The 144,179-nt window shown below is 38.2% G+C and overlaps 2 protein-coding genes across 7 annotated transcripts; one reads left to right on the forward strand and one right to left on the reverse strand.

Moving 5' to 3' along the window:
* The first annotated feature begins 2,464 nt into the window (after positions 1–2,464).
* On the forward strand, positions 2,465–101,419 carry shisal1a (shisa like 1a). Of its 5 annotated transcripts, none has more exons than XM_088645745.1 (5): positions 2,465–2,950; positions 28,996–29,176; positions 48,929–49,142; positions 60,638–60,931; positions 93,875–101,419. In XM_088645745.1, coding segments are annotated over exons 2-5 (576 nt in total). In that variant the 5' UTR covers positions 2,465–2,950; positions 28,996–29,109; the 3' UTR covers positions 93,876–101,419. The 5 variants fall into 5 exon arrangements, with proteins under 5 accessions (XP_088501871.1, XP_088501868.1, XP_088501869.1 ...); XM_088645742.1 differs by lacking the exon at positions 93,875–101,419 and adding an exon at positions 73,434–80,968; XM_088645743.1 differs by lacking the exon at positions 93,875–101,419 and adding an exon at positions 73,434–80,968 and having other exon boundaries at positions 29,092–29,176.
* A 19,701-nt stretch (positions 101,420–121,120) lies between these two features.
* On the reverse strand, positions 121,121–139,764 carry parvg (parvin, gamma). 2 transcript variants are annotated; one of them, XM_088645748.1, is made up of 13 exons: positions 139,308–139,764; positions 137,587–137,673; positions 137,316–137,380; positions 136,873–136,975; positions 136,202–136,345; positions 134,071–134,186; positions 133,081–133,136; positions 131,157–131,182; positions 129,938–129,993; positions 128,965–129,033; positions 127,689–127,790; positions 126,252–126,324; positions 121,121–123,401 (listed from the first exon to the last, which is right to left on the reverse strand). In XM_088645748.1, the coding sequence occupies exons 2-13, from the start codon at positions 137,663–137,665 to the stop codon at positions 123,328–123,330; spliced, it is 963 nt and encodes a 320-aa protein (XP_088501874.1). In that variant the 5' UTR covers positions 137,666–137,673; positions 139,308–139,764; the 3' UTR covers positions 121,121–123,327. The 2 variants fall into 2 exon arrangements, with proteins under 2 accessions (XP_088501874.1, XP_088501873.1); XM_088645747.1 differs by having other exon boundaries at positions 131,157–131,185; positions 139,308–139,760.
* Between the last annotated feature and the right edge of the window lie 4,415 nt (positions 139,765–144,179).

Genomic DNA, 144,179 nt, shown 5'->3' on the forward strand with positions numbered 1-144,179 from the left:
TTATGCAATTATGACATAACATCCCTCGATTTAAATTCTACACTTTCAACTACACAGTATATCATAACATTTTATTTGTCTATTGAATTCCCCACATTGTTGAAAATATAAATAATGTTTTAACACTAACACCTACTGTAAGTAACCTATTTTACTACGATGTTTCACATTTGTTATTTATAGTTTATGTTTTTGCTACCTTAAACTGTAAGGGTTACATAAGCCCAATGTAAACCATAAGGTTTAGCTGTACAATTTTCAATGTGAAGTTACACCATTACTATGAAAAGCAAAAGAAAAACTAAAAGAAAGCTTACCCTTTGTTGGGCTCCTGGCAACACTCCTTGTCCCTATCTAATATACTGTGTGCAGCTGGGCTGTTAAGCTGCTTCCAGCTGAACACAAATAGCTCCTTGTCAAGGAATTTTCTTGTCTATGGTGGTTATCCACACCATAGTTTCTCTTGCAGTGCAGCAACTTCACTTCAGGTGCTGTAAAGTCTCTCATAGGGCAGTGCCTACTATCTCAGCCAGAATCCTTTCTTACACAGACTCCTCTCAGCTCCTTTATGCACCTCCCTCGTGTCCTCGTCCTCTTGCACAAAGCTAACTCAGCTTGTGGCTGGCCACATCTTCCCTCACCTCTGTCCAGTCCACTCTTTGCTGGTATATACTGTAGCCACTGGCGCCTCCATCCCTCCAACCATTACCAGGTTGTGTCAGTTTGCATCTGGCCAGTGTGCCCTTACCTTCTCTTGTCCTCTTTTCTCTGTCTCTCCTCCTTTTCCAGCCATCTCTCCCAGGCTTATTCATTATGCGCCTTGGTGATTGCTGCATCCCCGGTTGACCTTCCTAGTAAGGGCAGAGTTTCAAAGACACCGCCCACCAGAGACCCTGCTCCTGGTGGCATCACAATAGTCTAAGATATTATTACCTATCTGGGCTCCATTTATTTGTAATTATTTGTTTGAAAACCTTTACTTCCTTTTCAATGCATTTTGTATCAAAATAGCCCTGTAAGAATTAACCAGTAATGCAAAACAGAAATTGTTGCATTGGAAGTATTCTTTTGAGTGGATGGAATGAAAATAACAAAAAAAAACTTTGTCCTCTGAAATTTCCCTTTGCCCATTCGTAGGCTTTGCCTCTCATGTTTTTCACTATAGTGTTATAACAAACAGACGTACGCTACTGTATTATTGTCAATATTTTTCTCCATATTGACAGCTCCACTTGCTGCTAATAAATCATCCAATTGCATTATTGAATGCTCTAAGCAGAAATAAATTCTTACGTCTTACTTTTGAGTAGTTATTTACACAGACATGCTGAATGTATGTACATATTGAGTTCTAGGAGGCTTTAGTTTAGTATTTATTAATACTGTACTTCTGAGTTACAGTTTATTTCTGTGACTGGCTCAGGTTTCTTTAGCAAATCTATTTTGGTATCAACTACTCAAACTGGACATTAGCATTAATACAGCATTTGCAAATACACTACGTGTCATATCAAAAGGAGAAGTCTCATATATGTTCTTAAATCCTTTCAGTAAGAAGGTACTGTATACATACAGTACACTGTCACACTCTACACTGGCAAGAATGGCACAAATCCTTTCTTTTATGAAATGTATTGCTTGGTAATTATTTTCATTAAAGGTTGTTAAAGTCCTTAACAGCACTGCTCTAGAAGCACAGTATTTTCACCTGCTTCACCTTTGATTGTGGAAACATTTGTTTTAGGAAAGGAAATTTCAAAATATATTGTTATCATAATTTATTCGGTATGGGCATGAGATAGATAGGCAGACCTTTTCTTATAGGTACATAAAAATAAGAACATAATTCATTATAAAATTAAAAGCACAAGCACAGCGACAAAGGAGTGGAACCCATTTAGCTCATCTATCCATTTTGGCAGTTAGTAGCTAATTGATTGAAGGATACGATTTCCAGCAGTTCCTTGAAAAAAGCCAGAGTATCGTCTTCAACAAGAAATTAAAACCGTCTTGAATTTATCTGAAAGTAGCTCCTTGAGGTTTGCTAAATGTGGTCTGTTATTATAAAAATCATTGTCAAACAAAATTTTATTAAAAGTCCATTTTACATGTACAGTATACTGTGTAACATCACCACTTAGGTATCGTACAGAGCCTCAGTTGTATCACTTCACTGCTTGTGATAACTCACATAGTGAATTGCATGTGAAATGTCCTTATGTGGCCTGCTGGGGTCTGAAATGAATTGGAGAGGAAAAGTCAAAAATTTTAGCTTGTATTTGTCTCGGATCCTTTGGGGACCTCAGACACAAATAATAAGGTTGTCATCCATTTTGTAATAGTGCTTATGACATGACATCTAATTAAGTCACCTGTGCCTGACCTGCAGAAGGGGGTGGGGGGATGCTGTGAAGGGGTGTACCAGGCTGCCTTAAAGAGACAGGCTCATTGCTCAGATGCTCGTTTGCTCTCCGCATCTACAGAGAAAAAGAACATCTCTTATTAGTGCTGCAGTTCTTGACCTTGTGGCTTCTGCTCCTGGATTTCTGCCAGGCAGCAGGAGAAAGGAACACACACTCACCCACTCGCGAACTCTCTCTCACACACAAACACACACACACAACATCTACAAACACAGTGCACACAGCCACGGAGACCACCTCTCTCTCTCTCACACACACACGCACACGGTCTCGCTTTATCTCTCTCTGCTTCTCTCTCTCTGTACTGTAACTGCTGGGATACCGTGCAGAAGAGAGAGGAGTGCGTTTTCTTCTCCTTGCGGGAGCTGGTGCTGATTTCAAGCCTGTCCTCTTGCTGAATTCTGCTGTCCTCGGTTAAGGAAGGCAGGATGGCGAGCTGTGTATTTGGCTGTAACTGCAGAAGAGTGAAATGTTAAGCAACAGGGGAGCAATTGACCAAAGGAGGTTTCCCCCCTGCTTTCCAAGAGGTGAGTGAAGTGCTCAAAGCTGGTTTGAATCAGTTTTCTTGGAAGGTCCCTCACTTTTCTTCCTTTAAAAAAGCATTTTTTAAATTCCTTTTAGAAAAGGGTTTGTATAGAAACACAGAAGGAGACTTCTGAAAAACACAGAGACTTTTTTTTTTCTTTTGGATGGCAATTTAAAAATAAGATTCTGAAAACAGCAGTCTCCTTGTGTGACAACTGCAAATGTTCTAGATTGGATTTCCTTTTGTTTTTCGTGCGCAACCAAGTCAGTTGTGAAGTTTTAGATTACGGATCAAGTAAGATAGATTTAGATGATAATATGCTGTATACATTTAATTGTAAATAAAAGAAAAATATTGTGCACTTTCTAAATGAACTTCATTGGCAAGGATATACTGTATGATAAAACAAATTATTTATGTTAATTTAGCTCATAGGAAAATAAATAAATTGATTAGCTATTTAAAAATCTAAACAAATATTGTGCTCACTGTAGAAAAATGGAATTATAATAATTAAAAATAATATTTATTGTTAATTAATGTAAGTGCATTGCTTTGATAGAGTCAACCCCAAATAGTTTTTGCTTTTAATGGCACAATATCACATTCTAGCATGTCTCTGTACACTGTATTTATTATTCAGATATTATTAGTCTTTTGCATTTGTATCAGGATTTTATTAATTTTAAGTTGCAGAATAGAAAAAACCTTTTCAATGCATCTAAACATGGTATGGTAACTTTTTGGAATTCTGTAGATCTGAATATATGCATAAAGGCTTTTAAGTACCCTTACAGGCGTTTTTTGTCTTGTTGTTAGCAATGTTTATTACTTGTGCAGCTTTCATTTCAATGAATGGCACTTGTTCTTAAAGTGTAATTCTCCTGATGGCAGGAATTCTAGGTTATTGAAAGCTTTTCACTGAATGCTGTGAAGAGCGGCTACTGTTCTTTCCAAAGCAAGCAATTATCATGTGATTGTCCATTGAAAGTTCAAAACAAAAGTCTGAATACCTGTGGCATACCCGCAGCTTATTTGATGTGACTGTATTTTTAAACAAGCATCAGGAGTATCTCTGTTTTAGTCACAGGAGCTCCCACTTCTGTGTGACGGAGCTGTGAGCAGTGTTCAACACTCAGTTTTATACGGTAGTTCTCCTTTCCTGCATTATAAAAAAAAAGCTGCACACTCTTGCAAAGGAGCTCTCTGAGCTGGAAATGGAACTACTGAACAACCTCTTTCATCTAGGGCTTTCTTTAAATGATCTCTGTGTGTGTAGACACATGAAATTGTTGGCAATACAAGGGTTTTCCTGAGGTTTTAACAAGAAAAGAGTCAAGTCTCAAGGGAGGATTATACAATAAACGTTCAGTTTCAGTTTGTTTTGTTATACCCTAGTTTAACAGTCAAACAGTATGTGATTGATTATTAATGGCACTCTTGCTCTTTGAATACTGGTTGGTCAATTTGTGACGTGGTTGCCTTACTCATCATTACACCCATTCCCATGTTTTGATGGAATAAATTCCATCTTTGTGCCAGCAATACCTTTCGCTTTGTTTAACAGAATGTGATAAAAGGCTTGGTTTTCCTGTGTGTCTCCAGTCACTTGTCTTGTGAAAAGCAGCATATACCTACAGTACAGGTAGCCCCACCATGTGAGGTCTGTTGGGTTAATAAGAGAATAGGGGCTGAGAGAGGCTGTTACTTAAGAGAGACTAGCATTTCCATACTAATATAACAGCGACCATGTACTGTAAATTATCTCGAAGAGATTCTGTGAGCTGACCTCTCTTGTCTTGTATTAAATAGCACCCATCCCTAAACAATTAGCTGAAACTGAATTACAAATGAGGAGGAAAAAGATCAAGCACAGAGACTGAGAGCCTTCAATTTCAATCAGTTAAGATGATAAAGGTAGCATTCAGAGGCAAATTCACAAATGGTTGTACTTTCTGTGTGCTTGCTTTAAAGATCTTTATTAATGGGAATTGAGAAAAAATCATGTCCAAGTCTATTATTTAAGGTTCCCAAATATAGCAGCCAACGAACCTAATTTTAGGTGTTAGACAGAATTATTAATTGATAAGGAATAAGGTTTCAGCTCTCATTATGAGAGGTGTTAATGAGAAAAAAATCCTACCACCAGTTCGTCTTTATCAGGTCAGCAGTTTTACTTTTTTATGTTGTTTTTTTTGATGAAGCTAAAATGCAATAGGCAAGCATGCTGCCTCATGGTGCGGTGCTGTGGTCTTGGGTTCGATCTTAGGATGTGTGGAGTTTGCATGTTCTCCTCATGTTCGCATGGGTTTTCTCTGATTGCTCCATTTTCTTCCTGCCTTCCAAAGACAAATTGGTGTCTCTAAATTGCCTGTGAGTGTCTGAGTGGACTTTGATCAGCTGACATTCTATCCTATCTTGTGCCCAGGATAGCTTACCAAAATCTTATCAGAATACAGCTTGCTGATAATGGATTAATGGAAATCTGCTAGCAAGCAAGACAGGCAGAAAGAGTAAAAACACTTTCTATGCAGGGATGGACAGAGTATTGAAATTGAAAGGAGTTTAAAAAATTTGTATTTTGTAAAGATAGAAAAATAAAGTTTCTTTATGAATCTCACATACTCAAAACAATCAAGAAAATCGTTTTTTTGGTGGTGTTGTTGTTGTTGTGCCATGGTGTAGTATCAGCTATATACAAATTATATACACTTCCAGCATTGGGGTTTTCTGTCTGATTTATCCACAGGGAGACTCAAAACAGAGACCACAGGCCACAAAGGAAACGATGATATGGATAATTGGAGTTGCACCAATGATATCATCATGTTCTACATCAGAGCACTTTGTGTGGCCTCTTAAGCTGGCCAAAGAATGATAAATGAATAAAATAAATTTGTCAGGGAGGACAGCTGGCTCTTCAGGTCTCCTTCCCCCTGGACAAGACCTGCAGCAGAGGGCTGGCAGGGTATTTGTTGGATGAATGAGCCGCTTCTGAAACATCCATTTCATTATCCAGTTTCCACTAAAATAAACACTGTCCAATATAAAGCACTATTCAGAATAAATGGGACGCATGCAGTACCATCTTAAATATTTGTCAGTGTGATGACAGCATGACCTAGAGCCTAAAGGGAAAAAAATATATATTTTACTTTACTTACTTAAACCAGACATATGCAGGCACTATGGTGTTTATACAGTCTTTCAAGTACCATAAAGCTGTCATTAGGAATTTACATAAAAGGCTGGGGAGATGCACTCATTCACTAATTTAAAGAAAACATATGGGCCATGTGGTACAAACACTTGTGTTTTACAGAATACACATACTGTATAGTAATCCTGAATGACTAGGTACACATTGCTGATGTCATAACAGAAATTACTTACACTCCTAATGTCAATATTGTTCTAAAGTAATAAAATAAAACAGAATTGAAAAAATCTTAAAATAAAAAACAGTTCATTAGGCAGTTTACACAGAAATATTTCAGTAACTGTGGACCGTCCGTATCAGGTTAAATGAGTGCCACATGAATAAAATAAAAATGAAAAAGAAAACTGTGAACCTTTTGCCAATAAAACTTAAAATCTATATATATATATTAGATATGCAAGAAGGGTGGCACTGTGGCTTGAAGGTTTGTGCTGTTGCCTCAGAATTCACAGGTCCTGAGACTATATCTGTGTGGAGTTTGCATGCTCTCCCTGTGTTCACATAGGTTTACAGATGTTTTGTTTTTCTCTCAATTTCCAAAATACCAAAAGTCTCCAACTTGATCTGGTGTACTTACAGTATGTGCGTGTGCCCTGTGATGGACTGGCATCCACCCATTACCTAGACATGACTTGCTCCTGGGCTTCTATGGTAGTTACATCAGTAACTATAGTTATGATAGTTATATCAATAATTGTTGTGCACTTGGTTGGAATTTTAATGTTTAAGAAGAATGAAAAGTGAAACAAGCCATCTTGTTTAGTACAGTATATTGGCAATGTGCCTGTGAATGTAATATTAGGGTAAATTCACAACTCTTCACTCAAAACCATCAGCAGCAGCCCTTTCTTTTCTTTTTTTCTGCAGTATATACCCTATTTACGGTATAGTATACCTTGAATTTGTGTCATGCTATCTCCCTCAGCAACAATGCTGTCAGTGTACAGAGTTAGGTTCCTTTATTGAGACAAGCATACCTTCATGTGTTTGTCTGAGTACTTTTCCATTGAAAGGGCAGTACCTCATGCTGTCTCTGCACGTGTATTACCTGTTGGAAGTTCTTTTTTGTAATGTGGGACTGATTTTAAATACAGTAACAACTTGGCATAATAGACAGTCACCCAAATGTCAATCTAGATGAAGATTTATAGCAGTCATTATTCAATTGCCATCTTTAAATGTAATGGGAGCCGGTCCAGGCTCCTGCGAAGTACGTAGTTAGGAACCTATGCAGACGGTATAATCCGGGAGTAACTGGAGAAGGACAACAGGGAAAAGATGTAGAGGATCGGGACGGGATGACAGACAGGGGGGCGTGATGACGGTGATCTGGTGCTCAGGGGGGCTTGGCGGAGGCAAACCAGTCCAACCAGTCCAAGGGGGAAATCCGAGGTGCAGTCCAAGGTCCAGGAACTGGGAGAACCATCAGAGACACACAAAGTTAAAATCCGGAACGGGACCTGGAACAGGAACAGAGAGTTAAAAACAAGATAACGAGGCCAGACGCTCGGAGCTCCAGACTCAGATGGTCAGGATGCCGTGGTGAAGCCGACGCCGTCAGGTCTCTCCTGGACCCGCTGGTAGGCGGGCTTCCGGGCGTCCATCTTCCAATGCTGAGCCAGGAATAGTGGGAGCACCAGGCTTAAATAATAACAGGCTAAAAAGGGGGCAGGTGCACGTAATGAGCTAAAATACAAAAAGGTCAGAGTGCCTTTAAGAGGAAGGATGATGATCATGACATTCAAAACATTAAAGGCATGAAATGAGCTGTGTTTCTGGGAGGCTGCAAGGTCTGTGTCTGAGCTCACTTGCTCTAGACATGTAAGAAGATGATTCACTAGGAACTTGTCACCTCCAGGAATTCAAATATCTGCTATGGAAGAACTGAACTTTTTGATTCGGATCATAAAATGGGAAGAAGATTGAAGATTAAAAATATGCATATCGATATGTTAGGCTAGCCCAAGCCGTAGAATGAAAATTGGCCAGGGTAACATGATAACTTTTGTACATTCTGAGAAAAAATAAAATATCATTAAGTTGATGTCACTTATTAAATAAAATAAATTAATAAAAATGTAATTCACCATTTAACCTTGTATGACTGAACTATTGACTAAACTGGAAAACACTGAATTAAGTGGTATTAATGTACATTATATACAGTCCATTTCCCTCTGCTGTGTGAGTGTGTGAGCTTTTTTACCAGGATTCTTAGGAACTCCTCAGGAGACCACATTCATTTTATAGCCTCATGTTCCCATTCATTATTTTGAATAGTTCATTGCTTTTGTTTAACAGCTTGATTTCCCTTTCAAAAAGACCTTTGCAATCATAGCCCTGAGCCACGCATTCTGTTTAAAAAAGGAACCAGAGATGCTGAATTATATTCCATTGAAATTTAGAAAGACATTTTTCTTTGCCTTCAGGCAATTCTCTTGTCCTGTATTGAAGGCTGATTTACTGAATTAATGTGAATCGTATTCATCAACCACTGCAGCAAATAACAACACCTAAAGCCTGGATGAAGAAATTCTGGTGACAGATGTTGATGGGAACGGGAATAATTAGTTTAAAGACAACACATTTTACTTTAAAAAAGTGAGGAAAATACAACTGGGTATTATCAAACCTGTCATTGAACCTGTCTGCAATTTATGTGATATACAATATAAAATTAAACTGGTCTTAATGTATTCATCCTGTTTATGGCCCCTGTTGAAAGGTGACACCCAACAGCCTGTATTATTCAGATGAGGTTATTCCCAGACAGGGCACTGTAATGATTATAAATGAAATACAATTTTTAGTCAATGAGGATCACCAACTGTACTTTGCCACTGACGAGCAGTCCAGAATAACCTGCACTGTACCCTCAATTTATTCTCAGCCTCCACACAATTTCCAGCATATTAAACTAGGGATTGCTTCTTTTACAAACATCACAACCCTCAAGCCTACCAGCTGGAACATGCATGCTGCTTTCAGTGTTATGAGACACATATGCGTAAATAATTTGAATGCATCAGTTGTGCTTCACGTAATGCAAGCTTGTCTACAGCGTGTCTTACTGTGTATTGCATATCAATGGTACCCTGTATTCTGCCAGTGTTAGTTCCCAGGGCAGTGTTCTTACAGCACATGGTGAACCACACTCTCTGTTCTGTGTTCCCTAAGACTTTATTTATGAGAAAGGCCATTGACATTTCAATTGAAGCAGTAGTTGGTATTAAGAAATAATTCTTCTGTCCAGATACTGTACTGTACTTCAGCACACTAACAGAAAACGTTGTTCCCTCCACTCCAAAGATGATGTCTGGCTCATATGCACTGGATGTTGTTGGCTTCCAGTGCTTCTGTATTGAATCTGTCAGGTTACTTGAGGCTGTTAGTTCTCTGCTATTGCCTAAGCTCTGAGCTCCGTAGCTGTTGTGTTATTACCCATTAAGAAATGGTTTTGCCCTTTCACTCCCAATCATATGGAGTGAGCATGATGGATCACAGAGAGCAACAGGAGAGAACTGGGTCATATGGGAAAGCAAACAGCAGAGGAAAGTTGTGGTTTTATGAGCTAATCCCCCAGGAGAGGTGATTTTCACAGAAATTTCTGAGCAACGTTTGAAATACTGCCATTCTAGCTAACAGATGCACAGTAGTTCCAATAATATTTTGTAAATATGGTGCAAATAAATCATTTGCAGTCATCATTACACATGCTCTGTGATGTAGGTTTGGTATGGGCTTGCCATCAACACAAGAGCCTGGGACAACCCCACTTCCGACGACAGTCACTCACTGTACAGTACATGATCTCACAGAGAACCTACTGGCTATCTTCAGATAAAGGATTCCAGTGAAGACTTCATTGCTAACCTACTTCTGCCACTTCAAGGCTTTGAAGTGACACAATGTGCAATCTCAGCTGGTGCCTTGCACAGTGTCAAAGACAGCTCCACAAAGTATTATCCCCACTCATATTTTTAGGTTCAAAGTATTGCTCTCATTAAGCTGTTGCTCTTTCTAAACTTCGTGGACTAAGTGTACTGCCTCTGTACTGCTCAGTTTCCCCTCCTTTTGCTAACAGTTGGAAAGAGATTGAGATACTCTGACCCCAAAACACACACTCGTACATGAGTAAAAATACCATATACTGTATATCTGGTTACTAAGAAGTACTGAATATATATGTCTGAGCTTGTATATTAAAATAATATACAGCTGTGTATTACATATTTGTCACAGTAATTACACAAGGACGCAAGATGATGAATCACACACATAAACAGAGAGACAAGAGATAGATGGAAGTGATGCCCAATGCCCATAACTTTAATGCTTACAATTAATTATCATGCAATCATTTTTCAACCATGATGGGCAATCATATATTGTACATTTTGTTCCATGAAAAGTATTTAACAACCCAACTCCAACTTTTATTTCTCCTATTCTCATCATTTTTTATGAAAACACGATGCACATTGTAATAATCAATTCAAGAAAAACAAAAATGAATTCCATAATCTGTGCTTTCGGTTGGTTATTACGGGCTAATTAGTACATTAACGGACACTGTCACGTCTGGCAGGGGGTTGTCTGGAAGAGAAAACCCCCCTTTTACTGGATTTTGTCTGTTAAGTCCAAAGTCCATTAAAGTGAGGGTTCAATGTCCTGTCAGAATAAGCAAGTTGTATTTCTTGTTGGAACTGCATAAACTCCAGGTGAAAATCACAACTTCTCAGTTTCCCTTCGTGTCGAGGTATATTATTTTGTTACTTTTTTCTAGTTTTCATTTAAGTCCGTTTCCAGTTGAGCAAACATGTATCAGAACACTTTCAGCACAGCATAGAGTACATTCCTATTTGTATCATACAGGAATAGTATGTCTGTAAGAATCAATTTTACCAGTGCGGCCCCATCATCGTAAAATACCAACGGTACATACTGTTTTGGTAATGTTTTCAGTTGTTAATCAATTATTTTTTTCTTTGCTCATAAGATTTTTATTTACTTCAGTATTTCTATATGGTAGTTTTCACCAGGGAGGTTCTTCGGTACCAGAATATCTGTCAAAACAGAATATTTAAAGATGAGGTGCAGTACAGTAACTCTTACTTTTAGTATTCTATTGAAGTAAAGGTCTGCAGATGGACTAGCAAGGCGTCTCTTCACTCTTCGATAAGGAACCCAATGATAATACAGCTACACAGTCATCACAATCACGATCTCCATGCCACTAACATGGAGATGAAATAAAAGGGAAAGCATTTTTTAACTTCTTGGTAAGTGTCAAAAAGCTCAAGAAGTAGCTGTTTTCATGTGAGGACAATGGATGCTTTTCTTGCTATTCAGACTTTATTATTAGCAGCCCGTAATGGAAATAATATCTAAATCCCCACATTTTTATGTAGTGATCAACAGTTTTTGGGATTCAAAAGCATATGAAAAAAAGGCCATTCGACATGGTCTCAGCGATGTTGCTTTGTCTTGAATTTGTACCACACAGAACTCCCACTGGAAACAATTTAACTTTCCCTCTGGGATCCTGTGGCCAATGTGCATCCAGGGACCAATCAGTATTTCACACCAGCAGCAAGTTTCCTTCAGTCCTTAAGTGCTCTTGAATCCGTTGTTATAAGGCACAGCATCTCCAGGTCGGTGCTTAAGTTTTAGATGTGGTCAACAAACCAGACTATGGAGCTGTAAAAGTCTTGCTGTAAAAGAATATGAATGGATAAGCTTCTATCTATAAACTGTATACAGTATATAACCTCTTCGAATATAGAAAACCAGTCTTCCTGGGTAAAGTAGTTCAGGTGGGTAGCTGCGTCAGCATGTGTAGTCTGCAAAGGGATAAGTAATAGGTTTATTCCATGCTGAAAAGAGAAGAGAGAAAACACAACGTTTCGGCTGTGAAGCCTTCTTAGGTGTGTTCCTGGGTAAATGCTTACAGAGGCCCACCACGGTAAAAATGCAGTGAAGTGGTACCAAACATGATGACATAGGTGACATCCATATGTACCTGTAGGATGCATGACAGGATCACAGAACAGCTGTGAAACTGCCCTTTCCCCACTGTTTCCTTCTCAGTGGATTTTCAGAATAAAACAGAAAGTGTCTGTACTGTGGCAACCTGTCATTAGGGCCGATTACTTAAAATAGACTTTTTGGAAAGAAAAAGAAGCAGAGCCGCATTTTTACTGTATATAATTTTTCTTTAGCAGCACTATCGATGTTAAGATTTGGAGAAAATCACAGTCGTGAGACATTTGATAACTGATGTCTGATGCTATATTCCACATCAAACAATGGCATATTTTGGGAAGCAAATGTAAAAATGTACTGTGCCAAAGTCCCAGCCAAGTCATAGAAGCCAGTGACCATTCAGAATCATCACTGGCATTAGCATAGAAGATTTAATGGAACCTGCATCTTAACAAAAGACATAATCTAACATAGAAAGAGCTACCAATTAATAGAGAAATTGAATGATTTCACAAAACAGCTCTGACAAGTAAATGGTCCAAGTCATAGAAGCCAGTGACCATTCAGAATCATCACTGGCATTAGCATAGAAGATTTAATGGAACCTGCATCTTAACAAAAGACATAATCTAACATAGAAAGAGCTACCAATTAATAGAGAAATTGAATGATTTCACAAAACAGCTCTGACAAGTAAATGGTCCATTTTAATCAATTTCATGGACCTAGCCTTTTGAATTCACATGCTGCATTAAACGTGCATTTAAAACAAAAAATTCAAAGCCTTACCATTTTTCAAAACATAAATCACAAAAAACAAAAAAGTGAAGTCAATTCTGTCAAAGCAAATGATTAGAAAGTTTACATCATGCAATATCTTCAATGAATTCATGTACTGTATGTGTTGTATGTGTAAAGCAAGTCATGGGTAGTTACAGTAATGTGCTGAAATGCCGGGAGGTTTCAGGCCTTGGTCTTCACTTGCCTAAAGTGAGATACAGTACATGAAGTTCCTTTGCATGTACAGATACAACTGTCTCTCCATGCAGAAAGTAAAGCTTACAGTATATCGAGAAGCATTGCCAAGGAGGAACTGTGCTATAATTGTACAGTATATTTCCAAAATTGCAGTACAGGTGAAATGCAGTCATCTTATGGGTAGAGTTTTTTTATTCTACTGCAAAAAAAATCCTCAGAAAATACCAGAGAAAAAGTTCTTCTGTTAACCATGGCTGTAACTGGGGCGGGATTCCAGATCAATACAGTAAACGGCAATAGCAACAGACACATTAGGATTCAAGAGTTCATCTGAAAGTATTGTAGGGGGCTCGTGTTTTCAGCCATTTACAGAAGTGATGCCAAGCCCTCTCATCCCTCAATCTGAAATCTGGACAATGTCGAACTCCATGACAGAGGACCTGGTTTTTTGGGGTGGCGGATCTGCCTGCTGTGTAGGGAAGGGCGCCATGCATGCTGGGACATGACAGGTATCGAATCCCAGCAAAGGCAGAGACAGCAGCACTCATCACACAATGCACACAATACTGTACATACTGTGTACAAAACTGAAATAGTTACAGTACTTTATCCCCCCATAGAGTCATATGTGGTCCCTAATGAAACATTCTGCTCCACATGAATTCAACAATAGCTGAATACTGTAGTAATGCTTTTCCATTTCAGTAACATAAGCACCTAGGTCTTCACTCCGATGCTCTGAAGGTTGAAGCTCTCTTAGGGCAGCCTTGGAAAGAAAAATGGTTTTGGCAGTGAATCTATTCCCTGGCTTTTTGCCAAAGGAGCCTTATTGTTTAGATCCAGAGCATATAATAGTGAGCTGGCTGGCAGGGGCTGTATATTAGCATTCTTCTCAAGCTGAGCTGAGTTGTGCATGTCGCCATGACCTATGTCCTCAGAACCCGATCAAACTATTGGATGTGTTTATGCTCTCACGCTCTATTACATCATTAGCATTGTGTTCAGTGTTCATATCAAATTAGTGCTTCTCACTTCTTTTCCGTTGTTTCTATGTTTTACTTCCGGCTGAGCTCTTAGTATATTTGGCAAATTGATCTGTAGCTTATTGGTTTTCGTCTTTTTCAGCTTTTAAGAAGTTGGAAAGGTTTAGTCATCATGATACCAACTAATTCCTGGGTTTTGCACCTACCATCGTTCAGGAGTGTGGAGTCCAAGGCATTTGGACATCCACAAAGCATAGTTGCGTAGTTCCTTTTTAGTGGGAGTGAAATAACAGTGTAATTCTCTCTCATGTCTGGGTATCACTGCCCAGCCATCTATTCATAGCTATTTAGACCAAAATAAAGGAAAAATATCTATTTAATATTCAAGAGGAGGAGAAAGTTATGTTCGGTAAGTTTCTTTGCACCAATAAACCTTCAGCACGGTATTTTCCGGACCAAAGACTGAGTGCAAGAACAGATTAAAAAGCTTTATTCAAGCAAGTCATATTACCAAATACATTTAAATTAGCTTTTTTATTTATGTGTGTTTCTTGACTAATTCTGAAAGTAATTAATTTAATGGAAGTTATTTTTTTGTAATTTGTCAATATCTCACTTAACATGGGAAATCTACTATACAAGGTTTGTTCAGGCAGCATATGTTACTAGAGTCAAGATTCACTGTAACTCCTTTTGTCCCATCGTCTCAGGCACATCTCTGCGTGCCTGTGCCACATATCCTAAAGTCATGTCATATCTATTACCGAAAAATCCTACTCTGCTGCTTTCTATTTTTTTACCAAAAATGTTCACATACAATGTTTGCACCACCCTGTCACCTAAAAAGATATTAAAGAACAGTATACCGTGAACAGGAGAAAAACAATCACACTCTCCTTCCAATATATTTACTGTGTATGGCTGTTCTGAACTAATCCACTGTCAAGACCTCTCTGCAGTAGTTTTCCAGGCACTTGTCAGGCAGTCTATGAAGTCCTGGAGCTTCGGTTGGAAAGTTTCAGGAGAAACAAACCTATCACACTCGGAACAGAGTGCAGTGAGAGAAGCTGGTATGATAAATACTAATCATTTTCACTGGCATGCATACATCTCCTCAAAAAAGTACCTATACAGCACATCCCATGATAAAATCTAAAGTCTTTCCAAATTAAGGACATTCATTAACTTTAATTTTTAGTTGTGTGCTCTCATGGTCTCCAGCACAAAAAGGAAACAAGGACTGAGTTTATACACAATAACTTGGGGTTCCCAAACCTGCCTTGCAGTATGAATCTACTGTAGTTCATTTATTGATACTTGTGAACGTTTATCTTTTTCATTCAGTTTCTTTGAGCCCAGCAAGATTCTATGAATCTATTAAAAGCTTTAAAAAAATCCAGCATGCATAAAAAACTAAACAAAAAATCAGCATGCTTGTTCTTTTTTTTTACAATATGAGGGGATGAGAACGAGCTGTAAAATACTCCAGAGAATGTAAACAAAGCTTATCTGTTTCAGGGACCGAGTATTGAAATAACGTATTGTTTTTCTGCTTGAACGTGGATCAGAGATGCAATTCAGCACAAAAAGATATTAGAAAAAGAGCACGATGCTATTTCAACCTGATCATATTATCAGCTATTTCTGCATCTCTGTCATCATTAACCCCTGCATCTAAAAACCCAATCAGCTGTGCTGTTTTTATACAGTATACAGTATATCGAAGACAAGGAAGGCAGTAATATTGTACAGTACCTATCCAGTTAGGCTTTTTAACCTTAGCTTTCTAGACATTTTCCAAATATTTACTTTTAAATATTTTATATGACAAGCTCAAATAACACAGATGCCAATAAACAAGCACAATACATGGTTTCTTGAAATATTCCACAAATTGCTCGAAGAAAGAAATGCTCAAAATAGTAAAAACACAAAATGTTGGTGTTTGGAGTTTTAGCCATTTCACACTAAAATTGTTTTGTTTAAATTTAACCTCTTGCATAGCCCTCTTAGATACTGTATAATGATATACTGGATAACAGAAATAATTTAAATTTATATTTGGTTATATTTTATTTGTTAATATTTTATTTTTGATATCTATTTGAAAAGAAAATTTAAATTTAAAAAAAAAAATCCTGAATTAGTTTTTATCATATGATTCACTAATATTTATAATAGCTAAGAATACGAAACTTTATTTTATATAGCACCTTTAAAAGTAACTTCTCAAAGTACTTTGCGGTAAGAGAAAAAAGCTAACAAGGAGAAAGATAATAAAATTAGCCCAATTAAAAACCAAAGGTTTAGAATGCAAAGTCACAGGACCAATGAAGTAAAAGCCCATCTGATGAAGCAGGTTTTGAGTCTTGAGTTGAATGCACTAAGGTGACTCTCTGATATCTTTGGGGATAGAATGCCAGAGCTTTGAGGTGCAGCAGGAGAAATAAAGGTCCTGTCGCCTATAATATGGAGAGGAGCTTGGGGGCTGAACAGGAGACCAGAGTCAGATGAAACAAGATTGAGAGGTAGAGAGAAGAAAGATAGCAAGTAGCCATGAAGAGCCTTATAGGAGAGCACAAGGATTTTGAAGTCGACATGAAACCTGATAGGAAGCCAGTGCAAGCAATCCAGGACAGGAGTAATGTGATCACTTGCCTGCAACCTGGTCAGGATTCTGGCTGCCACATTCTGGACATACTGTACTGAAGTTTGTTCAGCATGAATTTAGATAACCCAGCAAGTAGGACTAATGGCACTAATGCACTAACTGTTGAACTAATCAATACTGGAAAAGAATAATGTGTTGAGCAGCTTTTCAGCAACAGTCTGAGACAACATAGAATGTGATATGGCGATATATCTGAGATGGAAGAATGATGTTTTTACAACATTTTGCACATGTGGGTCAAAAGACAAGCTTGAATCAAATATCACCCCCAAGTTCTTCACTTTATATTGAAATTCAAGTACAGTACCATCCACAGATAGGGTTACTGCATTGGCCTTACATAATTGACAGCAGGTGCTGAGAAGCATGACTTCAGTCTCATCGGCGTTTAAGTTAAGGAAGTTTTCAGTCATCTAAGTTTTATGTGATAGAGACAATTAGAGAGTGCAGAAACTGTCTACAGCCTTATACAGTAGCTACATTAGTTCAGTCACCTACTGTATATACTTTCAATTTAATTTGGATTTACTAACTACCTGTGTCTTATAATGCCACAATTTTATAACAGACACCTATTATTTAGCCCAATTCACAGACTCAATCCCCACATCAGCTAGGGAGATGTGAAGGCAGCATAAACTTTCTTTCTGAAATGGGCTTTGTTAAGTTTATCAGCTTCTCACCAGGAGCTCAGGCTACAAACAGCATGTGTTTCTTGCTGGTGGAGAACTGACAGAGCCATTACTGATAGTGTTCAGTCTCCCAGACACCCCTGTGTGTAATGAACCCAGCACTTCCTCAATGATCCAACACCACTCACCTTGGAAATCTCCAGACTACAGTTAACTATGGACATTTCCTGGGATGTAGGCAGCAGCCCCCTATGCTATAGGGCTCAGTATGCTTTCCAAGAGTCCTACTTGGTGCATTAAAGAAATGGCCATAATACTTTATATTACTGACAAGAACGTTTCTTGCTGTTGAACATTTTTTCTGCTCTACAGTAAATCGTGTACTGTAACTAATAAGAAAGTGATAAAACAGCAGAGCACCTCAGCTTTAAATAGCACAGTGTTGATAAACACGTGGACTGTATATACGGTGTGCCAGCAGAAATACTGAAATTATAGTTGGTGAATTGTCTGAATTGCAATGCTCAACACTCAGGAGGGGACACAGGTAAAATGTTTTTCTTTTTCACATGACTTAACAATCACATGGCCATAACTTAAATGTCACACATTGGATAAAAACAATGTCCCTCAATTTCGTCTTCTGGTTCAGGAACTGCTAGCAACCCCTGTAATGCCTCAAGTTGCATCATGGACATTTTTTTTCCTTAGGAGGATGCTTACCAGATTCAGGACTTGCAATCCCAATTAATGAAATTATTAAGTGATCTGATCACACATTTTCATTTTTCAACAGCGCATAACATTTGCTGCGAGTATTACAGAAAAAAAGCAGCTGCTTTAGTACATCTTTTTTAAACATCTTTTTAACACCCTCTCTTTGATAATGGACATGTCTGAGGTCAAAGGACATAAATCGCAAGCATAAGATAGAAAAATATTTTTTCCAGTGTCTCCTCCTGGGTCCTGTAATCATGCTTGCAGAGGCAAGGAGATAAGGAAATAGTTCTATAGTGTTGTATCACAAATGCATTGTGTTTCAGCCTGATTGTGGATGATTTATTGTATTTCAACAAAAACAGATATTAGTTAAGAACAGGATAATAATTCAGCTAGCTCACATCAGCTATTTTTGTATCTCCATCATCACTAACCTCTAATTTAAAATCCCAGTCGACCTTTTTATGCATATCAAAGACAAGGAAACACAGAGTATACTGTTTCTAACTGGTTTTATCTTTTTGAGTCAATTCACAAGCTTAGCAACTCTCCTGGTTTCCCACGTTCCCAGTGTAACATTATTTCTTTAAAGCTAACATAGTTTTACTGTTTACTTTTACTGTTTTACTTTTAAGTATATTCAATGGACAAGCATAAATAGTGCAGCTACAGATAAATGTACACAGCATATTCTGTAGTCATATACTGTATGTCTTTCTGTAGTCAGAACTTCAAAGGTACTAAGGTGCTGTAACTGTTGTTGTTTGTGAATGAGGTTAGCAAAGTAGGCCAACGAAGAAGACTTTGCACATTGTACAGTATATTCTTTTTTTCTTCCTGTCTTGTCTTTGTCCCTTTTAATTACAGAAAAGGTCAATGTTTCTAGCAAGAGCAGGTAAAACATGTTTAGGAAAAACAGTCATTCCTAGGAAACAGTTGCACTGTATAATAGAGGTTGTCTTTATTTTCAGTCAAATTACCCCATTCATCTGTCCATCCTCCGTCTCCCTGTGCAGTACCAGAGGTGTTGCTATAAGCCATGAAGTAAAATAACAATTGATGGTTATAAGGTGCAAAATAGAAAAATAAAACAACACAATTATTACATTCACTTTCATATTACAGTATGAGATATTTTGAGGGAGAGTTATACATCCACTCAGAAGCAGAAACTGTGTGAAGTGTAGTTTATAGCTTCAGCTTTTCATTGTCAAGACAATAACGGCATCATGTTCAGTCAAGTCATCCTATGGTTTAGCCATATAAGGTTCCTGCTCAAAAGGAGGGGTGTTTCCACTGAATATTTATTGGTTATATGAGGGTGTTATTGTGTTCAATTAAGTAATTCTGAAGTGCAGCTCAGTAACTAATTTGTTCAAGCTCTGTTCGTGTGAAGGAGCCTTTAAAACTGCATTCCACTGAGTAGATAAACAGCTAGAAACAAGTCACATTTTCCTAGACAGGGAGCTGAAATAACCTGCTGATGTAAAGTTGTAGAAATAAATAGGTATTGTTTTATACTTGTGAAGCATATGAATACAATATGAATCTAAGTTTCCTAAATTTTATCTGAAACTCTCCCCTGCCTACTACTGTAAATCACCTCCGCTTCTTAAACATTAAATAGACATGTATAAACCTATTGTGTCTTTTATTATTTACTGTATAACTGCATTTATTGGGACTCATCAATATCTATCATTTATCTTTATATGCAAATCAGACTTATCTGAAATTTAATTTAAACATTTCAAGTTTATTTGGTGACAATTTCTGCTCGGAATATAAAAATCTCCAATAACTTGTCTCAAGAAACATCATTGTGCTATTGCAACCATTACAAGAATTATTACATTATTTTAACATTACAACAAAAGGATAATGTCATGTTTTGGTTTGCACATAATAAGAAATATCTAGGTGGTTCTAAGTACAGTATGTTAGCTGATGTACATTATTGTGGTATTTGTAATGGTAGGCTGCTCTTGGGTTTGAATTTTGCCTGAAGACAGCTACATTCCTCTAACCTCTAATCAATAAAATATGATCAAAACATGTCTTTTTTCATTGAATCTGTGTAATAAATCTGGTAAAAAATATTCTTTTGATTATTTTTTTTATTTTGTGCAAATAAACCTTCCAATGGAATGTTTCTTTAGGGCTATGATCTCCTCCATCTAATTTCTCAGAATTGAAGAAAACGAATGCATTGCATACATTTATAATCAACACATTGCCAAGGAAAATAAAAGCACATTTTTGTGTGAGCCTGTCTCAGGTTTCTTCAAAGTGTAGATAAACTGCTGTAGAAAACTGTCAGGCACCAGCTCTCTCTGTCTGAGAGAGAATCACACACTTGTGTCCAGAACAGCTTGGCTTTTATCTCTGCCGTTCAGCCTCTGAATGGCAGACAAATGCAGAATTTCCAAAGAGAGAACAATTCAACCCTCCCAGTCCTTACAAATAGAACGCCTACGTCTGAAGTGACCTCAGTAATTGCATTTCCTGTTTATGTCAAGTTAACAAAGCACGACAAAGAACTCCCATGCAAGCACACACAACAGAAGGCAATTTATCCTCTGCACAGTCTTACTCATTACATATCTTCATGGCAACTGTCAGTGATCCTACTGTGTTCCCCCCTCTCTCTCTGTCTCTGCTTTTCACATTTTATTTTCTTAAAACATGCAATTTTAATTCCATCCTTAATGTCACACAGACATGGCAATTGCTGTACCAACTGAAGACTTAAAACACACATACAGTAGCTGCGACTACGTCTGTTTTTTTCCCTCTCTCGCTTTTGTAATCACTGGTTTCCACGGCAACGGCAAGCCTCTCTGCGAGTTTCTCTATCACAGTCCAACTGCACATGACGTAGAGTTAATGTTCTATTTTTATCAGACGCAACTTTTACTGACTGTGACCTATACATTCGTCCATTAGCGGGAAGCTGTGTATCCTGGTGAGGGTTCCAGCAAGCCAGTGCTTAGCCCAAGGAGAACAGGGAACAGGGCAGAACTCAGGTCACACCACTGCTCTCCCCCTTGTTGGGACACCAGTTCACCGCAGGGCACAGGTGAGAGAAGCCCCTCAAATCTAGCTATCGTCTCTTTGTGAGGTGGGAGGAAACTACATCGCACAGAGAAGCTGTGCACAAACACAGGGAGAATGCGCAAACCCCAGCTAGACAGGCACCCTGAGCTGGAATTGAACCAAGGATCCTGCGCGGCAGCAGCACTGGGAGCAGCCCAGTTAGGAATGTTCAGTACATGTATTTGTCATGAACTACAGTACAGTACATGCACAAGATACACCATCACTGACACTCACACCGAGAGGGATCTATGGGGCTCATGTGTTTAATGCAGCTAATGCAACATACTGTAACTGATTTTTTCTTTTCATTTAGTATCGTCACTCTTTTGCTTAGGAAGACTATGCACTGTTTTGCCCTTAATAATGGCAGGGCGTGTTGTGTGGTTGTTAGCATTTACAGGACTGCAAACCTTTTAAAGGTTTAGTTGCACATGTCCAGTATTGCTTTTTTTAGCGCCCTAACTAAGATTTTATAGATATAATAGACCAATTACAGTCATACACAACATTTAAATGATCAGACATTAGGTGTGCAATAAGATAGTGAGAGAATTCGGCAGGACTTTTTACAATGTGTGAGAAAAAGAGGCCACAACCTGTTTGGATGTGTTGACTTTTGATTTACATTGCAGGGCATGAATAAATTGTCCATTTATCTCCTATTTCTAGCACCTGATAAAAACAAATACAGAGTGTCCGTCTGCAAGCCATTGGACAACATGTCAGTAATGAAATAAACAGATTCCCTGTTCCAAAGCAAAGCTATCACAGCCACACTCCAGTGGGAACACAGAACATAATTTTCTTCAGAACAAAACTTGATGGAGATCCCATCCCATTTTTACTGGACTCACAGTGTCACTCATAATACTTTAACAACGGAACAAGTAATAGGTTTATTCCATGCTGAAAAGAGAAGAGAGAAAACACAAAGTTTTGGCTGTGAAACATTCTTCAAGTGTCAATACTGATGATACAATTATTTAACAATGATAAGCACTATAATAATAGCAATATTAATAATATTATTAAATTAAGGCACTGTGAGGTCCCACTGAAATATTAATGTATGTCATATCTCAAGATGGTCACTGTTTTAAGTTGGTGCTAGTTGGAGTTTGTTTCATCTTGGCCATCTTGACCAAAATACTACATTCAAACTGATCTCAACTTACCCATGATTTCAAACACTAAGCCATCAACTCTGTGGAAAACTCGATGATGCATTTCTCTCATTGTCACTCCAGAGTTTATGAACAAACTTCAACATGGGAAACAAACTTCAGCATGCTGTATGGATTGCCACACAGCTTATTCTGGTTTCCTGAGACTAAAACCCCACCCTGATGAGCAATAATGACATCCTTGTCCATTCCATGCATGTCCAACTGTTTCTGGTTTAGACAGAACGGTATGAGAGCAGCTGTATTGTACAGGCTCTATTGTACTGTATTGTCACAAGTTCTGTGTACTGTATTGTCACAGGCTCAACTCAATTGTCAGGGCTGCTTTCCTCCAGCTCCCTTTTTATGAGTCTGATACTGTAAATAAGCATTATTAAATGATCCCTATAGGAGGACTGAGTTACAGTATCTGCCCGACCCCGAGTGAGAATTTTGAGAGTAAAGGTGAAATGTGGAAGACTGTAAAACAGCTTAACTGCATGACTGCCAGATCACTCTCTGATCTAACTGTTGATGTCTGTTCCTTCAGATGAGACATACTGGAGCTGTTTTCCCTAAGTGCTGTCACAAACACACACCCTTAATCATCAAGTCTTTTTATATGTAACACTTTTTCTATGTAATACTTCCTACACATTAATTTATTTACTTTTTCTGCATTGCTATGTTTGTTGTCAATCAATTTGATGTGTGCGTACTGTATACACACAGAATAAAAACATGAGGTTCACAACGAAAACAAAGACCAGGCATGACAATTATTAACTCCAGACTGTTTCTTGTTTGTTTAGCAACTTTGGAACTTTCTTGATTTTGTATTTTGTCTGTGCTAAAAAACAGAAGACATTGTTTTTCTTTCTCTCCCATTCAGCTCAATGTGTTGTTACTTTTGGCAGCTGCTGAGCAAGAAATGTCCAATGGGGACAACAGAAGCAGTGTTTTAATGCATAATATATAAGGAATCCATCTAGCATTAAAGATGAAGGAAGAGGATAATGAAAAACAATTTTCCTTTTTGTAGACTTTGTGCAGTTTTTGAGATGTAGCAGTGGCTCCCCCGCCTGTCAGAACTTGTTGATTTGTAATCTAGCCAACAGGAGGTCTCAGGTTAGGTGCCCTTATTCACTGCCATTAAACGTATCACCTTGCTTTTCCCAGTGCTATTTCAGATGAGCTAGACTCCCTTCATTAGTCCTCCTTCTGCTCGTTTGTTTGTTTTTCCACCTAAAGTTTAGAAAAAAAGTAGGATATTTCCTTATTTATAATTGGATTTCTTTAGGGCATTTGAAGACTCAGCTCAGTAAACAGTGATTTCAAATTCTCCATCCTCTGATTTTCTACAGTGTAAGAGATCTTGTAAATGGCAGAAGAGGTGGGCGTTGAGCTTATTCTGACCATGGTCTGAAATACACGTCTAGTTTGTGTTTATGTTCTTTGTTATATACTTTCTAGATGGATGTTTTCTTATATGAAACTGTTTCTTATGCATGGAGTTTATCTCCCAGGTCATTATGCCTACAGGATGGTTATTAAGTTAATTAAGATATTAAATAAACCTCGATCAGAGTGACCTTTGAATTTCTCAAACATTTTGTGAACAAATACAATTTGTTCTTCTACCAGGCAATTGAAAGAATTTATAACCTTCCTATATAACAGAGTAGACTGACTGACTTGGCCTGGGAAGCTCCAGAAATCATGGAAAATTTGGAAAGTGAGTGGAGGAGCTTCTAACCGCCAAAGCAAGCTGGTTATGGTTTCTACACTAAGCAGGAGGGTTTCATTTTCTTCCCTTTGGAACCAGTGATTTCAACCATGTCTGTAGCTCAAAGCATCTGCCGTCTGTTCAAAGCACAGGCACTGACAGGCAGAGCCAGTGATTGGCAGCTAGGGGTCTTTTCATACCGAAGCGCTAATTAAAGTGGAACAGCAGCACACGTGCGGATTGTCACTTCCATTGTTGTCGACCCTTTCTTCTGGCATTTTCTTTCATCAAGGTAGTGAGCAAGCTCAGACATGCGGCATTTCAGGATAGTGAGACAAGTGATTAAAAACCACCATAAATGACCCCAAATAAATTCAACTGCCTAGAATGCTTTCAGAGGGTGTCATTAGAAGATCTCTGCAAACTCTGTGTGTGATTGATAGCTTCCACGGAGCTTTGTTGCTCAAACAGTGTGCATGTTTCCAGTGAAGTATCTTTTATTAAGCATGTGGCACTGTCAATTTGTAACAGTTTTGAAACCTCTTCTGTAGTTGCTAAACCCCTCATTGTTCTGAAAGGCCCAGACACACAGCATAAAGCCCAGACAGCACAGAGTGGCCACACCACAGTAGATATAACTCCCATTGCCAAGGGCTTCATTTCAGCCCGTTGCCAGACCTACATAATACATTTGTTTTTAGTTTCTAAAAAATGGGTAATCATACTTGAAACACATAACCTTCGAAGTTAATATCTGGGTAAACTGCCATTTTAATGTACTGTACCACATATAAAACAAAGGGGTTTACCAGGACTAGAGCTGAGGATAATTACTTTAAAGCAAGTGTCTGTATTTTTTTTACTGAAGTAAACCAGGTCTGATACATGTCTTAATGAATCTTCTCCTTTTGTGGGTGAGAGCTAATCAAATTTACAGCTATTATTATACAGCATTCACTGCCAAACAAGAACAGCAACAAACTAAGTGATGAGTTACAATGGACAGTTACTGTAGATTGAAGCACACAAACATATGGAACAAACAACCAAATATTGTTCAGAGGAGTTGAGAGTTCATATACACAAAACAAAAAAGTCATAGTTACAGTATACTTCCTTTTAGGATTTCTGTTTTGATTGTATTCCCGGTCACATTCTTTAGGAGGGAAGACAGATGGTGCTTTTACGAGACCCTTATTGATTTCCTTTGTCAGGTGAGAGCTAACAGCACAACTCTCCCTGAAAAATGTAATCCTGATGAAGTAGCAGTTTACTGGACAAGCTGGGGCTCTGTCCTCACATTTACAACACCAGTTCTCTCTGCTGACTCACTTAAGTATCAGCACAGTGGAGTTGTGACTGAGATCCTCATCATTCTGACGGGTCGTAAAATTCATTCACAACCAGCTTCTAATGGCTTGTCTGTGAGGAAAGGTCAGTAGGCCAGCCCTGAAAAATGACCTCTACCTAGATAGACAAGAGGGAAAAAAACTTCAACTGGAGATCATCGGGTATGGAGAAAAAAGTCTTTTTAATAATCCATGCAAACAAATTGCTGCAGCGCTGTGGTTCCAAAAATGTTACAGATTACATGCAAATAGCCTGCAGGATGTCCTCAGGCCCCCCTTGTTTTTTTCTGTGGAGTTTCCTGTGGGTTCTTCTCTGTGGGTTTCTTAGAGTCTGGCAGCAGGTCTGCTTTGCTAAAGGGACTGCATTATGCTGCAGATTTTAGTCTACTTGGATCTTTCTAGAAATTACTCTGTGTTTTCTTTACATCAAGAAGCCATTAAACAAGCACGGTAGGCTATTTGGACACTCTCCTTTGTAACTCCTTGTTTTTGTTTGCAAAGAACATGCTGAGTCAGAAAAGTTGCGACAGTAATTGTCAGAAATGAAGAGAACATTGACTGCCGCCGGAGCAGCTCAAATTCATTTGGTTGCTGCCAAAAAAGGAAAGGAGCCCCAGAGTATAGAAGTATAGTATAGGATAGTTTCTTCATTTCTGATAGTTCTTCATGCATATAGTATCAATCTCTTGAATTATATTGGGTTTTTTTATTGATTCAATGCTATTAAGTGAGTCAGAATTATAAAGAAAAAGCAAATTTAAGATACAGTATACAACCATGCAATTAATAACGATCATCTATCATCAGAAAGCCTATTTTTCCCTGTCAGGGTCTAACCTGGAATCACAGGGCAAAATATGGCAATGAATGAAATCTTAGATACTGTAGGATATCAGTGTATCACAGGACAGACATGGACAAACAGAGACATCAATATACCTCGTCAACATATCTTTGGAAGCTGGGAGGAAGCCAGGGCACCTGGAAAAAACCCACATGAACACAGTGAGACCTTCAAAGCTCCATACAAAAGGTCAATCTGGAATTGAACCCAGGGGCTCAAGAGTTGTGAGGTAGCAGTACTATTCATCACACCACTATACCATTCTAATACAAGTACCAGTTGTACAATTCTGTATTGCTACAATTGTACTACTGTATATAAGGTCAACTATTGTCTAATCAAAAACTGCAATTTGTTGCTGAGTAGCTTTGTGGTTTCTATTTGATTGATTTTTCAAAATAGTGATAAACTATTAGGGTTAGGGTTAGATACACTATTAGCACAAAAAATGCCTGAACATATAATTTCTACCCAAGTGAAATGAAGTGCAATTATTCCTATATATTATTTGCAGTCTAGTTGATTTTATCTTAAATAAAAGCCTTGGTTAAATTCAACGTGTCTTCATTATGTAAACCTGCTGAGATTATCTACTCTTTTGAAAACTATGAGTTACCATTTACATACACTTGACAATTTGATGAGGTTGCAGATACAGTATTTTAGAATCAGGATTTGTTTGATTTCAGGTTTTCATTTTCACAAAGATGTAGCCATTCAAACACAGAAGAAAGAAAACCACAACATACACTTAGCACAGAGTGCTTGTGAGTTTAAGTGAGGAGAAATGCAAGACTAGCAAAGCATTTCACTGGCTCTGTCAGGTTCTAAACTGCTCCTGCTGTTCTGTCTGGGGGCTTTCTTGAGCACAACAGAAGACTTTCACATCCAGGAGTGAGGGGGCGGGTTTGGTTGGCTGATAAAATGCCAAGGCTTTTAATCAAAGTGACCTTAAATGTCTGGGAAATTCAATCTTGATAACACGGTTAAAGTGTAGTGCTTGAGATACTGAAAGCCTTTATCTCCATGAAAAATGAAAAGCATGGCAATAACATAGCACATTCCTTCTGGACAATGAGATTTGTTTCTAAAATTCTAAAATATTAAGAAAAAATAAAAGTTACATAGGCAACTTGTACTGTACCTTTATCTTATAAATATATTCTTCTCCATTGTATTGTTTTTATTTCTTTATTGTGTATTTATTAAAAAATTAATTGATCTAAGGCTCTTATCCAGCCATTTCCTAAGTATCAGATTCAATGTGGATGGGTAGCCTTTAATACTCCTACAACTCTTTTGGTGAAGAAGTGTCTCCTCTTGGCTTCTCTCAAGCATGTATCAACATTGTTTTTCCTTGTGCCATCTGATACATGGTTCACTTTTCAGTCTGAAGAAATCTGCAAGGATAGCTTTTTCAGTGGCTTTGAGGATTTTGAATACTTGTGTCATGTCCCCTCGTAGTTGTCTCTCTTTAAGAATAAAATGGTTCAGTTCCTTTAGACTGTCAGTGTAGGACATTCCTTTAAGCCCTGGAATGTATCTGGGTGCTCGTCTCTGGATTCCAGAGCAGCAGTATTGGTTCTATTCCAAAGTGATCAAAGGTGTGCACAATATCTAAATAAGGTCTTACATATACAATTTTAGCATTAACATCACTTGATTTGATTTCTACTCTTTTATCTACAGTATACTGTATATACGAAACATAGCTTTATTTTAATTTTTTTTCCCATATTAATAGAAAATCCCTGATTCGGAGTGTTAAGTGTTAAATAACAATTTGTCAACCCGTCACAGATTAGATTTTTTCCACAGGGTTACAATACTCTTGAACGTGTATCCAGTAAATTAAATATTTATCAGGGGAATTTTTGCAAGCAGAGACCCCTGCAGTTCGAAAGCAGAACGTATATAGTATGATTCCTCTGAAGAGCAAACACAGTAATGGAGTTGCTACATTTTCTTGCTGCTGGTAATGTTGCTGAGCTACAGGGAAAATCCCTCTCTTTAATGGAGGCTGTCAGAGCAAGGTTACCATTAAAGAGTCATGGCACTGAACAGTTTCTGTCATTGCAATCTTTACAGTGTGCTTAATGAGACAAATTTCAAAAGAAATGCTTTTAGTAGTGTTGAAAATGCCTGAGTCTGGTACCTAATTTGATTCTTACTTAATTTTACGCCTGAAGAGGTGTAATTAGTGTTTTTAAAGATCAATATTATGCTGAGACACTCTTTCTTTAGCTGTTTGAGGAGGGGGGGGATTGCTTTGGCTATGCATATTATTTTCTTTGATCTTTTCTTTTCACATAACAAAAGGCTTCATTTTCCACAATGGCCTTGAATTCATGGTGCTTTGTCTCACTGATCTTTAAATTTTATTTTGATGAAAGGAAAGAAAATAGGGAGTACCAAAACAGACAATAAAATATCAGCTGCCAAATGAGATAGAAGGACCACATGATCTCCTCTCATTTTGAATCCTTTTTTATATTCTTATGTGCTTTTTATATTCTTACTGTACTGTATGTCCAGTTGTGTTTTTGTTGACCTTTGATCAAGGACTTCAGAAATGCCCCTTTCTGGTCACTTATCAGCATCACTGTTTGATCTCAGCAAATAGTAGATACAGTATATAGGAATAAGTTGTCGTTTGTTGGTGTTATGATTTTGCAGATGGGGCAGTGAAAGCGGGTAATATGAAGAGCTTAAGCAGGAACAGCAGACGTGTGCCTGAGTTTAGCTAAGCAGCCCGGGTTCCCTCTTCCACAGATACATGAGGACAAGAAGATGACTATTACCAGTCGGCAGTCCTTCAATGTCCTAGCAGTGATTTTTCTTCTGCTCTCGACAGCAGGTAAGTTATCTGCTTTACATGAACAGCTGAATTTAATTCTCTGTTTTCTCCTTAAATTAATTTCATGGTTATACGGTACCTATTTGCTGCAAGATGGGAGGTATGTACAGTACAGTATGAAAATCTATGTGTCCACTCACTGACTGCTAGTCAATCCGCTGATGACAAGTTGTAACTCTTAGAAGTGGTCTGTTTGCTGATCATGAGAGGAAAGAATAAAAGTTCAGCTGATATTATTTCTCCTGCAAAGAGCAGGGAAAATCCCACAGACCCTACCATGGAGTGACACTGTGTTTTCTGATCTCATTTCAGCTAAGAAATGTAATTGTTATTGTAATTGCTTATTTAGTCAATTTACTTTAAAACTGTGTATTTAAAGCTGACGTTCTCTTCGCGTTGAGGTTCCAGCAGGGAGCTGTGTCAGCATGTGTTGGCTGCAAAGGAGCAAGTAAAGGTTACTTGTTCCTATTATCTTCACTTGGATGACGTGAAGGTATTAAAGCTTTAGGACCGTGGCTCTACAGGATGAGCACTAACCATTATTTCAATAAAGATGTGCCCTGTAAATTGTTCAGTAATTTGGAATATCGTTAAATAGTTTTGCTGACCAGTTCTACACAGAACTGCAGCTGAGTTCATCAAAGCACTCTGGAGAGAATTTCCTCTTCTTCTATTGCTTCTGTGTGGTCTACATGAATACCCCCCCTGGGGTTCCAAAATTTGCTGTCTTAGGGGGGAATCAATGTGATATCAAACCCACATTAATGACAGGGTCAGCATGCTGTATCATTAAATTGTGAATTCTGAGAAGACTTCACATATTTTACTTACTAACTATCCGTAAGGTCAAGGTCTGGAATAATACTCATTGTAAAATGTATCCATAGTCATTTTTGATCCAGAAATAATAAGATACTATACAAAACACAGATTTTTTCCAATTTGTAATATCTTTGTGAAACTTATAATGCTGACACCTTAATCCCCTATAGTGTTAGAAAATCTTGATATGTAGGAATTTAGCAAGTACAATGAAATAGCTTTTAATAGTACATGAACCACACTGAGTACAACAACAGAAAGAAGTCTTCCTGTGGAAAGACAGGTAAAATTAAGAAACATGCTCCTTGTGAGATAGACAAATACTGTAGGTCAAACTTTTCAGTTTTCCATACATGATACAACAGGCACTGCTTTCAGACTGACCACTCACATTATAGTATAAAGTAGTGCTCCATTAGATTATGAGGCCTCGGGGAAGATAGGTTGTATCACCAACAAGACCTTATAAAATCATTGGCTACACTTTAAAACAGAATCAAAATCAGCAGTTTTTTTTCCATTGTTCTTTTTGACCTTTTAAGTTGCAGACGGTCTCTCTGTCCCTCGCAGTTGGGGAGAAAAAAGGACAGACCACGAATTGTGCTTTTGAGCTGAGAACTGATTCTGTATTACCGAAGAATGTGTTTTACTGTCAGGTGTTTCGCAACTTACAATTCGTATTGCTCTCTCAGCACATCATTAAGCTTCAAAGACCCTCTGGCAGTAAGAACTGTTTATGACTGTGCATGTTAATCCATAATGGGATCCCTGCTTCTTCTTAGACCTGCCAGACAACAGGTCTAACAGGTAATGCAGTATATCAATGGCTGATTAGTCCCTAAATCAGTGACCAAGGGCAGACAATAGATTTAAACACAATCAGGTGTTGCCATTAATACTGAGTGGCTTGCAAAAGGGCCTGAGCGCTTTTGCAAAGACGAATGGGAGAAAAATAGCACCACCTTACTATGCAAAATTGATAGAAATTTTTCCAAAAAGGACTTAACAATTGTAATTGATTATATTAATTCAGGGTAGTGAGTTCTTATACAATCAACACGTTTTAGGTTTTATTTTTGTTTGTAGATATGGTGATATTGAATTTATTTGACCTGTTTTCAGTTTGAGCACTAAAATACTGATTTTAAAATTATGTATACCTTAACTGTACAGTAATTCAGTACAGTAATTCAACAGCATATGACATAATTGAAAATAGTGAATGCTTTTATTAGGCTCTGTATGTTACTCAAACGCAATTTACGCAAAACCTTCATTGGCATTATGCACTGTTACTGTATAACATCTTTGATTTACTTTGGGTGAAAAGAAACCAAGCTTGTCATTTGATAATCTTTAATTCATATCGATCAGAACCTTTATAAACTTCATCACAACAACACAAGCAGCCATTATGAAGTATTGTAGTAGCTAATCTATCACATTGACCAATCAAATGTAATTAACTCATTATCATGTGTTGATCATTTATTAACCTCATAATAGTATTTTTCTATAACCATCCATAAAAAAACAAGACTACTTTTTGTACTACTAAATATAGAGCTATAGGTAATGATTGTTAGCTTAATACAAATGGATAAATTTTGTTTTAGAAACAGGATAACCATAGAAATGTTTTTAAATATAGAGTAGAACAATGTAAAAAGTCAAAGACTTTTGTACAGCAGTGGATGCTAACATATAAAATGCTGTTGGTATACTGTATCCCCTTAAGATTTTATGGTTTAACATACAGTATGTAGATATATCTAGTCCTCATAAAGTCCTAATTATAGATAAAACTAACCTCATTTGACAAATAACACACAATAAATCTACTTTGTCATTGTATACAGTATTTAAAATAATCATTCTATATCTGTGTACAAAAAGTACAGTAAGTGCACCCTTACTATAGTTCTACCATTTCACTAAAAGGGTACATTCTGTACTGTAGAATCATGTGCACCAAAACATGTAAGCCAACTCACAACTGGCAACCCGTTGAACCTCAGCAGGTGTGAGCCTGGCCAGTACCTGGTTGAGAGACCTCCTGGGAAAGCTAAGGTTGCTGCTGGAAGTAGGTGTTAGTGGGGCCAGTAGGGGCACACACCCTGCAGTCTGTGTGGTCCTTATGCCCCAGTATAGTGATAGGGACACTATAATTTAAAATGGTGCCATCCTTCGGATAGACGTACTGTATAACTGAGGTCCTGAGTCTCTGAGGTCATTAAAAATCCCAGGGCTTTTCCCAAAAAGCGTAAGAGCGTCCTGGCCAAATTTCCCATTGGTCTTTACCAATCATGGCCTCCTAATAATCCTCATCTATGAACTCGCTTCATCACTCTGTTCTCCTCCCCGCTGATAGCTAGTGTGTGGTGAATGTACTGTGCACATCAACCAGGTGGGGGCTGCAAATTATTATTATTATTATTATTATTATTAGCACATGCTTATTTGATCAACTAATTTCAACCTGATTATAAAATCTCAAATCTCTTGGTTTGTTCAGGTGTGTGGTAACACATCATGCGCAGATCAAAAGAAATGTGTGACATGATTAAGCTACTCAGTCAGATTGCTCTTGTTAATGCCCTGCTTGTAGATGTGTCTTTGGGTTGTTACCGTAAATAAGAATTCATTCTTCATTGATTAATCAAAAGCTGAAAGCTTTGGCCCTGGCTGTGAGTTCATCAGGGTTTGGTTCTGTATTATAGTCATGTACCTTTCTTTTTTGTAGTAACAGGAAATGCCGGATGAATTTTAGGACAAAACAGCAACAAAACAAAACAGACTGTGCTGTTATTATAACCTACTTGTTTCTTTCTCTGTCTTTTGTTATTTTGAGCATACACTTTTTCAAGCTTCTTGGGTTTTCAGTGGTTTCTCTAGGAGCAGTGTCTCTTGTACTCCAAGTTTAAAATGCATATATTGATGCATGTTAGACACATTTGTTAAAGACCTTGTTTTTAAGGCAAAAAAGCATTCACCTCTAAAGATCCATACTAAATTTTCAAGACAACACTTATTACATTCTATATTGTCATTTTTCCTATGCTATATACAGTACTAAAGGTATTGTCCACGTGAACCCAAGACCGCTACAGTATATAGTACAGCAGGTACAGTATATCTACCTTTGATGATTTTAACGACTTCAAATACATTTAATTGTTCATGACTGAAGTTGGTCACTTTGATTTCCTTGCATATAATTGTTCATGACTATTGGTCTGAAGCTGTTCATTTTGATTTCCTTCCATATAATTGTTCATGAACATTAGTCTGAAGCTGGTCACTTTGATTTCCTTGCAAAGGGTATATTTGATAAACCACCCTTCAGATTTCTGTAGATTCTCTGGAATTGTAATTCTTTCAGGTTTAGTGCAATAGTGAGTACTCAACAGTGTACATTTTGCATCTTTAGCTCAGTAGGCACAAGTACAGTGTTATTTACATTTCAAATAATATGCTGGCAGTGTTTTCGACTGATTTGTACTGTCATGTGATTTCATCAAAATGTCAGGTGCTCGATATTTGAGTTGGGTGTGAATTGCCAAAATGAACCGATTAAGAATGTCCTCTAAATGGGTATTCAGAAAGCCAAGATTGTAATTAACTCAAGAACTGTAAAAGATAAAATCACGTTCTGCATCAGTAATTATCCTCTGGCTGCTATTAGCATAATGGAATCTATTTGAGACGTGCTCTGCTCCAACTATTGGCAGCCTAGTTCACAAAAACCAGAAAAACAGCCCCACAGTGGGAAAGGACCAATACTAGAAGGCAGAGGGTCACTACACAGGCCCGAGTGAGTTACTTCATCTGCCCAATCCATCTGATTAATAATTTTCAGACTGCAGTAGTTATAGAACAAGACATTCCTGGAAAAAAGCACCTGTGCACAAACGATCGTGGCTTTCTGTTTGCACGAGAATGATCTGAATGATTGGGGTCACAGGTTATTCACAGGTTAATGTTGACAGCTGAGAGATAATCTTCTGCGGGCTACAGATTATCTGAGGTGGTGAGAGAGAGAGAGGGAGAGGGCTAAAGTGTTTTATTCACCAGGGCATGGACCTTGACTAATCTGATGGAAGACGACGTGTGGAGAAGCCTTAGTGACCCATTGTTCTGACTGTTGAGATGCTTTCGACATGAATCAACCAGTGGGGCAGTGGAAGTGTGATGATGCAGTGATGAATCAATACTATTCAGTGATATATTGACAAAGTTCTAACTTTGCAGGACAATTGGCAAGGAAATTGATTGTTGAAGATTTACTGTAGCCATCTTTTTACCCTGACTAAACAGATAAAGTTTTACTCCTGATCTAAAAGCTATAAAATAATTAACATTTCTCAAATTAGGATTGAGTTCCAGAGATGTGGAGCAGGGCAGCTGAAAGCACACATCATGTCTGTACCTAGGAAAGTACTATTAAAAGGTGTGTCTTAGCAGAACATGAAACCCTGCTTGGTAGATATGGAGTAATAAGAGATGCTAAGTATTGTAGGGATTTAAATTGTAGTGCAGTAAAAGCTCAGTAAAGTTTTGATCTGAATGTGCTGGGTAATAGAGAGCCAGTGAAGATGTGTTTGAATTAGAGTGATGTGGGCACTTTGCCTTGAATGTATTAGCAGCTGAGTTTTGTACCAACTGAACTTTTTTTAGGGAACAGGTAGGGAGACCACTGTCTATTAGGCTATTACGGTCATCCAGCTGAGATGTGATGAAGGCATGAAGCAGGGTTATTGCAGCAGTGCAATCAAGAAAAGACTTGGGCAGTTTTTCTGATGTGCAAGTAAGAGACTTTATAGATGGCTTTGATGGAGGTGCATCAAGCTAAGGATCAAACGACTCCACAGTTTCTCATAGTAAGGTGTACTTTTTCCAAGGCTACGGTTCCCAAGTTGTATGGAATTTAGTCAATGAGAAGTATCATCCCTGGGATTTATGCACACTACCTCAGTTTTTGTCATATTTAAATAGTGGAAATTTGAGCTCAACCAGGCCTGAATCCTAATGACTTTTTCAAAATTTGACAGTTTCACATGATAGAGATGTTGCACAGAGGATTGTATGAGACAGAGATGTAAAGCTTAATGTTATCACCATTAAAATGAAAGCAGACACCTTTTTGCCAATAAAACAGCCTTATGGGAATAAACAGTTAAAAACAGAACGCGTCCCAGGAAAGAGTCTTGGGAGACATTGAAAGGCTAAAAGAACTGATCCTTTTTAATCCTCTACCAAAGAGACGACAAAGTGACCTATTTCAAATTTTCATAATCCTCAAAGGTATTGAAAAAAGCCAAGCCAATGACCTTCTTGAGAAATTTCACAGGTAAAACACAAGCAGTGGAGAGCAGGAGGAACATCCTTACGCAAAAGGTTTGTGGGAGTGTGGAACCCTTTATCCATCCATGTTGTTGAATGCAAAGGACATATTTGAATTCAAGAAATGGATGGATGAAATCATCAAATCAGATACTGTAGCTCTTATCTGCTTAACCTGGATTGATTGATTAAATACAGTAGCTACTTGTTTATATAGTAATTATTCCTCTGTTTGTAAGAAGAGATTTTGAACAACGATTTTTCCAGGGGCTGTGTGTGCATGCTAGTGTTCTGGGAGGTCATAACTCTTAGTAACTTTGTAACATTTTTATTTTGACAGTATGTTGCATTTCATACTGAAAAGTATCATGAATCTTTGATCTGTATTTTTCTTCATATCTTACAGATCCATATTTAAAATATGCTACATTTTCTTTGTGCATCAGTGCCCTCCAAATTGTAATTCATGATGAAAAAAGGAAACAAAACATTATATCGCAAAATGAGTTACAGATAATGTCACACACAAAAAAATCCTATATTGTAGTCATACTGTAATAGCAGTACACAATTTGAAGTCCAGAAAAGAAGAAGATCACATTATCAAGTATAACATTCCACAAAAACAGATTTGCAACAACATTCTGTTCTTTGGAAGAGAAATAAAAGCCTCCAAAATTGTATAGAAGCCTCAAAAGGTTTCCTGTTCCCCCAGGATGTACAAGAAGGTAAACAAGGCATTCAACAGTAGCATGCATCACCGTGGTCTACATCAGACAGCTCTCTGAAGACTGCAGGCAAATGGTCATGAAAACAGATAAATCTATAAATTGATCTTTTGAGACATGTTTATCTGCTTTATGTTTGGAATAAAAGTGGTGAAACCCTTAGTGAGAAATCATTCATGCCCATTGTGAAAAATCTGTGGATGTCTATTTTGGTTATGGCTGTTAAGACAGGGGAAATCATGAACTCCAACACATCCCAGGGCATTTTGGACTAACACATGGTTCTCTTTAGAAAGAAGTTTGAGCTTGGCTGAAAATGGACATTCCAGCATTGCGATATTCCAAAGCATAAATACAAATTGATAATTAACTGGTTTGTTGCACACTAATTAAATGATCTCAAATGGTCTTTTCAATCTCCAGACCTCAATCCAATTGAACACGATGGCAGTTCACTAATAGACACCAAAAGATCTCAGAGACCCTAAAGTTCAAAATAGTTTCTTATAAATGTGTCCAGTCAGCGTATTGCCTGCCTGAGGAGGATTTATAAATATTAAATACAGGGGTATGAATAAATGTGACCCTTGTGTTTTCTCAGCTTGAATTATTTATGACAAAAATGACTTTGCTATGTGCAATGTTATTAACGTAAAACATTAGTATAATTTTTAAGCAGTAAACATTCTGTACATCTGTTATTTCATATATTTCATATCATACTGATGTTTATTTTCTTTTTCATCAGGGACATGAGTAAATTTGAGGGGCACTATAATTCCATCAGCAGATATTCCTGAGTTATATAATTAATCCCATTAATTTTCAAACCGTTTACCTTCCAAAGTCGTATCTTTAATTTTTGTATGTGTTGCCTTGGAACTGAATCTTCATAGACACTTTTTCTCAAATTTGATTTTCTCACTCTTTTTATTATGATTTAAGATGTACACTTCTATTAAAGTAAATGTACTTACCGTATTTTAAATAATCCAAAACCAATTGTGTGATCTGTAGAATAATGTAGTATCTACTGCATAGGATTTTTCCAATCTCCTGGCATTTTTCTTTGGTTAACACATTCTGTACATTCTTAAACTAACTACAGTGTCTTCAACAGCTCTTCATTTCCTTCCTTCAAACTGTTAATCGATAGGCCATAAACTCCAGCTACCTTCCCATTATTCAAGTGATAGATGATGTTTCATGTTTCCCAGTAGAAATTCCAGTTCCTCATTCCTCATTCATAATTGTGGTTTAACCTGAAACCTCTGTTGCGTGATCTGTCCTGGTACTGTCATATGGTACCTTGCATTATTTCTAATAAATGTCTTCAGGTCTCTTGACAATCAGCCCTTAGTATCTGACTGTGATCTCACCATTCAGTCCATTTTTTTTTTAAGTTTTTGCTTTGGTTTCCTGTATTGCCTATGTTGCAGACATACAATCCTCAGCAATCTTTCCCACTGTCTTACACAGCTCAGTGTAATTCGTTTTTAGCATGTACACTGTAGTAATCAGACATTTCCAGTATATTTCTGTTCTCTGCTTCATTGGAGGATAGAATAATGCCAGCTAATGTATGTTTGCAGATAACTACAAAGAAACATGTGGAGTTTAATGCCACACTGACAATTAAAAAAACAACCTTTTTGGCTGTAGAGCATTCTTCAGATGTTTTTTCTTCACATCGAAGAAGGAACCACAGAAGACACCTGTTTTTGTTTAACTTTTTTCTCTTTATCTTTCATTATTGAATTAACCTAATATCTCCTAAAATGTATATTTATATTCAGAGCATCAGAAGAAGGGGAAAAATATTCTTTCTACTTCTCATGATGGAATTAATCACCACTTCTTCCTTTTTTTCATTTTTTTTTGTTTCTCCATAAATGTTTGCTCATATTTTACATTTTTCTAGCAATCATTTGCTACTGTACATTTTTAATTGTAAGCACCACTATATGGTACTTTTTTGTGTCAACTCTTCTGGTAGGCCCTGATGAACACTGAATTTATTTTTAATTAAGTAGGTTAAGTAGGTTAAGTAAGTTATTTTTAATACATTTTAGTAGGAATGTATTTGCTTGTTTTCTATGTTTTCAGTTTTGCTCTAACAATCATTGCATTGATGTGGAATTTGCAATGGACAAGTCTATGGCCACATCCTGTGCTGACCTTGCTCAGAACTGAGACATCGTGAGTCATGTCCTTTCTGTTCATGAGTACTGTATATGGTCGATCTCAATTTTTCACTTCATTGGAGCTTATCCTGGTACATAACTTAACCCCAGACAGGTTTGTGTTCTCTTCAAATTCACTTTATGAGCTTGACATGCACATACATTATATATAAATACAGTTATTTACTGTATTATGCTTATGAATATTAATTAGAATTTGCCACATTTCTTGGGAAATGCCAATACCTGAGAGATGGAATCATCTTGATTCATAATAAAATCAAAGTAATAGACTAGGTTTAAGCACTTTAAAGTTTGTGTGCTTGTTATCTGTCCTGAGTTACTGTATCTGAAGAAATGCATCTCACACATTTTTAAGGTCCACATTAAAGGTCAGTTCATCCATCACCAGAAGGCAACCTATTCCTAGTCAACTCAAGGAGAGTGGAACCTATCCTGTTAACAGGGTACAAGGTGTGTATTGACAGGACACCAGTCCATCCCTGTAACGAACAGTTCTTTCCGGACCCTATGCGGAAAACACAGTCCAGAATCATGAGGAAACACTAGGAAAAAGTCATGCAGGAATACGGGGATGAAAACAGGGGGGCATGTCCAAAGTGCGCTGGTGCACGGGGGAGGTGTGGCCGAGGCAAACAATCCAAAAGTAATCCAGAGAGGGAATCCAAAAACACAAGAATAAGTCCATAGCCAGGTGATCCATCCAACAAGGAATTAAAACATGAACCGGGTCGGAACCAGCGGACAGGGAACGGGAACAGAGGTTAAAACCTTAATGGGACCAGGCGCTTCCAGGTCCCGGACTCGCATCGTGCCGAAACCAGATGCGGAGCCCGGATGAACATCGGCGCCTGGCTTTTAAGGTGGACTGGGAACAGGAGTCAGGTGCACATAATCAAGTCTGAAGTGAAAGGGCCGGAGCACCCTTAAGGAGGAGGGACTATAATCGTGACAATCCCAGGGTCCACACAAGTTCTCACAGGGAGAATTTAGAAAGACCTGTTAACCTACACTGCCTTAGGGCAATTACAGGGGAGCAGAAACCAGGGAACCCAGAGAATTCCACACAAACATGATGAGAACATTCAAACTCCGCCTGTCCTGAGTCAAACCCTGCACCCAAAGGCCATAGGACAGCAGTGCTAAGTTTGATGCCCATCTATCCTATTATTATTTTTATTTAAAATATGTTTCTTTAACTTTTACTCCATGTAAGATGAAAGGGGGGTGCAGTACAGTATAGTGGGTAAGTCTCTTGTCTTATACAGGAACTGATAAGTGGGTTCAGATCCCTGCTGTAGACACTGCTGATGTACCTTGGTACTGTGCTTTAACCCACTTGCTCCAGTCTTCCCCGCTGTCTAAATGGGGAATTACATTATATTGTTGAGGGATAATCCTGGGGTGGGAGTCATGTGCTCTCTAGTACTCTTAGTTTAACACTACAAAATGAGCTCTGGCAACCATGATCCACTGTATCTCTAATACGGACATTACTGTACCTCACGTAGGTTACACTCAGCCATCATACACATTTTACTCTGCTTAAAAACATGTGAAATACTAAGTTCAATGTTGGAAGGATGGAAAACGCTCATTTTCAGAAAAATAAGAACTAAATTCTAGTACCTGAATATCTCACATACCTGAATATCTCATGATGTATGGTGTGATTCTTTTGTAAAGACAGGGTTGCCTTAGTGCATGATCATCTCATTTCTATAGGCTATTCCAGCTACTCTACAAACTCTATACTCTGTAAACTCAATAAACCTTGTTCTAAACTTAAAACAAAGCTATGAATGTTCTGATATTTATCTTCTAGCTTCTGTGGTGCCTGACTGTGCCCCCCCCCACACCACCTCATCATCAGATCCTTTAACCTTCCTGTGGCTCAAACCCCCAAAAATGGCTTTATCATGACGACTTTTGGTACATTTTGAGCTTTAAGAGTATTTCAAGGGAGACAAGGTTCAATAAACTGTTACCAACTAATTCCTTTTACTTTGACTACGATTAGCACTCAGATGACTTTAGCCAGCCTTTAACATTAGCTGTCCACACCGCTTTATAGTGCTTGCCATTAAATTCCAGGACCAAGCGTTTTGATGAGAAAATGATTGAGAGACCGCGGGAGCAAATGCTGACTGGGATATAGGAAATTATCAGAGGAAAAAAATACAAATTGGTATGTCAAATTAGATTTTTCATGGCGGAATGTATTTAGATGCATGAGTGATTCTGAGTTATTTTTTAAAGACAATGGAAATGAAAAGTGTTCTTAGAAGAAAAGTGGGACAGGAGAAGGTGGTGTATGCATTGCTGCAATAGACAGCCCTGCACTGATGATGCAAGGCACTACTTCAATGTGGTGGGTTGCACTGGCAAATGTGGGGAAATGCTGAAAAATATGAGCATAAAACTGGTAATTCAGGGGAAATTTTTTATGCTAGAGAGTTATTTATAACCATTTCACTCCACTACAAAATGCACTGTTAGATGGATGAAAGACCATTTTATCTTTACTGGGCAGTATGGTGGCGCAGGGGTTAGTATAGCTGCCTCACAGCACTAGGGCCCTGGGTTCAATTAAAGACCTGGGGTGCTATCCGAGTGGATTTAGTATGTTCTCCCCATGTTCACGTGAGTCTCCTCCAATTGCTCCGGTTTCCTCCCACAGTCCAGAAATATACTGGCTCTGGTATGAGTGTGTGCATGTTTGTGTGTGCCCCGCGGTGGACTGGCATCCTGTCCAGGGTGCATCCCGCCTTGTGGCTGCTGCTTGCCAGGATAGGCTCTGGCTTTCCCCTCGACCCTGAATGGAAGAAGCAGTTGTTAGAAAATGGATCGATGGATTTGTGTTACAGGTTGTGTATATTGCAAATGGTATTTGCTACTTCAAAGTGGCAGCAAGCACCAAAATGTGAAAACTGTAAAAGGGTCTAATCCATTACATTTGTAAAGCATTGTGGTTGAATAAGTCCTACCACAGACTGGCAGATCTTCCACAAAGCTGCCGAAAATAATAGCAATCTGTATACGGACTATGTTACTGGCTACATCAGTAAATGCATTGAAGACGTGGTTCCCAGGATTACTGTTCGCACATATCCAAATCAGAAACCGTGGGTAAATGGCGAGATATGCACCAAACTGAAAGCTAGGACAGCTGCTTTCAATTCTGGCGATATGGATAAATACAAAAAATCCAGATACGACCTCAGGAAAGCTATCAAAATAGCTAAATACAACTACAGAGTAAAATTTGAGTCATATTATCACGGCTGCAACACACGGACCATGTGGAGTGGTATACGCACCATTACAGACTACAAAACGCAACCCAGCTATATCGCACAACAGTCTGCCTCTCTTCCTGATGAGCTAAATTCATTCTATGCTCGGTTTGAGGCCAGTAATGCAGATCCAGTCAGGAAGATTCCAGAAATCCAAGACAGAAACCCACTGATCATATCCAGAGCAGATGTGTGTAAAGTTTTTAAAAAGACCAATCTACACAAGGCTCCTGGCCCTGATGCTATCCCCGGCCGTGCAGCTGGCAGATGTCTTCTCAGACATATTCAATCTCTCTCTAACTCAGTCTATAGTTCCTTCCTTCTTTAAGAAAACACCATTGTCCCTGTTCCTAAGAAACCCAGAGTCAGCTGCCTAAATGACTATAGCCCTGTTGCACTCACATCAGTTATCATGAAGTGCTTCGAACGGTTGGTTAAAGCATACATCACCACCCCCCCTAGACCCACTACAATTTGCGTATCGCTAGAACAGGTCAACAGAAGATGTTATTGCCACTGCCCTCCATACTGCCCTCTCACACCTGGATAAGAAAGGAACATACAGTATGTGAGAATGCTGTTTGTTGATTACAGCTCAGCATTCAATACCATAGTGCCCTCAGAGCTTGTCATCAAGCTCCACGACCTGGGACTGAACACCTCCCTCTGTAACTGGATCCTGGACTTCTTGACGGAACGTCAAAACAGCACGGCAGCGCCTATTCTTTCTCTGTAGGCTAAAGACGTTTGGCATGCTATCACATATCCAGGCCAACTTCTACAGGTGCACTATTGAGAGCATCCTGACTGGTTGCATCACTGCCTGGTATGGGAACTGCTCTGCCCGGGATCGCAAAGTACTGCAGAGGGTGGTGAAGTCAGCACAGCTCATTACCGGCTGTGAGCTACCAAACATCCAGGATATCTATTCAGCTAGATGTCTGAAGAAGGCCAGGTCCATTCTCAAGGACCCCAGTCATCCCAGTCACAAACTGCTTTCCCTCCTACCATCCGGTAAACGGTACCGAAGCATTCGATCCAGGTCTAAAATACTACAGAACAGCTTCTACCTCCAGGCAATAAGACTGCTAAATAGCCAACCTGCAGCTCCTTTAGCAAATCACCTGTAATGGCTACATGGACACACAGTTTTCACTGTATTCAGCATAACTGCACTACTTGTATATATTGCATACACCATGGACACACAGCAGCTCTACTCATATTGAGTTTTATTCAATTTCTATTACATCTATTATTATGTAACCTTATTTTCGTAACCTCAATTTTGTGATTTTTGTGATTCTTGTGATTTTTGTGAGCTCGCAGAAAAGACATTTCATTGCCAGCAACTACAGCTTTTTTTTAGTGGTATGAAGTAAACATCCAAGGGCATAAAAGAGGGCATTACAGATGAAAGGACATTATTCTGGTCAGCTTGCTTGTACATTTGTATGTAGAACGTATACAAGAAGAACATAGTATAGAAAACATAGTATTAATAGACTGGTGTCCTGTCCAGGGAATATCCTGCCTTGCACCCATTGCTTGCCAGGAAAGGCCCCGGCTCCTCCATGATCCTGTGTTGGATAAAGTGGCTAGAAAATGTATGGATGTTCCTGTTACTAACAGGTACCTTCTGTGAGGATAAATCATACTATAATCAGTAAAAAGTGAAGTAACATAAGAGGCAAAATTATTAAATTATACTGAGAAACCACATAATTTCACATGAACGTCTTCCACGTTCACTGTACTGTATTATGATCAAGTGGATCAATATGCTCAAGTGCTATGTTTTAATGTTAGCACATAACTGCCTGCATTTACATCTGGGAATCACTGAGATAGACAAGGAACTGACGTACTTTAAAAAAGTCTGGATTTGCTTCCTGCAGCGGTTTAGTCCCAATATGAAGATTACAGTTCTTCAGCGAACTCATGTGGGTATATTTCTATTATGTCCACTTATCCAGCTCACATCTCTGAAAAATGTAATATATATGCAAATGAAATAAAGTAGTATTCTAGATATTGATTTTTACAGAACAGCTAAACAAGAATGATGAACATACTTCGTGAACTCAGAGCCAGATAAGTTTATCAGCATGTATTTTCATTCAAGGAAAAAGGAAAACAACATTTCAAAATGCTCTTTGGCGGCTCACCTCGCAAATTAACTTCCTGCTAGAATAGATCAACCATTGATCGGAAAGCAGGGCATTTCTCCTGACTATTAATCTCATATACTGTAGCACACTTTCAAATAGCACAATAGCAGCATTCTGTTTACAAGACCTTGAATGCAATTATCTCTCTTTTTGCTCTGTATTTGTGTGGAAAAAAGAAAAAATATTCAGAGATTATTTTTTTTTAGTTTTCCCTCTTGTTAAGAAAATCTGTATGAATAGCTTTAGGTACAGTACATAAATCCAATCCTTTCATGTATCAAACTCCTTCATAGTATCTACTTTACTGAAATCAGTAAGTAAGAAGATATGGGAAACTTTTCTTTATGAAAGAAAAGCAAAGGAAAAAGAACTTCAATTTAAACCATATCAAGCATATTCCTGAGGGTCAGCATTTTCTCCAGCTATTTGTCAGTTTTTGTATAAAATCATAAAGGAGTAGAACTGCTTGCAGAAATGTGTGGTATTCTATCACATGGCTTGGTAAATCATTATCCTGTTAAAATTATCTCTTGCAAGTCAGGAACACGTTGGATCTGATTAGCAAGATACTACATATTCCTTTCAGAAACAAAAATTCATAGCATGTTCTAAGGAGCCAAAAAATTAATAAGTGCAGACATCTGTGTGCAGCTCTTTCATTATTAGAGCTGACTTTCTGCTATATCAACCTTTTGACTTGCAGTGAATAAAATTTCCATTTCAACACTTCCTCCATTTTATTCCAAACCCTCTCTGATATCAACTACAATTCTCCAAAAAGAAAACTATAAACCATGCTGTATGCTTGGTTCTGTGTATGGGAGAACAAAATTATTCATTAGGCATACTATACTAATTAACACCATGAGGTATGTTTTGACAAATATACACAATACATCTAAAACATCTCCCATGTTACTCACCTTCATCAAAAGAAGCCATCAGGTCCTGCTTGGAAAAATCTGATTATGTTGCTGAAGGCAAAAATCTAATTTACACCGTATACACATCAAAGGACAAACACTTTGCCCTTAATAACAAAAGAGTGAGGGGACCTAGAGTTAGACAATTTGTTTTAAAATATGATGTTGAGGCATGTACAGTAGAGACATAAAGCAGCTTTCTCTCTTCTAATATACCATCAAATGCATATTAATCTGTATTTACCTATGTAGCTGTTTTATAACCTCAAATGCCTGCCATACTGATGAATATCCTGTGACATACAATATGACATCACAGGCTTTGCCCTTTACTAATAGGCTTCAGACCAATGAGTATGGGTAGCTAGAGCTGTTAAAGATCTGGATTTGCAAAATGTGTTCCACAACACCCACATCCCTCTCTTACACTCTTTATGCAGTTCTAAACAAATTTTGCATTTGACTAGAAGAAATAGTCAAAGGTCTTATCACTGTCAAAAGATGTGACCTATACCATATAAGCCTATACCATCATTCAGGACTTTGATTCACTAGATCTACAATTGCTCTTTGATGAATCACTAGTCTAAAACATTTCAATATAGATACTGTAGATGTGCAAATAGTTGCATCGTATTAAGCACACCTGAAATGTGATTGACCCATGACAAACTTTTTTTTTAATATAGCCACATTTGTTGAATACATTGGAAACAGAACTAGTCCTAATTCATGTATACCAAGTAGTTGTCCTATCAGACAAATGGTGTCAGAAAAGAAGATGTTTGAACTTTATTGAACTTTATTGAAAAATTCAATACGGAGGCCAAACAATGTGACACCTTTCTCTAAAACCTATAGAACAGGCCCAAGCGCTCATCAAACTAGTCAAGTGCCCGATCTAATGTTCTGCAGAGGATTTGATTTTTGCTCTGTGTTAGCAAAGAATGCTATCAGAGGACAAATCTGTAGCTGTGATGTGTACCTCAGAGTCATGATGTGCTGTATTATAATGAGTCTTTAATAATAGTCTATCTCCTGAGGGCACTTGGAGACTAACAGTGAGTAGTTCCTAAGAGCCTAGGTGTTTGTGTGCAGCTGCAATGGGATATACTGTACAATTAAAAGTAATGTATACCCTGGCAGATGCATACCCATCTGTTTGGAGCCTTACACTTTGAGAGACAGTGTGTGTTTTAAGTCAAGGAAAGGGATGTTTCTTTTTAAATGGGATTCACAAAATGCGGATGATTTAATCATGATGATTTAATTTCTGTTGTTAATATTGCTTTATGCAGGCACAATATTCTAAAAGAATGCTCTTTTGTTGCTACTCATTTCCCGGCTGAAGTTACAAATTCCTAGAGAAACCTTAGTGTAATTAAGTGGTCCATTCTCCTACCATTGAGGGTTGAACAGAGGGATTGACCTTCCAAGCAAATTAATTTTCCTGAACCATGTAATTACGGAGGAGAAATGTCTTGACCTTCAAAGATCACTCCCACCCAACCACAGTGACCAGAGCAGAGATGGAAGTGAAGGATAGGGAGACACTGTAGCTAAAGCAAGAGTGAGACTGTAGTGCTGTGAGTTGTTTGATTTTAAGTCTGTAAGCTGCTTAGCTGCCTGGTATGTTATAGAGGGCCTTTGTCAAGAAGTTCAGTCAGAATCTCAAAAAGGATTTTAGGCTTTCTTTTTGTTTTTGATTTGGTGGATTTTGGGCTTTCCTGTAAATAAAAGCAATGTTTTTGAACCTTAAGGTTGTGTATACAGCATGTGTGTCTGTTCAAGACCTACCTATTTTAAAGATCCTGTTACTGCCCACTCAGCGGGCCATCTAAAGCACCTTAATTTAAAGTAAGGATTAAGCTGTGAACAGTGAAGATCTCTTTGCAACCTGAACTCACCCCTAACCCAGGATTTGCAAAGCTTTTGCTATTCAAAAGTGGCAGAACAAAGGTGTTGTGGTGTCTGGAGTGATAGCCCTAAAAACATAAGTGATATTTCTACCGTTATTTGGATGAGGACAGCTTTCTCATTTCTGGAGTGCAGCTAGAGACACCTAGGGAGATTCATGATGAATTTTTTGTTTTTCAGTTGTGAGGCTGTTTCTTTTTGGTAATACAGTGTTAAATTAATTCAGGAAAGAAGCTCCTTGCAGAGATATGTTGATGCATATGAAGACAGGAGGGTTGCAGCAAGTTGAGTCATTTGTCTGAATGATAAAGATATTATCAATACATGCAGCAGAGGACTTTAAAACATATTTTAGTGAATTACTTTAATATGGTAAAGAGAAACAAAAGCCTTATTTCTTGGCAATGGTATTGACATTGTGCAGTTTAAAGTAGCAATCACGCACAAAGCAGTGAAAGATAAAGCCTATTTCATCAGACATTTCTGAACTAATTACAGATGATACTATTTATGATATCACACATCCTGTTCATATGAATGGACAAACTGACTTATCAACTGTTTTGATTTATTGTAGGATGATTTCCTTTCCTCTCAGGCATGCAATGAAAAAAGTATGCTATAAATAATACATAAATAACATGACCAGAATAGAAGTAACATGTAACTAAAATAAACACTTCAAGATATTCTTAAGGAATAATAAACTTGCTTTAACACTTTAGATTATACTCTTATGTTTCCTCAGTTCCTCTAGGGATTAAGTTGATATTTTTTATGATTTATAACTCATAACTGATATGCATGCTATAGTAGTTTATTTTGGGATTTTATTTTTCTTTTTGCTACCAGCGTGTGAAAAAATGCACAAGTGCAAAACATGTCATTCAGTGAGCTGTAAAATAAACACATCTCCTGGTTGTAAATGAAATTTCGTTTCCCAGCCGAGTATGAATTGAGCATGCAACACCGACAAAAAAAACAGAAAGGAGATGTCCCTCTATAAGCATCTAAATACAAATCTTTCCGTTATACAATGCCTCCTAAAAGAGAGAGGCTGTTTCTGAATCCAGCAGCCTTGCCAAATCAAAAGAACTGGCTCTCTTGGAGAGCAATAGTTTAGTTGACACTTCAGAATGTTTCCGTATTTTTCTGCACCAGGGATTGTTGTAATTCTCCCAAGAGACTTCGTAGGTGTTGAGAGGGCAGTGCTTGGAAGCTGGCTGTCCTTTGCTGACCCAGAGATATGGACTTATTGAATAAACAATTCTCAGCGTGGTGAATAAGCTGTACAGTACATCATAGCCTGTGCATTCATTCTGCTATATGATGTTGCTGCATGTAAGAAACAAAGACATGACCCTGCTGTAGAAAGATTCATAACAATGCTGTTTTTTCCCTCTTCAAGTGGTGTTTTTGTTCCAGCGCACACATCTTATTTTCACAGTCAAGGATCAATGTCAAGAGGTTCTGATGAGTCTATAGCTTCTATCAGCAGCCCTCTGAATCACTGTAGTCTGTTATCACATGTCACACATAGCTGTAGTGAAAATATGTGACTGACTAGGGATTCAATCGCATTATTCTGCACGTGGAATGATGTAAGCTACACCATTTCTGCTTTAGGTGGTGCATGTCTGAATTTGTTAGAACTGATGTAAATAATTGAAATTTTAGAAACCAGACATCTCTCTCACAAAATGTGTCAGCAGGACATGCCTTCAAAACTTTTTTTTCAAAACGAATAAAAGAAGAACTTATTAACCATCTCATTCTCATGATAGAGAATGAAAACAGGCCCGAAAGACCACACACCTGCCCCAAAATTCTTGAGTTCTGGATTCAAGATTGCCTCTTAAAAAATGTCTGGGTGTTAGTCACTTTCTGCATGTGAAAATATTTCCTTACGGCTCCGAAAATATCTGCTTTTCCACATTTTCCATCTGCATGCATGTGTGCTGACATGCATGTGAGGTGAAATAAAGGTCTTCAATCTCCAATGCTGATCAGATCTCTAAAAGTAGTTCCTCCTGTTATTTGCACTGACATATTGTAAGTACAAAGTTCAATTATCCAATTGGCTCAATTTGAAATATTCAAAGAAATGAAGATGTTTTTTCTAGTACTATAATTAAAATTCATATTTGGATTAACTTCTACGGTGGCACAGTAGCCAATGTGTGGTCTACAGAAAAATATTGGATTTCTGAGTGAAGAAACAGCTAAGACTGACTGAGATCATACAGATTGCTCAATTGGAGGAAAAAAAAGAAAGAAGATCCTGAACGTCGCACAGTAACTGTTTCAAAATGTTTGTCTCTCTTGGTCTCTCTGCCTTCACTCTTCAGCTCTCTCGGCGCACTTCCGTGTCTGTGAGCCGTACTCTGACCACAAAGGCCGCTACCACTTCGGCTTCCACTGCCCTCGTCTCTCCGACAACAAGACCTACATGTTCTGCTGTCACCATAACAACACCGCCTTCAAGTACTGCTGCAACGAGACCGAGTTCCAGAACGTCATGCAGATCAACATCACGGGGAGCTCTGATGGCTTTATGCACAAGTAAGTGGAAAGTCTGGGTGAGTGACTGGAATGCCTTTGCAGACTGACCTTGCCTTTATGAATAAAATAATGCTTGCTGTGCTCAGATCACGTGGACAGTCTTTGATCCATATGCTGTACCAATTAAATTCTCTCTGCGCTTGCCTTTGCCAAAGAACCTTTATTGTCCCCAAAAGGGAGGATAGTTTGCTCTGTGTTTTTTGTTGGTGCTGTTGTTGTTGTTGTGGTTCTGACTGATTTTTTCTTCTGACTACTAAAGACCACTATCCTATGAAAGATGTCTCTCTTAACACTGCACATTGGGTAGAGTCAACATCCAACTTCTAGATGTTGAGAGTAGAGCCTTCAACCCTGTCATTTTAGAAAAAAGACTTCAATGAGTAAATTGTGCTGCCTCATTGGTTTGTCTTATTATTAAGCTTCTAGATGAGTAAATTGTGCTGCCTCATTGGTTTGTCTTATTATTAAGCTTCTAGATGCAAATAAATGAAACACGATTGAAAATTAAGAGTAAAAGTTCTGGCAGATGTATCATACAAAACTTTTACTGGACTGTCTTTATTTTACTTCCTTTTACATATTCATCTCATTAGATACTTTATTTATGATTTATATTTCATTTAAAGTCTTGTTAAACTTCTGATGACTACATTTACAGCATTACACAGGCATTTACTACAGTATCTGAACAGTGCACCATTGTTATTTGAAATCCTTAAGGCTGAATACTTAACTACACGTGATAAGTTTGCAAGAATGGACTTACTAAAATCTGTGGAGAACATTTAGCATTGCTTTTTTTTATCTTTTCTTGTGATGATGTGTCCAAGATGCCATTAATAAGCAGTACAGGCAGTTACATGCATAAGTAATGTAGCAATAACTGTCTCCGTGATGTGCTTTATTTCAATTACAACATAGATGAATTTCATTAAAGCCTCCAGCAGATGTTATTTACTTGTAACAGATGGCTTAAAGGCAGAGACTGTGACTATCACACCACTTCACAATGCCAGAAACCACAGACCTATGGAGATTGTAAGAGCAGACTTTGCTGGGTCTTCACTGAAAATTAGACTATTTTCTTAAACCTTGACTTACCTTGATTGATTGATTGATTGATTGGTTGATTGATTGATTGATTGATTGATTGTACCTCAAGATGGCAACACCCGGGGAATACCATTGTGATTAATATTGAGCTGGACTCACAGCTGATTTATAATACACAAAACTGATTGTGTTGTCATCTCTATGTTACCTCATTTTTTTTAATTCTTTGCTTTCTCAGTTTGGAGTGACTTTACTGTGCATCAGTTATGTCTCACAGCTCTCAGTGACAACCTGTTAACTTCTAATACTGACAGAATTAGAAATGCAGGCATGCCCAGTTGAATCAAGCCCCTCACAGGCCCTTCAGCAACATACAGGAGGTTCTTCTCCAAACTGCAAATGGAGGAGAGGCGTCTAATTGACTGACATCACTGGAAATCCACTGTGTGGGACCTTGCTGACTGACCCCTTCCTGCAAATGTTGGTGTTGTACAATGTGTCAAGGATGGCGTTTAGAGCACCTGGTTGGACCCTATGCGGCGCTGAGACTGTAGTTAGCTAGTGTTTGGCGTCCAAATCCCAATGGCGAGGTAGAAGAACTAGGTCGGGTATCACAGGAGTCAGGTCGAGAGTATCCAAATCCAAAACAAGAGAAGAGACGACGAGACAAAGTCGAAGCAGGAGGCAAAACAAGGTCAGATAGCCAGAAAACAGGTCGAGAGTAATTTCAGTGCACAAGACAAAAAGCCAAGGGTTCGGGGACAGAGTGGAGTGAGAGGTTATAAACAGGGAAGAGCGTGAGGAATGACAATTGATTAATTAGTGTGTGAGTGTTGGTGGTGGGAGGTGCTCGTAGGAATGCGGTTCGTGACACAATGGGCTGTGTTTTGTGTGCACAGTTGACGTCAATTCATTTAAAAATACAGAAGCCATTGTAGTAGCAGCATGAGGTATCTTCCTGCAGGACAAGAAAGGTATCCAGATGCTTCGGAATAGATATTTGTCTTAAGAACATAAGACAGATCGCAAATAAGAGGAGGCTACAGTATGTGGCCCGTCTAGCTGATTTGATAGAAGCTGATGGATTCAAGGATCTCTCCCAGCGATTTCTTTATAGATAAAGGGTACCATCTTAAATAACAAGGTTATATACACTGTAGCTTGCTCAACACTCCCACAAGTGCCTTGTGCATTCTCTCTTTTGTCCTCTGTTTCATTTTTCACTGTTCATTCTGAAGAAGCCCACTGGAATGACTTGCCTGTGCCTTTGAGGAATACTTGAATCAGGTCTCCTTCTAGTCTCCTCTGTTCAAGACAAAAAGTTTTACTTCATTTCACTTGTCAGTGTTGGACATTTCTTAAAGGCCCGGAATGATTCCAGAGCTGCAATGTTTTAAATGAAATCTTACACTTGCTTCATGTAGTTTTAAAATAACAATACTTGTTTTACATTGTACACTTTTAACTACATAGTCTAACATTCTAACATATAAACCTGGATGACTCAAACTTTCCTTCACTTAAACTGCAACAAGAATAAGGTCTTGATACTCATCACCTAAGTATAACCAGTACAGTAACCCTATCAGTGGACAGCTCAGTGCTTGAATTTCAATCAAAAGTGTAAACTATAGGGATGATATTTGATCCTGGCTTGACCTTCAACACGCATATGCAGAAGATTGTAAAAACATCATTCTTCCTTCTCCTGCTCCTCTATTGTAGTTCTAATAATTGTTTCCATCCCCTTACATAGAATAATAGTCTGACATCTATTACATTATGATTTATTGACTTTTTTGTCTATGGCACTCTTTAAACATATCTTTATACCTGTTTCGTTGTCTGAATACACCTCTTTGCACCTCTTTTACTGTTGGTAGAATGATGTTTCTAAATTCACAAGCTCTTGAGAGACAATCTGTGCCCCTGTTGCCATTCACTAATTGCTCCAGAAGAACTCAACAATTTAACATTTCTTTGCACTTTTAATTGGTAGTTTCTGCTATTGAAGACATTACAGAGACTTCTGGCTGTTTGAAGTGAGTATCAGCATGTTGATTCCATGTGATCAAGCAAGATTGACATGAACCCATTTCCACTGATTTCAGGTCAGTCCTAGGGATGTACGATAGAGGCATCAACATCCAAATTCCTTTAAATGTCAATGTGATACCCTAGTATGGGCTGTCATAAAATGAGAACTTTGATAGGTGGGTCAAAGTTAAACACAAACAGAAAACAGCCGCCATAAGGCAAAGGCAGAGAAAAGTGCCCTTTCATTAACATTAGAAAACTGTTCACAAGCAAAACAAAACACCAAAACAATAATTTAGCTCTTTTTTAAGCTTCTTATTCTTCTCCTTTCAAATCCCTGACCAACAGTAGCTGGGCAGCTAAGCTGCTTACCAGACTCAAAACTAACAACTTTCAAACTCTCTCTGAGACTCCTCTAAAGCACTTCCAAACTTTTCAACTTACATTCTTATTTCTCTCCATCAGTAATTTCTCTTTTCCAGTCTCTTTTCCTTCCCCACCGGTGAGGGTGTACTGCGAGAATCTGCCTTCTGTGCAGACAGAGCTTATTGGCAGGCTGTTGTCTTGTGCCAACCATACAAGTGACTATGTGCAGCATCTCATTCCCCACAGATTTAGGGGAAATGAGTCCAGGCAAGAATCTTCTGTTTGTCTGAACCTACTGCCCACTCACTGTCAGCACCTAATCCAGTCCACCAGTAGTAGCCTTGTAAAACTTCCTTCTTACACAATACTCTACAGTAGTATGCAGTACTCCACGCAGAGGATATAAATTATTCTCTCTTTCTCAATCCAAATTACCCCCAGCTCACAATGTACTGTACATCACAACAGACTGTTTTTTTCCCATAATCATTCATCTTAGGTTATATCTTTAGATTATCAGTCTTCACATTTATTTAACCAATTCCATGCTGCTGCTTTCTTGGATGACACACTTAGTACATCAGTGCTCTCATTTTTATTAAGGCAAATATCTTAACTCAGATGTACTGGCTAAAGTCCACTCTGGACTTACACAGACTGGTCAACCTAAGTTTCCATCTTAATTAATTTAATTACTGAAGCAATTTCTCACATCTCCCCTTCATCTTCATTCAGTTGTCCAAGATGGCAGCACGCTAGCATGCAGCGGCCAACAACGGCGCGCAAATTGTCTGTCGAATGCATTTTTTTCCTACTATTATTGTGTCTTTTTTACTCCATGAACAAGTGCTTACAAACATGATCTACAGCTGTGAAGTCCTTCTGGATATAAGCTCAAGATGTGAAAATCTCTCTCAGTACACCAGCTGTACTACTACTCCACGAGCATGGCCTCACGTGTACCCGAGTGAGAAGGCGCTGCAAGCGGGGCGAGACAAGGCGGATGCGCGGTGGGCGGGTGGGGGTGCGCCAGGCTAAAGGCTAACCCCTCCAGACCAGCGATTCCATCTATTTTCCTGGCCAATGTTCGCTTACTGGACAATAAAATGGACTTACTCAGGCTAAGATACACTACACAGCAAGAAATGAGGGACCGTTGTGTTTTCATTCTTACGGAAACGTGGCTCCACGAAAACATCCACAACTCGGCTATTGAGCTGGATGGACTGTTTCTCTTCTAGGCAGACAAAAATGTTTAAACCGGGAAGACCAGAGGAGGCGGCTTGTGAGTCTCTATTAATAAAGGTTGGTGCACAAACGTTACGTCCATTTCGAGTCATTGTTCTCCAGCGGCTGAATTTTCAACAATTACATGCTGACCTCACTACCTGCCGAGAGGGAGTCTAATGTTGTTATCATTTTTGCTGTGTACATCCCGCCGAACGTTAACATCAGAGATGCACTCAAACTGTACAGCACTATTAGCCTGCAACAAAACACACACCCGGACTGTCTTTTCATTGTCGCTGGTGATTTCAACCAGGCAAACCTCAGGACAGTTCTATCGAAATTCTATCAGCATGTTCATTGTCCAACCAGGGGGGAAAACACACTGGACCTTGTTTACATGAACATCCGCGATGCATAAAAAGGCTGCCCCCCACCCCGATCTGGGACAGTCTGGCCACATCTCCCTGCTGCTGATCCCTGCATACAAGCCGCTTCTTAAAAGACCCAAACCAGTCACCAAACAAGTAAAAGTGTGGCCGGAAGGAGCAACCTCAGCTCTGCAGGATTGTTTTGATCACACTGACTGGAACATGTTCAAAGTTGCTGCATCATACAGGGACTGTTTGGACTTAGAGAAGTACACATCATCAGTTATTGGCTACATCAGCGAGTGTGCAGATGACGTTGTGATCACTAAGTCTGTCACTATTCAACCTAACCAGAAGCCTTGGTTGAACTCTGAGGTCTGTTCGCTGCTGGAGGCTCGAAATGCTGCATTTAAATCTGGCGACAGAGTGTTACTCAAAGCGGCTAGGGCTAATTTAACCAGTGGCAATAGGAAAGCCAAATCAGCCTATGCCCTGAGGATTCAGGAGCATTTTGTGGACAAGGACCGGAGGCGGAGGTGGCAGGGCATAGAGATCATCACTGACTACAAGAGAAGAAACAATGGTGTTGATGATGGGAATGTGTCCCTGTCCAATGCGCTGGATGATTTCTATGCCCAGTTCGAGGCACTCAACACAACCCCGGCCATGAAAGCAGCATCTCCCCCAGGCGACCAGGTACTGTCCGTCTCCCTAGCTGATGTGAGAAGGACTCTGGCAAGAGTTAATACACAGAAAGCCGCAAGACGGCTTTCCCAGTAATGTGTTAAGAGAGACCATCTAGCGTAGGTCTTCACCGACATCTTTGACACTTCCCTGGCTTAAGCTGTTGTTCCAAATTCCTTTAAATCCACCATCATCACCCCAAGAAATCACCAGTATCCAGCCTCAATGATTATTGCCCCGTCGCACTCACCCCAGTCATTATGAAGTGCTTAGAGAGACTAGTCATGTCACACATCAAGGCCTCTATCTCACCCACATTAGACCCAAACCAGTATGCCTATTGCCACAAAAGACCCACCGAAGATGCCATTGCTGCTGCAGTAAGAGCCATCTGGAGGGTAAAAACTGTTATGTCGGAATGCTGTTCATAGACTTTAGTTCAGCATTCAACACCATCATCTCCAACAATTGGTACACAAGCTGTCCTCACTGGGTCTGGACACTCCACTATGCAACTGGATCCTGGACAAGGCTGCGAGGATTCATGGTAACCCTTCCTACATCATTATTCTGAACACTGGTGCACCACAAGGTTGTGGGTCTCATCACTAACAGCGATGAATCAGCCTACAGGGATGAAGTGGAGCGGCTTGCAGCCTGGTGTAAGGCCAACAATCTGTCTCTCAGTGTCGACAAGACCAAGGAGATGGTTGGAGATGAAGGGGACGGCCCGAGTCCTTCTGAGGTCGACAATCATCTTCTTGGTCTTGTCGACCTCAGCGGGACTCAGGCCGTCCACACTCCCCTGTGTATCGATGGTTCAACGGTGGAGTTAGTGCACCGCTTCAAGTTTCTGGGGGTGCATATCACCGAAAACCTCTCTTGGACCCACAATACATCACACTTAGTCAAAAAGGCACAACAGCGTCTCCACTTCTTGAGGAGACTGAAAAGAGACGGTCTTCCACCCCCCATCCTCACCAGTTTCTATAGGTGTGCCATCGAGAGCTTCCTGACATGCTGCATCACAATCTGGTATGGGAACTGCTCTGTCTCTAACCGGGGAGCTCTGCAGCGTGTGGTGAAGACAGCCCAGTCCATCACCAGGACTTCACTGCCCACCATCCAGAGCATCAACAACAAGCGGTGTGTCAGGAGAGCACTTAGCATCATCAAAGACCCCTCTCACCCTTTTCGCAGTCTCTTTAGACCCCTGCCTTCTGGAAGACGGTACCGCAGCCTGCGAGCCAGCACCACCAGGCTCTGGAATAGCTTTTTCCTGCAGGCCGTTAGACTACTGAATTCCAGACAGCACACAGACTGATCACCACCTGCTGAACAACCATCCACTGCTGTGCCATCACCACCATCTCACCGTAGTTTGCACTTGTCTCCCACTCCCCCCCACCACCCCTGTATTTCAGAATGCTTGTTTGCACGTTACTACTTACACTACTGTAAATACTCATTTATTCATTTATTTATTTATCTATTTATCTATTTATCTACTCTTTACATTGTTTTATTTTTACTTATATACCAATACTACCTCAACAGCTGCCACTGATTCTCGGTTCCCCCCTCGTGTGTGTTCTTTTGCGTTGTACTGTGACAATATGCTCATTTCTAGTGGATTGTGCACCTTGGGCCAGGAGAAAATCTATTGTGTTCCCTCTTGTAGATCTGCATAAGTGCAGAATGGCAGTAAAGTGAACTGAACTAAATCTGCTTTGTGGTGGAGCTGCTGGAAAATCAGGTGGTTGCATGCGTCAGTGCTGAATGAGGAAGCATTTTAGGGTGAAAAATTCAGTGGGAAGTCAGTAATAAATGTTTAAGATTGCATGTGTTTACTAACCATTTTACTTTTACAAAACACTTAAATGGTAAAACTCTTGACTCATATTTGCTTTTTAAATCTTCCACTCTATTTGTCCTATAAGTGAAAATGTCATCTAAATAAGTGATTTTAATCCACTACCCCAGCTAGGGTCTAGGACTTTGTGACTCTGTTCCCTTCAGGGGTGGACAAGCAATCACAGAGACATTTCCTGCAGAATACTGGAATACTGCTGTTTGTAAAATCACACACATGGGTTTCTAACAGTGGGCAGGCAGTGCAGAATAATCACTTATTACACAGTGCTTCAATCAGACCTATCTCTCAGTCCCTGAGCTATTCTCGCGACAGTTAGAGAAGCATTTTGCGCTCCAATGGCTACTGGGAAAAAAGAAGAATTTAAGCAAAAGTAATTTAATGACAGGAGGCCATTTAGCCCATCAGGCTTGTGCACTTCTCTGGAGATTTTTTTGTTCAAGCACCATTTCTCTGGAAGCCCCAGTGTGTTGGCACCTATAATGTGTGTTTTCTTTAACACCTGTCCCTCAGAGAATTCTGTGAGGATGAGTGTGTGTTTTTGATTGTTTTACACACTGGATCCTTCCATCTGAATGCCCCTCAAGATCATTCCCTTCAGCATCCCAGTAGTGTGGCCTCCTTGCACAATAAATTAAACAGCCATTCCCTGAAATCTATTCATTTCCCTTACGCAATCACACACAAGACTGCTACACTTAATCTACTCGCCTAAAGACCTCAAATCTAAAGGCCTTGTGAGGGATAATCAAGCATGCTGTGTGTTACAATGCTCAATTTCAAATGATTAGTCTTGTGAAACCATGCAGTGAACCATTATAGTTTTGTTTTTAAAAATACTTTTGTTTTCAGTGCTTTTCTTTCAGTACATTTTTAAATGTTTTTGCTTAAACTATTTAACATTTATGAATTATTCTTTGATCTAGAGTATACAATTCTGAAGCAAGCATGATGCCAGTGCCATGAGAAAGTACACACTGGAATATAATAAGTAAAAGAAACGGCAGTTTTAAAAATACTTGTAGTGTATATCGGGCATTAGTACTTCTGTAAGTGTTAATCTTCTTCAGTCCTTTTCTCTGCCATCACAAATATTTTTCTCAGAGAATACTGAAACTGCTGGAATATTATTTCTTATTTTATTTATACTTGTACCTACTGTATACATTCTCTCATATACCACAGTGTTTCTCAGTCATGGTCCTTGTTCTGGATAAGGACCACTGTGTTTGCTGATTATTGTTCCAAATGCGCCTCTAATCAATTGGTGTTCATCAATGCACAAACAATAATTGATTGGCTTGTTTGTTTATTGTGTGGTATTTTTCTACACTCAGTCAGCATAATCAATTTGCAAATAAAGAATATGATCCCCAGTTTATTACTAAACATCTCTAATAGGTTAACAATCGCTGATGAAGAGACACAGGTGGAGATGACAACATTACAAGTTACAGTACTTTCTAGCAAACATACCTGAATTAGTTCAAGTACAGTAGGTAGCTGCGCCAGCATGCGTAGGCTGCAAAATGTAAAGGTTTATTCCATGCTGAAAAGAGAAGAAAAGAAACTCAAGCTTTCGGTAACATATCTGAATGTATTGTACGGCAAGCCAAACTATCTGTCTGAGAACTGTCTAAATCTTTTTAAGATATCTTTAAATATTAACATGAACTAGATATACAGTATTATTAAATCCTTTAAATACTTGGCATATGAATGAAGGGATTTCTGAAACTCAGGAATTGGCACAGGGTTGATACCAATTACAAACCCATAAAAAACTATAAAACATTTTAAGGCCTTAAAGAAAAAAACAATTTAAAACACACTTCCAACAGAAAATTGAAATCCATGTGCCTGTTATTAGGAACATGACTGGAGCAAAATGCAGGGCTCAGAACTACATGCATGGAAAAAATTAAAATTAGAACAACAATACCATACCAGGATGGAGAAATTAACAATAATCTTTGTTGGAAAAGTCGTGAATTTATAGTACAAACAATATGCACTTATGCAGAGAGTTCCCAGTAGCCAGCTGGCATGATGTGTTTTTCCAGCTGCTTAGTTCTGAGTCAACATTTACAGTATCTGTTAATCACCTGCTCACCAATCACTGTTTGAAAATAGCCTTTGTTCAAATAATGTTTTATTTGCTTACTGTTACAATTTTAATGCAAAATAATTACCAGATTGGCTTCATAATCCCATTATAGTGTCTTGCAAATGTATTGGATGCTTTCACAATTTGCATTTTGCATTGCTTTAAAGTCAGTAGTCATGAAACTGTAGCAACTGAAGTACCAGTTCATATATGATATGTACACAACCCCCAAAAAAATAAAAAAGTAAAATTTATGATTGCGTTATTACTCCAAACCTAAATCAATTTTAAAAACCTATATACAGTATTGTACAGTACATTACAGCAGTCCAGTCCAGTCCAGTGGGGCACTGTGAGTCCTGACCTTGTCCTACTATATTTATGCTTTGTGCAATATGGCATGAGGGATGTTTCTGTGTGGACATAAAGGCTTTGTCTCTCATGACGTCTCCCACCAGAAGACACTCCTCACATCATCTTTTGCTGCCACACCCAGGAAGATCTGCAAACTGTGTTGTGCAGTTGTGCAGATCTGCAGTGTCTCTTAAAGGAGTAGACATCTGAGTGACCTTCATCACTGTGCATGCCTGTTCAAACACTCACGGTGTCTAAAGATAGGAAAGTGCTTCTAGCTTTGTTAGCCAGATACATCCTCGGAAGTCACTGAGAGTTCTGGTTTTACCACTCTATTATGTCAAGGTTCGCCTGAGCTCTCAGAATACATCAGAATCCACATCAGTGCTTTTACTGCCTATTGAAGTTTGTGTATACAGACTCTGTGTTGACACATCATTTACATCTTCATAACAAAATGGGGAAACAAAATAACAATCAATGGTAAGATATACATTGTAGTTAAAAGAGTAGAATTTAAATTACAGGTTGATAAGTTATAATTGTTTTCGGTGCTACTGAGGCCTCATTCAGAATATTGTGTACAACTATGATCACCATATTATAGAATATATAGGATTTATTTTCCTTTGTAACCTTAACAACCTTCTTGTAATTTTTTAATGTAAACACTGAAGTATAGGTCAATCTAATCCTTGTACTGTATATATAAGACATTTAACTAATATTTGTACACCTTTCTCAGCACTTGATTGCACTACCGAGCTTTCTTGCTGTCAGGAACAGTTCTTTACGGACCCTATGCAGACGACACAATCCGGGGTTGAGTGAGGAAACACTGGGGAAAAGTCATGCAGGATACGTGAATAAAAACAGGGGGGCGTGTCCATGGAGTGCTGGTGGTTGGGGGAGGTGTGAGCGAGGCAAACAATCCAGGGTTGAGTCCAAAGAGAAATCCAAAAACAAGGCATAAGTCCAAGGCCAGGCGATCCATCCGAGACAGAAGATTAAAAACCAGAATCGGGTCGGGACCGGCAGGGGGAACAGGAACAGAAGCTTAAAAGCATAACAGAGCCAGACACATCCAGGTCCCGGGATGATGCTCGCATGATGCATGAACCAATGCAGAGCCCAGGTTAGCGTCAGCGTCTGGCTTTTAAGGGGGAACTGAAAAGAGGGCTGGAATAGGGAACAGGTGCGGGAGATGAAACAAACAAGGAAGGGCTGGAGCACCCTTAAGAGGAGGGGTTTGCGATCGTGACACTTGCTGTACTGATCACCATTGCCAGTTGTAACATGTCTTATTCTGAGTTATATTGAGATAATGTTGACTTTGAACAGATAAACACATTCCAGTCCTGCTCATGTTTGAACAATCCCCGTCTCACCCTCCACTGCCCTCTCTCTTTGTCTCCCTATGCAGCAACTACACTGCTCTCATAGGAGTTTGGATCTACGGATTTTTTGTCATGGTCCTGCTTGCCCTGGACTTCCTGTACTACTCTGCAATGAACTATGAAATGTGCCGGTACTACCTGGCCAAGTGGGGCTTCGGAGGGCGGTGGCTGAAACAGGCGCGGAGTCAGTGGAACAGTCCAGTACAGGGAGAGAATCAGCCATCCCTCCAGACAGCCCATCAGACCCCACAGCCCAGACACAGCCTCAGAGCGGAAGCAGCCAGTCCCACACTCATGTCCTTCCACACCACGACAGCCTGGTAAGAAGCCCTAGAAGGTCTCACCTCATGCATTAAAAGTGCTATTATTTCGAGGAAAAACTAGCAATACAGTAGGTGCTGAACGCAATGTTGATACAGTACCAAATGCAAGAGCTTTAGCTTCACTTTTGTTACTGTACATGAAAGTTCCACTGTAGCAGGAATGCAAGAGTCAATGTTATGATTCTAAGACTATTAACTTTATGAATTCACTTCTCATTCCTTTGCGTACTCTGACTTAGGAGCAACATTTCTATGCAAAATTAACCTTTACACTGATAAGCCAGTATTCATCTATAATAACAAAGGATTATTTATTCAAAGCATTGCCAGATTTAAGTTTCTTTCTTTAAAAAAGGAGCTAATTGAAGACAAAGGCCAAACTTTGGAGGCACACACTGTATTTTTTCTTCCAGAATTAGAGGGCAGCTGTAACTACATTTACATTGTGCAATTAATTAATTCTAAAAGACTGCTATTGTTAGAATATAAAAGATATCCAACCAAATGGAAGATGTATATTGAAAAGAACTGAGTGCATGAATGCATTACACCATACTTCTTTGACACACATTGTAATGAGAGTGTGATTTATATGACTTTCCTGGAATTCATTAAGAAATACATACAGTATCTTGTTAGCTTCCATTGCAGATAAGTTGCCATGGCATGCACAATGGAATGCACACTATTGGATATGCAATGTGAAAGCAATAGTATTTCATCCAGTGCTTTTTCAGTATGTTATACCTGTGGTTAATTTGCTGGTCCAATCATAGGATTCACTTGAGTGATCAATACAGGTCTGGAGAGCCCAGATTGAGAAGAAGAAGTTAATGTTACTTAACCAAATGAACTTATTCATTCTGATGTAGCAAACTGAAGCTTGGTAACAGCCCCCTCCTTCCTGATAGTAAATTAGACAAACCTGCCTTGATTAGCTAATTTGCCTCCTGTGGAATGGAGCCAGAAAAAGGATACATATGATTGGCCCTGTGCATGATTGGAGAATCCTCAGGAAGAAGTTAGTATATAAGCAGTCAAGTGCAGTGAGCAGGGAGGTGTGTAAGATCCTACAGTTCAGGGAGGGTGAATGTGTTAGTGGCATCTGGAATTGTAGAAAGTTTAGATAGAGGAGTGTTTATTCAACTTCTGTGTTTTAAAATCTGCAGCCATCTGGCAGTCCTACAGTACCTCCAGTTTAGATTTGAAAAGTTAGAAAGCTAAAATGGAGACTTGCAAGGATTTTGTTTTGGATTGGATTCAGCAAGATGGATCCAGGGTGAATTTATCATTTTTAGTATGTACTGTATTCCTGGATTAGTTTGGATTCTCCATAGTCTCTATGGAGTAGTAGACTGACTGGGTGTTGAGTTAAGCCTCTGTGGAGAGAATATGTGCTTTGCTGTAGATGGGAGAGCCCGCCTGAGTGTGGCAGGGGTTTCGGGGAAGGAAAAGATAAGGAGTGTTTCACTATGCAACAGAAATGTAGAACTAAGAGGGGTCTGTTCTAGCTCTTCCAGTAGGATACAGAGGACTGAAGAGTTCTTCCATAGGAGAAGAGGAACTGAAGATCTTTTGATGACTAACACCTCTAATATAATACTACTACCTCATTCATACATCTGTAGATTTCCATTATTGTGTATATATATACTGTGGAGAAACATGGGATTATACTTTATTTATGGATATACATAAGGAGAAACAAGCTCTTAAAATATACTGTATGCCCACTCATTTTAATATTGTTCTGATATACAGTGGATTTATTTTTGTGAACTATAGTGTCACTTTTAAATATCAATGAAGGCAGGTCAGAGGATTTTAGCAATTTCATTGATACAGTATATATCCATTCTAACCTAAGTGACTGAATTCAGAATCATAAATGAAGATATACATCCCTTACTCACTTGAGGAGTACAGTTTTTGCAACTCTTTGAACAGTAATAGGGGCCTCCAGAAGCAAAGAACAGCTGGGAAGAGAGTTATGACCATCTAAAGCCATAGCCCTGCAGGAACTAGAAAACCTAGGAGACATCAGCCAGATGGCCAAAATCAACACCCATAAATGAAATTCCATTGTAACCCCAACACAAAGATTAAACAACCCCAGTAACTCCAACATTTCTGCAGATTTAATTAATTCAACCAAATTAACATTCCTACACAGATGACACCATCCATAACTGCTCTGGTTATGCATTGAATTTCCCTTCATTTCACCATTAACAAGGAACAAAACAAGCTCTAATATAATTGCCTTTAAACCATAGAAATAATTAGAAAAAAGTTATGTCAGAGGTCATTGTTAGGTCTAAAAACAAAGGTCTTTGTATAACAAGTACTGTAGGAAAAAAGTTGCATTTTAACTCAAAAACCCAATAATTACATGTACATTGTCTGCATTGTCTATCTTTCCCAGGATGTATTTCCCTAGTGGCGAGATAAAGCAAGTGATCTGGGTTTTCCTAAAAACAGGGCCCCATTATGGAAACCAGAGACAAGTGGTATCATTCTGTCACGTGATCATTAAAGATCACATGATGCAGATTGTAGTGGTGTGGGTGTAAACCTCATGAAGTGCTAAATTCCATTTTGGACTTACACAATCTGTCCTAACTATATTCCCCCCTAAATTCCATTTGTAAAGTAGTCTTTCTCTTCTCCAAATGATCTGCTGTGCAGTGTTGCAAATGGTGTATAATATCATCAATCTGTCATCCAGGGTAGTGCTGCACTTCAGCAGTGGATATTGTTACTATTTTCTTTTTTTTCTGTCTTTTTGTTTCTTTTAAGAATTATGAGCACCTACTTAATGGCCAAAATCTGTATGCAGCACAACTTGAAAACACAGACAAGGTACTGTGTCTGGGTGACATACAGAATAAGGTAGAGTGAAAGTTCAAAAGGGAGGGCAGAGATATTAATAGAGGTGCACACAGTAGGCGCCATAAGAGTAATTTAGGGAGAACTGAATATTTTGAAGCAGAATCCTGTCACTGAAGGCAGGGAGGAGAAGTGTGTGCCCACCCCCACCCCCCAGTATAAGATGTGTACGTGAAGGAAAGGTCATGAGGAGTTCAAATAGTTACAGATGATGACAGGGTGACTCTGGACGTGTTTCAATCTGGAGGAGCAGAAGAGGGTTAGGAGGATATAAGAGGGGAAAAATTTAGGGCAATAAGGCAGAAGAACTGCATTGCAGGAATGTGTGGGATGGAAAGTTACAAATAGCTAAGGTGATAGTATGCAAGTGAACAGACGGCAATAGAAGTTGTTGTCCACCACTCCTTAGTAAAAGTGATTACTGTAGGAGAGCTATGGGCTTAGCTAAAATCTGTGTGGTACTCATGAAAGGTGAGCCCACCAAACAGATGATGAGATCAAGAGTAATGGACAAAGTTCATTTTAGAAAAAGCGAGACAGAAATCAGAGATTGTCAGGTGTTTGTAAGGGATGGGGTTGGCAGACTTTAGGGTAATGGGAAAAAGAGCCACAGTTTTCAGCTCTGGAACAAACACAGGAAGGTTGATGATGCAGAGGAGAAGGGAGAACAGGTTAATGTTCATACCTGCGATTAGTTGTTCATTAGGGGAGAGGCTGAGGGAGAGAAGGAGGCGTTCTGGGACTCTGGTCCACCAGTGGCATGTGGACCAGAACAGGTGAAGCGACCACAGGGGATGAAATCAGAAAAAAGAGAGGAAGTCAAGGTCTGACACTGTGCCAGGCCGGACACCAGCATGGTGTCTTCTTCTTGCAGATCAGACACATGCATCTATAACAGTTATCTACAACCAGTATGGGTCCACTTTGTACTTCAGGATGGAACTTGCCAATTGTTCACCTAATTCATACAGTAGCTACTGTTAGTTATCGTGATAGATTATTTTAAGGGTGTCACTTCTGTTGACAATTTAACGTCTTCACTTTTTTCTTTGCCTTTTTATTGGCAGTCCATAATGTTGTTGCTATCTACTGCGACTGTTGACATGGTGGGCCCACAGCATCGACATTTCAGATATTAACATCATTTTTCAACACATACTACTACTTGCTGTCTTCCATTAATTCCTCCAGACAGGAAGTACAGAACCTTAATTTACATTATATCCAACCTAACTGTTGTTACCTAGGAGACAAAATAAGAAGTGTGTGTGTAAAATGTAATATGTTGATGTTGGATCATTCCTTTAGAACAGAGTGTTTAAACAATCATTAAAATCATTCCAGAAATGTAAAATAATTATTTAGAAGTACATTATTCCCTTTTTATGCTGATTTATTGCTTGTATGCATTTACTTATAATATATAATATATAAATAACAATATACTATAAGACAGAGAAAAGAACAGTCTCCAATAGTGTAGACTATTCTGAGGCTATGGCACAAAAGAGCAGTAAGTAGGAAACGGCACAAGTCTATCTGGGGATGGAGACCCACTCATTGAAGAGCAAGAAAGAGCAAGATGCAATTACGAAACTGTTACCCAGGGAAAAAATACTATTGAAAAAAATAAAAAGGAAATTATGCATAGTGACTGTACTAAATAGCTTTTCTATTACTGGCTATTTCCAGGTAATTTTCTTGTCTTAGAAAAATGTGCTGGAACTGCTTTGAAGTGAAAGTTTTTTTTGTGAGCTCGTGTCTCAGTGCTACATTCTTTAAAGTATTCAAAACATCTCTCCATGGGAAGTGAAATGAAAGAATTATTGTGATGAAGTGTGTGAGAGTAAATAGTTATTCTCAAAGTGATTAGCTCATATACTCCATGCCCAGTTTTGTTACACAGCAATATTGCAGAGAGAAGGGAGTGTTGTACTATATATACATTGGTTTAACACTTAGGGGTTTGAAAGTGATAAACAAAAATACACACCTACTACAATAAAAAAGTGTCTATACCAGTGGTCATGTCGTTGGTAATCTCAGAAATTTTAATTAAAGGAGCTCTCGGCAGACAACAAGAATGTTCAGACTTCATTGAACTTGGGACAATTGGACAAGCAGTGTGGACATATGGCATTCAAACAATTGAAGCCTCTGTTCAAATTACATCCTATTAGCCTGCCTATTCATCTCCTTTTCAATTCTTCACTCCATAATCTCCAGTTTTAGCTATACTATATGTTATGTTATCTTTTCTGCTATCTCAGCTACTACTTTTGCTGCCCTTACTTATCTTATTGACATTATGATAATATATAGTATTACGATTCTGCTAATGATGATGATAATGCTGATAAATTACATTTTTAGCAATACCAACAGAAACGACAGAGACCTTTAGCCCAATGATACTAAACCTGTGGCCCTTCCAGTAAGCTTTGTTGCACAGTCTCTTTAATTATTTAGTTGGTGATTAACAGGATCAAGATACCAATCAAAGAGTTGGTTACAACAAAAAACTGCAGTGGAGTGGTTTGGAAGGACTGCAGGTTGAGTGTCCTTAACATAGTTCATCAATTATAAATGCCGCTGTCCACTTGCAGTAGCACCACAGCATGAAAAGTAACTCTTGTACCTTTGGCTTCAGACTACATACTCTTTTACAGAGAAAGCACATCATAAATTCTGCATAGAATTCCAGACAAATCCATCTGTTCTTAATAACCTCTAATTTCTGTTTCAATTGCCTTTGATGAAAGTCAGTACTTGGAAATCTGTCAGATTGTAAAGTCTGATTATTCCTTTTTTGTTGCTACTTTTTTTTCTATGAAATAAAAAAACTCTCCATTTCTCCATGTTTCACATTCAAGCAACATATAATTTGAAATGACAGAAACAAATAAATTAATAATGCATAGTACATATTACAGATTTTAAAAAACAACAAATGTTTTGCTTTATATATTTTTCAGCAGTAATCAGAGAATGATCAAAAGGCCCCACAAATAAAAAATAATTACAGTCTGTCTATTTGACTGTGGTAGTGGATATGGGGCAGGTGGATCTCAATGGCATAGTTTAGACTATGTGTGACCTTCTGTGGTCCTGGAGATGTCACATACAGTTCTTTCCGGGCCCTATGCGGACGACACGATCCAGAATAGTGAAGACACAAGGGGGAAAATGGTCATGCAGGAGAAGGGTCAGGAGACGGGGGGGCGTGTCCATGCAGTGCAGGTGTCCAGGGGAAGTGAATCCAGGCGAACAATCCATATAGGAAATCCAAACGGGTAAACAGAAACAAGGGCTGAAGTCCATAGCCAGGCGATCCATCCGGAGGGGGGGAACAGGAACCGGGTCGGAACCGGCGAGGGAAACCAGGAACTAGGAACAGAAAGTTAAAAGCATAACGGAGCCAGACGCAGCAGGACCCCGGGCTCTCACGATACGGAAATCAATGAGGAACCAGGAGTAAGGTCCGCGTCTGGCTTTTAAGGGGGAGCAGGATTAGGGACCAGGTGCAGACAATGGGGCATAACAAGGAAGGGCTGGAGCGCCCTTAAGAGGAGGGGTTAGCAATCATGACAGGAGAGCTCCAGTCCAGCATGTTTTAAAGATCGCTCATATCACTCTCATACAGTATCTCAAAAGACATGGATCAATTAATTTCAATAACCTTTGAAACACTCATCTTTTGACTAGTCACAGGCAACACAGCTCCATTCTAGAGATACAGGCCCAATCGAAGGAGAGACACAACTTTTATGGGCAGTATCACACAAATGCAAATGGACACTGAGAGGCGAGCTCTGGTATGACCCTTCCATAGGTTGTGCTCAGATAATGTGTTGTATTTTGGGAATCTCAATGAAAATCAGCTGGTAACACGATCGAGGCTCAGACCCGTGGTCATAAGATGCCACCTACGATGAAGCAAGTATGGTAAAATGCAAGTTTAAAATTGATGACATTTGAATTCTGATTGAGATGGACTGATCTGATTTTGTGGTGTCGTCAGGAAAGACTGGTGTGCCTTCAGAGCAGTTCCTCATCCTAGTTTGCAAACATATGAGGTTTAGCAGCACATCTACTCAGGTTTATTCAAGAAAGTTTTTGCACAAGGGTACAAGGTTTGTAAAGAGCTTCATAAAACTGGTACAAGAAAAGATTTAGCCAAAATTTAAAAAATGTTATCCTGTCTGTAAAGTTCAGGCTATATTTTTAAATGTTGTGTATTTCAACAGGATTAGCCATTTTTGTTATTTATCTTGTAAAAACAAAGTTTTATTTAATTCAAAAGTGGAGGTTATAATTGAATTTGCCAAAGTCGGAGTGGGTTTGCAAAGATCACTTCAATATACTAATACAAAGGGAATAGTTGTGTATTGTTAATGGTGATGAAGAATTCATGACAAGTGAATAAGAGTTTAGAGGTTTATTCTCTTTATTTAGGCCTATTGGTAAGAGAACAGATTTAAAAATACAAATTATCAGACATATAGAAGTAAATATTTCTTATTGCTATCACTGAGTGAATCTTATTTGTAAAATGTACCTGACTAGATTTTATTTTTGCAACAAGAATTCCTTTTTTCTGTTCAGATCTTTGTTCCTAAAGATCTTTTCCCATATGCTCCAAATTTCCTCCTCTTTCTTCATTTCAGTGGAGACAAAAGGGGCACTTTTCCCTCTGTGGACTTAAATACATGGGAAGCTGTTTAGACTGTGCTTTGGGATCTGTTTCATGTCAACTTTCTGTTGTAATGCCAGAACCTTTGCTTCAATTAGTATTGTGTGCTCCTTATTCCGTTTCTAAGCAATTTACATTTTTTCACTAGTTTCTCACATCATTCGCAATGGCTAAAATCTTTTTTATCATCAGTAGCACATCCCACCCAGGAGCAAGGCAGACTAAAATGAGTGTTCAGTGAGTCCCTCTGTGTCCTTGGATCCTCTTAAAACCTAGTACTGTAATCTTGTGCAATGTACTTCTCAGCTACCAGTACCGAGAAAACACAACTCAACTAAGAGATCTGCATCTGCCATCACCTGTGTCTGCTTCATACAAGGTAGTTATTCAAAGAGATACTGTACAACCACCCCTCTAACCCCTAAAGCCAGTTATTCATCTGAGCCTGGCTTTATTCAGTTAGAGTAGTTACACAGACATCTATTGGGATCTGACATCCAAATCCTGATTCCAGCTCACTATCTGATTAAGTATGCTGTCGTATTAATGCTGAATATGGCATATTTTCTATTTATGATTAATGAGTAGAAATATCTGTTTTTTAAATCAGGACACAAAGGTCATTTTAATAGACTCATTACTTTTAACACATTGCTCAAAATCAGAATATCAGATGTCTAAATTCAAGCTTCTTGTGCAACATACTAAGAATTTTGTTTTCAATACGCATGTGTTGTTTTCACTAGATTTTAATGTTTGCATTTTTAGACGCTTGTAGACGCTTGCCTTTTTGCTTTTGATTTCTAATGTCTTTAACTTATGCACTTATCAGAGGCATACATCAGGTCAGAGGGCAATCACTAATCTGTTGTTTTGCTTGTTATTTTTTTAACACTCAAAAAATGCACAATATGAGCAGAGTGTTAGTTGTCTAATGCACTGTGGTGCAAACACTCACAATCTCAATGGCTTGGAGATATTTAAGGACTGGAACTGAATTTCAGAGACATTAAACAGCTGTAAATATAGCACAACAAAGGCATCCAAGCAGGACAAAGTTTCTTCCATCAGATCATTCACATGTTTATATCATTTTGCTTTATAGCTCCTTTGGAATTGTTACTCCAAGGGTCAGCAAAAAAAGCCTTTCAGATTTTATTTTCAGCAATGGTAAAATAACTTAGATTGTATGAGAGGAAAAAGAAGAATATCAAATCCTAAACACAGTTAATTAGAGAGAGAATTATAGCTGATCGTCCTGTTGGGTTCCATTGAACAATTTAGTAACTATGTTCAGTATCAGTCTACACAATTTATTGGACAGTTGCTAAAGGAGATGAGCAAACAGAAACAATTAAAAAAACTGAGGACAAAACTATAGTTATTGCTGTCAATTACATTTTCTAAACAATTTGACTTGCGTACTATAAATGAGAACATAGGATGAATGGGTTTATCAAAGTTAGAAGACTGGCAGTTTCAAAGAGCTGTTCATGTTAGGGATAGTTTTTTTTTTGTCCTTCTTTTTTGTTTTAGTCAGTGCCTGGTCTTAGCAAAGCCACAAGTTACAGTTCATAGCAGACTTCCTAACGAGAGGATGTTGTTTAAATGGTTCCTGGTCGCCACTTAATCCCAGAAACTATAAACCGAATCAGTTTAATCTAGTAAAAACTATGAAAACCATATCTGTTTTTTTAAAACATCCTTCTTTTGTTTTGGTCTCTACAAGTTGCCTGTCATCAGTCCCATCCTTTGTTTGGAAAGGGTGCAGGCATCACTTTCCTTTTTGGGTTAGAAAAGAAGATATTTCTGCCTCAAACCTTCCTTGCTTTTTATTTTAGTAAAAAGGAAGCAATCTCTTATTTAGTCTGTGGAAGCCACACATTTTAGCTCATGTAAAATTGCTCCTGTGTAGCCCCTTTTCAGCATGACAGGATTTTTTCTCTGTCAGGATCTCCGTGACAGACCCCTGGGCCAAACCTTTTAATCTAATTTGAAGCTGATGCACTCAGTCTTCCAAGCCTAGTAAATTAATTATGCTCTGCCATGCAAAACAATTTCAGCTTCCATGCTTATTTAAATATTAGGGAAGAGCGCTCTAATACTGTATAATATATGCTTCAGTTCTTGTCTGATTGTTATGTAGGAAAATACGCTGCACTTCCTGACTCTCTTATAACCTTCCATTGTCTCAATCCCACTAAATAACAGCTATGATAATGGTAAAAGTAAAACAAATCCATTTAATTTTGACTAAGTTTCTTGTTTTAACATTTTATGTTGATTATGAAATAATTTCACACTTCGATGAATTAAAAGAAGCTGTGTTATACATGAGAGAAAGAGAACAAATAATAACTTGGACCCTTGCTTTTCCTGTTAATGTCATTACAACCCAAAACAAAAGCTAAAAATGTGACACAAATGCACAAGCGAAAATGAAAATGAAAAAAGGGAACTGAGATGTAAGTTACAATATTAATTCTTTTTTAAAAAAAAAATATTTTAGAGAACAAAACAAAACCATTTTACATATAAACCACCATTATTCAGCCTTACATCACAGGCAAAAATTCCTGTTGTTCCTCTAGTATTTTACAATTATATAACTTTTTAACAAAACTATATACATTCAAAAGAATAGAGATGTATACATTTATGAATATGAAAAGGGAGGAGACTATGTAAATGTACCTTATTAAATTTAAGTTATTTTGTATCTCAACAAAATCTGACCTTAAAGGTTTAATGTACTGAACCCATCTAGACCAATATTTGACAATTTTTTTCATTTGTCATTTTAGTGAAAATGTTATTTTTTCCATTATATATATTTCCTTTATTAATTCAATCCAATCATTCATTGTTGGTAAATCTGGGAGAAGTCACTTTCTTGTTATAGCTTTCTTCCCTGCTGATATAAGGATTTCATACAAATATTCATCAGTTCCCCTCCAATCAAAATCCAGTTTACCAAAATACAAAGCCTCAAGTGTAAAGAGTACCTTCCTTTCAAATATAGTTTCCAGGGCCTCATGTAACTCCTTCCAGAAAAGCCTTATTTTAGGGCAATTCCAGAATATATGCCAATGATTACCTTGGTTTCCGCACTGTCTCCATTATTTAGACTTTTTCTCAATATGGTGCGCCTTCTGACTCGGAGTAATGAAAAATCGAACAATGTTTTTCCAGCAAATCTCTCTCCATAAATGTGAGTTAGTACATCTGAGTTGAAATTCACAAATTTTAAGCGACTCTTCATTCGAAATTCTAACTTCACTTTCTTTCACCCATTTCTTTTTTTACTGTATATACTATATAGAATATGAATTATTTTCCATAACACTTTTATATAATCTAGATATAATACCTTTACCTAATTCTGATTTGTAGGCTTCTGTAACTATTTTCACTGTCCCGTCATTAACAATATCTAAGTCTCCCCTTATAATCTCCTTATTAAATTAGTGGCGCATTTGAAGATAGCTATAAAAATCGGAATTCTCCAAATTGTGTTTCTCCTTCAAATACTGAAAAATTTGTAACTGATTCTTATCCATTATATTACAAAATGCAGTTATTCCTTTTGTGATCCAAATTTTAAATCTATTATCCAATTTATTTGGTCTAAACTCTAGGCGCACCATCTGAGTATCTTTACTGCCTCACCGAAATTATACTCTTTTGTGATCGTATTCCATGTCCTTAGTTGAAACTTTATCCATGGATTGAATATTTTTTCAGTAATTTTGTCTAAATTCCTAATACCTAATAATGCCCGAATTGGGAGGCTATTTACAAGGGATAATTCAATATCTTTCCATCTGGCTTGATATTCTGGATTACAAGAATTAATGAGAGGTTTAACTTGAGATGCATAATAATAATCTTTCAAATTTGGTAAAGCCATACCCCCTTTATCTTTTGAAAGTTGCAATGTTTTGAATCTAATTTTAGGTTTTCTCCCCTGCCAAATAAACCTAGAAATCATCTTATCCCATTCTGAAAATTGTTTTGCAGAGACGTCTACAGGGAGAGCTTGAAATAGGAAGAGTAATCGGGGCAGTAGATTCATTTTTACAGATTCAATTCTAGAACTGAAACCTCATAAAGGGGATTAGGTTCCATTTCAATATATCTGCTTTAATTTTAGTTATAAGGGGTCCATAGTTAATTGTTGCTAATACAGAAATATCTTTTGGTAAATAGACTCCTAGATATCTCATTGAACTTTGGTCCAACTTAAGGTGGTATTTGCTTTTTAACAAATTGGGAGGGTTGTAATTAAAAGTTAGAATTTGTGTTTTTTGAACATTTACTGTAACTTTATAGCCTGCCAGCAAGCCAAAGCTATCTAAGAGTTTCATTAGTTCTGGAAATGAACTAGTGGGATCCTCCAGATATAACAAAATGTCATCAGCATACAGTGCTATCTTGTGCTCATTCCCCTGTAAGAAATACCTTTTATTTTTCTATTTTGTCGTATCCAATGGGCGAGTGGCTCTATATATAGAGCAAAAAGCAATGGAGATAAAGCCTTGTCTAGTCCCTCGTTCTAAAGTTATTCTATCAGATAAATAACCATTTATTTTAATTTGTGCTGTTGGTCTATCATATAAAGGTTGAATACCTTTGATAATATTTTCACAAAAATCAAACCTACCTAAGACCCTATTGAGGTATTTCCAACTAACAGAGTCAAAAGCTTTCTCAGCATCTATGCTCATCAAAGAAGCTTCTAAATTATGTTGTTGAATATGGTTCATGATATGCAATGTGTGTCAAATGTTTTCACGAGTTTGTCTATCTTGAATAAACTGTATAAATTTTAACTTCCTGTATAAATTTTATAATCCACATTAAGGACTGAGATTGGTCTGAACGATCCACAATCTAATCTATCTTTCCCCTCCTTAGGGATAACTGAGATGATGGCCTCTCTCCATGATGGGGGCATTTTTACATCAATTAATGCCAAGTTACAAGCAGAAAGAAGATTTGGTATTAATTCTGCTCGGAAGGTTTTATACCATTCCGAATTAAAACCATCAGTTCCAGGTGATTTATTAGCTCTGAGGCTCGTAATCACTGAATTCAATTCTTCTGGTGTTATCTTTGCTTTTAATATATTATTTTGATCTTCCGTAAGAGTTGGTAGACTAAGAGATTCCAAAAAAGTATCTATCTTTTCTTCACTTTCTGAATGGGGTTATGTATATAATTTTCCGTAATATTTTGTAAAAGTGTTTTGGATTTCTTCCCATTTATATAATACACCATTACAGTTCTGGTCCTTTATTTTATATATTGTATTATCGGTCTGTTGTTTTTTTAATTTTCTTGCCAACAGCTTTAGTGATTTTGACCCTGACTCATAATATGTTTGTCTAGTAAATATATATATATTTTCAATTTCCTATGTATATAAGACATCTATTTTTTTCTAAGCCTCTATTTCTTGCATGATTTGTGAATCCTGTTTTTCTTTATGTTTTTTCTCCAACTCTTTTAACTTTATATTAAGATTAGATCATTGTAATTGCTTTACCTTCTTCTTATGACTTCTCAGAGAAATAATTTAACTGCCCTTAATGTGTCCCATATCATCTCTGGTCCCACTTCCCCATTATCATTCTCCTCCAAAAATATTTTTATTTTTTGTTTTATCTGTTCTTTACATTGTGGATCGTTCAACAGACTGGAGTTCATCCTCCATGTTGTATTTCCACGATTATGACTTAATCGTATGGAGCGTGTTGTGAAAAATCAATTCTACCTATATCGCAATGTTGAATCCTACAGTATGTCTATCTCTTGTGTGTTTAAAAAAATAATCAATCCTTTAATATACTGAATAAGGGAAGGAATAGTGAGTGTAATCCCGACCACTTGGATAGAAATCTCTCCAAAGATCTATTAATCCCATTTCCCCCATCAGTACATTAATCTTGTTATGCAATGACTTATCTCTCTGAGAAGATATATTTGTAGAATCGAGCCTGGGGTTAAGATGCACATTCCAGTCACCTCCACAAATCGCTATCCCTTGTCCACTAACCATCAAATCGAACATGTTTTTATAAAATTAAAATCACTACAAGGTGGGGCATATACATTAAGTAATGTTAGTAAGTCCCCTTCCATTTTTCCCAATGCTAATACATATCTCCCCTCCTTATCTTTAACTTCTGTAAGCAACTCAAATTGAACCTCCTCTCCTATGGCCAGATTTATATGAGGAGAAATAGATTTTTGAGAAACCCATTCTCCTTAATTTCTCATGTTCCAATACACTCAAATGTGTTTCTTGTAAAAAAGCAATATGAGCCCCTTCTTGCTTCATTTTAGACAAAATATTACTTCTCTTAATAGGGTTAAGTACTCCATTAACATTAAATGTAGCTATTTTAAGGTCTTTCTTGGACATATTTTATGTAAGTGGTAGAACTTTCAAACTATCTCTCATATGACATATGTTTCATATTGTTAAACATCCTCTTCCCATCATTTTTTTCTTATAATGCAACACAAACAAAAAACACAGTAAACAAAAACATTAACCAAACAATCTTAAACAAAACTGTATCCATCTCCGTCTCGTTTACAGTACTTCCTTCCAACTGTGGGATTCTTTTCAAATGAACCCTGTATGAGCTTCTCTTTTTTTTAAAAAAAAAAAGTCCGTTAGGGAAGTCCTCCTTCTCCTCTGAAGGAGGGCCCTTGACCAGGCGGCACGATGGCAAATCCAAACTTATATTATACAAAGAAAAAAAAGGGTAACCAGAAAAATTAAAAGTCGCTCTAGTCGTAATCACCAGATATCTATCCCGACATTTACAAATTCTCTTAAACATAGCTGGAAACTTAAACCTAAACAATTAAATCCCGGCCAACTTTTAACAACTCACTGTATCCATTTTCTTCAATCTTGCGAAGGGGATTTCCGCCTGAAACTCTGTAGCTTCTCCCTATATTGGTCTTTCCCAGGGCCACCCCATCTGCCAAGTAAACAGTCGCTCGATTTCTTCTTCCAGTGTAGGCGCTGGCGGTATAACTCGTACTTTAAGTCCCCGCTCTGCCATGTCCTTTGTGGCTTCTGCTGCTGAATGGTATAGGCAGGTGCCGCCTTCATAGAACACCCGTAGCCTCGCTGGAAATGGAGTCTGAAATTTTATTTTCTGCAATTTCAGCACCTTTTTTACTTAACAATATTCCATATGTTTTTTGAGTACTGTCGGGGGGTAATCATGATCCACATAAAATCGTTTGTTATTATGGAAAAGTTATTTCTTTTGTCAAGCTTTACGCAACACATCCTCTTTCATCTTTTAGCTTAAAAACTTGGTGACAATGGAGCGCGGTTTGGCGTCAGGGCCTCTAGATCTCGGCGCTAATGCTCTATGCTCCCTTTCAATTCCCAGTTCCACATCCTTCGGTAAATCAAGTTTCGCCCTCAGCAGATTTTCAAGGAAGGTGACCATGCAGTGACCCTCCGATTCTTCGGGGATTCTGTAAATCCGAATGTTTTCCTGGCACAATCTTCCTTCCTGGTCTGTTAATTTCGTTTCCAAAGTAATTTGTTGTTGCAAGAGTTTCTTTATCACAGTATCTGTTAAGATCCTTGTTTCTACTTCTTCGATCTTTCCCTCTGCCTTATCCAGTCTCTTATTAACCTTGCTCAGTTCCTGTTTAATATCCGCAAGCTGCTCTTTATTGTCCTGTCTGAAGTCTCTAAGTTCGTGTAATATTTTCTGAAGACTGGAGTCTGTGCCATCTTGTTCAGAACTCGCTGAGCTGCTCAGACTGCGGTCAGAAGTCGCAGTTTCGACATTTTCCACTGTTGGTAGTTTTCTCCTGCTTCTCCTGACAGCCCCTATAGCCATAGTTATTATTTTTTCAAACGTAATGTAGAAAAAATAAAGTTTTCAGGGCTTTATTACAAAATTGCTGGGCGGTGATCCGTATTATGCTGCCATTCCCGTCTGCATCCTAACCGGATGTCCTACAATATTAATTCTATTAACTTGAGCGTCACTTTATTGTAGGTAGCAGTAGGACCTTCAGTTATGCTCAGGGTGAAATGATTTGCTTGTGAATTCTTGTGAGGCTTTTCACTACTATCAATTATTGCTTGATGAGCCACTGTGTTTTGGTGTAAATGGAATTTTCCTTTGAAGCTTGGGTTCTGCCTATGGACATTCTGCTTGTTAAAGTGTCATTTTATTGTTCACTTGTGCATTTTCTTCTTGGCGGGCTGCATGAAGTTTTCTCCTTTCACATGTTGCAAGAGTTTTGCTACATCCTCCATACCTGGTACAATTTGTATTAGTTCCTGTTTTCTTTTGTTTATCAATAACAGCCCACAAAGTTCTTTTCTATCACATTAAACTGTCATTCTGCTACTTTTTTGGATGGTTTTTCCTACGTTTAGTTGAGCAACTGCCATTTCAAGATTACTGACATACTATTCAAACTATTTTGTTGCTTTTTTTAAACACTTCTGAACTTAGAGGTCTGAACACCTGAATATGCTTATTTGTTCTGCTGTCAATAAATTATTTTCAGTCATGATTACTGTCCAAAATTGAGAACAAATGAGTTTCATATTAAATGTGCCAATTGATTTTTTACATTTAAAATTGCCCATAAATATTTTATGTGGTATTTTTTTCATGGTACAATATGCATGTTATGTAAGAATTACAGACTTTCTAGAAAAATTGTATCTCCAGCTTAATCTGTTTGTATTGAGAGAGAGATTTGTGGATATGCAGATGTAGCTGTTGGATTCCAGAGTCTGAACAGAGTTAATGAAATATCTAAATATATTTTAGATAATTATATCATTATTGCTTGATGCACCTGTGAACAACCAGAACAGTTCAAGACAATTTAATGTCTGGCCCACAATACACATTATTCATCACCTGGTTTTCTTCTCAGATGTTCCACAGAGACTGATAATCAGAGGTTCTGTAAACACAATACTGTATATCATTTCCAAGAAACTGCCTTCAGTTTAATTCTCTCATTCATGCTGTCTCTTTAATACAGACATTTTAATGAGCATAGAAATTCAATGGAAGGTTGTTAAGTTATGTTTGGCAGTTTGGCCTAGGACAAACCTGCCTTTTAAAAAGGATGATCTTGCTTAGATGTTTATCCCAAACATTCCCCCAGAGGTTTTCTTCATTACATTGCTGAGAAATATAAGTTTGTGATCTCTCCAAAGTCCTTACGAGAAACAAACCATTGTTTTTATTGATTACAAAGGCCCGTGTGTCAAAATCATGTTGTATCTTTCTTTCTCAATCACTGGCTTGGTGGAATATTTACAGTATGAGGGAAGAAATAAGATCCCTAAGGGTCCACACTGATACCAGTTCTTTTGGTTTACAGTTCTCTCTTTGTTTTGTTTTCTCTCTGGCTTCACCCTGTGTCTCTCTCGCTGAGCTCCCTTTCTTACTGCACTCCACTCTACCCACTCGCTGACTGACTCAACTCTCTTTAATATACCTGCTCAACAGTGCAGACGAGGTACAGTGAAAACTGAATGCTGGAGTTCAAGGTTGTTTTTCCCTGGTGAATCCTAATGAAGTTTAATGGGAATTATGCTGCAAAGCATGTAAGGGATGTAGTTTGCCTACTTTGCTTACAGTAATATGTATTAATTGCTGTTGTGCTTTTAATGTAATAATGTAATAATGTAATACGTTTTGTACTGCATATGCAACAAGAAGAAATTTGATATTTGAAGATTTCATAAAGCATTTCTGTATCCAAAGGGTTGTAATACAGTATGATAAGAAGTAATTGTGTACCCAAGAAATGTTTGTATACCTGCAATATAGCTATGAAAATTTATATTTCTTACCATGATGTCCTTATTTAATGGAAACTGGTCTTTTCTTAAATAACAAAAAGGATTTTTATTTACCAGTTCAGTCTATTTTGAGATGTATCTGTAAGGATGTATGCAGTAGGAAACATTATTAAGAATCAGTGTATGAAATAATAAGTGAACCACTTGTGTACTTAATACAAAGTAGGGCTTGATTTGTATTAAATATTGATATTGATTAAATAATTAGGTAACAGGTAAATAAGGATTGTATTTAAGTAGTCTTGTCCTACAGTACCTGTATATACTATAATGGTCAAAACGTCATTAGTTTGATCTTCAACGTACAGATTCATGAAAAAGCATCATTCCATAATCAAAAGAAATTTCAGAGGACCTGCAATCAAAAAGAGTTATTAATGCACATCTGTCACAAGAGTCTTACAAAACCATTCGTAAACATTAGGGAAAAAACATTGCTGCTTGTCTCAAGCTTGCCAAAGAGGATGATCCACAAGACTACAGGAAGAAAGTTCTCTGAACAGAGAAGTCAGAGTCAAAAGTTTAATTTTGGGGCCAAAATGAAATTAAAGTTTCTTCCAACAGAAGAAACTCATTCTGATCATGAAATATGGCGAGAGTTCTGGAGATAATTTGCTCCCTCAGGACCCAGACTACTTGCCTTCACTGCTGGAACCATGAATTGTATCAGGGCATTCCGAAACAGAATGTCAGGCTGTCCATTTGTCTTTTGATGCTGAACTGAAAATTGGTCATGGAGCAGGACAACACATTAATGTTGTAGCCAATCCACAACAACATAGCTGAAAAAGAGGAAATTTCACATTTTTGGATTGGCCAGGTAAAAGACCAATGAATCTTCATTGAAATGAATGAAAAGATCTGAAACAAGCTGTTCATTCCTCCATAAGGACGGATGGGCCCAAATTTCTGAGGTGAGATACTGAAAAAAATCTTATTGCAATAATCTATGAGACAAAAAGAGCTCCCATCAGACACTGAATCTAAAGGTTCAAATACTGTATTTATTCACACAATGTTTTTTACTGTTGGATTATTTTTGTTAATTAAATAATGCAAATATATATTCTATCTTCATGTTGTTCAGGTTATCTTCAGGTTTTATTAAGATTTTCATGAATATCTCATTTTGATTTTGGTCCTAAATATGTAAGAATAAATAATTGAAGGGGTTCACTAACTTTTTGTCTCAGCACTGAATATGCACTGTACACAGTATGCCTTTACCAGACCTTATTGTATGGATAAACATGAAAGTGTAAAAGATAAGACAATAGGAATGTTTGTTCAAAATTAGGAAAACCTATTCAACTGTTAAGCAATTTTACAGAACATGCCCGTTACAATATTAATCTTATGAGACGTGTGTATTTTATGTATGAGACTTATGTATTTTATGGGTGAACAAAGAAAACTCTACAAAGGAATAAGCAAAAACAAATAAGTGGTTTTAAATTGCTTTTCATTCTCATGTTGCCCTCCCTGAGGCTCTGCAGTTCACATGCACAATGCAGAAGATTAAAAACATCCAGTGCACAGAAATAAAATCGGTATAAAAAACAAGCATGGCTGTATAGTATAGCCTGGAGCCCTGGCAGCCATGTGAAAATCACTTTAGAGGGGCAAAGCAAACTCCCCAGGGTGAAGTTTGTATGCTGACTGGGAATTGCTTCCTTGCAGCACAGGAAATAAATTCTCTTAAAATCCAGAAAAGGAACTGAAAACTAACAGTAGGCTAATGCTTGTAGTATTGTCTGTATTTCCTTAGATCCATCTATTTGTCGAAAAATACTGTAACATAATGAGTGGGAAATTTCTCTATAACATAAAACCTAATGTAATGACTAGCAATGTAATTTTATTTATTTAATGGATGTGGAGCAGTAAGTCTCAGGAAATGTGATTACTGGTGTGCTGTGGACATATTTTATTGATTGTCCAGAATACAGAAGACTTTATATGTCTAATGAGGGCATCAAATGTGTTTACAAAACCATGCTTGGATCAGTCTCGCAAGCCTGAATCTCAGATCAATCAATATCATAGAAGAAGCTAATTTGTGCATTAAACGTTGAGGATGATTGAAATTAGTGAGTACAGCAACGCAATTATGAATTTAAATAAAATAATTAAAAGACCCATCCTTCTTCACCTCTGGTGTAACTCTTCAACCTAAGTACATAAGAGAGGTTGCAAACAAGAGAAAGTATTTTGGCACATCTCTGATTTGGTTATGGAGTAGCTAACTGAATCTAAAAGTTCATCCAGCCATTCCTTTAAAAAGCCTGCAGTTTAAGGCTCATTAATTTGGCTTTGGATGCCTGTTCCAGATAAAGCTTTGTGTGCAAAGCAGTATTTCACATTCTCTGTTCTAAATTAATCCCCTTTAAGTTTACAATAATTACCCTGTGACCTTGATTTGCCATGCAAGGCTGAATAGTCCCCTGGGCTAACCCTATTTATGCTAATATTTATATGCTTTCTTCTCAGTTTCCTTTGTTCTTAGCTAAACATATTTAGCTCCTTTAACCTCTGCATATATGACAATAAATGACCCTCAAACCACGAATCACTCTTCTTGCTGTTCTTTGACTTCTTTCTAAAGTTAATATATCATGTTCTGTGGTAGGGTGACCAACACTGAACACAATATTGTGCAAGGTCTAACTAAGCACTGTGAAGCTCGACTTTAACTTGCCTGAGTTTAAATTCCACATTTCTTCCTACATACTGTACTCAGTATTCAGTTTCTCTTTTATGGTTTCCCCACATTGTTTTGATGAGGATGTGAAAGAATCTACAGAAATACCCAAATCCTTTTCATGCATAGCTTCCCAAACTTCAGAATTATGTTACGTATAGTGTGCATTTGTTCCTTCTGTGGATAAATTTGCACCTAACAATTTAATTTAATTCCCCAAATAGGCAGACTTTAACAAAACACATGCACAAAACAAGGGATTTTAACAAAAATTCCAAACAAATCTGTAATTACTTTTTCTTCAGCAGATGTAAATGAATCAAACGTGCTTTCAATACTTGATTTCATTCAATATCGTCTCCTGTAGGTGTTTGTACAGTACAGTACTTTGTTTATACTAAATACGATCTCTTGTTGGTATTACTATCATCTTTATGTATAAAGAGATAAAATGCATGCATGTAATGACCTAAGAGTTGAGTCATAAACATGTAGCGGAGCTGGTGTGGTGACGTCAGCGCCCTCACTGCGCGTAGCGGGGTCCTCAGCTGCCTGGGCTGAGGGAGGTCTCCTTTAGCTCACACGGTTGGTGCCCTGTTAAGTTACACTGGAGACCCGGGTTTGCGCCCCAGGTGTGGGGGCCGGAACGGGCGGCGGGGGGCACGACTCCGCGCAGAGCCGTGACTGTCACAAACACAAGCCAGATATTCACTTCTATATTGATGGCTTACAGTTGTATATTCATGGGAAACCTGGTGAGTGTTTAAGTATACACATCTTGTTAAATTGTTTTGTCAGCATCAAAATATGGATGTCTAAAATTGGTTTTATCTATGGATGTTTTTGTATTTGAGCTCAGCTACAGTAAAGGACCCTAAAATAGGGTACTTTCTATCACAGTGTGATATAGTGAGAGGTGGCTCTGTGAGAGAGCAACCATCTTGTCTCAAAATTCAGACCTTGTCGTATGCAGCCTTTTTAATTGGGGAAAACCTGCAGAATGAGCCACGGCTGGTCTAAATAAATAATTTGCGCTCAGCGTGAGTGAACTTCCACGTGAGACAAAAGGAGCTGTTGGGATAGGCTCTGTATGGAATGATTCATACTAATTGAGAGGCTTTTAAAGCTGGTTGGGAGGCAAAGGCTTTTAGTTTAAGCTCCAGCCTAGACTTAAGTAGGGGTTGGAGGAAATGCTTGCTAGCAAGGATTTTGCAGGCTTACAAGCCAATGGAATTCGGTGAGCTAGGGAAGCATAAGAAAATACAGTTTAAGTTGTACTATGGAGTATCCCAGCTTCTCGGCCTGGGGAAAAAGTGTGGAGGCATTAGCTTTTGGAGCATGTCATTTCCTGGTGAAACAGTAGTGTATCTTCTCCACACAACTAAGAAAGGAGTCAAGATGGCACCAGTTGAATCTTGGGTACTGCCTGTTCTTGGCCATGAGCAGTCTCCAAGTGAGAAAATAGCAACTATAAAAAAATCCCACTGCCGCTGTGTCGGAGATCCAAGTGTCGGTTACCGAGAGCCTCTTTTTTTTTTCACAGGCCCAACTGGGAAAGTGAAGACCTGGTGTTTGGTAAAAAGTGAGTTTAGAGTTGGAGAGAAGACTGAGAATTGGGTGACAACAAAGTTAATTGAGTTGAGTCCAGTGCCTGGGGATTATTGGAGAAAGTTTAGGTCATAAATTCTTCTGTGATGAACATGATTGAGCAGAGACAAGGGAGGAGTAACAGATGGAGGTGTGGCTGTCCCTGGAGGGGACCAACAAATAAGAACTAGGATCACTGAGGCTTTACAGTAGGAAAGAACAGGACCAACTTCTTAAAAGGTGCAGAAATGAGGTGGCATTGCAGTTGCATATGTGTCTGCATTTGTCATACAAATTGAGTGATAGAAATGGTGTTTTTGTTACGTCTACCGGCCTGGAATGTAACCTCCTCTACCTTGGTGGTGAATGCTGCTGATGTCTTTATAAAAACAGAGCTAAGATCTCCTAATAGCTCAACAGTGCTGTCTTTGCAGTGGATCCGAGTAAAATACAGGATTGACTATAAGACTTTATTGATCAGCTATAAAGCACTAAACAAAATGGAAATCTGGTTTCCCCATGCGAACCACAGCCTTGAGCTAGGCTAGGCTTAAAAACAAGGCTAAACCTTGACAAACTTGTCTTTCAAAAGAAAGGTCAGAATGCTTAAGTTAAACTCTTTTCACAAAATCAGCATTTCCTTGATGTGTAGCCAACTAAGTTGCAATAAACCTTCTCTTTCAAGTAGACTTATCTTGTTAGGGTTTACAGTATATCACACTCAGAAGTTGAAAAGATGTTCAGTAGTTTCCAGCAATGAATTCCTCGAAGGCCTATTCACTTATTACATTTCCCTACCATATCATACTGTACATAGCCACAATACATACTTAGTGTTAACAAAGGAAAAAAAGTGTCTACTGTTCGTTCTTGTCTGTTTACCTCTGAAAATTGTCTTCAATCCTCATAAAGTGTTTTTAAGTCACCAAATATAATGACCAATATAGTTTTTCACTATACTGTATACTGCATATAGTTTTTCACTGGAGTGAATTTAATAGGTGTGAATTGAGGATATTTAAAAAAACATGGCAGAAGGTTACATAAAAGTACAAAATCTCAAATTATTTAATCTTAAGACTCATTATGTAATTGGATAACACTAGGACAGCAATTATGCTAAAATGTTTTTACCTTTATAGCATGTTTAATAGTGAGAGAGCACAAATAACCTTGGGTCAGGGCTAAGTAAACTGTGCCTTCTTGAATGATACACAGATATTTTCCAGAGGAGTCCAACATCAGCACAAGTTAAAATTGGTTTGTATTAACAAATTTGTCCCTAAACAAAACTGACAACCTAACAAATTAGGTTATATTAACCCTTGTCAGTTTAATCTTTAAAACTAAACTGGCAAAGAAGAGATTTCATGGTGTCACTCTTTTCATTACATAGTGAAATATACTGTAGGGCAGGCTGCCTCAGACCACCAATGTAATTTGTATGTGTGCTTGTGTGGTACTGTATGTGTTTTTGTTCACTGCTGTTAGTGCTCTTAAGGGAAAGGCTACAGCTGTTACTCTGTACCTCTGGTTTCTAGAGTAAACAACATGCATAATTACAATCTGCTCTGATAAAATGCCTTTTAAATATAGCAAGTAATATGTTTATGATCAAATCTCCAATCATTGCTTATAATGTACCATGCTGAGGTGTACGAAATCTACTGGACCCGTAAAGTCTCAGTATATTTGATGAGCCATCCATCCATCATAAGGAAGCCATTTATTTACTCTTATCTGAATTTATTAAATTAGTGTCAATTTCAGTTTATACTCTCCCAGCTGCGATATATCTCTGTGGTCCAAGGTGTAATAGAAAAAGATGCAGAAAATCATTCATCCCCTCTGCAATCTTGTTCTTAATATTTCTGTTAAGGTTCACATCAACCCAGATCCTATAAGAGAATCACAGGACACAAGACTGGATTGTACCATAGACAGGAAGCAAGTCCATCATAGAACGCATATGGAGGGATGATTAAGAGATATTAATAGCCCACATTTCTTTGTAAATGAACATGTAAGGATCCTGAAGTGTATCAATATACATTTGAGTATCCATTATGTTCTCATATTAGCCCTCATTCTTGTGAGAGGGTTATTTTAAATGCTCCAACTAATAGCAAAGCATCATGAATTTTTTATGTCCTTTGTCCTGGAATAATATTAAAAAGTAATTCTGAACAAACTGTTCAAACAAATGGAGCTGGGATAAGTCAAAGTAAGAATGTTCAAATTATTTTATGGTTTTTAAAATGTCTGCTCTTATATATTATATTGTATTTAGCTTTCTGAGCATGTAGGTTAATCACAGAATCTACAGTACAGGGACCTACCAGGAATTTCTCATTACCTTTTAAAATACAGGGTAGAGATGAGAACATATTTCATTTTTTTAAAATCCCCTGGATGAACGTACAGTATTAGAAGTTTAAGTTCTTTCATTGCTGTTTATCTACTACTAAGGACTGAAATGGAGAGAAAATGTGTCTCTCTGTGAAGAGTTCTCCTTGAAAGCCACTCTTTTATTGTCATCAAAAGAAACACATAGTCATTTTTTTTATTCACTGTAGGAAGAACAACTATTACCACTGAAGAGCAGTTAGATAAATTGCCAGCAGATTATTACCATCAAATACTATATTGAACATTTCTGCAAAGCACAATATAGAATTGAAGAGACCATTTTGTTCTATTGCAGGCATTTGTTAATGAATAGGTTTTATATTTACGTAGTGCCTTGAGACAGGTATTTCATCCAGGGTGTATCCTGCCTTGCACTCAATGTGTCCCAATACAGGCTCCGGGCCACCATGTCCCTAAATGGAGAAACGGTTATTGAAAAGTGATGTGGTGGTTTGCCTGTTAAGGAACAGATTAATTAGTTGATCAGATGCAAACTGAACACCATCATGGATGGAAGAATTTAAATGAAACCAACCTACACAAACCCTACAAAACCTACACAAAAAAAATCCAGAACTAAAATGTGTTGATTGTAGAAATATTCGCTCTCCTGAGTCAATAATGGGTGGAAGCACCTTTGTCAGTGTAACAGTTCTTCAGGTTTCTGCTCTCGCTGCTCATCCCTCTCTGCCTGGCCACCAGCCCGGGTCTCTTGTGTCACGCAAGAGGGAACTTGCCAGCTGAGCTGAAGGAGACCTCTCTCAGCCCAGGCAGCTGAGATCCCTGTTATACACAGGGGTGTATTCGTTACATCAGCAACTACTGCTCTGACTATTTCCTATTGATCTCCACCAACTTTGCTCACCAGGGTGGTGTGATATGTATTCTTTCTTCTTTGAAAAGTTGCTCAAGTTCTTTGAAGTAGGTAGGGAATCACTGATTGACAACTTTTCAACACTTGCCACAGGTTTTCTATTAGGTTCAAATCAGGATTTTGGGCTACTCAAGTATTTTCTTCTTGTTAAGACACTACAGTGAAGATTTGGTTGTGTGCTTTAGGACCATTCAGTTGAATGGTGAACTTTCATCCCAGTTTTAGTTTTTTTGCAGACTGAATCAGGTTTTCCTCTAAGACTTGCCTGTACTTCCCAGTCCCTGCTGATGAGAAGCCCCATAACATAATGCTGCCAGAACCATGCTTGACAGTAAGAATAGTTCTGACTGAGTGATGCTTTGTGCTGTGCCTGCACCATGTATAACACTTTGCATTACAACCTTAAAGCTCAAATCTTGTCTTGTCTGATCACAAAACGCTTTGTTCATGTCTGCAGTATGATCTGACTGCTATGTTGTACTATACTGTATGGTACTTGTACAATGTACTATAGCGATGGATTTGCCACTACATGCCAGCTTTGAGTAATATAGTTAACTCATGAACATATTCTCCCATTTTACCATTGTCACCATTGATCTCACTGTGGAATCCGTAACCAACATCCTCCCTGCCTGGGTGGACAGACAGTTTGACATAGGCAGAGTCTCAGTGGCATAATACACCTTCTACTCCTTAATGATTGACTTAACAGTACTCAAAGGGATATTCAGTGACTTTGAATTTTTAACTATAGTTCTCCTGATCTGTTCTTTCCTATAAATTTATCCCTGAGTATCTGGAAAACTCCTCATTCTTCATGGTCAAATCTTTGCTCTAAATTCACCACCTGCCTGAGGAACCATACAGAAAAATCAATCAATCAAGGTCTACTTATCAATGCATGAACAATACAGCATACAGCGGTGTTGTCTGCAATGAAATGCTTTTATTCACGAGCTCGTTAAGAGGGGTAGAAGAGTAGAAGGGCAGAAATGTATAGGGATTAGATTAAGATTAGGATGCAATTAATTAAACAATTGCAATTTACAATACAATTTACAGATTGTGCAAAAGTAACAGAAGGAGATATGGTATGATAGGAGGTATTCAGCACTGTTCGTATGTGTCCTGAGAGTGCAAGTGACAAGAGGGCGCCGGTGCACCCTGTCAGTTCAAGGAGGTTGCCTATTCGCCAGCGGCCGTTTCAGTAATTGCAGGTGTCTGCAGTGGTTGGCTGTTTAGCAATCTTACTGCCTGGGGGAAGAAGCTGTTTCAAAACCTGTTGGTCTTGGTCTGTATACTTCGGTATTGGTTTCCAAATGGTAGTAGAGAGAGCAAGTTGTGGATAGGGTGACTGAGGTCCCTGAGGATAGACCTGGAGTTCTTGAGGCATCTAACAGAGTAGATATCCTTGATGTTCGGTAGTGTGCAGCCAGTAGTGTTTTGAGCCAGTTTACCACCCTCTGGAATACCTTGTGCTCTCGGGCGGAGCAGCTACCATACCAGGCAGTGATGCAGTTAGGATGCATTCAGTAGTGCACCTGTAGAAATTGGTCAGGATGTATGACGAATGCCGAACGTCTTTAGATTGTGGAGAAAGAATAGACTCTGCCATGCTGTCTTGGCTACGAGGTTGGTGTGGTGGGTCCAGGTTAGATCGTCTGTGATGTTGACACCTAGGAATTTGAAACTGTCGACTCTCTCCACTGCGGACCCGCTGATGTGAATGGGTGCGTGGTCTGTTCCTCGATGCTTCCTGTGGTCCACGATCAGCTCCATAGTTTTGCTGGTGTTCAGAGAGAGGTTGTTGTCCTGCCACCATGCTGTCAGCATTTCTGCCTCCTCACTGTATGCGGACACAGCACTGTTCATGATCAAGATGATGATCTTTGTATCATCCTCAAACTTAGTGATTGACTTTGTTTTGTTCCTGGCGACGCAGTCATGGGTGAATAGGAAGAGAGAAAAAGTATTTATTCTAAAATCGTGGGAACCTGTTATTACAAACAGAGGCCATTCATCTAATTGTGTGACTAGTCAGGTATACATCATAAGTAACTGTGCACACCTAGGTCATCTAGGTTTGCCACAGTAGAAGGAGTGAATACTTAAGTAATCGCCATTTTTTATTTTGAATTTTTGGCCGTTTTTGTAGACATTTAACTTCATTATGCATAAAAGTGTTCAGTTTGAGCATTCAAGTTTTTATTTAAAAAAGTCATTTGTTTATACTACATTTGTAATTCAACATGTGAGATATCAATGGAAGGGGTTGCATAGTTTTGCAAGATACTGTATGTCAGGATGATAAACTCAAATAAGGACAAAACAGTTGCCAGGAACTAATAATTTTACTTTTAAATGCATCAAACCGTGAAGTGTAAAGTCTTAAAACAGTCCCATCTGTCGCATAGCCAATAAAACATCAGGGTTTTGATAAGATGAGCTAATTAATATTCATGTTAGTAAATTATAGCCAATGTATGCTCTTAACTTCTATGAGCCTTGAGGCTGTTCCTTGTAAGATACAGTAGGTAGGTCGGTTAGGTCCCCTTTTTCAGGGCATAAAGGCCCATGGGGGCAATGGCCACCATTTTATCCTCAACCATCCGAGACTGGAGGTGGAGGTGGAGGTGATGTGGTCAGCATCACACTCTGGCTGGCCTATTACCCCTGGTACTCATTTGGAAAGCAGGCTGAATGGACCTGGGAGCTGTCTGGAAGGAATTAGAGGAACCTATATCGCTTGCCCCTACCTGGGATTGAACCTGGGACCTTACAGTCAGGAGCTAGACACCCCTGCTATCTCAGCTACCACCGCTCCCCTTGTAAGATAGAAAGATGTATAGATATGTAAAACACAGGATTGTTGCGCTTCAGTGGCTTAACACTGGTCTTTTACTCCTGAGAACACAGTAAACAGTAAACACAGCTGTTCATAGAATTCTAAAACATATTGCTTTAAAGCATTTGGAGCTGAATTATTTATCGGCAGAATGCTGAGTACTGAATTTGCTGCTGAACAAGGCTTGAGTCTTTCTGACACATTGATTCTGAAACTGGATTGGATGTGATGCCACAGAACCGGCAATGCCACGTTCCAGGGTCAACACTTGCCATAGCAATGGAAGTACTAAAAATTGCTTTTAAAACAGGCGATTATTTCTAAATTGCATCTGACCTCAGCAGTTAGTTCGGCTTGCCTAGAGTGTGCACAAAGTGATATTTATCAAAATAAAAATAGAAAAAACGGAAAAATAGAACTTTGTTGTAGACATATTGCACTGAAAATAAAATTTCTGTAAATTTCTGTAATTTTTGTTTTTCTACCTAAGAAAAACTACTTAAAATGGAAAAAATCTTGCTTTACAGAATATACCACTTCATATGAACAATTAGGTATAATGAGTTATAATCCTGCTTCACAGGATCTAGGGACACTTTGTTCCCACAGTGTGAACAATAAATCTTTCTCGCTCAATTTTAGACCCACAGAAAATATTGTAAGTTGCTTTTCATTTTACTGTGAGAAGTGTCTGGTTTTTCAGCAGTTCATATTTTATTAGATTTTTTTGCTTCATTTAAACTAGTTCTCCCTCTAAACCAACACACTGCATGTTGGTTTAGAGTCTTACAGTCTTTACAATTGTAGCTCAAAGGAGTAACTTCATGAGTGTAAGTCTAAGGATGTGCAATTTATGTAATATGCACTTGCACTAGAGCAACATGGTTCATTTCAAGATGATCAGCACTGAATTAAGCATAGTCCGATCTCTACTACTACTTTATCTTCATATTTTGTTGGGGCAGTCCTTTGTAAGTCATAAGAGGTGCTATCTGTCAGTACACGCCAGTGTTCCAAAGGAGTTTGTCATTTAATAGGGGTATTAAAGCACAGCTTGCCTTGTGGAGACCTTTCTTGTAGTTTAACAGATTATTACCTGCCAAATGGGTCCTTGGTCCTTTCAGATATGTAGAGTGTATTTATGACTTCGGGATTGACAATGTTTTTTCTCAGTGGTCTTAATGCAAAGCTTAGGATATAGACAAAGCCTCTTAGTGCCTCTGTTTAAAGTTACAGAATGGCCTGATCCTTTTTGGTTAAGAATTGTAATGGATTCTCTGTGTATCTCTGTGTAAGGTGGCAAGTAAAGGCTGGCTCGAGAGACATGATTTTTCCTGCAGCTTCAGACAACAATGAGTTCAACTCACTCACCCTCCTTTGTTCTGATTGGTGGAACTCAAGAATTAAATTTAAAAGGGAACTGCAGTCCCAAATCTCAAATAAATTAATTGACAGTATCGCAAAATTTTACACATTTCGAACTAAGCAGAAAGTCATGAACTTTGTGAAAGTACTGTACTGTTTAGTCACCATGTTGTAAAGATTTTGCATGAATTGTGACATGAAGTGGCCCTTTCTGCTAACTAGTCACTGTAATGACTAATGTAATGTGATGTGCAAGTGAATAAGTACAGGTTGTGCAGCAGGCATTTCACCGCAGAAATGTTTCAACGTGATCTGCATGCAGAGTAAGCTGTATTTGTTGGCAAAACTGTCTCGAAGTCGAGAGTAATATTTCTATTGGATTAAATAGATGTATTCACAAGCCTGCTTGTTTATGATGTAATAAGGGCACTTCATGACACCAGAAGATTTGTTGCCTCATTCTGAAATGCAGATTCACCTGGAAACCTTGTCTATTTTGTGATGTAAATTGGGGGTTTTACACGTTACTGTGTACATTTTACTTTCTTTGTGGTTCAAAATGCACTCATCAATACCGATTCTTTCTAACCCTAAAATATAAAAATATCATTGCACTTACCCTTTAAGTATTGTAGGTGTAAAAATACAATGAACTCTCCACTTGGCCAACAAAGATTTGCCTCTTTTCAACTACAAAGGCAACGTGTCATCACCAACTTTTGTAGTGGCTGTGCATGTTTAATCCATCCTTAATAAATAGCTAATGAAGATTAGTCATTTAAAATTAATTAAAACAGGTCAGCTTCAAGTTCAGTCAGTGTTGTACTTCCTTCTGAATTTAAACACTACTCTGTAGATTAAACTAATTTGTTGTACAGTATATTCACACCCTGAATTGCATTTTGGACTATTGGTGCTGGAGAAAACGTGCCTTGTGTCTTTCTTTTTCTCTTCCCTTTGGTACACCAACAGGTAGATACAATGAAAGCATTGGGGTCTACTCATTAGTGTTTGTGGAGGAAAACACACATTACAGTTTGCCTGGTCTCAATTATTCAACATTAGATAGATGACGATGCTGCCATGAAATGAGTTTGCTTATTGTTGTATTCTAATCTTATTAGAGTAATCTCAGGCTGCTTTTCAACACCATTTGGTCCTTGCTGGAGTCAGTAGTCTCCATTGTCCAGTGCAATAGAATTTTCAAAAAATGAATAGATCCTATTACATTTTGTATTTCACTTTACTGATTCTTGGCCTAAGCATTTTATTCTTAGTGCTTGTACTCTTCTGGTAAAAGAAACATATCCACCATCCTTTTATAACTGATTCCTACTATTTTATTTAAGATGCGTTTCTCAGCATTGTGTGCTCAGGTTAGGAATTTAATCAATATTTCTCTGATATTTCTATTCCTTTTCCTTCACAATGTCCACAGTCACTCTTTGTCAAATTTTCAGATTTTTAGACTCTGAGGCTTTATGTAATTATGAGACATTTTCAAACTGACCTTTTGTGGCAGACATTTTAAAACAAGTGGTAGCATTGCAGCTCCAATTACACTTATCATCTAGTTGACATTTTGATGCTTTGCAATCTGTTTTTTTTTTTTTTTTGGCCTCCACACAGCACAGAACCTGACTTGATTTATGTGGTAAATGATCTACTAATGGCTCACCATTTATTCTTGTTCTGTTGGGCTTAAGTACTGCTCCTGAGACTGTCTCTCATAATATTTTGCCACCACATGTGCCTCTTGTACTGTTCTAAAGTGGATAACTTCTTGTATTAAATGAAAAACAATTTGTTGCCTGGATGAGTAAGTCTTTTGTTCACTCTAGCATTTGTTTCTTTGTAACAAGAATTAGGTCAAGTGTCCGGGTCGTAGCTCTGAACATACCGGTAGGATACTTGGCTTCTGGGAAATGTACTGACTGGTGTCCTGTCCAGGGTGTACTCTACCTAGTGCCTGTTGTTTGTCAGGACAGGGTCCAGCTCCCCCCATGACCCTGAATTAGAAGAAACAGTTAGAAAATGAATTGATCGTTGGGCTCTATACCTGCAATGTTAGTAAAGCTGGAAATACTGGTTATACTTACTTTTGAGGATCACTTCAGATCTGAAATTACAAACCATGGATGATATTCACCCCCTTGGAACCTGAAGGGCCTTGAATTCTTTTACAGGGAGAAACTGTCTTTTTGTGGACTTCACTACTTTCTGTGGAAAGGGGCCGTTTACCTTTTAAGCCAGAACTGTTCGTGATTATGTGCTTGTCACATTAGGTTCAACTCCACATCATCTTAATAGAATTGCAGGGTGTCATTTTTTCTATATTTATGAAACATTACTCACTTTCCATTTTGTTTGTCAATGCCTGATGTGATGTGATGTGAAAATTGCATTTATTTCACTAGAGACTGAAGGATTAAGATACTGTTGATATTTTTACATTGAGATTTGCAAAACTAAATGTATTTTAACATTTAATGTAATGTATTGCTGGTATGTCCAAGAGCTAGGATAAAAATGATCTTTTTTTCAGATCATTTCCTCTGCAGCTGAATCCAAATTTTGGTGAAACTGTGTGCTGTTTTTTTTTTTCATTAGTAATGCTAATAATAATTAAGCAACGTATTCACACACCTAAGAGATCAGCCCATCTGGGGACACATGAAAAGACAGCATGATGTGTCTGTCACCCCTTATGGGAATATTTTATGCTTTATATGATTTATATTGTACCTCTTGTCAACAGGAAATGAAGCAGATCTGTCCACATGTAGAAGACTGCTCACAGTTCCCTGGGGGCCATTTCTAATTAGGAGTGCAACACTCTCCATATGGCAATCATTAATTAAAACTGCAGTCATAAAGAAGCCTGGCCTGGGATTTAGTATTGGAAGCAGGGTGAAGATGCGGCTGATGTTTTCACCTAATCCATATTAATTACTTATGCAGCACAGATTACTTTGCATACACCAGAAACACACAGCCATTATCGATGATTCGGTGCAGATTGATTTTTTTGGGTTTATAATTTTTAATTTGTTAATTATTTTCACAATAAGCATGGGCATTGAGAGGTATTAAAAACACAGCAATTGTGTTGACAAGATTAAATACTTTCTTTGTTATGTTTTTAAACCCTCTCAGCGCATATGCATGTTTTGTTTTTGTTTCTTTTTCTTTTTTTTCCTGAAGGCTTCATTTCGCAAAAAAGGAAAATGAAATTTGTATGGACTTGGTGACATTTCCTTAGAACATGTATAATGCGTTGCTCTGCTTCTTGCTTTGAAAGCCCCTGAAACTCTCCTTCTGAAAAAGGTATATCTTTAATATGGCAGCAACACGTGTCAATGTGATGTTTTCTGTGGCACCAATTAGACCAAGCAGCAAAACAAGGTTTGGCTTGGGTGTGTCTGCCTGAGAGATCGATTTCAAGGCACTTGATCTGTGCTCCCCTCACGCAGAGAGAGGGCTGATCGCACAGCAGGTCCATCTGGTATTGTGCTCGAAACAATCTTTCTATGCACTTTTATACCGTTGGGTTTCTTTTTCTGGGGGGTTGTTTAAGAGATAACATAAATGAATGGTTAAATCGCAGGCATTGTGAGAAATAATCCAAAGAAAGTCAGTATGAAGCCTGTTGCTCTCTCTGTTAAAAAAAGCTTCTTTGTTCTTTCTGCAGAATGCCGTAAAAGAAGAAAAAACAAGAGAAAAACTTGACTAGTGTGGCTTACTGAGCAATGGACACCTGTTTCTGGATTGATGAGGAAGCAGGAGGTGGGGAGGTCCTGAAGATGCCAGCAGCTGGCATGAACTTGCTTTTCTTTAAGTGCCAGCTGCCAGATCCTATTACCCATGGGCACACGACCACTGGAGGATACCTGTGCACAGACTGAACATGGTGTGTCTGGATACTTTTTGTGAAATAATGAAGTCCCAGCGCAACCCAGCTCTTTTTTTTTTTAAATGGGAATCTGGATACCACTGTTCCAAAGTCAGAAAAAGGATCAGATCCCTGCTCACCCCTTTCAGCTTAATCAATCATTGGTAGCCGTAGAGAATGTCAGCTCCTATCCTGTGAACCTTTCCAGAAGAGGCTGCTTCCTCTTCTGTGTCATGGTCCAGAAAAAGACAGCAGCAATCTATCAATAACGTATTGTTTTTTTTTTGTTTGTTTTTTTTTTTTTAATTTGCACTGTGGTGTATCCAGTTTTGAACTTTATCATTTGTAGTAGTAACAGTATTTATTTTTTACTAACACGAACTGGTCAGCGAACCACAAAAGAAATTTAAATTCAGAATGAATTTCAAAGAAAAGCAATAGATTGACTCCCCGGGGTTTTTTAGTGGTGTTTTACTGAAGCTGAACTCCCTCATTCAAGAGGACATAAATGCAGCCTTATTTGATTCTAGCATTTTGATAATCTTCTGCTTCAGTTTTCCCTCTTTCTGTTGCAGCTATTTATCCATCCTTCTGAAAACCTTATTTTTTTATCTTTCTATATTTGATTGTGAAAAATTAACTTTCAAAACCTGTCTGATTAGGTGGTACTTTGTTTACAAGGCAAATTTACATCCTACAGTAGCTACCTTTAGTTGCCATGGTTGCATGAGTCATATGGGTAAGGTCCCAGGATGAGGAAAATTTAGCATAAGAAAAAACAGCTTTAGAAGAAATCGGGACGCTAACGCTACGTTTGAATTCATTTGCAGCAGAAACACTGTGCAAACAGCATTCACTATTAACTGACTTGCACCTACGGGGGAGTTCATCTTTAAATTATGCATTGTATGGTCTGAAATTAAATGTGTTGACTACTGAAAATTCGAGTAGGATATATATATAGCACAAAGTGGATGGGTTTGTATAGTTATTGTGTTTAAAGAGGTCTCAGTGAATGCTGTACCACTTAATGCCGGATAGTTTAGTAAACCACCACCAGATTGCTATATCCCAGGTAAAAAAAATGGTGGTATCGTTACACATTTTCTTCATCACTGATGTGTGTGTATATAGGACTTTAAAATAATGCTGTTATCTTTAGCCTATCAGAGCACTTTTTTTCCTGCAGTAGAAGTCTTATATTTCTCTGTGTAGGTGCTGAGTAATAATGTTGTTGAAAGACAATAAAAATGCAGTTAGAGAGCAAGTAGTATATGAAGACTTTTCTACCAAGTTAGGTATAGAAGTCTCAGATGTCATATCAAGATAGAAACCCTCAGTATTAGCTCAAGCCTCAAAAGCAACTATTAAAATAAAAAAAAACATTTTTACATCAGAAAGTACAGGAAAACATGATATGAGCATTATATAATAATGTGAGTACTTTTGATCTAAATCAGATTAGTATTCCAGCCATCCTTTTTCTAACATCTTCATCCAATTCACATACAGACACACAAATACCCACACACTCACACCAGGGCCAGTTTACTCAAAAGCCAATTAACCTACCAGTATGTCTTTGGACTGTGGGAGGAAGCCAGGGCACCCAGGGGTAACCAACGCTGACACGGGGAGATCGCAGAAACCCCACACAGATAGCATTCCAGCTCCTGAATCTAACGCAGGACCCCAGCACTACAAAGCAGTGATGTTGACCACTGTGCCACCATTTCACCCAAGATGATGATGATCATGAGTATTGTTATTGTTTAAAGCACTTTATATAGCACTTTTAAAGGTGTAATCTAAAAAGTATTATTATTATTATTATTATTATTATTATTATTATTATTATTATTATTATTATTATTATTATTATTATTAACCTAATGCAACACAGAGATGGCAAGTAAAACATCAGCAGCAACAGGTAGTGGTGAAAGTGAGCCACTGAGTGAGTTTTGTGTGGAGCAGATCCCCAATAATAGCTAGAAGAAAAGCAAGGAGAGAGGGAGAGATGAAAGGCTCATCTGTAGAAGTATGAGCCAAATAAAGAATCAATCAGTGGACCAAATCAAGAAGCGCTGGAACAATCAGAAATAGAATTTCTTTTCATTAGTTACACATAAGCACAGTAAGCTGTCAAACACCATCAGAACTCTGTGGCTGTGCCATCCCCATTTACCCCAAGACTGCGTCACAGCTGCGGTGGAATAGAATTGCAATACTGGTGTAGAGATTCACAAGCTGTATTTCACTTTTCCTTCAAGCCTTATGTCCAGAGGTCAGCTGAATGCTCTTATCCGCTGTTCTCAGATACACTTATCAAGGGAAGAGTTTCAAGTCATTAGTGCTGCTCCTGACAGGTGAATAACCCTCCCCCACAACATACATTTTGGTAAGCAAACACTCTAATTGGCAGACTTTGGAATTCCCTAAAGGGCTGATATGTAGGAGCTGAAGGACAGTAATGAAGAGGATTCTCACTCTGAAATGAGGGGTAAAGTGCCATCAATTCAGTCTTTAGGAAGAAAATATTCATACCTGTACATGATGCACTTTACAATTTCCAGAATGAACCACTGAACCCATTACAGTGAGATATAGTATGTGAATAAGTGAATAATTGAAGTGAAGTTGCAATCAGATATGAGGTCCTGCCACTAGGTTGCTGCGCAAGCAAGTTTCTAAAAAAGAACAATTATACACCTCTATTGTCAATGATTGCTGAGCATCACACTGCACACGTTTTCTTAGTTTCTCCAGCACAACACGGTAATACAGTAATAACCTGGCAGCCCAGTTAGTTAAAAAGGAGAAATGTTTATTTAGTGTAATACAAACACAAAACACATCTGTTATTATTTCAGGTGGGGAGCTGCGTCAGCATGCGTAGGCTGCAAAGGAGCAAGTGATAGGTTTATTCCTTGCTGAAAAGGGAAGAGAGGAAACAACATTTCGGCTGCAGAGCCTGCTTCGGGTGTGAGCAAAGGTCTGTTATTATTATTTACTGATCGCAAGTGAGGCACAGATACCATCAAGGGGAGAACAGAGAAGCAGCATCAGATCAAATAAATATCCTACATAAGACAAAATCCCTCCCTAACTTGTACGCTAAACAAATGGGATCTTATTCCCCTATTCAAAACAGTGCATAGCTAAATAATGAGGGATTTACTTTAGCTTGGTGAATACCACAAACAGGAAATCAGTCAGTATTTCCACAAATATAAGTTTTTACTTATGCCCTTGATCCAGTGTTAGTGCTCACATTACCCGAATGAGCTCTGGATACTTGGCCTGTCAAAAGAGTTACTCTCTCACAGGTCTGTTTTTTCCCCTGCATCTTTTCTCTTCTCTTCTGTCCCTCTTTCTCTGTCTTTTTTTTATCTTGTCTTCTGTGTTGATGTTTTGCATAACGATGGGAATGAGGATTCAACAGCAATCTGTTTTCATTCGGAGTTGAAAATTGGTAGAATTGTTTGGTGGCTGCCTGTATTTTGGCCATTGTGACTGCCTCAAATGACAAAATAAGATCAAATTTACACCACTCACAACAGTATTTTCTTATTAATGGCAGTTTTCAAGTCAATGGAAGCCATGTAATTACACAAGAATAACAAGCTTCAACTTAAAAAATGTAATTGCCTAGCAATTACTGTGTAATATAAAAAAAACTTTGTGTTATTATCCCATTATAACTATGCAATTACATGGCAATGCTTGCCCTTTTCTTGAACTTGCTTCTTTGCAGTTTGTTGAATTAACATTTTCTAAGTGTGAATAGTGAGGAGCAAACGTAACGTTTTAATGAGATTAAACCAATAGAATGAGAGAGAGAAGATTTAAGCATTCAAATTGATTTTGGAGTGCTTTGCATGTTATTTGTGAAAGAAGGAAATATCTCAGTCCCAGTCAAACAGTATTTTAATAACACTTATCACAGCATCACAAGTGTGGCACTGAATGGTACAGACTAAGCTAGAGGTAGCAACCTTAGCAAATACCTTCTCCAATACCTTAAAATGATTAACTGAGTCTTACAAGTGAAATGAGAGGACTAGTGGACATCTACTGATCAAAACATGCATCCTTAGATAAAATCAAAATGACACTTGCTAAATAAGGATTTTAATCAAATAATCACTCTCAAAATAAGTTTTAAATATTTGGGTAAACAGATTTTGTGTGCTAAATTATCTTAATGAATCCACATTTTCACATTTTAGTAAACTGTAAAGAGAAAATGCAAATTTTGTTTCGCTTGTATTTTTTTAAATGAAAGGCAGCTTTAATTAATTTTCACAGAATGTATTCTACAGATGAGCTTATTCTAACGAGAGGAGAGTAGGAGCATCTGCTCTGATGATGCAAGATCTCAAGTGTGTAACTTCAGCTCTCGAAGAAGCCTGAGATGACTAAGTGGTGAGGAATAAATTCAATTAAGAGGAGCAGTGGATATTTTATACAGTCTTAGCACAGGAAGGACCTGAAAGCTCTTCTGGCTGAAGAAGAGAGTAAAAATTAAGTGTGAAAGGAAGTCCAGTGAACCACTGCCTGTAGACTTCAGTGTCTTTGCTGAGTGATCTCTCTTCACACTTGAATGTAGAGAATACACTTCCTTGTGAAGGAAAGAAAATCTGCCAAACAGCAGAAAAACTCCTTTCTATCATCCCTCTCCCTCCCCCAACCCCAATTTCAGCTTATATTGAACCGAGAGGAAGCTGAGAAGTGTTTTTCACCTTCTCATATTATCATAGCTCAATCAAGTTGAATGCCAGACATTTGACTGTGATTACAGGTATAGCCAGTTTTTCACTGAAATGTCTATATACCTGTGAAGTATTCCATATTAGTGTCTGTACTAATGTCAATTATAAATAAATGCCCTATCTCATATTTTAGTATCAAATGATAGAATGTATTTTTAATCATTATGAATTTCCCCATTCAACAGGAATTAGATTATTATACAGAAAGGCTTTTAAGATTAAACTATTTAGATTTAAAGTGTTGCATTCAGATGTGAGTCTGTAAGACATCGATATGTTTTAATGAAAATATTTCAATTGGTTTCAAATGCTGAATATTACTGAATGTAATTATTGTCTGTTATATGTTACTATCACTATTGTGCACACATTATAGAAAAAATGATCATTCAGAAATGGGGATCAAATTGATTATTGAGACAATCACTGGAAAAAGGCTTGATAGGAAATATTGATTAAAACCATATCAATAATATTTGAAAACAAAATAGTTTTATTATTTTTAAATGATTTTAAACAATAAGTACAAATAAGTTTAACCTTTTGAATTGTAGCAACATGTTCTATTTATTAATAGAAATCTTCAAGATGGGTAAATATTACCCTGTACTGAATATACATGCTAATGTGTAAAGTATAAGCACAAGTACGCAGACATCAGTGTAGCACCTTTAGATCATCTAAGCACTCCCTCATTTCCTCCTGTTTTCGGGACAAACATCAGCCATATCAGCACAGTAGTGATCACCCTTTCTTTCAACCATGCAATTTTCACCACGTCTTGTTTAGATGCTGACTAAAACACACTTTCTTCAGTACATTAAAACACCTTCCCGTTAGCATGCTGACCCAGCACATTCTCTTAATCATCAGAGATGTGTGCTGATGGGATCTCTTCATTTTTTGTTGCACAGAAACGGGGAGATACTTGTAACACTGAACTATAGAAAAAATTGATGCTGCAAGTAGCACATGGCTTTGAAGAAATCTTTGGCAGAAAAGCTGGTCATTAGTTAGAACTGAAACTGAGCTTTAGAAGCATATTTTAAGCAAGTGATGCATGCGTTCTGAGCACAATTATGTGTTCTGAGCTGTGGGGCTATGGAATTACGTGTGCAGGGACCTAAAGGGGTCTTCGTATTAATAGAAATGTCCTGGGATGGAAAGCCCTGCTTCAAAAAAGGCTGTGCTGAATTTTTTTTTTTCAGAAAGTGACACAAACATGAGCAGGACCAAACAATGACAGTGAAAAATTTGAATAGCTGCAGCAAGAGGGTTTAATTGGCTCTCAAAGCACCCAGCAGAGCAGTTGATATCAGTAGTCATGGTTTACAGGTCGTCTGCCTATGCAGCAGCTCTCTGGAGCAATGCCTCTCAAAGTAATGAGCATTACCTGGAGCAGAGCTGCCACTGACATGACGTCTGGAGGAGAGCTAGCTCGCGTGGAAATTCACTCCTTTATTTAAGTTGCTGCTCACAGCCAAAGTTATGTAGCACTCTGCTAGCAAACATCAAAACGGAATGGAAGCAGATAGGGCAACCTAACAAGAAATAAGGAAGGGAGGAAAGCTTTACTTGTGGTCTGACTAGCTTATTCCCCCCAGGCTTTGGTTTGAACTATCAGCGGGAGGGTGGTGCAGGAATTCCTTCAAACGTATTTTGTGACGTTTGAAGCACATCTCCAAGTACAGTCCATAACACAAGACTCCTTGATTTCCACTCAATCATGAAGAATGGGTTTTCTGTTCTTAACCTTAGAAGATACTCTTCGTTCCTCTGGATTTCCCATGGGAACACCCCAAATCATTCTCCTGCCCACATGTACCTTATCTTTGAGAGTACCACCTACAGCATGACATGAAGCAGACAGGAGCATGTCAGTAAATTGTATTAACTGTGTGGGGGGGGGTCTTAAAGTAACATTATTGGAATCTTACATTAAGCCTATAGGATGTGTATAAATATCATTAAGATTAGATGAGTAGTGTTGAGTTAGTGTGATGGGTTTTATGGTAGTGAACACACCTTGAAATACACATTCTAGAAACAATGCAATCCCTTAGGTTTTGGAAACAGATGTTACAGAGGTTAAGACCATCTTGCAACTAGTTAAAGCTCACAAGCAATCTTTACATTTATTACACTACAATTGCTTTGCAAGTCCTGTATTAGTTGATGATTCAATTGAAAAGCTTACATTATCACACAAAAAAGCTAAAAAAAGAAAATAATAAACAAGTTTGTTTATCCATTCCATTGTATTTTTAGAAAAGCTGCTTTTTTCAGATATCTAGTCATCCTAGCAATTCAGTAATTGACCTTGCCTTATAATAAGGAAGGGAGCACACTATGGATAGCGAGGTTGCAAAGCTAACAGATGCCTTACAGCTGATCTACACCTGTACCCAATAGCTTTGTAGTGGCTGTTATTTCAATCCAGGTGCAATGCCTGATACGGTATATGTTTTACTACTAGATAGAATGTACAATTTTGAGTTTAATTGTAATTGCACTTGTAAACTTTGTATTGTTACAACCAGGAAAAATAAAAATCTATCTTTTCCAGTGTGTCTAATTGCTGTTGTGCCTTCTTGTTCCTGATTTCAGGCATTGTTAGTCTCTTTTCTGAGAGTTCTTAATCACAGGCTAGCTTACATTTTCTGGTTAAGGTCTATTTTAACATTTACTTTCCCATCTTAAGCTCTTAAAAAGCTTATTGAGATTTGTAATTGCTATGAGCCCTGTGCTAATTAACATGTTTCGGGACTGCTCTCACTCAAGTGAAGTGTGCTGAAATAAAAAAATGGATTTAAGCAACAGAAAAAAACATTGTATGAGTTTCAATCCCATGTCTGTTCATCCTCCTTATCACTTAAAAGCTGTTTAGTCAGAAATAAAACAGCAAATTCTTAATTAACAGTCCTGTGTGCTGAAGTTATTGGGAACAATGTACTTTTAACGGGTATTTTTGGAATCAAGGACTGAGTTCAGAAAAAAGTCTAAATCAGTAAGCAGATCAGTAACGCAGCTTTTAGTACTGGTGATAGGGGGCTTGTGAGGAACAAAAAACAGCACATACTCCAGAGCCCCAGGACCACTGACGTACCTGAATTAATGACCTCTGGTTGGCCATTGTGTTATTCTTCAGAGGTCCTAGACAAGTGAATTCAGGTAGAGCAAAGCTGCCAAAAAGACCCAAAAATATTACTGCTGTGTTCCGGGCTACAAGACATCTTAGCGAGCTACAGTAGCAATGAATGAGTGGATTGGGCTAGTCCAATCACTTGACTGTTCCACGCAAAAGACTAAAGTGCTGGAAGAAAGTAAAAGCATGTTCTGTCTTCATGGCAAAACAAGGATGGGACGTCAAAAGCACTAGGAGAAAAGTCAAGCCTTTATTTCATATCACTGCTGATAATGCCGTCTTCTGCAGCTCACTGCTGTCAGCTTGATATGTCCCAGGCAAAATATGAAGGGAGTCAATGGGAACAAGATTCAGATAAAAGCACTGTGTCTCCAGAGCCACAGTCAGTGCCACCTGTCACTCAGACAGACATTCCCTTCCTGTAAAATTAGGACTTCAAAACATGCATACTTTTTTACTATATTATGCTTAATGATACAGCAGAAGAGACCACTTGTGATTCACAACATCCTGTTCTGAAATAATTTCATTGTAAGCTCAAGTTCCCCATTCATACTGTACTTTAAATTCATATTAGGGTATGACAACTAATGAGATTTTGGTTGTAAAACATCTGTTTCCAAAGTTCATACACCTTTCATGTAGGCTGTTTACGACCAACTGAAGAAGCAGCCTTATACTGTAATATCAAACATTGCAACATGCACAGTTCATCTACATATTCAACATATTCAAACCTTATAACATCTTATTTTAGAAAACTAACACCCTTCAGAATTACTAGTTTTGCTTTTCTACTTACCTTTATTTTAGACTGAACTTCTAAACTAATTCTTACTGTTCTTAGTGCTACAGTGTAGTATAGAAGTGTAAAAATTGTAAAAATTGTGTGGATATGTACAGTATACCATCCATTCATTTTCTAACCACTTCTTCCAATTCACAATCACAGGGGAACTGAAGTCTCCCAGCAAGCAACAGGCCTTCAGTCACGGGGCAGACACAGACAAAGGCAGACAAACACACACCAGTACCAGTCTTCCCAGAAATCAATTAACCTAATAGTTTGTCTGGTAAAAACCAGAGCACCCAGAGGAAACCCTCAAAAACACTGGGAGGACATACTGTTCAAACTCTATGTAGAATGAACCCCAGAAATTGGGCTCAACAATGCTAACCACTTCTCCACTGTGCTGTCCTACTGTATACAGTATATGTATATTTTATTAGGATCAGGTAGGGGCAAGCGATGGAGCTTGCTCTAATTCCTTCCAGACAGCTCCCAGGTCCACTCAGCCTGCTTTCCACATGAGTACTGGGGGGCTAATCCTTCTGGGGGTAATAGGCCAGTTAGATCATGATGGTGCCCACATCACCTCCACCTCCATTGTTTGATGGCCAAGAAAAATGGTGGCCCTTGACCCCCATTCCCCATGGGCCTTGATGGCCTGAAAAGTGACCTACAGTACTTTACCTACCCCTTTATATTAGAGTAGAGTGGAGTGTTTCAATGCTTATTCCAGTTCTCTTTAGACACAGGTACTGTTCCAGTTGTTTGGAAGCACTCTACAGTTATACCTGTTCCTAAGAATATTAAACCTAAAGCCCTCAGTGACTTAAGGCCAATAGTTCCAACTCCATCAGTGAAGAAAACTCTTGAAAAAATAGTCAAGTCACATATTGCAGCTGCAGTACAGTCAGTTTGCCTACCATCCTGGAAGGGGAGTTGATGATGCTTACATTTTTCTACTAGATGTCCTTCATAAACATTTAGAGCAGAAAAATTCTTCAGCTACACTTCTCTTTGCTGATTTCCCATCAGCCTTTAATACAATGCAGGCACACGTTTTGGTTGGAAAACTAATCACACATTTTCAAATTAAATTACCAGCTTATCATGTGGATCATTAGTGTTCAATAGAACATAAAATGTATTTATTAATGGTTTGACATGTGACTGCTTTTTTGTTTTTACTGGTTCACCACAAAGCTGTGTTCTTCCTCCCCTCTTTTTCATTTTATATACTAATGACTGTCAGAAGAAAATCACCAAGTGTGCTGATGACAGTGTCACTAGTCACTCTCCTCCCAGAGTCTGGACAAACACATGGATCCATTCTAAATGAATTTCTCAGCCAGTGTGATACTTTTTACCTAGAGAGGAATGTGTCAAAAACAAAAGAAATGATTGTTGATTTTAAAAAACAAAACAATATCATTCTCACAACAATTAATGGTGAGTCTCTTGGTATAGCCCACAGTTGCAAATATCTAGACTTAAGTTCACAGAGAACACAGATGTCATTGTCAATTAATCCCAGCAGTGCTTTTATGGTCTAAAAAACTGAGATCCTTTAACATTTTATACTGTAACTCTTTTATCGACAGTATTTAAACTTTTTTTTTTGTATCTGTTGGTTCACTTCACTTAGTCAAAAAGACAAAAACTGCCTTCAACATGTTGTAAACCTCGACTCTAAAATCATTGGTGAGCCTTTCAGACCCCTGGCACAGCTGTATGCCCCAGCAGATCCTGAGGAAGACCTTTGCCATCATTGAAGACGCATCTCATCTCCTTTGAACACTTGCCTTCAGGAAGAAGTTTCCACTGTCCACAGTGCAAGACAAATAAAAGGAAATTTACCTTTGTTCCAGAGGCTATTAGTCTGGCAAATAATATCAATATCATATGTATTGAACAGAGTCCTCTCTACAAATGTGCATTTCCTGTATTTAATACCTTCTTAAATACTGCACACTGTTACTTCCGATCTATTTTATGGTCTGTTTGCTGTTTTTATTTATGTACAGTATAAACTTTTTTTCTTAGCGATGTTGTCTTTTTTATTGTTACAGTATGTGCCGTATGTTGCATCGCTGCCACTTAAATTGTCCCCCTGGGGATGAATAAAGTATTTACAATTGGATAATTGAATTGGATTTTGGCACCTCCAGTTTACAGTATTTTATATGAATTTACATTAGTTCAATAAACAGGTGAACATAGTTCATACTGCCTGTCAATAAAGATGAATGATCCTACAGTATAATGCTGCTATATAGTATTTCCTATCAAGTAAATAGCTATTATTGCTCAAGCTCTAATGGCATGCAGCAGTTCAAGGACATTTTTGAAATACTGCAGATATTTTAGTGGATTATGACCATGGAAACTGTCAATGTCAATGACATCTCTGCATCAGGGTATAGAGAAACATCTGGCAGATGAGGGAGAGAAATGTTCAGTATGAAGCAAACAGATATCAGAAAAGTTAAATATAGAAAATAGTTCTTGAACCTGCCCACACCATGCTTGGATTAATTCCTTTAAGCCTTCACTGCTGAACACCAAAAAGCTCGGACATGAGGAGGCTGGAGAAAGTGAATAACAGCAGTCCTTAGGAGAGGAGGCGACAAGGCCATACAAGTACAGTATGTAAAATCCAGGAGCACAGGTTGACAAAGGCAACACACTGGATTAATTTAACATGACCAGATGAACCAGTGAAATGATGACTGCAAACTGTAATGAAGTAAATTTTAATATGACAACAAAAGGCACTTTTATACAAGTCGGTGTCTGGAAAAACCTAGTTTGTTGAAGCCAGTTCCCTCGGATCTCTCAGGTAGAGATTGTTGGATCAATTGTTTGGCTGCCTGTTTGTTTAGCAACTAAACGAGCATGATGGTTTGAACAACGCCTTTGTTTGTAACTTCCTAGTGTTCTTATGAGACAGGAGGCCCATGAGTGTTTAAATTAGATGGCTCCACCCAAAACAAGACTACTGTATACACTGAAGAGGTCTATTATCCACCCCAGCTTTCAGTATGTCAATAGACACAATAATGTCTGTTTCAAAATTTGTGAATCAATCATTAATTTCAAGCATTATATAATATAGAGCATGTCTTGATCTGAAACCCTTGCTGTAACTGAAACTAGCTGAAAATAACAAAAGCAGCTTTATAATGGCATATCAATGAGTTCCATTCTTCAAGAAAATAATAGGAGTGGATTTAAACTAGTTGTTTTCATCACATTAGAATTTAAAATGAAAAATTCTCATGAATCTTAAGCTATTGCAATTTTTTCTTCTCATTATAAAATGCTAATTTCCCAAACCTTCTCATATTAATTATACACAATACACATTTGATGACATGATTAACCCAGCAAAATGCTGGACTGATGCCACCAAGAAATTCACTAAATCGGACTTTTCTTCCTTGTCAAATATTCTATTCAGTTTATTTTTATATAGTGCCGTTCACAACAAGGTTGCCCCAAGGCCCTTAACAAAGGTGTATGACATTAAAATACAGAAAGAGAAAAAGCCAGAAGACAACGGAGGAGACGAACCAAAAACTCCTCTGTAAGACGGAAAAAAGGCTCTAGGGGTCCAAGGTCAACTGGCTGCCAACTCAGATGGTTCCCAGTTTGGGGGCCATCCGGACATGTTGGGAGGAGAATAGGATAGTTTGGTCAGAACAGATGTATCTATCTGGTGGGTCAACATAGAGACACACAATGGCATGTACAGCAACACCAGCAGCCATAGTTGCAACGAGCTATGATGTCAGGTGTGAGTAGGCTAGGCTGAATACACCGTTGTTACACCATATGAAGAATGGAAATGTCAATCTGAAGACATTTTTTCTTCATTTTTCAGGATCACAGGTATGAGGGAAATTCCACTTCAGTCAGACTTAGATGACACAGCAAGGTGAACAGTCAGAGGGAGGATTTATCGGATTTAATTGGATTATGTTTTTTCATAAATTAAGTCACAGCACTTAACCAGACTAAAGTATGTAAAGAGGTCAAGTGCCCTGATTACATTTCAGAAGCACACAATGTGCACAGTACGCATTTCTCCATAGATGTTGTTAACAATGGCTTAGTATTTAACGGTTTTCCTGTGTTTCAACACTTAAAGAGCAGAAGACTTCTCTTTAAAACACATTAATGCAGCATTACTGTATTATCTGTATTGTTCTTCCTCTCTTTTCATCTATTTTTTTTCAGAGTGTGAGTCATCGGATGGTCCAGCTTTTCCCTTCAGCCTCCCTGTTTCTCATCACTGTCTCAGGCACTGCCTACAGAACTTTCTCTCCTGCAGTCTTGTTGGTGCTATCCAGACTCTGGGAGCTGTGAGAACAGGTAATGAGACAGATTTCTGTTTCTTCCTACTCCACAGTGTTGACAGGAGAATCCCCAGTGTCCTACCGTGTCGATGACACCTGGATTTCGAGAGAACAAGACCACACACCTTACTATAACTGCAGCTCTATTTTTCTTTTTAAAATTAGGCATGGTCAACAGGAAAGTTGATGGAATTTTATATCCAATCATTTCCTTTTTTTTTGTCGGGAGACTAGCGTTTCTTTTTCCTGCCTTAGAAAAGGGTCACAAGGGGGATTAAAGCAAAGTTAGAAAACTACTGAAAGTTCTTTTTTGCTATTTCTGGGTTTACTGTACCTCTGTGATACTGACAGTGGAGAAAGGGCTTGCTTCCTCTTCTGAATATCACAAGGCCCCAGCTGATGTTCAGATATCTTGAGCATATCTGTGGCACTGTGAAGCCAGGCATATCTTACAGGGCCAAGAGATGACAGGAGCCCACACAGTGAGAGAGGTGTGCACACAGAGAAAGAGAACTGCAGCATATTATAGTTTAACTTAAAGTAGAAAATTTGTCACCATTATTAAGGGAGCAATTCCCAAAAAAAATTTAATAGCATTTATTTATTTTTGGGAGATTAGCAGGAGATGCAGATCAGAGAATCCTGATGAATTGTATTAAAACGGAACAGCAGGATGGGTGTAACAGATCATAAATTGTATGACTGTACAGTATAAGATGGTATTATCAAAGTAGATGCCTGAGCAATATTATTGCGTAATCCCAGTCTAAAATCTTTTGGGACTCCATTAGTAAATAGAAGCTATGAGACTAATCCAACAGGTTTTGCAATTGCATACAGTTTTATAACTAATACTGAACCAATACAAGGAAGTTCAAATCAAGACCAACTAGGTAGCTTTCTTTAAAAAAAAAACGTAAATAAATCTGCAGGGGTTGCTGCACAAGTGTGTTTTTTGCCTAGACTCATTATAATATCACTGAAAACCTTCAAGGCCATTGTAAGACTTCACTGTCCAAATTGAAATGCAAATTTTATATCAAATAAAATATGGAAGCTGTCTAAAAAGTGCTTAACTTCTTGTTGTGATTTTTGTCCACGATCTTTAAAAGGAAAGACAAAATTAATACAGGTATCTAGCAGATAGGCCCTGACTTTTTGAAAGGAGGCACTACACTACATAGCGACTGCTATGCAGATTCTGCAAATGTGGCCTCCTTGGTCTCTATTTGTATATACACCTTTCTGATAGCACTTCAGCTGTCTTAAAAAAGAGATCAATAACGTGTTTAGTGCTTTTCATCCCAAAGCCATACCCATACGGTATAGGAGAACACCCACATCATTCACCACTGAAGTGCAGCACCCACTTTATGAGAGTAATATTTTAAGATGAAAAAGACACATTAAAAATAGTCCATATAAATGAATTACACATGAACATCAAAATGAAAACACAGGCTGCCCCACCAACAGTGGGGAAACAAAGGGTGCATGATTACACGTACAGATTGCATTCTTCTATGGAAATTGTTATCACTTCTCTCTAATGCATCTGCAAGAGAATGCAGAAAAAAATCAAGCAATTCTATGATGCTGACACTTTTTAAAGTAGAATAATTCTATGGAGTCAGATTTATGCTTGCTCTCTTAATGAGACAGAGCAAACGTTTGTTAATCCAATGCACTTTAAAGACACTCTCTATTTCATGTCTAATTAAGGAACCATACAATTGTGTTACAAATCATCATGATGAATTCTTTCTTCAGCCCAAGGCTACTGGAATACTGAAACCCATAACATAAAAAGTCAGTGTCCAACATAAACCTTACAGGTGCAGATCGAGGAGTTCCAGATTTTGAAAACTCACATTTCTTAAGGATAGATTGCATTTGTTTTTCATTAAAATTATTTTAAAACCAGCACATGAACTGATTAGAAAAAAGGAAAGGAAATTCAGCCCAACCAAATAAGCAGGTTGGGCTGAATGGCCTGTTATTCTATATCTTTTTGTAGTTAGATCCTCTTTAACAGCTTACATTGGTGGAACTCTCCCTTAAAACACCCTATTTGCTTTACCCTGAAGGAGTAAATATTGAGGAACTATGTAAACAGGACAAATTCTTAAAGCAAGGCAGAGAAGTGTGCAGAATTCTTTGTTGATGTTCCATACTTTCCCCTCCAACAGCAGTATTTTAAAGATAAGAAACGGTGGAGGTCAGAGATTACAAAAACATGGCCAGAAAAAATCAAGGGGACAGAAATACAGTCCAGAGGCACACACACACTGAGAGAACAAGAGAGGAAATGGGTGGAAAACAACAGATGATTGTTTTGGTAACGGAGCAATGGAAAGGAGAAAATATTAAATTGAGTTTTTAATGAATGTTACCGAGGGATAGGGCCCACCAAGATCTCCTTCTCCTCGGCTATTCTAACTCATAATTCTCCATGATGTCACTTCCTGAAAAGCTACAAATACCATAACAACCATCTGCATCCCATCTTCCACCCATTTCAACCTCTGCAGCTACAGTACCCCCTAGTTAAATCCTCACTCTGCCTGGGGGTCCCATCTCCCTTATCCTATGACCAGGTGGTTAAAACATAAGTCAAAAGTGTTTTATTCATAACCTCTCAATAAGCGTTCTAAAATGCACTTCTTATTGGGTGTTGTTATTCCAAGTGAAAAATTATTCCGATGTGCTGTAGGTTTCAGTGTAAAAATACTTTTACCACCCCATTCATCCGGGAGCAATCAGCTTCTTCACAGGTGTTTTAAAAAGAAAGATCAAATCACACATAATTACACTGGCTCTAACACAGCATCACATAACATTATCCTTTCTAGGACATTTTTATATCCTTTGTCCTGTCAAAAGTTAATTCCTTAAGCCGTTATCCGAAAGAGCGTTTTCTCAAAGCAGCAGAAGTAAAATCGATAAGAATCACTTACTGCCTAATCAATCAGAAACTAAAGAATGGACAAAACAGGTCTAATCTAAAAGAGGTTTAACTAAATGTAAAGATGGACTTGTCAGCCTATATTGTGTAGCTTCACAATCTTCATTGGTTCCTGTCTGATGTGTTCTGCAGTCCTACCCCAGGCATGGCTGTTAGTTTTGACTCAAGGCTTATGCACTTTGAATAATTTTCTTGACCATTTACTTCATGCTGCTTTTCTGGGTTCTGTTGCTCATGAGGTCCTGAGGTTGGAATAAATATCTTTTGAAATGAATCTAAGTCCTTAAAATGCCATTAGGCTCAAACTACAGCCCTTGTTTTTAAAGGCTTTGGTGCAGCTCTCTGTAACTGTAACTCGATCTTTATTTTTATATAGGGCTTTTCATGAGCTCATATGCCTGCAAGCACTAAAAAGAAATGAAAAACAGTAATAGTATAACACAGGGAAACACAAAAGATAATTTTAAAAGTTATAAAGAGTAGTCATTTCTCAAAGGAGGATACATATAAAACAGACAGTAAATAAAGACAAAACATATTTACAGTATATCCATCCACGTTCTAACTGCTTTATCCATTACAGGGCCATGGGGGAGCCCGAGCCTATCCAGGCAAGAAATGGGATACAGCCTGGACAGGTCCTTTGCCGGAACATAATTATATCTAACGCTGAATGTGAATGAGAGTAATTTATAATGTTCTAAATGTAAAACTGCAAAAATATTGTTTTAACCCTACAGGTAGTAAACTGACGTTGATGGCAATCTTATGAGGCTTGGTGCATTCTAGTATTTGAATCCTTAGTCACTTCTTATAAACAAAAGGAAAGCTCTAGAGGATGAGGGTGTCAGAATCCCACCTCCGTACCTCTGATCATACAGTGTATCTCTTGGAGCACTTTGGAGCACTGGGCAGGACAGTAGTCAGTGACCGAACTGACTGACAGGGGGACCATGTGGGATCAATGGGTCTTTCAGGTATATGGGTCCCCAGTCCTGTTGGGCTTTATACAGTACTTCACAAGTAGGATTTTAATTTAATTCAGTTCACAGTGTTGACGCAATATACAGTATAACATTACTAAGGAAAAAAATCTTAAAAAACAGCAAATGGATCTTAAAAAATGATGATGAAAGATAAAGTAATATCAGTGCTGAATCAAATAAGAAGCCAATAGAGATGGACCAGTACAGGGGAAATATATGTTCAAAATATGTTAATTTTTGAATACAATTCTAGTTCTTGATATAATTTTAGCAGCGACTTTCCATACAAGGTGGGATCATGAGATAGTATGACTTGAGAGACCTGAGAAAATTGAATCACAATAATATACAGTAGGCATGATGTTACAAAACGTTCCATAAGTTTCTCAGTGATAAACAGAGTATGTTTTTGGTGGTGATTCTTAGATGAAGAGAGGATACTTTAGTAACATCCCAAATATGTTCCTCAAAGGAATAATCCTGATCCAAGATACTGTATCACTCAGATTTCCCAGCTCAGCATTTGAAATAATTAGTGAAGCCACAAAAAATAGTAGAGATAATTTGGGGATTTTGAAGTTGATTGTTGATTTTGAAGTTTTTTTGGATAGCAGAGGATAAAAAGAGCATAATAAAGTCACTGGATCCTATCCCACCCATCCAGATGTCATTTATATATAGCTCTTCAGTGCTAGTATACACGTTGAAGGAGGGGGATGTCCTTACTGTACAATGCCTTTATCATCTACTGTATAGAATTCTGCTTTAGGATCTTTCAGGAGGAAATGTAAAAAGGGCACCACAGATATTGACGAGTGGCAAGGGTGTGTTATATCATGTGTTATGTCATCTTATTTGTTTCTGTACTGGGTAATTTAAATAAAAATACTATTTCACAAAAGGAAATACCTAACCTAATCTTAGGGTCAATGTAAGATCACGTTCAAAGGCTGCAGGAGATTTTCATGTGATGCTCATTAAACTGGTCACTTACCATTGACCTTTGAATGCCACAGGCAGTTGCACTGTTTTAACCTTAGAGCATTAACAATATAAATATGCATAATTTTAAATAAGTTTCTTCACAACTCACCTACCAGGTGGATTTATAAAAAGAATAGGTCAATTTAATATATTTAATACAGTAAATATAGATTCTGGGAGTCAATGACAAAACATGGGGACAGTCTAGATGATTAACAATAACCAAGAGATGCTGTGTTTTTGTGAAGACAATACTGAGGGGCTTTAGACATTTTCAATCTTGCCTCTGGAACTGCAGACTTGCTTTCCAGATTAGCATCGATGGTCCCCCTGCGGTACAGGACAACAAACCACCTCCACATCAGAAATGATTCCTTATCTGCCAAAGTGCCCTTTGCAGGAGGCAAGGCGATTTAATGACTCCTGAAACAGAGAATAAAGAGGACGAGGCTCCTGCCCTTTATAAGTCACACTGGAAAGACAAGTCCTCATAATAGGATATTGACCTGGGAGAAATAAGAACTCGCAGACTCTGCCTGTCTTACTCTACTCCATTGACGTACAAATGCCATCATTGAACTGATACCAAACCTAGGATTGCCCTCCCTGTCAAAGCCTCTGAAGCTTAAGATGAAACACAATGACGTACATGTCACTATGTACTGCGAAGGCCCTTTAGATAAGAAGGCTTTGATGTGGCTGGGCTTTACCTGTTTTATAACGATAACGATAAATCAAGTGAGTGAAAGATTTAAGCAGGGAACTCAATTTTAACCTGTTACAGTACGAACAGCTCAAGAAACACCTCAGAGCACACCTGCGATCACTGTGACACATTGCACTTTAGTCTGCTGCATGCAGAGGAAATCCTTTCAGCAGGAGGGGTTGAGACTACTCATGTGGGCAGTGAAAAACAAACATGCCCAATCAATGACGAAAGAACACTAGACAGCATTTGAGATCCCTGTACGTCAATGAAGCCCACTCCTGCTGTGCCTGTAAATCCTGTAAACAAAAGGATTTTTCGGTATTAAAGGTGCAGTCTGCTCTGAACCACTAAAGTATTGCATCTCAGATTAATTTAGGAGAGCTAATTAAGGGTCAGTCTTTTCAATGCAAATACAGACCCGATTAAATTTGGACAATTTAAAATGCACTGTAGTTTAAAGACCAATTTCCTTTTCCTTCATGTGATAACAAAGAGCACAATTTTTCAACATTACTAATAAGAAAAAGAGTGGATAAAATAGATAGCAATATATACACTTGTAGAAATAACAGTTCTTTTAATTTGTCTGGTATGAAATGGGAGGCCAAACGATTGAAAAAACTTATGATGATTTAAATAAAATACCATTTTGCCAGTTTATGTGTCTGATTTTTTGTAAACCATAAAAACCTAGTTCTTGCTGTACATTTCATTTTCCCAACTTTTGCATAAGCAAATGTAAGGAAAATGCAGGAATAGTGAAACATTTTTGCAAATGGGTGAAGGTAATCACAGAGACCTGTGGCTGAGAAAGTGTCATTTTAAATCAGTGCTGATGTGCTGTGCGCTTATTAATCATCCCAAACACACTCCCAGCCACCCCTTCATCAGCTCATCAGCACATTTCTGAGGGCACTCAAACCACAGGGGAGCTGAGATTTCTCCTCTACACTACTGCCTTTATTAAACCACGCTCAAGGGAAGGCTGAAGGAGTTTGTATTAGCCACGTTTTGCCATGCATAGATTCATATCTGGAAATATGAAGAATAATTAAGCTGTCTGAATAAAGTCTGGATAAAGAAATTTCCATTGCATGCCTTCTTTATCGTTGATATATATATTCCCATCTGACTGGAAGGACACTTTAATAAAGACGGGCAGTGCTTATATAAAGGTCCATTAAGATCTCATTTTCATCATAGTGGATCAGACCTTCTACTACAGTAAATGCACATCCCCCTTCTGAGACCTTCCCAAGTGGGAAGATAACAGTGCATTTGCCTGATGGAGGAACTTTTGAAAGCATTCAATTCTCAAGAGGCATGTGAATTGCCACCACCAAGGACTTTCAAGGTTGTCAGCTCTGCAACAGTATTTGAAGAAAGAGAAAACAACAACAAACAAAGGAATGATCTAACTAGTCGGTCTGACGAATCATCGGAAATCTGCTCTATCAGGATGAAGCTTATGTTGTGCTGTGGCAGTAGCTGCTTAACAAATAGTCTCAATACAAGGGTCTGAATTTGGTATTGAGAGACATTTTTGTAATAGATCCCCCTTAGCTGGTAGCAGGGTAAGAGTAACCTGCACAAAAAAACATCACTTTAATTAGATTAGGAGATTCGACAATCAATAGGTCAACCTTGATATTAAGCTGCCTTCCCTACCCTGTACTTGTCTGTATACTGTAACTGTGTGACTAACTCCCACTTTTTGAAAAAGAGTAGCACTGGAAAAACCTCACCTATTTGATCCCGTCTAGGCCAGTCTGCTCTGTCCTTCTTCTTTCTTACCGGCGGAGTGGTACAGTCACGATTGAGTCTACTGCTTAATGAGTCATAGTCATAGTTGCAGTTGTAACCCACCCATTAATAATAAACTTTATTTTATATAGCACCTTTAAAGGTGGCTTCTCAAAGCACTTTACAGAATGACAACAACAATAAATAAAAAGAATACATAAGATAAAACACAATTATAATATTCAGAGGAGACCGTGGATGGTGGTACTAAGAAAAGGAGAGGGGTGAAGAATGGAACCAGTTGAGTGAAGGCTTTTCTAGAGAAGGCGGTTTTGAGTCTGGATTTGAAGGAGTTTAGAGAAGGTGACTCTCTGATATCCTTGGGGAGAGAGTTCCAGAGCTTGGGGGCATAACAGGAGAAGGTCCTGTCACCCATACAATGTAGACGGGCTTGGGGGACAGTTAGGAGACCAGAATTTGAAGAGCGAAGGTTGCGAGGTGGGGAGTAGGGCGATAATAGTTCAGAGAGTTACTGAGGTGCCAAGCCATGCAGAGCCTTATAGGTGAGCATGAGGATTTTAAAGTCTACACGGAATTTGACCAGAAGCCAGTGCAAGGACTCCAGGATAGGAGTAATGTGATCATTTGCACTAGACCTGGTCAGGATTCTGGCTGCTGAATTTTGGACATACTGCAGTTTGTTCAAAGTAAATTTAGATACCCCAGCGAGTAGAGCATTACAGTAGTCAATTCGAGAGAACACAAATGTGTTGATCGTCTTTTCAGCCACAGTTAGTGATAGCATAGGGCGTAGCCTAGCGATATTTCTGAGATGAAAAAAAGATGTTTTGACAATATGCTGCACATGTGGGTCAAATGTTAAGACAGAATCGAATATAACCCCAAGGTTTGTCAATTTAGTTTGAAGCTCAAGTACAGAACCATCTACAGATAGGGTTTCTTTTAATTTGCTACAGCAAATCTCACCCTGCGATCTAAGGTCTCACTGCCAAGGAGACTTTGAGGGTTTCAGCAGACAAACCCTGTCTACTCTGAGCATCTTTTATGGAGAATGGGTGTCCACAGGTGCGACCAATTCTTTATAATAACCTTGTGAGAATGTGAGGTTTGCTGTATGTCTCAACGCCGCCCTCTGGTGGTTCAGCCCCATTTTTACATTCCAACTTTGGTTGCCCTGTTACAGTTATGTAAGCGACAAATTAAATAATGAAACAAATTTGCAGCTGTCCTCTGAAGAGTTTCCCCTCTGTCAATGCAGGATGGACTCTTTTAAAGAAACATCTGGATGAAAATTTAGTAGCTCCTGTACTAAACTAACAAACAAGCAATGTGGCTTCACATAATTTACAGCCATTCATAAGACAATAAAAACACCTTATACTTATGACACGTCATTTACATCTTCTCGACAAAGTGGGGAAGCTAATAAAAAGGCAAACAAAATGCTAGAATTTAAATTGAGGGATATGATGTTTATAATGCATTGGCAAGGCTTCATTTTAGAGTGTTGTAAACAATTTTGGTCATCACCTTATAGAAGAGATACTGTTGCTCTGGAATCCATCCAGTGAAGAGCAACATTCCTGGGCTTAAGAGAATGTTCTACATTGAACCTTTTTAGTCTTGAACAGTAAACACTACGAGAGAACCTGATACAAGTATCCAAATCCTCAAAGGTCTTGACTAAATCAATCTAGCAGATTTCTTCCAAATGAAGAGTGAACACGAACCGGAGGGCACAACTGGAAACAGAGTGCAACTGCATTTAAAATTATGAGCAGCAGACACGTCTTTACCCAAAGGGCTGTGGAACAAGCTGCCTAGCGATGTTGTTGAAACTGATACCCTGGTATCTTTCAAGAAACGGCCCGATGACATTCTTGGATCAATTAGCTACTAACTACAGTACCAAAGGGGCTTGATGGGCCACATTAACATTGGAGTCACATCTCTTCTCCTCTCTAAAACTGATGGCCTTACCAGGGAAGATTAATCGAGACTTACTGAGAGAGGAAGAGAGTGGAGAATTCCACGTGTGCTTTCTTCTTCTCTGACTGTTTTTTAGTTTCGCTTCCTATCTGTCCAGCACCTACTGTATGAGCTGAAAAAAGCACCTAATCCATATTTTGGGTGTCTGATGGAGATTTCTGATCAGCCTTAACATTATAAAATTATGACATTCCACTTGTGCCAGTACCTGAGCAAAGGTTCAAGACTTGTTTTAACATCTGTGCAAGGGGTAAGATTACAGTATATTAACTACTTTTATACAGTTGGTGTGATTAGATGTCCTATCCTAATAATTAATTCCCTCTTCACCAAGATCTCTTACAATTCATGCTTAAAGATGCCGATCTATACTACTGACGACACTATAAGGAGGCCTTTATTTAGGCCCTAAGCACAAAAGGCAAGGAAAGGGAAAACAAAGGAGTGTGAGAGAAATAGAATATGGGCTTGTGCAACAAACCTACAGTGGACAAACTCTGTTAGGCCATTTATCTACGTTACCATAAACCTTTACTTTCTTCTCTTCTAGCTATGATTACAAGCACCTGTGAACAAGTGACGGTGTGTGACAGCCCTCCTGTGTTCACTAGAGGCACATGGTTCACTTCCCTGCCTGATACTGTTGCTTAGGCAATGAACAGTGGCAATCAATTTAGGAGTGCCCCCTGGTGTAGAAAGGGTTCCACTACACTTCTAAAAGTGTACCACTGTTTTCTAAAAAGAGGTCACAGAGTCACAAAGCTGGAATTGAAGATTCCTGAAATCGCAAGTAGTACTAAATGTATTTCATTTTCTTTTTTAAAGCTTTTAGACTAACATCTTTCCAGTTCTGTTTTAAAAATAGGTCAGACAGACATTTGAAAAATACAAACATGAGTATACTGTAGAAGCAGAGTCTAATTAGGAAAAGATGTTATGTATGCTATGTGCTAGGATAAAGAGATTCATATTGGATTGTCTTTTCTGAGGATGAAAACAAATTGTCACCTAAGGTAGTACCGTATATACTGTCGCACATAAAATATGCAGACCTGCAAGATTACTGTTTCACTATCCCATCTTGAAACAATCCATCCATCCATTTTCAAACCACGTTATCCAAAACAGGGTGGCAGGGAATCCAGAGTCTACCCCAGCTAAGCCGTGGGCGCGAAGCAGGGTACATGTTTGATGGAACACCAGTCCATCACAGAGCACGGACAGACACACTTACACCTGCAGTGGGGACAGTTTTCCAAGAAGCCAAATAACCAGCCAGTACAGTATGTCTTTGGATTGTGGGAGGAAACCAAAGGAAACCCGTGCAAACACAGGGAGAGCAAACTCCACACAAATAGCACTCCAGGTCCAAAATTGAACCCAGGGCCCCAGAGCTGCAAGGTACTGTAGCAATGGTAACCACTGCGTCACCATGCCACCCAGTCTGGAACAAATGTGTACATACAGTACAGTATGTTCACAAGCTCCTGGCATCATAGTGGCAACACATCAGGTAAGAGACTCAAGTAAAAGCAAGCAGGCAAAGTATTCATAGAGGTTAAAGAGGACTTTTTTTGCACAATTTGTTGGAAATTCTGCTGCTCGAGATTCGGGTCTTATTTCTGTTTAAAGCACTGAACAAGTTCAAAAAAAGGCTATGCCGTCAAAATATTGCCTTTTGCCCTTTCTGCTTATTGAAAATCCTTTCAGAGGTTTAAAGGCTAAAGAGTGCAGTGAATCCTTCACAGACCTCGAGCACGTTCCCTGGCCCACTCTCTTAAAAAAAGACATACTGTATGGGTGGCCTCACTCAACTAATGATGGTCAGTTACAAATTAAAAAAACAAAACAACTAGAAATGCAAGCCACAGTGTACAGTTTGAGAATGATCATTTTAATCTAAAGGGTTCCAATCACATTGGTGTCTTAGCACACTGCAGTAATATACATATAACAGCGGTCTTTTAGCAGGGAGATACACTGGAGCTGGAGTGGATGACTCTGGGACAGCCTTTCTGCTACGAAAGGGAGAAGTAAGCAAACTGTAGCAGAACTGGATGTTTCTGTGGTAACCCCAAAGCAAATTTACAAAAAATAACTAATAAATATACCACAAAGCAATAACATTAAAAGCAGCAAGCAACAACCAAATATACAGAAGTTAAAATCAGCATGATTTTACAGCACAAGACCAGGCACCAACTACTCTTGCCTATGCAAGTAAGCCTTCTAGCAAGACAAAATTGTGAAACAAAGGATAACAAACTATGACTAATATCTTTGGGGGAATTCTTTATAACTGAAAGCTAAATTACTGTTGTATTAATACAGTATGTGTTTTAAGGCAAAAGAAAAGTAGCTAAGATCATTTAAAATTTTGCCCAGCCACTTCTTCAAGATCCCCAGTGTTTGGGTCTTAACCACGTGGATGGGAGGTGTTTTCCGGATACACACAACTCCTAGAATAAAGAAGTGTTTCCTATTCTCTGTCCTAAATTAAACCCCCTTAGATTAGAGGTACCTCATGTCCTTCTTTCACAAATGTGAAACAGTCCCCTGGGTTGAACCTACAGTATCTATGCACTTTAGGATTTTGTACTGTATATCTGGATCAAATCTTAGTTCTCTGGAGATACAAAGAGAGGAACACACAAGGAAGAGAGACACAGGAGGACATTGTCCCGGAGGCCGATGGCTAGCTGTGGAGAGACCGGCAGAACAGGAAGATCCTATGCGAAGTGGCAGGAATGGCGCAAACATGGGGGTTCGCTCCGAGATCAAGGTATCGGGAGGAGTCGGGGACGAGACATGAGCCCTCAGGCAGCGGACGTGGGGCAACCTGGTGAGGCGAGCCTCTCGACAACCGATCCCGATGCCGAGCGAGGAGGAAAGGGAGACCCGGAAATATACAGCCCCAGACAACAAGACACACTGGAAGAACAAGTAAAGCATAGGGAAACCAGGAACAGGACAGAGAAAAAGCACCCTCTGGATGTAGAGGGCTTGAGAGACGTGTGTGGCAGGTGAGAGGACCTAGTATGGATCAGCCTTAAAGATCAGATTCGAGTTTAAGTTTTTGAAGCTTGACTAAGAGTGCTTCCCTTTCATTGTTTTAGGAAACTATGCTTTCCTTTATAAGGAATCCCCAAATTAAATACATTCTCTCCTGCCTAGTAGATGTATTTTTATTTTTAGAATAGGGAAATAGCTTCTCATTCACTTTGGAAAATCCAGATTAATAGAAAGAAAGACTGAGCAATGGGTTCTATTCTGTGTATTTCTCTCTGGTTCATTTCTCTTGTTGGCCTGTTAAGTGTTATTTAGGATTTTTGAACACTGCGTAGCAGTCTGGGGTTTTTTGGTGAGTCAGAATGTGGTCCTCTGAGTTGCCTTGTTTGTAAATAGAGTAACTTGTACTGTATGTTGTATGTTGTTTTGTGTGTTGTTGTTATTGTTAATAAATATTTCTTTATCCCAGTTTGCCTGATTTATTAATCCTTTGCCAGAACTGTGCCAGAGAAAGAACTACCGTATAGCAACATTTTTGTATATTTTTGGCATATATTTTACAATTTGACAGTTCAATGTTCTCTACTTTCTTAATCCCCCCTATTGGTAACAATATAGATCAAGATCTATAGCAACAGAACTTAAATGGATCCCTGTGTCACCCCATTATTCATACATTGTTACATACATATTCTTCTGTTTTATTAGCTGTAACTATCATGGCCATAACTTTACCAGTCACAAAAAGTTGCTTCATGGTTCAGTTCAGTTCCCCTTTTGTGTGGGCTGGTGTTAGATTTGCAGTTTTCCAATTTGTGAGTCCTGCTCCTGTTCTAAGCGTGAGCTGAAATATTCTAGATAGAAATCAATGAAAAAAACATTCCCTAATTTCCTTACAAATGATTGGGAAAATACCATCAGGCTCCATTAATTCCTTTCTTTTTAATTGTCCTGGCCCCTCTAGAATCTCAGTATCAGGTATGTTAAAATTACCCAGTACTGCTTGAGTTTGAACTACAACATGAAATTCTATTTGACTTCTATTGGAAACACCTGAGTGAAATATTAATTTAGTATGTTAACTATATCTTTGTCATTTTCTATTATTAAGCCCCTATTAAAGCCCCTATTAAACCCCGTAATAAAGTGATCTTATCTTATCTTATTATTATATCACAAACCATTCCCACTGTTCTTATACTGTTGTAGCACTGTGAAGAAACCTATGCCTGTTATGAGATAACAATTAAGCCTTCAAGAACTGCTTTACTGCTTTGTGAGGGCTTAAATGTTAACTTCCTTTTTGTAAAGTTTCTTCAACTGGTAAAAGTGCTTCACATTATTTTCTGCCTCTATTGCAATATTCTTTTTGTCTTCCTCTTGGCAATTCTAATATCCAGTTGTGCCTGTAGCTCAATATTTTTTTTTCTCTAAACAGGTGAGTGAATGTTTAATAAACCTGTTTCTGCAGGGAGAGACGGGGTGTTCAATTCAGTGTGTTGATTTTCAAGTAAACAGATACACTATACATGTACCACACATTTATTCATATTTAAAACCACATAAGTGTTGAGTCATCTTTAACAGTCCCTAGCAATAGGGCTTTTTATTTCACACTGGGTTTATTGTTTGATGTCAAGCAATCATGTGTTTACAAATTTAGAACAACCCTGTCTCTTGTTTCCTTTGGTTGCAAAACAATTTTCAGTTACAAGCATGAAATCATAATATAGTTAAATACATTTAACCACATGTCTTTCAACATTCCAGACTGGGTGTATAGCACTGAACACAGTTGAGAGGGAGGTTAGAAAGTGACAAGACACATACATTTGCTTATTATACCCAGGACGATGGGATCAAGTGCTTGTGACTTGCTTGAAAAGAGGAACAAGAATACTATTAATTATTAAGCAAATGCTTTTAACCAACACAGCATGGACAGGTTGTGTGCACTGTTGTAGTTGAGTTGGTGGCAATGCAGGTCAAGTACCTTGCTCAAGTGCACAATTGTTCTACCTGGGACTTGAACCCAAATTTCCTACACGGGAGTCCTTACCATTACTCCTTACTGCCAAACCAATATACCTTAATGTAGCATTACCAAACTGCTCCAGATTACCCAAGCACTTTAAGACAGGAGAGGCCTTTTACCTCTTCTCTAAAACGAAACAAATCAACATTTAGACCAAGCAGAATTAAATCGTTTAGTATATTCTCTTTCTGTCAATCCACCACTCAGATGGTATGGACATCTGATCCATGATAATGACAACGTGCCAGGGAGTCTGTGTGAAATATGACAAAGTATTAATTAACAGAAGGCAAAAGCAGATTCAGGGATAACTGCAAAACAATAACAACGAGAAGAAATAGTGCAGCCACAAAATGTTTTAAAATAATTATTTACTTTTCCGATTCACATAATGCTAACATGCTTTAATGCTGCCTGCTGATAATTACTGTAAGTAACAAAGATCACTTAGCATGCAATTAATGCTAAACTGAAGTGTTAATTTGTCTCAGTTTAGTGGCATGGTGAAAAATCCTCTGTGCATGTCTCTATATGTTCATCTGATCTTAGGTGGCAATCCTTTTAAAATCTTGCCCCTCGCAGAAAACATATTACACTGTATATCTCTACCACTGGAATCCACTTCTTTTGTTTCATCTGCAAATACAGATAAATAAATCTGTAGGTGAAATCAGACAGACTGTCACTCCAGATTCAGAGACAGCTTCTTCCTGCAGCACTGTTGTTTTTTTGTTTTGTTTTTATTTAAGCTGTGTGTTATTTAACTTTGTTGCTACAGCTGCTGCCATTTTGTGTTTAAGTTTGGCATTTCCTTAATGTCTTTGTATTGGTGCATTCATGGACATAAGCCTTTCGTTGAACTTGTGCCTATGACAAAATAAACTGAACTGGAGTCTGCCCTGTTGTAGTGAGGTACTGTACATCAGTCCATCGCAGTTTGTCATTGTGATCATGTTGATCCATAAGCAGGAAGTATAAACTCAACAACACCCCCAATATAGCACTACAGTATATTGTATTTTATATACTGTATGAAATGAGTATGTGATTTATACCTTTTCTTTCTTTTCTTTGTATCTAAGTCTTTCTGTACTGTATCTATGTTACTTCAAGAGTGCCACAAAAAAAATCCTAACAACCTGAAGCATTGGTTTGGCAATAAAGCTGACTTTTGACCTTTGTATACCTTGTGATATATACAGTACAGTATATTAGGTAGTACAAAATGTATCCACTAGAGGGAGAATCAACACTTTTTGCTGAAGGATTAGTAAAAAAAGAACTGGTGTTTTCAGATAACCCCCTCCATCATCTTCCTCTTCATTCCCTTAAGCTAATTAAGGTTTATATTTAGGACGCGCTTGATTCTTTGGATCAAAACCAAAGACTGCAAAAAGAAGTTTGAGCTCATGGCTTGTTCAGAAAAGTCCTAAATAAATCAAATAAAGACTAAATAAAGACAATACCTTGGAATGCAGTACATTACAGTCCGATTTAATGGAACAATGCCAGGTTCTGTTGTGGTAAAATAACATAAAATATGTCTCTTCAGGGAGCATCAGGTAGAAAAGAAAGTTGCGTTTAAAGATAGATATTAGAGTGCCAGTTGTAGATGCTGATTTTCTAGAGGGCTCTTGAGGCTTCTTGACATTCTGGTCATAATGCCACTTCAGCATGACAAGGGCTGTCAGCCACTGGGTATCTTTTATTAATGTGCCTGCCTGTACCCCTCCATCTGCCTTCCCTTCATCTGTATTTGTATTTCTTAAACAGGGCGTACAGGACTGTCAGAGTTGCCGTCAGATCCTGAGAGACGATATCTATAGCAAAAGAAAAACAAACATATTGCCATGAGAAATGTATTTAACTACCATTCAGCCGAAACCTTCACCAAAATCATAAGTACAAGGCCGTTTGCATGACAATTCATTTATGCACAGAGACAGGGAAGGCACACATGGAAAATAAGTATAAGCAGATTCAAGATGGAAAACAGGAGGCATCCTTCACACAAAGAGATGTTATTTCATGAAAACTATGCTGTGGGCACTGAGTCACTGGGATTATTTACAAAATGGCTTGACAAGGTTCTTGGATCAATACTATACATACAAATGTACAGGCAAGCTGTCCAGAGTAAGCTCCTTCCATCTGTAATATCTTTCATGCCCTCGTGTGTTTACTTCATACTACCAAAACTGATTCAGTTACAGTGCCTTTGCAAGTGTAATTAGACCCTTGCACAGTTTTCACATTTTGTTGCTTGCTGACATGACACTTTGAAGTAGCAAGTAGTATTTTTTATATACACAGCCTGTTCCACAAAACCACTTCTTCCGATGCAGGGTCACATGTGAGAAGGAGCCTATCCTAGCAAGCAACAGGCACAAGGCAGGGTACACATTTGGATGGGATGCCAGTCCATTGCAGAGGCAGACACACAGACACAAAACAGACATGTACACTCTCACATCTAGGGCCAATTTAACCAGAAAAAAATGAAGCAGTATTTTGTTTTGGACTGTGGGAGGAAACCCATGTGAATACAGGAAGACCTTACAAACTCCACACAGATACAGTAGCACCCCAGGGTCCAGAATTGAACACAGGGCCCCAGCAGAGAGACGGAGGAAAAACTGTAGAGTTTAAAAACTGCCTGTAAGTGATCCCCTGGCAATTTGAAAAAGCTTGAGCAAGTCTGCCCAGAAGAATGGGCAAAAATTGCATCAAGATGGTGTGCAAAGGTGGTAGAGACGTATCCAAACACATTTGTAATACTTTTAGATTTGCAATACAGAATACTTTTTTGATTACAAATCACTGCAAGTCATGTAAAAATGTAAATGACTGCAATATTTCTTATAATAGTTCTTATAAACATGAAGTGAATTCTTGCGTAACAGTTGTCAGTATCAGAACAGCCCAGAACATAGAGCATTCATACATTTCTCATCTATTGCACTTCAATGGAGAGATAAAGACGAATACTCTCTCATACTCTCACATACGCCACTCAGCACTGTTCATATCTATACTTCCAAATAGACACATTCGTACACACAGACAGTAAACAGGTTTCTCTGCTGCATTTGATTGTATTACTTGTTTATTCCTCTCTAGGAATCTAATATCATACACCCTGCTTCTTCTTGTGTTTGGAATTTGACAGGGGAGGCTACAGATGAAATATTCATTCAATTGAAAATAACCAACATCTTATTAGTTTGTTTTCCATTCTGACTGCGGAAAAAAGGAGAACTCTGAAATGGAAACCTTTTGAGAATGACTATTCATTTCAGGCAACCCCAGAGCAGGTGATTCATCCAAACTTTTGTGCCACAGACATATTTTCTGCCTTCTTGACACATTTTCGATTTAAATGCTAAACATATGCTGCCCCAATGCTACACTCTGGCATAATCTAGTGGAACAACAATATAAGATCCAGATAAAGCATCATACGCAGATTACATACGCTCCAATTCGGGGGTTTCACCATATACAGTATATATATAAAACATATAACATCTAGCTATAATATACAAAAACAGTCCATAAACCATTTTAATTACCATAACTATGTATCACTAGAATTTACACTACAGTATATGCATTTGGGCATAAAACCAGATTTAAAAAAAAATGTATTATGGGTCATATCCCGTCCGGACTAGATAAATATAAATACAAACACATATAAATGCAGATTATATATACAGTAAATACATATATAAATATATATTATATATATATATGCATGTATATGTATCATATAAATACATGCATATACTGTACATACAGGCATATTGGAAAATGACTTTTCGTTGAAAGAAATCACAATGCAACCTGGCACCAATTATTTTGGAATTCCTATGATTTTTTGTCTTTCCGCTACCTAATATCATGAAATACTTCATCTGCTCAGTTGACATGATGCGACAACATGGGATTTTTGAGGGAAAAGCTGTTTCCTGCTGCTTCTTTGGAAACAGATTACATAGCAACTGTCTTCGCAACCACACACAAAGGTCTGGAAAACATGTATCCTCACAACGATGGAGGTTGCAGTATCAGAACACAAGAGTCGTTGTGTTCACTGTTATCTCAAGATCTTGTATTTTAGTAAATTCGTTTCTAACTAGTTGTGCTCCTTTTTGTCAGTAGCTCTGACTGTAACAGGGCAAGGAAACTTTGTTTTGTTTAAATTAAAATCCAGTAGTAATGCTTCCTTACATTGGTGGTGCATTTTTTTATTGTATTTGTAATTTGTTTAATAGTTGTTACTTTGGTGGATGGATGTTATTTTGGATTCAGGTAGATAACACCCCCTGCCACAGTGAGACTATATACATAGTAAAACAGATATAAAACAATGTGACCAATACAAGCTGAGTTCAGTAGTTTGCAAAGAGTCTTTGATCTGGGGGTAGGTCTGTCTGTTTTGTGGGCATAATTAGACACTCGCAAAGCTCTCCAGAATAATACTCATCAAACTGTAAATAACTGAAGTAAGCATAATATTAGCAGGCTAAGACATCTGTCTGTGCAGCCCTAATATGATTGGATGATACAATCCACTTTCCCGTGCTCAGAGGCGCCTGCAGGCATAAAATGTGCTCCTACACCTTGTTAAGGGAAAATAAATACGCTACATTTCAATATGCACTGACCTTCAGGGGCAACATTGTACAGCTGGAGTTCTCTGTCACTCAGCAGGTCCAAAGCTAGGGTGACATTATGTACCTGCACAAACAAAAATGTCACATGTTCAATCAGATATGTTATTTAATCCACAATGAGGGGCATGCACTATGATAATTCTCACATGTGGGACACATTAACTTCCTCCAAGGACTATGTCAATGGCTCTGAAACAGTTTTGAGGGTCAACAGGAAAACCTTAGAGATTAGACAATATTGTTAGATCCAAACGTATGTTATCTGGTTGCTATTTAGTGAATAGATCATGTATGAATTCTTGGGATGGTGGGTTTTTGCCTGTGATTCTGGACTACAGTATGTGCCAGACATAGATTCTTTTCATTGAATGTTTTGTATTCATTCTATGTATTAATTCAATGTTCGGTCCCTGACAATAATATCAAATGATTTCAGTGGACATGTTATAGCAATGTGTTCAAACCTCTGGCCATCCAGTGTTCTTGTGAATGCATCAATGTATGCCAAAAATGAAGGATCTCTGTAACTATCTTTTTCTTACAAGATTTTTAGTAGCATCCTTTCAAACAGCTCCCACTCTCACATGCTAGATCTCGTTATGTCTTAGGGTATGATCACACACATAGGACAGTTTATACTGTATGTTTTGTGAGCCACCTCTTAACCATTAGACTCTGTAGTTCTTGCTATCTGGTCTTGTTAGCTTTTAATTTGTGAGGACCCCCTATGGTCTGGCAGCTGGTTATGTTTCCCCAAAGCAATTTGATACATCTAAAGGCACAGTCACATACCACAGAAAGGCAATCTGTTAAGCTGTGTTCATAAGACAGCTGCCGCCCCAGATGTAGCTGCACTTCAGGGTGCAGTCTTTAGCTCATGGTGAAGCATTTTGACTGTAATAAAAGATTATATGCTGTTGTTCTTTAACTTTGTTTACAAGCACAAGCCCTGCTTCACACTTAATATGCCAGAATTGTGTTTTCATGGCAAATGCTTGTGATTTCTGAACAGTCTGAGTAAGTGGCACCAGAAGATTCAGATATTCATGGGTACTTTTCATGATACAGTAGTGGAACATTTTAAAAATAACATCCAAATTACAGTAATATTCACTATTTCAAAAGCAGCATACCCAGCAATCCATGAAACACAGTGTTTTAATATTAATCTATGTTTTATAGATTAATTAGATTAATAGATTAATGTTTTATAGATTAAACAACCAGGAACTGAACTGATACAATATTATATACTGTATACTGTACGTGCTATAGCCCACAGCATACAGTATATTTATCATTTGTCACCTGGGGTTTTACCTAGACATTAAACTGCTAATTTAATTAACTATATTTGGATTCACAATAACTGAATTAAATATGTTTGGATTTGAACTTGCAAATTAAAGCAATATGATGCTCTCTCACCATTTCTTCATTAGTTGAAGGGGTGAGGTAGAACTCACTCAGATGAACAAAGTAGTCTTCCAGTTGGCCGATTAGTAATAGCAGTATGACCCCATCAGAAAACTGTTGAAAAACAAAGTGTGTGATATTTATTTTAAAACTGCGTTCCATCTTATGAATTCAAAATTAGTTTTTTTTGTCTTGCTGAATCAAAAAAAAAAAACCTTTGCGTAGCTTTATATCTCAACCCATGATATTTTCCATAGCAATGTGGAAGTATGTGTGTAGAGAGAAGAGTAATCATAAGATGATGAATAAAGGATCTCAAAATACAGGGGGAGCTTACTTTATCACCCACTGAAGTGCAGTACCCATCTAAGTGATTACAGTATGTGCAAGATGCCCAACTACACAGCAGATCAGGTGCAGAAATGAGAAAATACGTCTCCAGTGAATTTAAGGACGTACCACCTAGGCTATTGGGCTAGGGACCACCTACAGTATTCCTGATCACCATAATTAGCCATTGTTTTGGAAATTCTGGTATGGAGGAAAATGTGCCATATACTAGTCACCCAATATCTAAGGTTATGTTGTTAAAACTGCAAATATTATCTATTGCATTTAATGGGCATTTAATTCACCCAATAATTTTCAGCTTATCCAACTCCTTATACTCCTACTCCACCTATTGTTGATGATGTTCCTACTTTACAAAATGCATTTTATTTTAAGCCTCTAACTCCTGATACTCTCTCTAAAATCATTCAGTCTCTGAACACCTTCAGTCTAATGGGATGGACGTCAGATCCAGTCTCCAATTCTCAATCTTCTACCAATTATTTATCACATCACTTGTTTCACTGCAAAGAATCCAGAGCCAGTGAGAAAATCATATTGCCTTTTCCACAAATAGATTTTATTCATCATGTTATTTTACTACATACTGACAATATAAAGACTGCTCTTAAAGTCAGTAAAAACACAGGTTCAGTCTTTTTGTATTCTCCTGGAATTCTTTTATGTCTCTTGTATTAAAGATAACTGCTGATCAACAGATACAGTAACTAGCTGAAGAAAGCTCATTAGTGGTTGAGTGGTACAGTACATCTATATTCAAAATATTTGTGAAATTCTTCTCTACACCACAGTACAATTGGTTGCAGAATAAATGCAGAAAAACTCCACTGCTCTTTGCAAAATTGTTTATAGAGATCAATAACATTTTAAACCTTAGGATACTGGACCTCTCTTCCATCAGTCTTTTCTCAAAGGCTTTTGTACAGTATAAACATACCTGTGTATCTATGTCAGACACTTGTAATCCCATACGTGCCATGTTCTTGTTGACAAAATGCAAAATAGCCTAAAATTCAAAATAAATACAAAGGTAAGGGTTATGTACAACCTTTAAAAATCAGGGAGGAGAGTACCTCAGTGTTCTTATAGTACTTACATCTGTACTGATGGAAGTGAGACGACTGTGAACAGGGGATTGATTTCAAACCCAACTTCTGTTGGTTCAACTCCTTTTTGTGAAATTTAGACGTACTTTTTTTTTTATATTCACCGGCTGTGAGAAAGCCAATCGCTTGTTCATCACATCTTTGCTCACAGGTTCAAACCCTGTGACTGCACACAGGGGAAGATGAGGAGGGTAGATACTCCTCTGATCTGCCCAAGTTGTCTTTGAACACATCATATTTGACACAACCTCATTTGGGATGATCAGTGCTGACTGGAGTAGAGGTGTATTGGTCTCCAGCAGCACTGCATGCCTGTAAGAATCCAGGGCTCTGAGTTGCTAAGAGCCAAGAGAGCCCACTTAATCCCAACCTACCCTCCATGGCGCTCACCCAGGTGTGTGCCTGCTCAAGGTCAGCTATGTGCCATAGTCAGTGACATGGCCAGGGTTGGTAGATGTCAGTTGCAGTGACAATTGGCACTACCCACTTGCAGTGAACCCTAAACTGCCTTGCTTTTACAGTGGTGTCAATACCCTACGTTTTTTCAAGACAGATCTGGACGAGATTCTCCAATCAGGACAGGATGCACATGTTTACACAAAGGGTTGTGAGAGTCTGGAACAAGCTACCAAGACATGTTGGTGAACCCGATCCCTGGGTTCTTTCAAGACATTGCTGAAGCTCCTTGCATCAACTAACCTCTAACTACCAAATGGGTTGATTTGCCTGCTCTCGCTTGTAACCCTTCTTTTGTTCTTGAGTGAGGTGGGGATAAAGATGGTGTGTTTCCTTTATCTATCTTACCTGCTTTACAGTGTTCACTTTCTGTGGCTCCAGCTTCAGAAGTTCATCAATGGGATCTATTTTTAAGAGAGCAATAGACAATGATATCATGAAGGAACACGACTAAGAGCTTAGACATACAGTAGATACACATGTATGTTCACATCAGCCAAAGATAGATGACTGATACACAAATACACTGCACATAGATAAACATCAGTCAAATATGCAAGTATTGTATAAACTGCTGTGCAAATTTGAATGTGATGGACAACTGTAGATGCTTCAGCACTTCTTGACTTGTGATCATTGCATCACCTGATTGTGTCTGAGATGTCTAGATCTCATGCACAGATGGTTCAAAGGCAAATCATTTAAATAACATTCTTTAACATTCTAAATAACTTTTGTACAATATGGGCTTTTGTATTCAAGAGGGACTACATTTTCTTTATGATCCCTAAAAACACATATGAACTTTAAGAGACAGGTGGAGTTTGAGGTTTGTGGACAGCCTAACTAAAAAATAAGCACAAATGTGTTGACATTTTTTTTCCTTACTGCTATAGCTAACCAGTACACATGCATGTTATACAGTACTTGTGCTGATTAGTTTCTGTTTGTTTGGGAAAGGGCAAAAAGTTATTAGTTTTAATAAGCAGATAGTAGTCAGAAGCATAACAAAGGAATATACCATATACTGTTTATACTGTACATCCATAAATGTTATATCTCTATACGGTATGTTGTATTTGTAGTATAAGATAGGGAAGCCAGATTCAAGGAATTTTATATATAATGTCTGTAAAACATTTTATAAAGCTGCCAGGTTTATGAGACTTCTCCTGCAACATTCTAATGAGAGATTTCTTTCTGTTTCCCAAATCATTTTTCAATATGTATTTCTAAAATTGCTATCTGGAGTTATACCTGAAGTAAATTCATCATTCTAAAATAACACCTACGTTTGCATAGTTCTAAAATAACATCTACTTTTGCATATTACTACATATGTATTAACATAGGTACACATATTGTTTGGTCTCACCATTGCATTGTAATCAAATCTGAATTGATTAATGAGCCATACAATTACTTAGGGTAAACAGGTTTTTGGTTGCTAAAGACTGGACTGCTTATCTTCTCCACCGGTTAAAGAAGAGAAGAAAATACCTTGATTTTTCCTTATTATCATTGCATGCTTGTTTTACCATGCTTGTTTTTTTCTGCTTCCACTTACTCTGTGAATTCTCATCCAATGATCCACTGCTAATAAAGGAGAGAGATGAAAGAGATTTAGTGTAAAACATATTGCAATTCACATCGTGCAAGAGCTCTTCAAGCTGTAGATTCATTAATTAAGAATACATAAATAAGAATACTGTGACCAACATGAAGTGGGATGAAAATCGATACATGTACAGTATACACATAAGAATTACAATTTTATCGTTTCCACCCATTTTGGAATGGGTTTTTTGTGTCTTACAATGACCCCACACAGGGAGAATGAGGACATGCAGACAGATTCCTTAAAACCCACCCATTCATTGAGACATTCAACTTATAATTAAAGTCAACATTATAACTTATAATAGGCAACAAGCTTTGCAGCGACATACAGGAGGTTCAATACCAATTGGAGAAGAGGTGTGTCCCCCACTGAGGTCACTGTGAGCTCATCACAGGTACCTATGTGAAATCCCTGGGATCACTGTTCCACTGTAATACAAGAAAGCCCTGGCCAACTAATTCCAATTCCACATCCAGTTGTACTGAGCTAATTATACAACTCTGTTTAGGGAATCCTGCTAAAAGAGGATCAGCGACATAACTCAAACCATCTGGATCATGGAGCCCAGATCATGGGGCTTGGTTGAGTGAGTTGGGAGCCCAAGCTGCAGATCTCTAAGTTAGTGGCAGCTTATGTCATTTTTATTATGTATTAATTATGGTACCTTGCAAAAATATTCAGATCCTTCCCAAGGTGCTCCATTTTGTGAAATGACAAAATGATGCATACATATTTTTAAACTTATTTTTCAAACCCTGAATGCTCAAAATGGACACTTCAAATGGTTATATATTACAGCAAATGTCAACAAAAAAAACTAATGAGAAATAATTGAAATTCTTTGATTACATAAGTAAAGTTGAACCTGTGAATTCAATATTTAGTGGATGCAGCAATTACTGCAGAAATTCTTATTGGGTAAGTCTCCACCAGCTTTGCCTGGTGCAATTTTTGCCCATTCATATCGACAAAATTGCTCAAACTCATAAGTTGCTTGGGGATCAAATATGAACAGCAGTTTCCAGGTCTCCCCACAGATTTTCAATAGGATTCAAGTCAGGATATGAAATGGGACACTCCAAGACATTTTTTTTTATCTTAGGCTATTCCATTATAGTTTTGGCCTTGTGCTTCGAGTCATTATCCTGCTATAAAGTGATTTTTTTCCAAGTTTTAGATCGGATGCAGGTTTTCCCCTGATATTTGCCAGTAACAAGCTTTCCAGTCCTTCCTGATAAGACACAGAACTATAACATAATGCTGCCACCACCATGCTTGATGGCAGGGATGGCCATCACTGAGTAATGCTGGGTTTGCATCATATGGAACACTTTGCATTTCCAGTACAGTGGATGAAAACATGGTTAGGTGTTTTGTCACTAATACCATGCAATATTTAGAATGTTTTTTTTTCTCCATTCCTTACGTGGAGTGACTGCCCCCTTAGTGGAGTGACTGGACCTTACAAAGAGAGGTGGATTTATTCTGAAATCATACTGTATGAACCACTATAATTGCACAACTCAACTAACTCTGTAGCCCCTAAAGGTAATTTTATGTACCTAAATTAATTTACATTTATTATAGCTTTTTATAGGAATATTTATGCAATGATGACTTTTCCATTTTTACCTTCATATTACTGTAGGTTTTTTTTTGGCTTTGAGTGGAGTAGGTTGTGTATATGACAAATATTAATTGCTAAATCAAAGTGTAAAATGTGAAAGCTTTGAAATTATCTTAATATTTTTGCAAGACACTACAGAAGATTCACTGTGGATCACAAGGAAATGTTATACCCACGTGTAAGCCCCTGGATACTTTGTCTCACTTGATCACTGAAATAAAATCTGACATATTTACTACCCACCTTGGTTCTGTGATGTTTTCTGTTATTTTCTCTGACTTAATACCAGCTTTGCTAACCTGTTGATTTAAAAAAGTGAATGAAAACTTTTGGAATACCATTGGAACTGTTTAAAATGTGAACACTTTTCTTAAGACGTGCGCTGTGACAGAATGGAACAGAATCTAGCAAAGATGTTTCATCACTTTACAATTTGAACAGGTGAAATCCTTCTAAACAAAGGCTTATTTCCCATTGAAACAGTTGTGCAAGTTTTTTTCATCTTCCTTGTAATATCTCTTTGCAGTTCCATCTTACTCAAGCATGATCCCTGATGGATCTTAATTGTTTGCGACCTTGAAGTTAGTTAAATGCTTTTTTCATATATGTAGTATGAGTCATAATTCTTAAGGCCACAGATGCAAGTAAATCAGCACAAAACACCTCATTAAAATGATAACTATGAGCAATTATCATGTGCTGTTTAAAATATTCATCTATAAATAGCTCTTTGAAGTTAAGAGAAAAGGGCATATTGTCTTTCATTCTTTATCTATTTTAAGATCACATAAGCTCTAACAAACAAGCAACAGTGAAATCTTACACAAACCGCCAAACATACAGTACATACTGTACACTTGTGAGTACTTCTTCAATAACCTTTCTTAATAAAGGCTGCTTCACCTGTCCGCAGTCAGGTATCAGTAATCCAGGTAACAGCAAGCAAATGGTGTAGCACAGGTCTCAAACTGGTGATGTTTTGTTAAAATTAAGAGTGTTTTTGGAGAAGCATAATTTTTTTCTGTCTGTCTGTACATCCACATTGTATCTGTCAAACAACTTCCCCCACCCGGGGATAATAAAGACTCACTCTCTCTCATCTTTTAGGACTCCAAATCTGAGACACTTCTGAAAAACACAGGCTCAGAAATCATCTAGAACTACCCCCACTCTGGATTTGAAACAGAAACTTTTGTGCAGAATGAGAGCAGGAAAGAAGACTCCCAGTCATACCTCTAAGATGATAACCTCTAAACACACATTGGAGGGCAGCGCCATCTCTGGCTGGAAATGCTTCACGATGGCAACCAAGAGATGCAGGGTGGATAGTAAATCTCTGTTGTGGATGACTGACGGCAAGAAAGCAAAAAAAAACAATAACATTTATTATTTCTTACTAAGACTACCTAAACACGTCCCCCTTCTCTGAGCAAAGTCTTTCCAAAAACTTTCACTGACTGAAGAGACGGGGAATTGTCTGTATGTTTCAGGCAGAACGGAATGCAAATTTAAAATACTGACAGAAATGTAGTTACCATTATAGTGCACTAGAACTGCTATTACCCTCACATTTAATTAGCACAAGAGCAACGCATGTTTCTGTGTTCGAAATATTACCTGGTACTTTACTTTATAGTAGGAACTCATCCATAGTGTGTTATTCGTAACTAGGCTTGCCCATACTCAATGCATATATTTTGCTGTTAGTACTTTTCAAGTCAACTTTGATTCCTGTTAATTGCTTTCCAATTAAAAGTTATAATAACTGTTCACAAATTATTTATTGTAGCCTTTCTATATACTCTGTTATATTAGTAAAATAATAAAAAATAACTTTCCTTTTCTGTTTTCAAGAAAGAAACCAATCTCTTTTCTAAACATATGTAATCTTCAAGAATTAGCATCAATACCTTGTGATTGCATTCTTAGTTTTAATAGGTGAAAAACTGTAAATTGTCAAGCACACAGATGTTTGGGCACTTAACAGACTTACAGAGGAAATTTAAATCCCCTTCATCTAAAAGTGTGGTGTTTTATGATAAGATTGTGGACACAGCAAAATAATAAATGTTGAAAAGTAATGGGTCTGGCAAAACGTTTTAGAATAATGTGGCTTTGCTATTTAAAATGTGCAACTACAGAGACACACACAGATAAGTGATAAGGAAGTAGAAACAGGAAGTGTTTCAACCCTCATGAGCTATCTTTTTCCTTTCACGAGTCTAATTTTAACATCAGTCTCTACTCTACCTTTCTTACTTCACATTTCTTGTGTAGGCAGCTCTCTGTGCTTTTCTTAATAAGCATGATACATCGGGTATTACTGAAGTGATGCTAATATGTATTGCCTCTTTTTCTTAAAAAATGCCTTTTTTTAGACAGTTTACAAACACTGAATATTGCCATTAGTATGATCTACTGATAAAATGACCATTCACTGCTGGCAAATAAACCTGGTGATCCAAAGAAGAGACCAAAGAGTTCTTAAGTGCCAATTCACAACACAAGGCATGGATAAATGGTCGAGCCAAGTAACAAACCTGCAAAGTCAGGACATTCAGGTAACCTGGAAGCTGAATGTCCTGCCTTTACAAAATCCAGCAAATCCAGAGCACAGAAAAGAAACAAGAAGACAAAGTGTTTAAACATTTATATATAGATACATATAATGTCTGGCTACTGACTAAGAAAACACAAAAGTTAAATGTATGTATGTGTCTTGTTACATTCTTATGTCAAAAGCCTGTTTAAAGTGAAATACTGTATATACAGTATAGTAATGTGGTTTAGGTTTCCAAGTGCTCAGGAGGCCTATACTGGTTATATCCTTCCTTTATATAATTAATTTTGCCAGTCAGCCATGATTTCACTGTTTCTGGTGAAAGGAGGCTGTGGGGAATTACTGAATGCTACCGTTGTACTTACAACAGTCTTTTCGTTCAATTGCTCTGTGAAAAATGTTTGACTATGAGAAGTTAATGGGACTGTCTGGGAAGGGATTATTTTCACCACAAGTAACACAGGCTGTTATTTTCAACAGCATCACTGACCTCTCCTCAGTTATGGTTGTGAATGAAGAAGCTTTATTGTAGTCCAAGCCATGATCCCAGCCTGCGACATTGATGCTGTAGCATCTAGGGTATCAGTACTATAGTACCTATAGTGTAGATACTGACACTATGAACTTTTAAAATAAACTTGTTTATAGTCATCATTCCAGTTTATTTCAGGTGTACGCTGATCGCAGTTAATGGGCTCCAAGATGGAGTGATGAATGAGGACAGAACAGTTCCCCGCAGCAGATTTTTGTGACAAAGCCGTGAGGAAGGGCGCAGTACCCCCAGCCCCCGCTGTGATAACTCACGGTTAACGCTCCACTTCTGCGAGTCCTCCTTTGACAGACCCAGCACCCTATTTATGGCCTCCAGTATGACCCCCAGCTTTCGTTTCTGCGCCATCGCAGTCAGAGCGATCTCTTCCACGTCCAGCTTCATCCCCGCTAGCCTGACTGACAGGGACGACAGGGAATCCAGAGCAAATGAAAAGGAGGGACTGGAGAGATGAGACGTGAGATATCCCACATGCTGCAGCATTTTGTCTGAGTTTAACAAAAGACAACAAACCTAAAAGAATCAATTAAATGTTTACCCCATTAAAGATGTTTTCAGATACAGTATCTATGGGCTGTATACAGTACTGTATGTCAATCCATCTGCCCATATTTACTGTACAACCAGTATATGAAATAGTGGGGTGCATTTTAAGAACCAGAATAAGCTCTACCCAAAGTGCTGCCATGGCTCTGGTATGGACTATACATTTACCTACCTGTACTGTATTTACTACATATACAGTATGCATGAAAGCCAGCCCTGGTTTTCAGTTATGCAACACAAGAGAAAACAAACCCACTTTTCTCTCTGCTACTGACTTTTTATATCATCGCCATGTTTACCAAGCTCATTGACTATACCCAGGTTCTGCCTGACCATGTGCATCAAACCCCCCACATGCTGGGCTGAAAAAAGGTCCTACCCAGGAGGTGGTGCAGCACCAGACCATCGAACAGGTCCTCCTCCAGGCTCTGCACCACGATGTGCTCCGGTTTCAGAGTGGTGTTGATCCAGTCAGTCAGACGCTGTAAATTAAAATGAATAAAACACGGCAACAAGTGTGACTTTAGGAGCTTTTGTGTAAGAGATCAGAGAGGTTAACATGGAGTGTGTGGTTGGAATTATAGAACAAATGAGAAAAGAACTAACAGAAATTTACTTAATTTACTTCTCTCTTGTATTTTATGTATACAACAAGTATTAACTTACAGGAGAAAAACGTCTAGTTTTACCTGTATATAACAGACCTTAGGCCATTTCCTGTTCTATCTTCAGCTCCTGTACTGTTAATGGGTTTATGTTTCAGGGAAAATTAATTTCTAGTAAATATGGCCAGAGTTCAGGAGAGGTAAGTGAGATTTTTACCGTTTTTAAATCTTCAAGTTTTGGATCCTTCAGAGAGCCAGGCTGAATTATTTTTCTTCTTTCACCTATAGAAAGAAAGCATGCTTTGTTTCTGAAACCCCTACTGTATATTGAAGTTTTATCCTTGAATTGAAACAATGTTTTACAAGATTAATGCTATTTACTGTACCAATTATTTTAAAACCGAATGTTCAATAGGGAGCGACCTAATTCAGATTTTAAATTATGATGTCCTGAAATGTTTTGCAGGAAATTAGTGTAATTTACTGACCAAGAAATCCTTCCATATCTTCAACAGGTTTGCTCTGTTGAGAATCTTGCCCAAAGGCATTGTTGATGTCCACATCCATGTTTCAGTCTGGAAGAGTGACAAACACAAAAGTTTAAAATGATACATAGGGTTCTTACAAAACTAGTTGGCTTTTTCAAAACTATGTTGTGAAAACTGTGCACTGTGAAGCAGTGGAATTTGGTATGCACACAAATACTGTACATATACTGTACGAACGCAGAGAATATAACCCTATGTACCACAGCATTGTACACCAGAGGGCACTGACATTACCAGTGTGCAGCAGTAACTGAGCAGTTCTTTCCTGGAGTAAATTAAATCATCACATGTCTGCATTCACCAGCATGGTCTGTAATCTTAATGTATAAGGAAATACAGTGTGTTTCCAGTGGTCTCATTTGTAAATGCACCAAATATTCTCCCATCGTGGCAGTTATTTGAAAAGATGAACTATAGTAGATACAGTGTAAGCTGGTGTTGTGTTGGTAAGCGCCTCTGCCTCACGGTCCCAAGCTCCTGGTTTGATTATAACCCTGGGAGTCTGTCTTTGTGGAGTTTGCATGTTCTGCCCATACTCGCCTGGTTTTGATCCGAGTTCTCCTGATTCCTCCCACTTTCCAAAGACATGCTGGCAAGATTGGATTGACTATTCAAAATTATATCTTTCTCTCTGTGGCCTCTCTCTGAGATTAATTTACATCCTAACCAGGGGGGTGACCTTATGTACACCCAGTCCTCCTTTATATCCAAGGCAAGCAACTTTCTTCATATAGTACATTTAGAAATTCTTAATAGATGCAGAATAACCTAAAATAAATTTTACTAAAAATGAGTTAGTCTGCCAATTAAAACCATTTCCATTTACTAGTGATTGGCAGAAATCATCCATGTTTGATAGTGAAACAGCATGTAAAGTACATTACAAGTTGATGTTTCAAACAAACCATGACAAAATGTAGATATATTCTAAAACACCAAAATACAGCACCAGCTTTGCCAGTTTATCATGGTAATAACAAGGGAGCAGGACAGTTTGTTGGCTGCCAAAATATATACTGTATGAGCATCTAACCTAAGCTTATAAGGTTACATAATTATTAATATTGTAAAGCTTTATTAATAGTTGTTTACCCTTAATTATTTGTCTTTTACCATTATTTTCTTCACTATAGTGAAAAACTATTTTCAATTTTTTAACATTGTGCATCCAAACTTCTGTACATTGCAATATATGTATATAAAGAACTCAAGGGCAAGGCAGGCAAATCATAAACCTCTAGACATTGATTGCTATAATAATATTAATACCGTCCATTCATTTTATATACAGTAGTCTAGGGCAAAGTACATTAGCATAACGGTGATGTTGAACAGTGATATAGTCGCTTCCTGTGACTTTTTGACTCGAGAATAAGACTCTCATGGATCAGTAGTCTCTTTTATTTTATTCACACTCATTGTTTTTGTAAATCAGAAGCCTCATGCACTCATTGTGTTTGCTTTTATCATTGTAGAATCTAAAACCTGTGATTTTATGTTTATGTTTATGTTATGTTACTGTATGTATATTTCAATCCAAAAAGACAGGCATGATGATAAACACTGATACATAAAGTTTGTTTAGCTACTGACCACATGCACAAGTATCTGCATCACGTAGCATCAGAAACACAACAGAATTTTTAAAAAGAACAACTTACCTTTTATAAAGTATTTACAACGTGGGCGTACTGAGCCCAAAACAAAGAGGAACCCTTGGTACAGCTTCGTTATCTCAGCCGAAGATAGATTTTATCAATTTTCTGTAAAATTAGGAAGGCTCACAGGCCCAAAATACAGACAGATCCCCCGGAACTCATTGATACACCAAACGTTTGAGAAAAAAGCAAGCTTACACTGATAACTAATGGCGAAAGGTCAGCTTTTAAAGCTTCTTTCACATACACAATAAAACAAACGCATGGTTCTTAGTAAAAAGAAATTGCAGTGAGGCATTTCCTCTTTCACCACTGTGGTTTTACATGGAAGCTGCCTGGGTGATTTTAGAAAATGACTCAGTAGCTGTGATGTGTTACATTGTGGTTTAAGCCTGTGAACTAAAGGTATGATAATACCTCAGATAGCGTAGAAGCAGCAGCTCGCACAGAAAATGACTGGGTCCGATCATGTGTTCTCCCAACGTACTTGAGATGTTTAAACAGCCCGTACACTGGGTTTTATGGTGTTGTGTGAGGGGATGTGACAAGTGCAGCTCTGTCACTGTGGGGATTCGAACATGGGCATCAGCAGCCTCAGTTGACACAGCCCTACTGTGATCTCATCCTGCTGTGAAGGTCAATATGTTCACATGCCAGTGTTGCTACAGGCCACAGAAAAAACAAACCAGGCAAAGCTCTTCCATGAGGAGAAAAACAAGAACCATTTACCTTTTGTGCAGCCATCGTTCTTAGCTTGTTAAAACAGATCTATCTCATTTCAGATGTGTGAAAAGGGTAGGTGGAAAAAGGTTTTAGAGTATTTTGATGCATTACAGGGACAGCATACCGTTTTTCTTTACTACTGTACCTTCACTTGAAAATTTTATTTTTCTAGCTCAAAAATGAGGCTAAACCAGGGTCAAAGGACTCCACAGCAACCCTAGAACAGGCAAAGTAATGTGCCTGGGGCCAGGAGAATAAGCAGAGAAAAGTCAAACGAGTTTATACTGCTATAAACTAAACTTTGCTATTTGTAGTGCAGACTTAGAGCTTTGTGGTTATTAAAAAGTTCATTGCACAAAAAAAGTCACCATATTAATGACCTACAATATGTATGCAAAGGAACAAGTAATAGGTTTATTCCATGCTGAAAAGAGAAGAAAGAAAACACAACGTTTCGGCCGTGGAGCCTTCTTCAGGTGTAAAGAAAGCCGAGAAGGCTCCACAGCTGAAACATTGTGTTTTCTTTCTTCTCTTTTCAGCAGGGAATAAACCTATTACTTGTTTCTTTGCAGCCTACGCATGCTGACGCAGCTCCCCACCTGAACTATAATATGTATTATTCTTACAATTATTATAAGGGCAAGCTAATATATAAAATGAACAGTGCTTGCATGTAATCGCACCTCATTATGTGAAATTCTAAAGTGTTAGGTGAGTGCTCGACTTAGTGCTCGACTTCCTCACAGTAGGTGTGAGTACAGTAGTTCAAAAATGGCTTCCCTATATAAGAAGCCATCAGGCTTTTGTTTCTTGATGGTGTCAGCCTCCATGGCATTCACTGGAGAATGACTGGGCAGTATGTTTACTGTATGAGTTACATGAACGGTTGTACTGTAAAAAGAACAGATAAGAGTTGGCCATGAACACCAGCCTCGGCTGTAGCAGCACAGTATAATTTGTCACGGAATGACAGACTGATGCACAAGGACAGGACGGATACTGTAAGTGTTGGTAGAGGTCAACTGCAACAGCAATATCACTTGATAGTTCAAACTCTAATCCAGAAAAATCTGGGTTTCTACAAAGTGTGGATTTCAATGTGAACTGTGAAACACTTACAAGTGCAAAATATAGCTCACTTCTAGGAGCAACAGTAATGCAGTAAGGTCAGCAACACACTGTATACATAGTAGGAGTATGGAACATGTACTCACGGTTTCTGAACCAGATCAATAAGCTACTAACTGCAATACAAGCTTGATGTGTCAAATAACCTCTGCTCTGTTTGTCTTATACATCATCAAATCTTCACCACCACGTCCGATTCGATGTGTCCTCAAGGCAGGAAAAGGAAAACCAGAGAAAGGATATCATGGAGCTGGATTACACATCAAGAATGACATCAGCTACTGTACCACCTTTGGGAGTGCTTCATGACTCTTCATCTCAAAGTAGCAGGTAATGAATATGTCTAAATCAGTGCAATCCAATCTTGGTCTTGGAGGGCTGGTATGTCAGTGGGTTTTTATTTCAACATAGCTCTCACCAAGCTAAACCATCTGGTTAACAGCTTAACTGGACAGTGACAAAATAATGTGCATACCATCATCCCATTACCTCTCTTGAGGTTGTTCAATGGTCCTGTTTCGTCTTACCAATGTGGATCCACAGTCTGTCTTTGTGTACTGTGCCTCCATTTTGTATCAGGTTACAGAACTGGGCCTTCCCTTGGCTTAAATGGAGGTTGCTTATCAATCAAGGGGAGCTGGGGGTGGGGCCTGGGGTATTTAACCCAGTACTGATGGCAGGGAGGTAGTCTTGTCTGTGTCAGGTGTGTTATGTTGTGGACACCCCACCTTTTTTTTGTTTTGTAAGTTAAAAGAAGATAATTATTTTCTTTTATTCTTTTTTTCATTTCTTTAGTTGGACACCCTAAAAATGTGTCTATTTTTTTTGGTGTAGAGCTGGTTGTTTTTCCTATGACCTTTTGGCCATCCCTGATTTACTTGCCAGGTGGTTGGTTTCACATGAATGACTTGACCAGCTTGTCTTAGCTCTTCAGGTGCTGCTAGAAATTTGTAGACACACCGCCCCCACAAGACCAGAATTAGATACCCTGGCCTAATTTCCATACATTTCTCTGCATTGATTCAGACAGTCATTGTTTATATGTCTGCATTGTTTACATTCAAACTGTTTACTTGTTTACTTGTACATTATCTACTGTTTGTTTGTATATTGTCTTGATGCGCTGTCGGCACTTTGTGTTTTTACACTTTTTAACAATCGAGAGATTTTCTGTAGGTAAGAATTCCATTGTACCAGTACATGTACCGGTTAAATATGGCAATAAAGTTCAATTTCAGGATCACACGAACAACAGGAGTTCAGCTGTCACACTTTAGAGTTTGCAGCCCAAATACTAAAGGACAAGTCCCTTTGAGACCCAAGGAAGGAGGACACCTGATTAAGGAAAACAATGCAAATGGAGCAATTGGACGAACTATGCAATCAGGAATCCAAAATAAAAAAAAAGTCAAAATAAATTCCGAATAAAACACAGGTTTGAAACTCTTCCAGATGATAGGAGTACTGAAGCAATGATCAGTTGCTATCATCTCCGTTGTCAGACTCCAGGATCCCAAAGAAGCACCCAGTTTAGTCAAGGGACACACACAAGGGGACAACAGACAAAACTTTTCAAAGACTCAGGAAAAGCAAACACAAAGAAAGAGAAAACCAATAACTCGTGGGAGATTATGTCCCTTGAACAGATTGGATGGAGGAGAAATATCTGAAACCCTGAGCCCAATTTTTTGGGATCCAATGGCACCACAGCAAGGAAGCAGAGAAAGAGACCAAGAGAGCTCACATCCACCGGGTTGTGCAGTAAACAACATGAGGCTTTTCAAGGTTTGACAATTTACCTTGAGGTCACATAAGACAATCTTCGTGGACCATGAGGGATAACCAAAGAATGATATTAGTAAAAAAGCAACAGTTGTCATCGGGATATGCATGTCTGGGTTTTGAATAGTGAATTAACCAAACAGGCATTACAAATCACGAGAGAACCCTATTGCTTGTTACCTATCACATTTTCTTATTAGACATATTACTCTTAATTACAGTGTCTTGTGTAATGTTACTCTCTGCTTCTGAGACTGCCGTCTTAATGTCATGTTCCTCTTATTACCAGTTCCACTAGCAATATTTTCCTTTAACTTCAAAACAGTTCCCATGGGGACAATTGCTGATTGTGAGAATGTGCGAGGCGATTCTGTGGTATTGTGCGTAATAGTGCTGAATCACACATGAACAAAGTGAAAAAGAGGAAATTACACTACAATTGCTGCAAAAAAGATAAGAAACTGCCCAGTTTGTTTAGGGTTAAATGTAGCCCACAGACTCCACTGCTCCCCAACACTGGAATGATAGCTGTGTCCCTCAGTACAAGAAATGCATTTCTGACACATTAATTCACTCTATTACTGTAAAACTAAAAAAATAATATTGGGATTAAAGAGAAAATAAAATATCTCATTCCATCACACCAACATTCTGACCCAATCTGGAAATACTGGCTCTACTATCTACCTATTTCCAGGTGTTCCTTGGTCCTGGTAATGTAAAGATTTTGTTTTTCTCAGAAGCTGTTACTTTCAGTTTAATATGTTAATCTGAGCTGATATGTGCTGTACACATGCACCTCTAGCATATTTAAGTACATGGACTAAAAAATTATCTTTTTGTGTGGTGTATGAAATTTGGTGTGGAAGCAATGTTGAAATGTAAGGTATAATTTACGTATCAACAATGCACTGAACCAAGGCGACAGACTTGATTGTAGCTCAGTTCAGGTAGGACAGAAAAGGCAAGATTGCCTTGGTTGAGTAGTGCGTACTGAAGGATAAAAGACGACTGCAACTTTATCTGGCACATACTGTAAGTCATTGATTAAAGAGCAAACTGTTTTCTCAGAGGGATGATGTCACCAGCACGTGGCTATCAACTATAGTACTGTATATGAGCTATACTATTCACAGAAGATACCATCCAACACCTGTTCCTTTGGGTTAGCATCTGTAAACAAGTCTTTTGACATCTAATGAAAATGTCACTGCATGGCCTTTTAGCACTGCAAAGCCCTTC

The sequence above is a fragment of the Lepisosteus platostomus genome, chromosome 9 (assembly GCF_059453375.1).
Source record: "Lepisosteus platostomus isolate fLepPlt1 chromosome 9, fLepPlt1.hap1, whole genome shotgun sequence".
NCBI lineage: Eukaryota > Metazoa > Chordata > Actinopteri > Semionotiformes > Lepisosteidae > Lepisosteus > Lepisosteus platostomus.

Coding starts and splice junctions, on each gene's coding strand:
- parvg (XM_088645747.1), bottom strand. CDS start 137,665: ATGGATGTGGACATCAACAATGCCTTTGGGCAAGATTCTCAACAGAGC. Junction 133,137..134,070: donor TAGAGGTTATCATCTTAGAG/GTATGACTGGGA, acceptor TTAAATCAACAG/GTTAGCAAAGCTGGTATTAA. Junction 129,034..129,937: donor AAGTGAACACTGTAAAGCAG/GTAAGATAGATA, acceptor TTTGAATTTTAG/GCTATTTTGCATTTTGTCAA.
- shisal1a (XM_088645742.1), top strand. CDS start 29,110: ATGACTATTACCAGTCGGCAGTCCTTCAATGTCCTAGCAGTGATTTTT. Junction 29,177..48,928: donor TCTTCTGCTCTCGACAGCAG/GTAAGTTATCTG, acceptor TTCACTCTTCAG/CTCTCTCGGCGCACTTCCGT. Junction 49,143..60,637: donor TCTGATGGCTTTATGCACAA/GTAAGTGGAAAG, acceptor CTCCCTATGCAG/CAACTACACTGCTCTCATAG.